The 144,179-nt window shown below is 41.4% G+C and overlaps 9 protein-coding genes across 12 annotated transcripts; 5 read left to right on the forward strand and 4 right to left on the reverse strand.

The window, feature by feature from the left end:
* Positions 1-5,949: 5,949 nt before the first annotated feature.
* On the reverse strand, positions 5,950-15,306 carry LOC124266700 (protein LSM12 homolog A-like). The gene is given in 7 exon segments (XM_046701496.1): positions 5,950-8,066; positions 9,498-9,629; positions 11,892-11,936; positions 11,939-11,967; positions 11,970-12,003; positions 13,081-13,214; positions 15,152-15,306. Coding segments are annotated over 7 exon segments (579 nt in total). The 5' UTR covers positions 15,267-15,306; the 3' UTR covers positions 5,950-7,976.
* Positions 15,307-15,493: 187 nt separating this feature from the next.
* LOC124266695 (coiled-coil domain-containing protein 177-like) lies at positions 15,494-63,906 on the forward strand. The gene is made up of 12 exons (XM_046701489.1): positions 15,494-15,635; positions 22,373-22,497; positions 25,813-25,927; positions 26,815-26,916; positions 29,272-29,368; positions 32,667-32,756; positions 33,276-33,474; positions 34,488-34,673; positions 37,767-37,886; positions 53,791-53,844; positions 59,450-59,575; positions 63,835-63,906. The coding sequence occupies exons 1-12, from the start codon at positions 15,587-15,589 to the stop codon at positions 63,901-63,903; spliced, it is 1,332 nt and encodes a 443-aa protein (XP_046557445.1). The 5' UTR covers positions 15,494-15,586; the 3' UTR covers positions 63,904-63,906.
* A 1,727-nt stretch (positions 63,907-65,633) lies between these two features.
* Positions 65,634-77,668, forward strand: LOC124266696 (golgin subfamily A member 6-like protein 2). Its single transcript, XM_046701490.1, has 5 exons — positions 65,634-65,723; positions 66,542-66,644; positions 70,765-70,874; positions 72,618-72,726; positions 77,223-77,668. The coding sequence occupies exons 1-5, from the start codon at positions 65,686-65,688 to the stop codon at positions 77,385-77,387; spliced, it is 525 nt and encodes a 174-aa protein (XP_046557446.1). The 5' UTR covers positions 65,634-65,685; the 3' UTR covers positions 77,388-77,668.
* Positions 77,669-83,004: 5,336 nt separating this feature from the next.
* Positions 83,005-84,291, forward strand: LOC124266701. The gene has a single exon (XM_046701497.1). It carries the CDS (start codon positions 83,005-83,007, stop codon positions 84,289-84,291), a length of 1,287 nt encoding a protein of 428 aa, XP_046557453.1.
* A 10,448-nt stretch (positions 84,292-94,739) lies between these two features.
* LOC124266698 lies at positions 94,740-96,388 on the forward strand. Of its 4 annotated transcripts, none has more exons than XM_046701493.1 (4): positions 94,740-94,970; positions 95,569-95,640; positions 95,808-96,050; positions 96,186-96,388. In XM_046701493.1, exons 1-4 carry the CDS (start codon positions 94,862-94,864, stop codon positions 96,248-96,250), a joined length of 489 nt encoding a protein of 162 aa, XP_046557449.1. In that variant the 5' UTR covers positions 94,740-94,861; the 3' UTR covers positions 96,251-96,388. The 4 variants fall into 4 exon arrangements, 2 of the variants coding, with proteins under 2 accessions (XP_046557449.1, XP_046557450.1); XR_006895821.1 differs by lacking the exon at positions 94,740-94,970 and adding an exon at positions 94,978-95,374 and having other exon boundaries at positions 95,405-95,640; XR_006895820.1 differs by lacking the exon at positions 94,740-94,970 and adding an exon at positions 94,978-95,368 and having other exon boundaries at positions 95,411-95,640.
* A 574-nt stretch (positions 96,389-96,962) lies between these two features.
* LOC124266699 lies at positions 96,963-98,674 on the forward strand. Its single transcript, XM_046701495.1, has 4 exons — positions 96,963-96,997; positions 97,281-97,322; positions 97,676-97,859; positions 98,290-98,674. Exons 3-4 carry the CDS (start codon positions 97,759-97,761, stop codon positions 98,654-98,656), a joined length of 468 nt encoding a protein of 155 aa, XP_046557451.1. The 5' UTR covers positions 96,963-96,997; positions 97,281-97,322; positions 97,676-97,758; the 3' UTR covers positions 98,657-98,674.
* LOC124266697 (protein ANTAGONIST OF LIKE HETEROCHROMATIN PROTEIN 1-like) lies at positions 98,662-100,430 on the reverse strand. Its single transcript, XM_046701491.1, has 3 exons — positions 100,273-100,430; positions 100,097-100,238; positions 98,662-99,714 (listed from the first exon to the last, which is right to left on the reverse strand). Exons 2-3 carry the CDS (start codon positions 100,214-100,216, stop codon positions 98,848-98,850), a joined length of 987 nt encoding a protein of 328 aa, XP_046557447.1. The 5' UTR covers positions 100,217-100,238; positions 100,273-100,430; the 3' UTR covers positions 98,662-98,847.
* A 524-nt stretch (positions 100,431-100,954) lies between these two features.
* On the reverse strand, positions 100,955-104,256 carry LOC124266702 (ankyrin repeat domain-containing protein 17-like; the record flags this gene model as incomplete). Its single annotated transcript, XM_046701498.1, has 4 exons — positions 103,550-104,256; positions 101,624-101,836; positions 101,257-101,419; positions 100,955-101,160 (listed from the first exon to the last, which is right to left on the reverse strand). Coding segments are annotated over exons 1-4 (1,149 nt in total), but the record flags the coding sequence as incomplete, so codon positions are not given.
* A 1,656-nt stretch (positions 104,257-105,912) lies between these two features.
* LOC124266703 lies at positions 105,913-114,864 on the reverse strand. The gene is made up of 3 exons (XM_046701499.1): positions 114,531-114,864; positions 107,217-107,300; positions 105,913-106,295 (listed from the first exon to the last, which is right to left on the reverse strand). The coding sequence occupies exons 1-3, from the start codon at positions 114,805-114,807 to the stop codon at positions 105,913-105,915; spliced, it is 744 nt and encodes a 247-aa protein (XP_046557455.1). The 5' UTR covers positions 114,808-114,864.
* Between the last annotated feature and the right edge of the window lie 29,315 nt (positions 114,865-144,179).

Here is a 144,179-nt window from a genome sequence, read left to right on the forward strand (position 1 = left end):
GTGAAAAGTGACAACAGCCATGAAGAGATTATTCACTGACTGAGGCCGGTGGAATATGAAATGGTAAGAAGCAATCACTTTCGTCACATTTGAGACCGGGTTTTGATCCCCACATGGGTGCAATTTGTTGATGCCCATTTCTCGTGTCCCCGCCACTAAAGCGGCGTGGAAGCTAAACTCACACACTCACTGTTAAAGTTTATGGACTGTGGGGCTGCCGTGTTGATGTGAGACGGGATTACAACCAGGTTGGAGACTTAATTTTACCACTGAAATAATTGTGAGATATGGTAGAGTCAATCAATGTTGATATGATAATAATGGTTTGAGGAGTGTATCACCCTTGCGCCTTCCCTTATGACCCGTGGTTGTTTTGTACAGCAATGCGGCTCTTGAAGAGATGACTGGTGTATGATGTGAAATTTACGTATTGTACAATTTTCATTTTCAACCCAAAAATTACGAAACAAACACTAAGAACTGTGTGATGCAGATGATTGTCAAAGTGTGGGTATACAGTGGTTTTATAAACTTTCTTGAAAACTGTCAAAATCAAGAATGACACCTTGCGATGCATGGGAATTTATTATTGATATGGACATGCATCCCATGCGTTGTGTTTAGGGGTGGTGATAAAGGAAATGTTGAATTAGCGTTCAGGCGTCTGTCTTTGAAAAGTTTGTTAACGTTTATACTTACATTATCAGGAGGAAATTGAAAGTTTAGGTTATCTTACTTTTTTAAAAGGTATATTAAAACATATGTACATGCAGGCCAGAATCTTAATGCCCGTCTGCAAAATCATGGCGACTACGTGAAGATCGGGTGGGAATATAGGTCTTCAGGCAACCCATGCTTGCCACAAAGTATGCTTGTCATTAGGCGTCTAACAGGATGGTAGTCAGATTAAGCTGACTTGGTTGACTATGTCGCCGGTTCCGCATTTGTGCAGATGCTCATGCTTTTATTTGATCACTGGATTTGTCTGAGATTGGGCTTCGATTGTTACAGACCGCCCGTAGCATGGCTGGAATATTTGCTGAGTGTGGTAAGAATTAAACTTCATTCACTCACTCACTCAATATTAACGCATGGGCGAAAAAAGCAGTGGTTGTTTGTGAAGAATGTACCAATATTAGCCAAAGCACAATGACGAATCCGGCTGATCCATTTTACCTCAATCAACTCTGCAAACCAAGCAGTAGGATTTTTCAAGATCAAGCTCAACATACAAGCAGCAGGATTTGCAATGCACAAATATCTAATAAATGCACCAGTAATGCAATAGAAACTACAAAGAATTGCAACTATACACAAATAGCAACGCTTCAAAGGTACAAACCTTTCTCAGTCATCTGACTTCACACATAAAAAAGGTCCTTAAAAGAATAAATCTCTATATACATTCTGTATTGTCCACGCAAAACATAATGAAAAGATCAACTGTTAAGCTGAATATTGAATCTCAATAAGAGAGTGAAAATGATTTTCAGGCATAATTCTCAGGATGAAATTGTTTTCTATATGTCAAGATTTTTCTCAAAGTATACCATAACATTTTTTCACCCTGTTGATAAAAGAGCAAGATACATCAACCTAGCACAGACCTGATGTTTTATGGGCATTGCAACAGCTTAGGTATAGCCTACCTGTCTGCTTACCTACCTACCTGCCTGCCCACCTGTAGTCAAAGTGGGTGCGGGCTAGGCGGAACCGCGTCAAGGCGGTTGCCAAAGGAAACCAGTTGGCGAAGCGGAACCGCTCTGGCGAAAGGACCAATTTTCTCTGGCGAAAGCGGAACCACGTTATTAAAGAGACACTTAAAGGCACCTTGCATGAAGGTGGCGGCAAATGGAATATAAAATTGAAAGGCGTGGCTGTTATTATGAGACGGACAGCAACAGTTTTCTGGTGTCAGCAACCAACAAACTGTGTAAGATATGTTTGTTCGCGCGTCCCCGACATTTGCTGAACTGGTTTCTTATGTTCGTTGCGCTGAACGTTTTAACGTACCAATGATGTCTAATACGCATGTGCAATTGCATGAACGGTAAAATGGGGCCGGCATGTTCTCATGGTGCACACACTGCAGAAAGTAAACTGCATTATATATTACTTCCGCTACAACTTAGTTGATTCTTTGTAGAATATGAAACAAGTTTACGATACTACCTGGAGTGTAAATGTGGTGGAATAATAGAATTACGTAATAATCGACAATCCTGTTGTTTATGATTGTGATCGTCAGACCATCCATCCGAATATTTTTTTTTTCTAAGGGTAAAGCCAAAATTGTCATGGAATGCACCGCTAATGGGCTTGCATTGCGCGTCATTCTCATCAACTGCGTTTGTGTTGAAACGTTAAGGAAATAGAATCAATAAATACCACGGGTATATGGGTCATTGTTAGAAGCAGTTTCAATTGACATCTAGAATATAAATGTTGTAGATATGTACATTGCCTTGCGTCCGGAAGGGATTATTTTTACGTAGTAGCTTCGTTTTTGTACGGTGCCAACGTTTTTGCGCACTTTTGGTTAGTTGGTTTTGTTCTAGAGACCATAACAGTATATAGTCTCTAGTTTGTTAATTTAACGCCATTACTCAACAACTTATTCCAACTATATGACTACTATCTATGTGAATAATCGAAGACTGGAACCCAGACTATCAATAAATTCAGTGATCACTTACATTTGATACACGATGACGTGTCAACCACATTAAGGAACTAGTCAAATGGGCCGAAGGACAAAAGGGGCCGACAGAGATTACCAAGTCAAAGGGCCGATGGAAAAGTAAAAGACCGATATGAAGAGTCAAAGGACCTTATTCCTAGTCTATGGGCCGAACAGAAAAAAAGTTTAGAAAGGTTTACATTATTTATTGACACATATAGCATTGAAACATAATATCATCATACTTGATAATGAAAGGTAAAGAACTACATAGTTGGTTGTTTTCATGTTGGCTTATGATTCTGTTGGCAGAAATAATTTTAGTTGTGTTTTGTTGTTATTAGCTGTTTGAATGAAGAGTAGATTGTTGTTGTGTTGTTGTAGGGTCTATTTGTATAACCCTTCTATTTGTATAGTCAGTTAGGTGTTACAACTTTAACTGGAATATTGATTTTGTTTTGCTTTGTGGTTTGGTTCATGTGAAGCTGGATGGGCTGTGCATGTCATTTCTGAAGTGTGTTCTTTAGTTAAGACACTGGAGTGAGAGATGCTTTACAATAAAATGTTAAGACTCCATGTTTTAATTAGATTTGGATTAAAACTTTACAACAAAGGAAACAAACATTCGTCTTGATTAGTCATGACACAATGAAAACATTTGAGTCATGTTTCAAATTCCATTGTGCTTAATAATAACAACTAATCACTATTTACACTATTTTACTATAAGTTATTACGTTATTTGACCTGTTTGACTTTTCATTTCAGCCCATTTGACTTAGCCTACGGCCCTTTTGACTACAACCCACCGACAGTGAGCCTGACCATCCGATCCTTGTAGTGACTCTTCGACAAGCCTGGGTTGAAGAAACCAGGATTTTCCTTGTAAGATTCTATATTAACGCGTTTACTGCACCATGGGAAAAACAATCTCACTTGAGTGACACAGCTGTTAATCAAAGTGATAGCTAGCTGTAGGCCACAATAGGTTAATTGTTTTCCATCCATATTATAGTGTTTGGTGGTAGGTTGCACTGTGATACTTGTCAATTCTCTTCTAATATGATCTGTTCAAGACATCTGTGTGTAACTGTTGGCAGGTATGATTCATGAAATATATGAATATTTTTATTAGTGGCTTGTATGTTATCTAAGATTGGTTTCATCCGCGTTGCAGCAGTTTCGCAATTGTTTTGTTTAGCAGAATTCAAGCTGTATGGCAATGTTTGTAAATGGTCTGGACCGAACCAGTCCGAGATCAACGGCATGAGGCATCAATCTGTGCACAATTGAATATGTTGATGACATGTATCGAAATAAAGTCAGATCAACTGACCACCCGATCCCATTAGTCACCTCTTATGACAACATGGGTTGCTGAGGATTTCCCATGGGGCAATTTGTGAAGGGAATACAAGCCTGTACATGATATGTTGGGATGTTGTATTCCAATATTGGTTAATTTATTTTTGACCCAGATCTTTTTACTCAAAGCATTTGCCCTGAATGCATGAAAACCTGTGGTTGCCGTAGATCACCAAAGGTCATCTTTCTGATGAGGTGTTGAGGCTTCCTAAATTCTCCAGACAAGCATCAGCTTTTCAAGAAAACAACCAGGAGTTCAGAATGCAAATTAATAAGGCTGTACTATCATGGTGTTGTGAATATTTTATGTATTGTACACTAAGTGTATGCGTAAAGGTATATTGTTCTTTTGTGTTTCTTGAGATAAAATATCTAAAGATCAACTGGAGCTTGTAAACAAAAGGCAAATTCTTTTCGAGCTTACCATCAGTTCACCTGAGTGTTTATCATTATTGTCTGGATAATTAAAGAAGGTACCCTCATATATCATGGGAGAATGCTCATCAGAGTATAATTTAAGCACAATATGACAAACATGTATTTTCATGGTGACCAAGGAACCAATTGTCAATACACTTGAATACTACTATTAGGCGATTTAACACACAACCTATGAACGGAGGATGTTTAAAACAATGTTTATTGTAAATTGGCAAAGGAGATTCCACTCCAATAGTAGACCTCCCCTTCATGGGGGAGGTGAGTGGGTGGACCCTCAATATGGTTAAAATAAATTTTAAGAAGTGAAACTATCCTAACTAATGCTTTCTAGGAATAAAGTTAAGGTTAATATTGCTATAAAATATTCTATAATATAACAGTAGGAACATCGGAAAAAGGGGCTTCACATATACAATAATATGGGAATCAAACAGATCTTAAACACAAGTGAATGCTACACTGAGCTACCAATCCTTTATTAATAGGGAATACATGTCTACGGTTATTGGTTACAAATCAACACATATTTCTTTATTGATAGGGGTTACGTGTTGATATATAAATCTAAATGGCCAGAACATTCCGAGTTGAAACAATGCTTCTGATAACACAAAAATTAACTGTTTCATAACTTGTCAGTGTTAAGAATATTCTGTAACTTCTTTCAAAACCTCAGGCAGTCACAACAAAGTGTTTTGAACTAGAATTCTTAAAGGCATGTTGGTAGAGTCGGTTAATTTATTATTTATTTCAGCCCATGGGGCAATTTTACAATGCATGTTGATATGGCCAGTATTATATTGCAAGGTGAGTGAAGAGTTTAGTTTTACACTGTTTTTAGCAATATTCCAGCAAAAGCATGGTGGGGTGCTCCAGAAATGGGCCTCGGGTCTTTTGGTGTGACAATTGAACACTTTAACCATTGGGCTACCCCACCACACCAATTAGAGAAGAGACGGGATCAGAATTTACACGACAGTCCTGCCAATGATAGTAACATCTCAACTCAGTCTTGACATGATCAGCATCACCATCATGATCCTTCTGGCAGAAAACAGACACATTACAATCGCTCAATGAGGGACCATTCCTAATTTGCTATGGCTGAGGGTGATGATGATTTTATGTAGAAGCATGTACAATTTGAATGATCCCCTCCCAAAAAGTTATGTACCAAAATCAATGACACACCACCCACCCCCATTTTTTAACCATGATTACTTAATATTTTTTAATGTCCAAAATTGATCACCACCCCTAGTACATGTGAACAAAATTGATGACACCCCACCCCACCACCAATTGTCAAGAATTATGAATGGTCCCTAATACTGCAGCAGTAGCTAACGGAGACTATGAAAGTATTTCTTTTCCTTGAATAATCAGCAAATATGAAAAATTCAGAATTCACTTGAAATTTTTCCTCCATTCAGATTACAAAATGATTCTTGTCCATTCTTTTCTGAGTCGATGCTCAATATCTTGTTTCATTAAGATCCTAAGCAGAGACACATCAATTGTGCATCATCTCTCTAACTGATAAGAGTCTGATGTTTAAATGGTAACTGCAATGAAATTTGTATCAGTGGGGAATAAATAATAACAAATACAGGGCTTAGTTAAATTATTAAAAGTGTTTCTTCTGTTTAGTTTATTTCAGAATAATACTCAATGGAAGATTCACATCAGCATATCACCATAATGCTTTACATAACTAGTGAGTGAGTTTAGTTTTATGCCAGCTTTTTTAGTATTATTCCAGCAATATCAATGGCCGAACACCAGAAATGGGCTTCACATATTGTACCCAGGTGGGGAATTGAACCAGGGTCTTCAGCTGTGACAAGCGAGAAACGCTTTAACCACTAGGCTACCCCACTGTCCCTTCTTACAACTAAATGGATTGAGAAATATTGTAATTCCACTAAATTAATACCATGTTGCAATGCTCTTTTGCAATATCGACAAACACTTAATATGACCTGTAACAGTAAAACAGTTGTCTTTGAATTCACTTTTACCAGTCCTTGGTTTCCTTGGTTAGAAAGAAAGTTGCATTACTGTGCCATGAGAACTCAATACTGAATATATAAAGTCTTGCAACAAGGATACTTCCACAATTGTCTAAAAATAAATATTAAACTGAATAATCGGAGACTGGCAGTCTTTCCGGCTCTCTGCAAGATCAGGAACTTAAAAGAGTCTGCTTCAACTTTCAGAGGGATGTTGGTGGACCAAGACGGAAATTAACATGACGTGAGGCCTCCAAAACACCTTGTGGTTCCGATTTTGACCTAGACCCTAAATATTCCCACCGGGCCTAACAAATTTACTCACCACATAATAAATTATTTTCTGACACATGACTCACCTGAGGTAGTAATGTACAAATATTTTGCAAAACCCAAAAACCTACCTACCTACCCTAGTTCTGAAATGTGTGGAAATCGAACCATAACATATTTTTTTGGCCTGACTCATCGAAGTCTTCAACAAGGAAGGTCAAACAGATTATCTCGTTGATCTTAAATGCATTACTCCATCCAAGCATCTGACAATGTTGTGAAATATCTTGTATCACCATTGCCACCAGTGTGGAAGGCCCATTTCATAAGAAGCTTGAACAAACATGTTATGACTGTGAACTTCATGCCAACCGTCCAAACATTTTGTCGTTTTCCTCACACACAAAACCAGGTGATAGGTACATTTTGTGTGCCTTCCAAGGGAAAGACATTTTTCATCATTATGGTGATTTTAAAATGGTTACACTGACTTACTACTTCAGAGGAAAATTCAGGTTATTTTGTTTGGTCTCAAGATATTGTTGACTAAACAAAAACACCAAACTTCCCACCAACACTCATACTTAGGGCAATTACAATGGAAGTGAATAGAAATTTAAATTGACCAAACAAAACAAAATAGAGAAGGCAAAGGAATGAGCATGCTTTATGCTGCTTTTAGCAATATTCCAGCAAATCATCACGCATGGGGACGCCAGAAATGGGTCACACATTGTACCATTGAGGGGAATATAACCCAGGTCTTTACGCGACAGTTTAACGCTTTAACCACAAGGCTACCCCACGGCCTGTAGAAGGGAAAGGACTGACTGACTGAGCTTGGTTTTACGCCGCCGTTTTAGCAATATTCCAGCAACATCAATGAAGCGGGGACAACCAGAAATGGGCTTCACACATAGAAGGAAAGGAAGGTGGGAGAGGGTTTTCAGTTCATGATTATCATCATTGGAAACATACTGGTCTCATCATAATGAGCTGCAAACTCTTCCACTTTCAGGACTGGTGGCAACGATGATCAAGACTCCATGAATGGCTATTGCTGTGAGGAGCTTGTATGTGCAGTAAAACTATCAACTAACTGGAAGTATTGTCCACTGCCTCAGAAAACATCACATGAGTAAAGTGATATTTGTTTCTTCACTCTCACAATGTTATGGTATCCATGACAACGATGATGATGATGACTATGTTGATGAGGATGATGAGGGGGCAGGTGATGGCGACATGGATTTCCTCTCTGCCTGACTGCCATCCTCCTGCAGAAATTTAGTTACCTGCAACAGAGGAGGAGTTTTCTTATAATTGAGTAGTGAATATTTCAACACAATGTTCCACCATCATCATGATGAATTTCTATTGCTGTTTTATGATGTTTTTCAATGAATCTTAAACCATGGTAATGAAAATCAAGCATCAGAGTTTTACCATATTTGCCATATATGCTATCCCACTGGCCTGGGTCTAGTAATATGTTGACAGGACCAGTGCAACTTTGGTAAGAACGATTCTGACGGTCTAGTAGATATTTAAGGCTGTCAATAAGAGTCCCTTAGCAGGACCAGTAAGAATCTGTAAGGACCAGTGATTTTTTTAAAGTTACTGGTCCTGTGGTCTTGTTCGGGAATTTGGGTGAATGTCAAGCCCTGGTATGGCACCATCAAACCCATCACCCCTGACTTTCAGTGCCTGACCCCAAGAGAGTGGGTTCAAATCCCATATGGGACTCAACCCAGCAGAAGTTGTAGAATCTGTTCTTAACTGAGAAAGTGTATTCCCAAATATAACGTGTTACCAGAATTTGGCCTGGTGCTGTTGGCAGGCACTGGAGTGGGGGACTTAGTGAGTGTGTATGGCTTTACGCTGCTTTTAGCAATATTCCAGCAATATCACGGCTGGGGACACCAGTAATTAGTTTCACACACTGTACCCATGTGGGGAATCGAACACACGTCTTCGGTGTGACGAGCGAAACGAGACGAACCACTAGGCTAAAGCCCCAGTTAATGACATGACAAGGCTGAGCTTCAAATGCTAGGCTACCCAATATCCTGTCAGCACGTCCCAGTACCTTGAAGTGTATATCTTGTCATTATTCAACTGCATCTATTACGTAAGTTCCCCTTGGTCTGTTGTGGAATTGAAGTGCAAACCTCATAGAAACTAATTTAATAACGAATATTACAAATATTATGTTCTAAATGACCCACATAACTAAAACCCTTGTTAACTTTGTAAGACGGTGGCACATGTAACTCGCAGCATATGATGACAATGCACTCTTAACAGTATTAGCATTATACTTCTGGGGTCAAAGCCAGAATAAATACTCCAACTCATGCTTATAGGATCCTGGCTTCCCCAAGGGACACAACCAAATTGCAGTGCCTTAGATGACTGGGTGACCTGTTCCCATTTCATAATTACCTGGTAGTGAGTGAGTGATTGATTTAGTGAGTGAGTATGGTTCTATGCCGCTTTTAGCAATATTCCAGCAACATCATGGCAGGACACCAGAAATGGGCTTCACACATTGTACCCATGTGGGGAATCGAACCCGGGTCTTCAGTGGGACCAGCATATGCTTAAACCACTGGGCTACCCCACCGGCCCTGGTAGTGATGAGGATGTACATCTGAGGATGAATGTGTTTGCATGAGTGGTAAATCTCAGTGACAAAAGTCACATAGATGAAGAAACAAACTTACTATTTTTCTAACATGTTGGAGTGCTTGTGATGACTCAGACTTGCGTGCACTGCAGTCTTCTAATCTGTATGGAGGCTTGATGACCACTTTCTGGCCCATGACGATGATGTTACTTCCATCCCAACCAGCACATCACTGATACTGGTAAACAGAGGCACACACATCATACAAGAAAATGATCAGATAATATTTTCTAAACAAAACAGATGCACAATATTCCAGGTTCAAATACATAGCTAGACCTTTGCTCCTTGGGCTTAGCTGCAGTGCCCCATTGCTCAGATTGATGCTCATGCTGTTGATCACTGGATTGATTCGGGTCCAGACTGACATTATTTACAGACCGCCACCATATAACTTGAATATTGCTTGAGGCGGTTGTAAACTCACTCATACCTTAGCTGCTGTGCCTTTCAGAATGCTTGTGCATGCTTGGGGATTCCCATTACAATGTCCAAAATCTGTCTATTATAACCGAATGATGACAGGAGGTGAGAATGAGTTTAGTTTTATTGTCAGAAAGGCTAATTTCTCCACTTCTAATGTTTCCTATTAATTCATATTTTACCCTTTCCATCCGATTCCACTTTTCATGTAACCAATCCATCCCTATTCCACTAAAATCCTGGTTTTCCTTAATTACCGGCAATAAAATATGGCTGCCTCCATACATGTGCTTTGTCCTGGTATCAGTGCCCACAGCCTAGCCGCTGTTCCTTGGCTGAATCTGAACCACTAACAGTGTCCAGAAAGCACCTGGCCCTTAATTACATTTATGCCACACTCTGCAATATTCCAGTTATATGGTGGTGGTCTGTAAATAATCCAGCCTGGACCAGACAATCGAGTGATCAGCAGCATGAATATTGATCTACGCAATTGGGATACAATGACGTGTCAACCAAGTCGGTGAGCCTGACCACCTGATCCCATTAGTCGCCTATTATGACAAGCATGGGTTACTGAAGACCAATTCTAACCCTGGTGTTCACAGGTCTAGTTACCAGGACAATGGGTCACGTTTAGATAGACACAAGTCCCACTAGTACCCACCAAGGGAGATAACTCACATTTTCACTTCTTCTGGACCAGACAATCCAGTGATCAGCAGCATGAATATTGGGGATAATTGGGACAATGACGGTAATCAACCAAGTCAGTGAGCCTGACCACCGATCCCCGTCAGATCACCTACTACGACAAGCATGGGTTACTGAATTAATCAAATATCCCATGGAGAGGATACTACCGAGATATTACAGACATTGCCAAGCAACAGCGCGTTTTGTTACAGTTCATAGCCATATCTTATCTCGAAGCTAGTACAGTTCCTGAATAATTGATAAATTTGTCGCTGATTTTACCTACAGGTTATTAGACACTTCTTCATTTCACTAATTGATGTTGACTCCATCATTACTCAGTAGATCCCTGTGATATATACTTCTTAAACCTTGTCTCCATGGACTGGTACTTATTTTGTCACACTTTGATGTTGGGCAGAATCCACTTTTCAATTTGTATTTATCATTAGTATGATTAGACCAGGTCCGACTATTTCAAATTCATAGAAAGACCAAAAGCCACTGAGACTAATGCTGGAACTGATCTCATAATATTGCTTCTCAGTCTGTATCTCAAATGTTGCCTAAACTTTTTAGGACAGACTTTCACCATCACGACGACATTTTGATGACCAGATCCTTGCCTATATACCTGCATTTAAAACTAGATTATACATACATTTTCAGTGAGTGAGTTAGTTTAGCAATATTCCAGCAATATCACGGTGGGTGACACCAGAAATGGGCTTCACACATTGTACCCATATGGGGAATATAAACTGGTCTCAAGCTAGACGACCTAACGCTTTAACCACTAGGCTACCCCACAACCCTGTACATATTTTCAATCGAAGCATCAATCACAGGAATCAGATGCTTTGATCAATAGCACAGAGAATATGATGCCTTGATCCTGGCTTTTGGCTTGACTTCTTGTGCATAGGTTGTTAATTCAGACCTTCATGCAGAAGAGTCAAATATCAGAATTTAATAAGATGGCTGTCGTACATGGTCTCCCAGACATGATCCAAGAATCAAATTCATACAGGGGAAAACAACAGATTGATGGTTGGTTTGTTCCTGCGTCACGTGATTCAGCAATATTCCAGCTATATGGCGCCAGTATGTAAATAATCAAGTCTTCACTGGACAATCCAGTGATCAACAGAGCACAAACTTTGATCTACACAACATGGATATGATGACATGTGTCAATCAAGTCCCATTCTGCTCATACAACAAACAGGTATGCTAAGCTGATCTAATTCAATTCAAACCTGGATCCTCACATTAGGTTAGAAACAAAAACAAAGAAAAGAAGCCTACTTACGCTTTTTGTTATTGCAAAGAAGATCTTCTGTCCTTCTGGTGGCACACACCTACTCCCACATAGTTAACTTGTCTCCTTTCTCATCTAAACTATCTCTCAATCGGTTCTTTATCTGCCAAAATGATTCAATTAGAACTGTATTGTAAACTCAAACATGTGATCTGCTAATATAGTGACAGTTTAAACAAGATAGGTTTCAGTGAAACCCATGAAGATGGGTTAGATTCTAACAAACCAAAATCTAGGCAGAAAATGTTTTTGCATGCAAAAATGCTCTGGGCTTAAGCCTGAAATCATGTCATTGTAACGGAACTTTTGAGAGTAAAACAGGTCTACAATTTTATTTTGTTTTATCAGTCATCCTATTTCTGTCATTTGATTTGAGCTAAATATATCAGTATGACAAACAATGTGACAACATAATGTTCAAGCTAGATTCAATATATGCATCAACCTCACAGATTTTGGAAGGCTTTAGCATAAATGTACTTCAAAGAACAGACAGATGTAGTGTGTTTGCATATACATGGATTAAAAGAAAGTCTTAAGAAGTGGGCCGCCATATAGCTGGAATATTGCTGAGTGCGGCGTTAAACTCAACTCACTCACTCACTCACTTAAGAAGTGGAATATGCCTATTTTGTTCAAACCTGCGACATATTTTCATTCAGATGCATAGTTTCTTACATTCAATAATGTCAAACCAAGCATTAAATCAACCTCCACAATGATATTATTGGCATGTTATCAGTTAAATACACGCCTCCATTTGAACAGTGTGGTAATAACTATGTTCACATCAATTGAGAAACTGTTCAAATCATTTGGAATCATGCTTATTTTACATCAGGTACATCCTTGGAGACAAATACTGGACTCTACTCCGGTCCAGATATATCCTAAATATTTGTAAGATAATGGTATACAATAAGCTAATGGTATACAATAAGCTAATGGTAAATATGCTAATGGTATACAATAAGATAATGGTATACAATAAGCTAATGGTATACGTCAGTTCGTAACATTACCAATGCTTTATGGATCAGAACCCACACAAATAAAACAACACTGTATGAAAAATGCATCAATCACTAAATCCTTGATAAGTAGTATAGAGCATCTAACTCATGCCTCTTCAGCTTCTGGCATGGTGTACTAGGCTTTCTTTCACAAAAAATATTCTTACCCTGGGTAGGTTTAGGTTCGTGAGCGCTTGTGGCTGATCATCTGCTTCTTTCAGGACTTTAACATCGCTGACCAAGGCCAGGTTGATGAGCTTAACATCACTTTGACCTCTAGCTCCATTTGTAGGGTCAGCTTCTTTTACAAGTTTAAGAAATAGTTAAAACATCACTGGGACACTGAATGGCTGTCGATAAATATAGTAAGAAATAGGGAGCACCTTTAGAATACAGCACCACAACTTCTCGTGAGGACGATCTCTGCACTAGGTCACGTGTCATTAAGACAAGCAACCAGTTTGTGAGAACCCGGCGGACACGAACCCGCGACCTTCGGATTGTTAGCTCGACAGCTAACCGACTGAGCTACGTCCACACTGTTGCGCAATGTCCAAATTTATCGAGTCATTCCTGTGACGTCACGGAAATGAACGGAAAGAGTCGAATAGGTCACGGACAATTACGGATGCTACGGGTAGACTTGGTGTCTCGTGATTATTCTCCGGACAACTGCCGAATGGATCCGATGCCATTTGGCACACTCGTCCCCATTCCGTAATCTACAAATTAACGCGGTGGCGCAGTGGAATGAGCCGATATGCCTCACACTGAAAAGGGTTGTTGACGCCAGGCCAGACGATTTCACCGGTGCATGCATGAATGACGTGCTTTTATATAAATCGGTGATTTTGTGACAGAAAAGTGATGAAGGAACACTGTAAGGATAATGTGGATCTACTAAAGAACGAGGGAGACATGAGCATGTAGTGACGCGCACCGGGTGAGTTAGCCTCTGAATCATTACTGTTTTACAAAATTTATGTTAGCGCTTGAAAGAGGCTTGAGTGCAAATTCCAGACCAATTTCCATTAGCCCAAAATTTCTACATTAAACCATTTTATAATGTACTTTCGACGTTTTTGGTTTCCCGTTTTTGTGTGAAAAAAAGTATTAAAATGCAAAAAGGAAAAACAACAAATGGTACTCACGTATTACACCGACATGTACCTGATAAATTGGATTAGGTCCCCAACCCTAACCCTAACCCTAAACCCTAAACCCTCAGCCCAAACCCTAACCCTAACCCTAGGTGCTAGCCCTAGCCCTAGCCCTAGCCCCAATCCCTTGAATTGATCCTAATAAATAGAATGCATTGACCGAACCGGCATAAACACGACTGACGTGTTTAGTGTAATGCATTATTACCGCTTCGAAAAATAAAATACTAATAAAACACTTTTCTATGTAATGGTGCAAATTACTGAATGACAAAAATATATATGTAAATTTAAAAAATTACAAAATACAAAATACACAAAACATAACACCTCAGCAGCCCGTAATACAAATAAATATATGTTTATTAGTGAAAAAAGAAAATATTTCAAACTGGTGCTTTGTAAAATATTATGCGATCCACCGTATACAACTACTGGAAACTCTCAACATCGCTGGCTTATGCAACGACATAGCTCGAGAGATGAAACACCAGTGAGCCGGAGCTTTATAATGCGACTTTGTTGAGCTAGACAACCTAGTTGAAGCATGCAGGCGTCATAGGGCATTGTTTCGAGAACGTGCTTTCGAACAAAATCACATGACATTACGTAAAAGGGTATTATGACGTATTTTTAAAGTTTGTGGTGCTGTATTCTAAAGGTAGGCCAGAAATAGAAATTATCTAAGTCTACATAGTTTCTGGTAGGCTCACATCATGTGAATTTGCATATAGATAAATATTGTGTCTGAAGTAATACCAATAACCATTGAAAGGGAAAAGTTATTTTCATGTTGGTACAAAAATATCTTGTCACATGTTATGGTGTTTGACATTTGAACCTTGACTGAAATAATCAAGTCAACGTTTCACATCATATTAGACAATGACAACACATCGATAACGGATTGAAAAACAAATATCTTTGAATAAACAAACATATCCGATCCCAGGTTTAACTCAAAACATGTTCGCAGAGTGCGGATAGTAAACCATAGTGATCGAAAAACTGAACGTGGTTACTGAGGACGTTTTCGATTTCTTTGAAACATTACTTCAAATGTTGCATAAAAGGATACTGATGGCAAGGACCTTGGACGTCCAGTCAAATGCAAGAACTTCTCCTTTATATTCTATGTTGTGGCATGTTGTGACAGCAACAGAACTTCCGATGCTGAAGTATTCGGCTGCCATTTCTCATGTCTCATGCGACTTGGCTTGCAATTAATAAAATTGAGGAATATTTCAAACGAACAAAAGATAAATAGCATATTGTATCTTTGCCATTAACACTCAGTGGTGTATACATATACACGTGTTTGGTTTATGTTATAATATATATAAGAGTTTGAGTTAGATAAGAGATTTCCATACAATTTGCTTTTTTCTCTTTTCCAGAAAATGTCGCTAAGTCCTTTAATTGAACCTGCTTCTTTGCCGCAAGGTGGCGTTTGGTTGTTATGTGTGGTGAATGACGCTTTGGATGCTGTTTCGGCACATTTTCCGCAAACAAGATGACAACGATGATAAGTATTACTCCAGGAACATCGGAATATGACAATGGTAACTACAAATAAGTTTATTTTTAAAATGCATAACTTTATTTGACGGCTATCTCACTGATATTTTTAAAATTTTGACCTGTGCAAGCACCTGCATGCTTTTCTTTCTCGGCGGCAAATTAGAAAATGTTTGAGGATCATAATACTTTTGTTGATATAAATGGAAGATTTTTTTTCAATAGGTTAATAAAACTTAAGAATGTTATGAAATATGTGATAGATGATGTTGAAGAGATCTTAATCATATTTGAATCTGAATCATAAAAGACAGCTAGAAGCCATAGATCCGTCGTCTAACATTCGAGTGACGCCAGTTTTCGAACATTCATTTTGATCTTGGTTTGTTGTGTTGTAAAGAGAGGTATGATTTCATCAAGACTGCCAAGTTGGCGCCAACTTAACAGTGCACAAATAAGGGGGTCCAGACAATTCCCCACATAGACATTTTCCAACACAGACAATTCCCCACTCGGACAATTTCCCACACATTAAAAAGTATCCTCGAGTCATCTGTTTTCGGTTGGCCGTTTGCGTGTTCATTTCTCGCGGGTATTAGCGAGATTTTACGTCACCAGACAGGTTATTTTTAGCAGGAGGTCGACTGCTTCAGCTCTGCCAACAAAATGCCTCATGTGAAATTTAGTAAGGTACATGATTGCAAACACACGTAAATGTTACGTTTTAGAACCAAGTTTACTAATGCATAAATTTTCATGTATCCTCGAGTCATCTGTTTTCGTTCAACATCTGTTTTCGGTCGCCTGTTTGCGTGTTTATTTCTCGCGGTTATTTGCGAGATATTACGTCACCAAACAGGTTATTTTTGGCAGGAGGTCGACTGCTTCAGCACTGACTAACAAAATGATTCGTGTGAAATGTAGGAAGGTACATGATTGCAAACACATGTAAATGTTACGTTTTAGAACCAAGTTTACTAATGCATCAATTTTCATGTAATCAAAATGCTATATCTAAAATATCGTCAGCTCCACCCTTTTCAGAATAGCCGCCCGCTTGTTTTACGGTATGATGTATCATTATCACATGACATATCACGCATGCGCTAAGCCGTCGTAAAAAAAAATATATGGAAACTGGATAGGGTCATCTCTTATTACGATTTTCCAAAATACTCATTTAATTTTCAAAACTCCAATGAATATTTCTGTGTCATGGGCCCAGTGTACTCATCCTGCATGATGTGTTTTGGGTCCACCTCAAGCTGTCGTGCACCTCCGCGCGTGTAGTGAGATCTTCTGATGAGTTTCGTGCCCTTTGTCAGGCTGAATCGAGGAGTGAAACATGTCTGGACATGTGATGTAACTAGCAAAGTCTTATCATGATTAACTTTGACATGAAATTATTACGCACCATAGTTTCTAATAATTATTATTGGAACTATTACAAATATTCTTTTGGACTGGATGTTTGTCAACTTTAATATTATAAAAATATCAGCATAGCACTTAATACTGCACTCCTAGATTTCTGTTTTTCTGGAGAACCAATGAAGTGAACGAAACGACAGATGACGCCACTCTCGTGATTCACGCATCTAATGCGAAAGTTTTAACTATGAGGCCTGTTGCGCGGGTGAAACGAGGTTAATACGCCAGATATTTGAATATCATAAATAAATAACAAACAAACGAGGTAGGTTTGTTTATTATCGATTTATTCATGCACTTTATGTTACGTTGGTCGGCAATCCTTACATGACCGAAAACCGAATACACAAGGATAATCAAAATGCTATATCTAAAATATCGTCAGCTCCACCTTTTCAGTATAGCGTCGTCTGCTTGTTTATAGTATGACGTATTATTATCCCATGACTTGTCACGTGGCGTTGCCGTCGTAGAAAAATACATGGAAACTGGATAGGGTCATCTCTTATTACGATTTTCCAAAATACTCATTTAATTTTCGAAACTGCAATTAATATATTTCTGTGTCATGGGCCCAGTGTACTCATCCTGATGCTGTCATTAGGGTCCACTCTCAAGCTGTGCACCTCCTTATGTGTAGTGAGATCTTCTGATGAGTTTTGGTGCCACTTAATCGAAATCACGAACCGAGGAGTGAAACATGCCTGACATGTGATGTAACTAGCTTAAGTCTTATCATGATTAACTCTGACATGAAATTATTACGACCATTGTTTCTAATCATTATTATTGGAACTATTACAAATATTCTTTTTGGACTGGATGTTTATTAACTTTATATTATAAAAATATCAGCATAGCACTTAATACTGCTATTAGATTTCTGTTTCACGGAGAACCAATGAAGTGAACGTAAAACAGATGACGCCACTTCCCGCGATTCAGGATCTTTTTATGCAGCTTAACTACGAGGCTCATAGCCGTGGTGAAATACCTATAAGGTTAATCCTCACAAATATTTGAATATCATAATAAATAACAAACAAACAAGGTAGGTTTGTTTATTATTGATTTATTTATGCACTTAATGTTATGTTGGTCGACAATCCTTACATGACCGAAAACCGAATACACAAGGATATAAATAACAACAAAAGTGATATTGACCTTTTTATTATATATTTATTCATTCTTTCACATCTCTTAACAATAATCAGTATCAGTATGTCAAGTTTAATTGTCAGTATCAGACACTTTTATAGGGTTTTCAACTATGTAAGGCAAAAACGTAAATTTTATCTTTAATATCATTTAAAGTTTTACTAACCTTTAGTGATATTGGATATATTCATCTATTTCACACAAAATATCAAGTGTTTCCTACAAAAATAGTGTTGATGACAGTGTTAAATAGTGTTGATATATACACGAAGCAGTGTCATGGTCAGAAATCACCTTAGACCGTCTAATTCAGCTCGCTTTGGGATATATTTCACATTCTTTAATACATAGATAGATAAGGTATCCGACACACAGGTGATAACAATGATTACAATTACACATTCTTTCATTCAGCCAAGACAAATGTTCTTTGAAATGGACATCAGGAACTGATCCAGGGATTTCTGTCCAGCACTATATGCAACACAAAGGTTCTTGAGGCGTTGTTTGTGATATTTGGTTGCTTTCTTGATACTCTTGGAGGGAGGTTGACCATTGTCATCTTGGTGCAATATCATCGTCATAACACATTTATAATGTGCTGGTATCCATGCAATCCATGCTGAAAGCAGAGATAGAATGTACCAAATTACACAGTGATATTTGAAAAGGCTGTCCTGAACAAATGTGGTTTTAACTGTGATTTGAATGTGACAAAGTCAGTACAGTCCCTGAGATTCTGGTGCTGGATTGGCAAAGGATCTGTGTCCATACTGCACTGTTCTTGTTTTAGGGACAACAAGCAGATTTTTATCTTGTGAACAGAGTGAATGAGAAGGCTTGTACAGAGATAGAAGACTGGATAAATATGTAGGGGCAGTTCCAGACAGACTGCAGAAGACAAGGCAGAGAAGTTTAAACTGAATTCTGAAATCCACAGGCAACCGGTGTAGAAAGTATAGAATAGGATTGATATGATCATTGTTCCTGGATCTTGTCACAATGCGGGCTGCGTTCTTTACTCTTTGTAGCTTTTCTATCTGAGACTTGGTTGCACCGGCCAACAGACAGTTGCAGTAGTCAAGTCTGCTCATGACAAGGGATCGAACAAGAGTTGTTGCTGTTTCAGTTGTCAGGTATTGACAGATATTGCCAATGTTCCGGCGTGAGATGAAGCAGGTCTTAACTAGATTAGAGACATGATTGTCAAGTGACAAATCTGAGGCTAGGATTGCACCAAGATCTCTGACTTGATCAGCGAAAGGAATATGTGAGTTGTCGAACTCGAAGGAATAAATAGTACGCAGATCCCTCCGTTTCACTGCACCCAGGAGAATAGATGCGGTCATGCTGTTATTCGATTTTAGTTTATTTACTAGCATCTAGGACTTGATACTGACAGAGCATTGGGACATGTCTTTCGAGGCAATAGCTGTTTGTTCCTTGTCAGGAATGTAGCATCTGTACACCTGTGCATGATCTGCATGGTGATGACGATTCACACGTTGCTCATCAATTACACTTCCGAGCTCTGTTATGTACAATGTGAACAGGACTGGCCCAAGGGCCGTACCCTGTGGAACGCCATACTTGATGCTGGTTGAGTCAATATTGTCATTACTTTCGCTGCATCCTTCTGTAGATGTTCTATCGCCTTCAACACAGTCAGATTTCCTCTCCTTTATACCTTATAATTGTTCAATAAATATTCAAAACATCATCATCCTAACAGAGGATACATTATCCCTCTCATCTCAGTTAAATCAGTAGTGTGTTAAACCGTTAGATGAACATTTAAAATATCATCACCTAAATAAAAGATTAATTCAAAAACAACATAACGTCCTCCTTTGCTCCAGACGGTTAAAACAACAAAGACATTATTGCTAAGAAAGGAGCTCACCTCAATTTAAAGTATTTAGAAATACAACAGTAATTGTCTTGTAACCATGGCAACTACTTCCCCAGAACTGAGGAACACTAATCATAAGAAAACCTAAGGTGTGGGCAATTGTCACTCCAGTGATAGGAAATTGTCTTTGTTGAGAATTGTCACTCATGTGATGGGGAAATGTCTGGTGGGGAATTGTCACTAAGGGGATGGGGAATTGTCACTCAGGTGATGGGAAATTGTCTGGCAGGGAATATCTGTGTGGGGAATTGTCACTCAACTGATGGGAAATTGTCTGGTGGGGAAATGTCTGTGTGGGCAATTGTCACTCAGGTGATGGGGAAATGTCTGTGTGGGGAATTGTCACTAAGGGGATGGGGAATTGTCACTCAGGTGATGGGAAATTGTCTGGCAGGGAATATCTGTGTGGGCACTCAGGTGATGGGGAAATGTCTGTGTGGGGAATTGTCACTAAGGGGATGGGGGTGTCACTCAGGTGATGGGGAAATTGTCTGGGGAATATCAGGTGGGGAATTGTCACTCAACTGATGGGAAATTGTCTGGGGAAATGTCTGTGTGGGAATTGTCACTTAGGTGATGGGGAAATGTCTGTGTAGGGAATTGTCACTCAAGTGATGGGGAAATGTCTGTGTAGGGAATTGTCACTCAAGTGATGGGGAAATGTCTGTGGGGAATTGTCACTTAGGTGATGGGGAAATGTCTGTGTAGGGAAATGTCACTTAGGCGATGGGGAATTTTCACTCAGGTGATGGGAAATTGTCTGGCAGGGAATATCTGTGTGGGGAATTGTCACTCAACTGATGGGAAATTGTCTGGTGGGGAAATGTCTGTGTGGGCAATTGTCACTCAAGTGATGGGGAAATGTCTGTGTAGGGAATTGTCACTCAAGTGATGGGGAAATGTCTGTGTGGGGAATTGTCACTCAAGTGATGGGGAAATGTCTGTGTGGGGAATTGTCATTCAAGTGATGGGGAAATGTCTGTGTAGGGAATTGTCACTTAGGTGATGGGGAAATGTCTGTGTTGGGAATTGTCACTCAAGTGATGGGGAAATGTCTGTGTGGGGAATTGTCACTCAAGTGATGGGGAAATGTCTGTGTAGGGAATTGTCACTTAGGTGATGGGGAAATGTCTGTGTAGGGAATTGTCACTCAAGTGATGGGGAAATGTCTGTGTGGGGAATTGTCACTCAACTGATGGGAAATTATCATGTGGGCAATTGTCTGTGTGGGAAATGGTCCTACACCAACAAATAAGACCTGATACAAGTTAGGTTTGATGATAAGGCTATTAGAGTGCAGCTGACCTGATAACACCTGGACTGTAATAGAAAGACAATAGATGGGCTTGGGCTGCACAGAGTGGACTAGACTGATTGAAGGGCACAGGTAGTTGACTTCAGGCAGTGGCCAAGAAAGGAGGTGTTATGCCAGTGACTAAATATATAGCTGATTTTAAGACCTGCCAACACTGGTTCGTGGGAAGAGCAGCACATGATTAGTGATTACTGATAATGAACTGACGATTGTCATTCAGAATGATCATGATTGAGATTAGGCAACATTAGGGTTAACGTTAACAGGCTTATCTATCTATTAGTATTAACAAATTAATCCAAGCAATCTTATATGAGTTGTGGAGAAAGGTGGCTTCAATGCAGAAACATAAACTATTGTGTGTGTTGCTGATCACAGTCAGACCAGGCCAACGAGCTCGGATTGTTTCTCATATTGCCTGTCCTGTTAATTATTCGTTAATTATCATTAATATGACTTTTAAGATTTAAAATTAATAGGTGCAGAGGATGTCTTGAGCAGCTGAACTTAAATGTGATTCTTCACAGATGTCACTCTGAATTAAGCATGTTAAGCAAAACTGAAAAATATTGTAATTGTTTTTGTGTTCGGTTAGAGAAATGTCTGACCCCTAAAGCACAACCAGCCCTGACGTTCAGATGTCAATGGTAACAGGCAACTAACGGGATCCTGTGGTCAGACTCGCTGCATTGGTTGACACATATCTATCATCGCATCACAACTGTGTAGATCAATGCTTGTGCTGTTGATCACTGGATTGTCTGGTCCAGACTTGATTATTTACAGATTGCCGCCATTTAACTGGAATATTGCTGAGTGTGGCATAAAACAAAAGTCACTCAATCTCAGATATCAATATCAGTCCCTAACAATTGTTCACATTGTGAATGTATTTATATAAAATGGAACTGTCTGTCTTAAAAAGGATGAAAAGAAACTGTCATTAGTTTTGTTTTTTCCAGCTACCTCACCTTATCTACCCATTAAGATTGATCTTAATAACTTTGAAGACCCTCAGTTTGAAGATAGCAAGTATGTGCTGTCAAGTCCAAGGTCGCTGGAGGCTTGCTCTCGGTTTTCTGTAAAGGTAAGTTGGTTTTGATACCTATTTTTCTGTGCTTTTATGTTGACAGTGAGGCATTAATCCTCTGCTTCAAAGGTACATTAATAATAATAATAAAATTTTAAACTTATCCTATCTCACGTCTTGTACTCTCTCTCTTCAATTCGACCTGCTGAGGGGAAACAAACTGCAAATAAAATCCTAGGCGTCACTTTTCCATACACCCACTCACTCCATGCTGCCTGGGGTGACTCCTGGGAAGCATGCAGCATGCACCACTACCTGCTCACGTGACCATCTCCTTAGTCATTCTCTTTCTTGTCACACTGGTGTGTGGGCGTATACTGCAATCATCCCAATCGTCAACATGGGAAAACTGATAATTTCTTGGAAGAGGAAGGTTTCGCGCCAATGCAAAAATGTTTTCTACAGCAGACCCCCATACTTTGTGTGTGGATTGTGTAGGTTTTTGAATTTGGGAGCGGCGTTGCGAGCAGTGTAAGCACCTGTCTGACGAAGCTTTCACAGCTTACAAGAGGGTTGGTTCCCGTTGTCTGCCGGATAGGGATTCTAGGAAGCACGCTGATGAACATGGCCCTTCTCCCTCTAAGAGGCCAAGAAGCACGTCCGACTAGGACTGCTCGTCATTCCCTCATACCAACATCGGAGAGAGGATTTTTTTTTAAATCTCCTCTGATTCCTACTTGTCTGAGAACCTGCGTTGTCTTCTGGGTCCCAATGAATCGCCATCTCCTAACCGCTCCGTTGAGTCCCGTGTTGTTGTCTGCGACTCAAGAGAAAACACCTGACTTACAGGATCTCACCACAAGCATGCTGTTGTCCCATTCAGCGAATTCCCCTTCTGATTGGGCGAAACTTGGTGGGAAACTTGACTTACCAGCTCCTCCGCCGAACCCCCTTATCTTGGACCTTTCTTCGAATCAGACAGATTGGAACCCTGTTCTACCACCTCCTCGTTCATCTGGGAATCATCCCCGTTCGTGCGATCGGGGAACAGGTCAAAAGGGCCGCATGACAAAAGGGCCCCAAAATGGAAAAGTCAAAAGGGCTGCATCAAAAAGTCAAAAGGGCCCCATATAAAAAATATCATAACATCTATTTTTAAAAGTGTATTATAGTGAAAGGTTATACATCTATACAATGTACATACTAGTTCTGTTTTAATGAGATATTTTTTCAATATTTGAAAGAAACTGATGACAAAGAATAGATGTATGTGATGGTTATTTATTTTGTCTAAGTAACAAAATACTTTGTCTGAGAACTAAACAATCTGTCTGTCTATATCAGCAAATGCTTCTTTCAAATATTGAAACTGCCTCCGTGGTGTAGTGGTTAGAGCGTCCGCCCGGAGAGTGAAAAGGTTGCGGGTTCGAACTCGACAGCGTCATACCAAAAGACGTTAAAATATGGTACTTGTTGGTCCCTGCCTGGCACCCGGCATTAATGGGTACAACAAGGTCTGGTCGGCTCAGAGTCAGTATAATGTGTCTGAGTGGGATATTCATGCTTCACTGCGGCATGGTATCTCAGTGGGCTAGCACTATAAAACCAGCTTTAGTCTGGGCTAGTACAAGCAGCTGCACATACACATACACACGCATGCACGTCGTCATATGAGCGAAATATTCTCAAGCACGACATTAAATCCAATTTCACCTCACCTCAAATGTTGAAAAATAGCTATTACAATCATAGCTAGTATGTATAAGGTATACATTGTATAGATGTATAACCTTTTACTATAATACACCTTTAAAAAAAAATGTTAATATAAATTTTTGATATGGGGCCCTTTTGAGTAGGGGTCTGAGGACGTTTTGGACGGGCCCTTTTGACTTTCTTGAGGCCCTTTTGACTTTTCCGCATTAGGGCCTTTTTGTCATGTGGCCCTTTTGGTTAGGACCCGTGCGATCGTACCCATTCTTCAAATCGTCTTCTACGGATCTTGGGCTGTCTCTTACTACGTCTTTTCCTGGCCCGGCGCTCACGGACACTGCACCTCCTCCTGGAAATTTTAATAATAAATAGTTTATTTATGTACTTATCCTATCTCAAGCGATGGATGCCCAGCCTCCTCACTACTCAGGTTATTTACGTTGCTCCAAGAACAATGTGAGCAGGTAGTGGAGCATGCTGCATGCTTCCCAGGAGTCACCGCGGGCATCCTTATGATAAAGGGGCAGCAAGGAGTGCATGGACGTATGGACGGGCAAGGCCTAGGATTTTATAAAATAATTGCAGTTAGTTTCCAATCAGCAGGTCGAATTGAAGAGAGAGTATCCATGACTTGAGATAGGATAAGTATAAACATATTACAATTTATAGTTAAAATTTCCAAATTCTATAAACGGTCAAATTAGAAAACTTACCAATCTGTGTTTACTAGTTTCAGTGTTGACATCAGATTGATTGCCTTCACTTGACAGTTCCTCCTGGCAATCTTCGATGCTGTCATGCTTATTTTGACTAACCGCCACTGTTTCCACTGGCATTTTTACAGCTGGACATTGTGACAGGCTAGCTTTTCAAATACCGGTCATTTGTAAATTATACCAGTCAAGTGATCACGCTTTTCATTGTGCGCGAGACCTTGTGCCCAAACAACCAATCAGAAATGTATAGGGCATCGCAATGCGTCAATGCCGCTATTTTTAGCCTGGAGTTTTCCAAAACTGCTATTTATTTTTTTACAATACCTCAATGTCATTGTAAAAAAATCTTTTTCGTGGAGAAATAAAATTAATAGAGGTAATTGGATATTTTATTTTAAAATTTGCTGGACACGATTACTAACAGCCTTTGAACTACCTGACATTCTAACTTTGTACCGGTCAAAGTCTGATATATACCGGATAACAGAAACACTGACCACATGCTCATATTGGTATGGATGAATATGTGTAAGGCAATTGAGCAAAAATTCAACCTTTTCATGGGTGTTATTGTCTGTCTACACGTTAAGAGCGATTAGCTGCAAGTCGACCGGCTACTATGACGTCAGATCACGTGATAACAACTCTGCTCATTATCTCTAGGTAGTTTTCTGAATGCAAGTAGTTTTTAACACTTTTTTGCTATTAAGATTGACTTTTGAAAAATTTGACATATGGTACCAACCAATTATTTTCAATGATTAAACGGTTTTAATAAACCAATAAAATAAATTATGAGATTATAATCAGTTCTCAACTCTGGTATACAGTTGCTATGGTAAAAGATGTACAGTTAGATAATGTAATCACTGAAGGCATTTGATAATAAGATACATGATATGTATTTTGTATATGAAATGAGCCTCGCCTCCTCATCCCTCAGCCAGTGGACCTGCTGTACAAGCCTCTAGCAGAGTTCCAGGAGGAGCTGCTACCCCAGGACATCCCCCTCCGCACCATCTACAACATCTATGACGAACACGAGCAGGCCAGAGTCCGTAAGTAGAGACAAGAAAACGAGGCACCCAGTTAGATAGGTCATGACTGTTAACCTTCTATTGCCTCACAGGGTGGTGGGGTAGCCTAGTGGTTAAAGCGTTGGCTCGTCACGCCAAAGACCCGGGTTCGAATCCCCACATGGGTACAATGTGTGAAGCCCATTTCTGGTGTCCCCGCCGTGATGTTGCTGGAATATTGCTAAAAGCGGCGTAAAACCAAACTCAGTAGTCAGCTATCGCCTCACAGGCAGCTTGAGTTTTTGGGGTAATAATAATCTTGCTCTATGAGCTTGCTGCCGGTGTGGATTTAGCGCAATATCCAGGCTCCAAACCCACCCAAGCCAGATGCTTAATATAAAGAGTGATGGCTATTATCCTGCCAGGATTGGATATATGCCATTTTGCTCAACATCCAAATTTGGGTAAAAACACACCCCTTTTAAAAACAGATGAATGTGTGAATCTTGTGATCATGAATGATGAAAGACGAATTTATGAAGGGATCTGGTTAAGGGACTGTTCAGAATTTATGGATGGAGGTGTGTGGGGGGGGGTGTTTTTTTGTCTGTTCCCCATTTTGTTCTGGGGAGGTGGGGCATCATCAATTTTGTACACATGTACTAGTGGGGGTCAGCATTTTGTACATAATAATATGACAAAAATATGCTTAAAAATATGGGAAGGGGAGAGGGTCACGGATTTTGTACATGACATGCAGGGGTGGGATCACATACCTTGTACATAATTTTAGAGGGGGGGGAAGGGGGTCACTCACATTGTACATGCTTCTCCATGAAAATCATCATAACCACTCCTAGCCATAAATTATGAACGGTCCCTAATTGCGACAAAAGTGTGACTAAATTGTAACAACTCTACTGCTGCAGGTAAACTTCAGTTGTGTCGAGAGGAGAGATATCGGATCATTGCTACAGAGCCACACTACAACACTGCTGGAACAAACAGAAACACAGTCGGGGTCAACACGGGTGAGTCATGTCTGTTGTAGTGATTGCCTCCCTTACCTCATAAATCATTCATGACACACTTGTGTTATTCCGAGACAAGCAGAAACACAGTCGGGGTCAACACTGGGGAGTCATGTCTGTTGTAGTGATTACCTCCCTTACCTCATAAATCATTCATGACACACTTGTGTTATTCCGAGACAAGCAGAAACACAGTCAGGGTCAACACTGGGGAGTCATGTCTGTTGTAGTGATTACCTCCCTTACCTCATAAATCATTCATGACACACTTGTGTTATTCCGAGACAAGCAGAAACACAGTCTGGATCAACACTGGGGAGTCATGTCTGTTGTAGTGATTACCTCCCTTACCTCATAAATCATTCATGACACACTTGTGTTATTCCGAGACAAGCAGAAACACAGTCGGGATCAACACTGGGGAGTCATGTCTGTTGTAGTGATTACCTCCCTTACCTCATAAATCATTCATGACACACTTGTGTTATTCCGAGACAAGCAGAAACACAGTCAGGATCAACACTGGGGAGTCATGTCTGTTGTAGTGATTACCTCCCTTACCTCATAAATCATTCATGACACACTTGTGTTATTCCGAGACAAGCAGAAACACAGTCAGGATCAACACTGGGGAGTCATGTCTGTTGTAGTGATTACCTCCCTTACCTCATAAATCATTCATGACACACTTGTGTTATTCCGAGACAAGCAGAAACACAGTCGGGGTCAACACTGGGGAGTCATGTCTGTTGTAGTGATTACCTCCCTTACCTCATAAATCATTCATGACACACTTGTGTTATTCGAGACAAGCAGAAACAGAAACACAGTCGGGGTCAACACTGGGGAGTCATGTCTGTTGTAGTGATTACCTCCCTTACCTCATAAATCATTCATGACACACTTGTGTTATTCGAGACAAGCAGAAACACAGTCAGGATCAACACTGGGGAGTCATGTCTGTTGTAGTGATTACCTCCCTTACCTCATAAATCATTCATGACACACTTGTGTTATTCCGAGACAAGCAGAAACACAGTCTGGATCAACACTGGGGAGTCATGTCTGTTGTAGTGATTACCTCCCTTACCTCATAAATCATTCATGACAGTCGGGTCAAACACTGGTGAGTCATGTCTGCTAGTGATTACCTCCCACTTGTGTTATTCTTATTCGAGACAAGCAGAAACACAGTCGGGGATCAACACTGGGGAGTCATGTCTGTTGTAGTGATTACCTCCCTTACCTCATAAATCATTCATGACACACTTGTGTTATTCCGAGACAAGCAGAAACACAGTCTGGATCAACACTGGGGAGTCATGTCTGTTGTAGTGATTACCTCCCTTACCTCATAAATCATTCATGACACACTTGTGTTATTCGAGACAAGCAGAAACACAGTCAGGGTCAACACTGGTGAGTCATGTCTGTTGTAGTGATTACCTCCCTTACCTCATAAATCATTCATGACACACTTGTGTTATTCTGAGACAAGCAGAAACACAGTCGGGGTCAACACTGGTGAGTCATGTCTGTTGTAGTGATTACCTCCCTTACCTCATAAATCATTCATGACACACTTGTGTTATTCTGAGACAAGCAGAAACACAGTCAGGGTCAACACTGGGGAGTCATGTCTGTTGTAGTGATTACCTCCCTTACCTCATAAATCATTCATGACACACTTGTGTTATTCCGAGACAAGCAGAAACACAGTCAGGGTCAACACTGGTGAGTCATGTCTGTTGTAGTGATTACCTCCCTTACCTCATAAATCATTCATGACACACTCGTGTTATTCGAGACAAGCAGAAACACAGTCGGGTCAACACTGGGGAGTCATGTCTGTTGTAGTGATTACCTCCCTTACCTCATTCATCATTCATGACACACTTGTGTTATTCGAGACAAGCAGAAACACAGTCAGGATCAACACTGGGGAGTCATGTCTGTTGTAGTGATTACCTCCCTTACCTCATAAATCATTCATGACACACTTGTGTTATTCCGAGACAAGCAGAAACACAGTCGGGGTCAACACTGGGGAGTCATGTCTGTTGTAGTGATTACCTCCCTTACCTCATAAATCATTCATGACACACTTGTGTTATTCCGAGACAAGCAGAAACACAGTCGGGGTCAACATGGGTGAGTCATATCTGTTGTAGTGATTACCTCCCTTACCATTATCGCATTTTTTTATTCAAATTTTTCCAGCTAAACTGGGAAATTTCAGCCTACACATGTTATTGTGTTTGTAAAATATCTGAAACAATATAAACAAGATGTTTCAAGAAAAAAAGCAGTGTTATCTTTGAAAGCTTTGTAAGTTAAGATTATGTTTATTTCTAGGTGTTGGTTTTGACAAGGGATCGCTACAGAGACAGAGGACTGCCTGGGCAACATCGGTAGGCCACAAGCGACTCACGACCAAGGATGTCCAGAACAGGTGAGATCACGAACATCAGGGACAGCTTATTGTTGCGATTTTATTAAACCAGTGTTTGCGGTAGAAAAAAAAGCTTTGCGTTCCTAAAACGCATAGCCCCAAGAATCTTGCATGTGCATGCACAGCAGGCGTATGCCCCAGCCAGAAAGCAGCGAGGTCTCTAGCAGGGTACGGGGTCACCCTGTAAATATTTTGAAGTTTGGAAGTCATTTCCTTCCATTTTAGAGCATGTTGTCATCATTTGCAAGTCAAATTAGCTGAGAGAAACTTTATTTAATTTGTTGTTTCCTTGGGCAAAATATGATTTTCGGTTACTTGTTCCAAGAACATAAAACACTTTGCGTGCGGAACACGCAGGAAGAAAATATTGTGCGTGAAATGTAGATTTATTTGCGTGAAACACTCAGGTTTGTGCGTTAATGTGAACACCGTAAAAAGAACACCTGGCATAGCCATCTTGTTTCTTTTATACAAGGATGCTGTGAAGGTCCATGATGATTTGGGTTTCAGCAACCTATGCTTGTCGTAAGAGGTGGTCTGTTGGTCAGGCTTGCTGACTTAGTTGACACGTAATTGTATCACAGTTGTGTAGATTGATGCTCATGCTGTTGATCACAGGATTGTCTGGACCAGACTGGATTATTTACAGACTACTGCCACAGAGCTGGAATATTGCTGAGTACGGTGTTAAACAACAAACAAATCTGATAGTGATACAGGGAAATGCTGTTACTCCGTGAAGATCCGGGGTAGAATAGGTCTTCAGCAACCCATGTGCTTGCCATAAAAAGGCGACTATCTTGTCGTAAGAGGCGATTAACGGGATCGGGTGGTCAGTTTCGCTGACTTGGTTGACACATGTCATCGGTTCCCAATTGCGCAGATCGATGCTCATGCTGTTGATCACTGGATTGTCTGGTCCAGACTCGATTATTTACAGACCGCCGCCATATAGCTGGAATATTGCTGAGTGCGGCTTAAAATTAAACTCACTCACTCACTCACTATCTCCATGCTGCTCCCTATGAGCATCAGAAATGAACTTGATTTTGACTGGCACCACGCATAGCTATGGGCTGTCTCATGGTGATTGATCCTCATCCAAATAATATTATTAGCCATGGAAAATTATAAAGCAACTGTATCCAGCCCATGTTTTGTGCCAAGCAACAATATGGATGGGTAATGCTAAAAGCTGTGTACAACCACATTCACTAACTACAGATACTGTTCCCGGTCATGTCTTCCTGTTTTGACTTTCGAGGAAGGATGGGAAGCTTATCAGTATGGTATTGTGGCTGTGCTTATGGCTGCCATGTTGACTGGCTGTATGTACTTATCATTGGACCTGTGAAGATCCGGGTTAGAATTGGTTTTCAGCAACCCATGCTTGTTGTAAGAGGCAACTAACGGGATCGTTTGGATTGTCTGACTCGATTATTTACAAACCACTACCACATAGCTGGAATATTGCTGAGTGCGGCATTAAACAACAAACAAATTTGATACAGGGAAATGGTCATACAAGCAACCATATCAACTTGTGCATGCTCAAAGCGTTAAGTCATTTGTACCCTGCTTAACCCAAGCTGAATGTGAGGTGCTAGAAGGCTAACAGTGATATGACTTGTCCCACCGGGTACCCATTCACTGCTGGCAGTTTTGAGCAAACTCATTTGCCTAAGGTCAGGCCACATATGTCACATGTGCTTCGTTGTGGGGCAGGACTGACATTGAGCTCTCAGGAGTCAAGCACGGTCACCCATCCAAGAGCTCTCTACACAAGACCACACGCCACCAACAAGTGCAACACGATTCACCTCCTTAGACACAACTTCAAAGGACTACTTGTACTTATATTGTAGATTGTGCATTAATATATTTACTTTTTGAGTTGGACTGTGAAGGTTTACTTATTAAGTAAATGGAAAGGTGTATGATGAGAGCATTCACATACATTTGAAGGCAATCTCTAGGAAGTTATGAATTGAATTATGATTCATATACGTTCTGATCCTGGATGTAACCACCTCCATGGTGTAGTGGTTAGAGCATCCGCCCGGAGAACTGAAGGTCGCGTGTTAAAATATGGTACTTGTTGGTCAGGTCAGGAATTGTTCCTTCAGCTCTGTATGGTGACAGGTCCTCTCATAATCGTTTTTAGGAATAGTTCAGATATGCTGTTGTTCTTTTCAACTTTATGTCAACTGTCTCATGGAGTCTCCTTAAACAATCAAGACTGCTATCTTCACCTGCACAACCTTTGTCCTTAGGGACCATTCATAATTTATGGCTAGTTGTGTGATGATGATTTTTAATAGAGAGAGGTTGTGGAGTCAGCAAATTTGTACACATCTACTAGGGAGGGGGTCAGCTGATTTGTACACATCTACTAGGGAGGGGGTCAGCAGATTTGTACACATCTACTAGGGAGAGGGGTCAGCAAATTTGTACACATCTAGGGAGGGTCAGGGAGGGTCTACTAGGGAGGGTCAGCAAATTTGAACACATCTACTAGGGAGGTCAGGTCAACAATCTATTTGTACACATCTACTAGGGAGGGGGTCAGCAAATTTGAACACATCTACTAGGGAGGGGGGAGGTCAGCAAATTTGTACACATCTACTAGGGAGGGTCAGCAAATTTGTACACATCTACTAGGGAGGGGTCAGCAAATTTGTACACATCTACTAGGAGGGGGTCAGCAAATTTGTACACATCTACTAGGGAGGAGGTCAGCAAATTTGTACACATCTACTAGGGAGGGGGTCAGCAAATTTGTACACATCTACTAGGGAGGGGGTCAGCAAATTTGTACACATCTACTAGGGAGGGGTCAGCAAATTTGTACACATCTACTAGGGAGGGGGTCAGCAAATTTGTACACATCTACTAGGGAGGGTCAGCTGATTTGTACACATCTACTAGGGGAGGGTCAGCAGATTTGTACACATCTACTAGGGAGGGTCAGCTGATTTGTACACATCTACTAGGGAGGGTCAGCTGCTTTGTACACATCTACTAGGGAAGGGGTCAGCAAATTTGAACACATCTACTAGGGAGGGGGTCCGCAAATTTGAACACATCTAGTAGGGAGGGGGTCAGCAAATTTGTACACATCTACTAGGGAGGGGGTCAGCATATTTGTACACATCTACTAGGGAGGGGGTCAGCAAATTTGAACACATCTACTAGGGAGGGGGTCAGCAAATTTGTACATGACTTGCAGGGGGGTGGTCAAATACTTTATATATAAATAATAATATTGGTAATATTTTGTTTGCTACCACTGTTACAGAGCTGAAGAGCTGCACCATGAAAGCCTCAAACTCAAACAGGAGCTGCTCTCTAGGAAGGAAGGTCGAGCTGGCAAGTCAAAAGCAGTCAGGCAAGCACAAGTATTTGTTGTTTGGGGACATTTTTGGTGTCCCCACGATGTTATTGCTGGAATATTGCTAAAAGCAGCGTACAACCATACTCACTCACTCACTCGTTTTTTAGACCACACTTAGCAATATTCACATGCGTGACGGCCAAACAAACCAGTGATTGACATAATGAGCACCGGGCTATGTGATTGGCGTAAAACTCAACTCACTCACTCACTCACTCACTCACTTGAATATGTATGAAGCAACAACTCGTACATGAAAGGAATATCTGCTGCATTGTGTGATTGTAGCTATATTCCTAACATATCGATGCCAAAATTGATTGCTGCAGTTGATTGATCATCAACAAGGTTCAGATCCAAACTGTCCTCAACAGTCATTTTCAAACCAACCAACATTTTCAAATTTTTGTTAAGAACACTGAGAAAAAGCCCTCTATTTAAAGTGGGTAAAACCATAAACATATTGCTATTTCTATCTGGCAAAGTCAATGTTTCAACTATTGCTGTTCTTAGAAATCGCAGTGCTTCAAGAAATTCCTCGGCAACCAGAAACACCTCGGCAACCAGAAACACCTCGGCAACCAAAAACACCTCGGCAACCAGTATTCCCAGGTCATCGCGAAATAACACGTCTGCCCGAAGTAACACCTCCACAAGGTCAACAAGGTCAAAGGTCAACACAACCAGATCACCTGTGAAAATAGCGGAAACTGTAAGTTGTTAGCTATTTGGAAATTATGGAGTGGATTCGACAAGATAAAGACTGTTTTGACCCACCTAAAATCTCAAATTTTAAAGTAAATATTGAAATGCAAATTATCAGACATGGTCAGATCATTGAGAAATAACGATGTAGTTGAATTGAGAAATGTGAACTGATTTGTCATGCTTCAAGAGAAAATTCAAATTTGAGCAAGTTGACCCCCAAAAGCATAACGTTTGTACACTTTTATCAAGATATAAGAGCGGTGGCATAATAGGGAGAAAGTCTTTGTCATGCAAATTCTTGGTGGGAATTTTTGTTATATGTAGATTTCAAAACAAGTAGGGGAACTTAAACTTTCAATTTGGATAGGAAGTATAAGTGTTAACAAACTTTTAAAAAACAGACATTTTATGAACGCACCACTATTTCTCTTTATCTCCACCCCGAAACACATTTGCATGGGTGGGATGCACGTGCACTACGCAGTAGCCCCATACACGTGCATGGGGCGTCATTCTTGATTTTGACGGTTTTCAAGAAGGTCGATAAAATCTCTGTAGACCATTAATTTTGACTATCATCTTGCATCCCACAGTGGTTAGTGTTTTGTTTCTAGCTGTTTTTTGGGTGGTTTTTTTAAAATGAAAATCGTACAAATGCAAACTTCGCGTGGCATACACCAGTCATCTTTCAAGAGCGATTACAGTGCAAACAACTGTGGTCATAAGGAAGTGCAAGTGGTGATGCATACAGATAATAGAATTGGTGTGTACCTGGTAAAGAGACTAAGCGAATATTTCCACAATCATAGTTAGCAATTAAACTAACTTGACTCAAAAAAGATTGAACAAGTGGTCAATAACAAGAGCATCAGTGCAGGGTTAGATATTATTTATCTGTTGGTCACCCATCTAAGAACTAGCCATACACTCACTCACTCACTCACTCACTCACTCACTCACTCACTCACAATGTTGGTAATTGCATGATGTTAAACTGTTTCTATTTTTGTGAAACAGGATAAACGAATTGTGGAGTTGATGAAGAAGAAGCGCATCACCGAGAGAAAGCTGTATGCCCAGCGTGAGAAGGCAAGGTTGGCATGGGACGACGAGAGGCGAGAGGAATTGCAGATCCGTGACGTCGCCGAGACACGGAGGAGACTTCTGTTAGCAGAGGAGAACCGAATCAGACATATGAAGAAGGTAATGGAAGACATGTTACAAGGGGCCCCATTGGTTGGTTTGTTTGTTTGTTGTTAAACGCCACACTCAGCAATATTACAGCTATATGGCAACAGTCTGTAAGTAATCGTAAGACAATCCAGTGATCAACAGCATGAGCATCAATCTACAAAACTGGGATACAATGACGTGTCAAACAAGGCATCTTTTTAATTTAATCTTGTAGTCTAAATACATAATTTTTTCGGGAATAAATTATATATTTAGACTACAATATTAAATTAAAAAGTTCAAATGAATTAATGCAACGTTGCATTAAATCGACTCTCGCGTCCTCTACTGACCAAACATTATTTCAAACAAAACTCATAGAGTTATGTCCCTTGGAGAGCTCTTTACGAATATCCTTTAACGCAACTTGTGATTGAAACCACTTCGGCAAACTCCGACAAAATATTGTCGAAAAACGTGACATTGTGCCTTTAAGGAGTTTTCTAGTCAGATAACAATCGGTCATTGTCCAGTGTACTCTGGAGGCACTCTGCAAGCAAACACTTAGACCAGGTAAAATCTAGAAATAATCAATTTGTCGCGGTACTTCTGGGTAATAGTTAGTATATATACTAATGGAAAAAAGAAGTGCATAACATAAAATTGCATAAAATAAAAGTTATTTGGAGAATTATAAAAATAACCCTAAATAAACGTGTAGCAAATCACTTTGCATGACATTTGATGTCACGTATCGCTCGTGACACTTGCACTTTGTGCTCATTGAACTTACTTGCATGCTTTTTGACACCTGAAGTTCACACACCTGATATTTCAAATTGAAGAACGGTTGATGATTCTCTGGCATGTGAATGTTGTCGAAAACTGAGTGTACAACGTGCATGGCTTGCAGAAAATAATGGCAACACGAGAGTTTTCTTAGACCGGCCATCCATGCGTGACGTCACGTCTGCAAGACATCCACATTTGGCTGACCTATCTAAGGAATAATTTCCAGACTACCAGTTTGACTGCTCTGACCATTCCTGGATTACAGGACTGTTACGTGTATGGAACTGACTGATAGAGCACAACCTCTGTCCCCGACAGCCTGGGCTACATCCAAATATGCTCCAACACCACTTACAGGCACGTCTTGTCTGATGGAGACAGCATCCACGGAACAGGAGACAAGACTGGGATGGTGTTTTGTTCACTGACGAGTCGAGATTTCATCTGGAGAGCTCAGATGGCAGGACAAGGGTGTAGAAAAGAGAGATGAATGGTATGCTGACGCGTACTTTGTTCAACATTGGACAGTTTGGTGGCAGCAGCGTTATGATACTGGGAGTCATCACATCTCATAGTCAGACTCAACTTGTCATTATCAATGGCAATCTGACAGGTCTACGATAAAGGGATGGGATTGTTGGGTCTCATGTGCACCTGTTCATTTAAGGGCAAAGATGTAACTTCACGCTTCAGTAAGATGATGCCTGTCTACATGCTGCTCGTGTTGTGACAGATGTTCTGAGACAGCAGAACATTCCGGTACTGCCCTGGCCAGCTGTTTCTCTGGACATGTCCCCTATCAAGCATGTGTGGGATGAAATGGATCGACATTTATGTCAAGCCCCGAAATCAGCCATTGATGCTAGCTGAATTAGGACAAGCATTGCTTCAGACATGGAACAACATTCCCCAAGCTTTCTTCAGTCGCTTAGTGTTGTCTATGTGTCATCGTTGTCAAGCCTGCATCAACGAAAATGGTGGGCACACATGATACGAATTTGTGACTGACTTTTGACAAATCTCTTCAAGGGTGTGTCATTATGCCTAGTGTCAAATCATACAGATTTCGATATTATCTTGTCAACAGTTAAAACGGTGATTAAGGAAAACACCACAAATCATGATATTATCTTTTTGCATTAAAAATGGCATAAATTCATATAATGCACAGTTACTTTATGCCAGTAGTATGTTTATACTAACACTGAAGTCCTTTGAAATTAATGCTAAAGTAATTCTCAGGAAGTAGGCACGGTGGTTGTGCTGGCTAAAGCGCCAGGCTAGTGATCCAGCAAGGTTGAGGTGTCGGGATCGAACCCACCTGTGACCGGGTGTAAAAACATTGGAGTCAACATTGCGTGACATTGTGTGACAACTCTTTCAGTGTTGTCACAATCTCTAGTGCACAACCCTGTGCACTTAAAAGAACCCACGAATCCATTGGTATATGACCAGATGGTGGCCACATGAATACGTGCAAACACCTAGTTGCGGGTACAGCAACGTGCAGTAAACTTGGACAAAGTACTGTGACTATGTGTCCCAGTCCACCCAGCTGTGAATGGGTACCTCGTTAGGATGAGAAAGTCACAATAAACTCAGTGCGCCTAGAGGCAGCAAGAGTTGCATACTCACAAGGGACTTGAGGTTGATAATACGATGTGCCGTTGAGATTGACATCCAATGATTGAGGGGAAAATACCAGTGCATTGAGCAAGCACTAGTTGTGTGGATATGTGCGCTATATAAATATCCTATAATAATAATAATAATAATAATGTTCTCAGTGCCCTTGGTTTGGTACCTCCTGATCTCTTGGCGCAGATCAAGAGAGTGCCCGGGTTCTCCACCGGGAGTACAGCCCTTCTGACACTCTGGGTAATGCAGAAGGCTGCAGTGTTGGGTAATGCAGAAGGCTGCAGTGTTGGGGAGCCTTCATATTCTCTGGAAAGTTCTTGGTGGGTTCGACTAGGCAGCGTTTCCTGGGAGAAGTCCCATTCGCTGTCTGGGCTGCGTGTAGAGGGGGCAAGGGCCCTGAGCTGATGATGAGCCCTACCAGCCTGACTGTGCCAGGATCACCCGAACCCTCTCTGCTGCATACAATCTTTAATCTGTAAAACATAATAATAATAATGGTCTGTGATGCTAGTGTTGATGGTATTTCTTAGGGCAGTGGGGAAGCATAGTGGTCACACTGAAGACCCGGGTTCGATTCCACATGGGTATAATTTGTGAAGCCAATTTCTGACATCCTCCGCTGTGATATTGCTGGAATGGTGCTAAAAGCAGCTAAAACCATACTCACTCACTCACTCACTGATGGTATTTCAGCAAGCAGCGGACCAGAGGAAGTGGAAGTCAGAGGAAGAACTGCGACAGGGGAAGGAGGTGTCCTTCCTTGGGTCCAGTAGACAGTGGGAGGAGAGCCTAAACAAGCAGCTACAGATGAGGGTGAGTACTAGTGATGCAGTCAGTGTTGAGTCCAGTAGACAGTGGGAGGAGAGCCTAAACAAGCAGCTACAGATGAGGGTGAGTACTAGTGATGCAGTCAGTGTTGAGTCCAGTAGACAGTGGGAGGAGAGCCTAAACAAGCAGCTACAGATGAGGGTGAGTACTAGTGATGCAGTCAGTGTTGAGTCCAGTAGACAGTGGGAGGAGAGTCTAAACAAGCAGCTACAGATGAGGGTGAGTACTAGTGATGCAGTCAGTGTTGAGTCCAGTAGACAGTGGGAGGAGAGCCTAAACAAGCAGCTACAGATGATACAGTTGAGGGTGAGTACTAGTGATGCAGTCAGTGTTGAGTCCAGTAGACAGTGGGAGGAGAGTCTAAACAAGCAGCTACAGATGAGGGTGAGTACTAGTGATGCAGTCAGTGTTGAGTCCAGTAGACAGTGGGAGGAGAGCCTAAACAAGCAGCTACAGATGAGGGTGAGTACTAGTGATGCAGTCAGTGTTGAGTCCAGTAGAGAGTGGGAGGAGAGCCTAAACAAGCAGCTACAGATGAGGGTGAGTATTAGTGATGCAGTCAGTGTTGAGTCCAGTAGACAGTGGGAGGAGAGCCTAAACAAGCAGCTACAGATGAGGGTGAGTACTAGTGATGCAGTCAGTGTTGAGTCCAGTAGACAGTGGGAGGAGAGCCTAAACAAGCAGCTACAGATGAGGGGGTGAGTACTAGTGATGCAGTCAGTGTTGAGTCCAGTAGACAGTGGGAGGAGAGTCTAAACAAGCAGCTACAGATGAGGGTGAGTACTAGTGATGCAGTCAGTGTTGAGTCCAGTAGAGAGTGGGAGGAGAGCCTAAACAAGCAGCTACAGATGAGGGTGAGTACTAGTGATGCAGTCAGTGTTGAGTCCAGTAGAGAGTGGGAGGAGAGCCTAAACAAGCAGCTACAGATGAGGGTGAGTACTAGTGTTGCAGTCAGTGTTGAGTCCAGTAGACAGTGGTAGGAGAGTCTAAACAAGCAGCTACAGATGAGGGTGAGTACTAGTGATGCAGTCAGTGTTGAGTCCAGTAGACAGTGGGAGGAGAGCCTAAACAAGCAGCTACAGATGAGGGTGAGTACTAGTGATGCAGTCAGTGTTGAGTCCAGTAGACAGTGGGAGGAGAGCCTAAACAAGCAGCTACAGATGAGGGTGAGTACTAGTGATGCAGTCAGTGTTGAGTCCAGTAGACAGTGGGAGGAGAGCCTAAACAAGCAGCTACAGATGAGGGTGAGTACTAGTGATGCAGTCAGTGTTGAGTCCAGTAGAGAGTGGGAGGAGAGCCTAAACAAGCAGCTACAGATGAGGGTGAGTACTAGTGATGCAGTCAGTGTTGAGTCCAGTAGACAGTGGGAGGAGAGTCTAAACAAGCAGCTACAGATGAAGGGTGAGTACTAGTGATGCAGTCAGTGTTGAGTCCAGTAGAGAGTGGGAGGAGAGCCTAAACAAGCAGCTACAGATGAGGGTGAGTACTAGTGATGCAGTCAGTGTTGAGTCCAGTAGAGAGTGGGAGGAGAGTCTAAACAAGCAGCTACAGATGAGGGTGAGTACTAGTGATGCAGTCAGTGTTGAGTCCAGTAGAGAGTGGGAGGAGAGCCTAAACAAGCAGCTACAGATGAGGGTGAGTACTAGTGATGCAGTCAGTGTTGAGTCCAGTAGACAGTGGGAGGAGAGTCTAAACAAGCAGCTACAGATGAGGGTGAGTACTAGTGATGCAGTCAGTGTTGAGTCCAGTAGACAGTGGGAGGAGAGCCTAAACAAGCAGCTACAGATGAGGGTGAGTACTAGTGATGCAGTCAGTGTTGAGTCCAGTAGACAGTGGGAGGAGAGCCTAAACAAGCAGCTACAGATGAGGGTGAGTACTAGTGATGCAGTCAGTGTTGAGTCCAGTAGACAGTGGGAGGAGAGCCTAAACAAGCAGCTACAGATGAGGGTGAGTACTAGTGATGCAGTCAGTGTTGAGTCCAGTAGACAGTGGGAGGAGAGCCTAAACAAGCAGCTACAGATGAGGGGTGAGTACTAGTGATGCAGTCAGTGTTGAGTCCAGTAGAGGTGGGAGGAGAGCCCTAAACAAGCAGCTACAGATGAGGGTGAGTACTAGTGATGCAGTCAGTGTTGAGTCCAGTAGAGAGTGGGAGGAGAGCCTAAACAAGCAGCTACAGATGAGGGTGAGTACTAGTGATGCAGTCAGTGTTGAGTCCAGTAGACAGTGGGAGGAGAGCCTAAACAAGCAGCTACAGATGAGGGTGAGTACTAGTGATGCAGTCAGTGTTGAGTCCAGTAGACAGTGGGAGGAGAGTCTAAACAAGCAGCTACAGATGAGGGTGAGTACTAGTGATGCAGTCAGTGTTGAGTCCAGTAGACAGTGGGAGAGGAGCCTAAACAAGCAGCTACAGATGAGGGTGAGTACTAGTGATGCAGTCAGTGTTGAGTCCAGTAGAGAGTGGGAGAGAGAGCCTAAACAAGCAGCTACAGATGAGGGTGAGTACTAGTGATGCAGTCAGTGTTGAGTCCAGTAGACAGTGGGAGGAGAGCCTAAACAAGCAGCTACAGATGAGGGTGAGTACTAGTGATGCAGTCAGTGTTGAGTCCAGTAGACAGTGGGAGGAGAGCCTAAACAAGCAGCTACAGATGAGGGTGAGTACTAGTGATGCAGTCAGTGTTGAGTCCAGTAGACAGTGGGAGGAGAGCCTAAACAAGCAGCTACAGATGAGGGTGAGTACTAGTGATGCAGTCAGTGTTGAGTCCAGTAGAGAGTGGGAGGAGAGCCTAAACAAGCAGCTACAGATGAGGGTGAGTACTAGTGATGCAGTCAGTGTTGAGTCCAGTAGAGAGTGGGAGGAGAGCCTAAACAAGCAGCTACAGATGAGGGTGAGTACTAGTGATGCAGTCAGTGTTGAGTCCAGTAGACAGTGGGAGGAGAGCCTAAACAAGCAGCTACAGATGAGGGGTGAGTACTAGTGATGCAGTCAGTGTTGAGTCCAGTAGACAGTGGGAGGAGAGCCTAAACAAGCAGCTACAGATGAGGGTGAGTACTAGTGATGCAGTCAGTGTTGAGTCCAGTAGAGAGTGGGAGGAGAGCCTAAACAAGCAGCTACAGATGAGGTGAGTACTAGTGATGCAGTCAGTGTTGAGTCCAGTAGACAGTGGGAGGAGAGCCTAAACAAAGCAGCTACAGATGAGGGTGAGTACTAGTGATGCAGTCAGTGTTGAGTCCAGTAGAGAGTGGGAGGAGAGCCTAAACAAGCAGCTACAGATGAGGGTGAGTACTAGTGATGCAGTCAGTGTTGAGTCCAGTAGACAGTGGGAGAGAGCCTAAACAAGCAGCTACAGATGAGGGTGAGTACTAGTGATGCAGTCAGTTGAGGAGTCCAGTAGAGACAGTGGGAGGAGAGCCTAAACAAGCAGCTACAGATGAGGGTGAGTACTAGTGATGCAGTCAGTGTTGAGTCCAGTAGAGAGTGGGAGGAGAGAGCCTAAACAAGCAGCTACAGATGAGGGTGAGTACTAGTGATGCAGTCAGTGTTGAGTCCAGTAGAGAGTGGGAGAGCCTAAACAAGCAGCTACAGATGAGGGTGAGTACTAGTGATGTACAGTCAGTGTTGAGTCCCAGTAGAGAGTGGGAGGAGAGCCTAAACAAGCAGCTACAGATGAGGGTGAGTACTAGTGATGCAGTCAGTGTTGAGTCCAGTAGACAGTGGGAGGAGAGCCTAAACAAGCAGCTACAGATGAGGGTGAGTACTAGTGATGCAGTCAGTGTTGAGTCCAGTAGACAGTGGGAGGAGAGAGCCTAAACAAGCAGCTACAGATGAGGGTGAGTACTAGTGATGCAGTCAGTGTTGAGTCCAGTAGACAGTGGGAGGAGAGCCTAAACAAGCAGCTACAGATGAGGGTGAGTACTAGTGATGCAGTCAGTGTTGAGTCCAGTAGACAGTGGGAGGAGAGCCTAAACAAGCAGCTACAGATGAGGGTGAGTACTAGTGATGCAGTCAGTGTTGAGTCCAGTAGACAGTGGGAGGAGAGCCTAAACAAGCAGCTACAGATGAGGGTGAGTACTAGTGATGCAGTCAGTGTTGGAGTCAGTAGACAGTGGGAGGAGAGCCCTAAACAAGCAGCTACAGATGAGGGTGAGTACTAGTGATGCAGTCAGTGTTGAGTCCAGTGAGTCCAGTAGGGAGGAGAGAGCCTAAACAAGCAGCTACAGATGAGGGTGAGTACTAGTGATGCAGTCAGTGTTGAGTCCCCAGTGGTAGGAGAAGGCCTAAACAAGCAGCTACAGATGAGGGTGAGTACTAGTGATGCAGTCAGTGTTGGAGTCCAGTAGACAGTGGGAGGGAGAGAGAGCCTAAACAAGCAGCTACAGATGAGGGTGAGTACTAGTGATGCAGTCAGTGTTGAGTCCAGTAGACAGTGGGAGGAGAGCCTAAACAAGCAGCTACAGATGAGGTGAGTACTAGTGATGCAGTCAGTGTTGAGTCCAGTAGACAGTGGGAGGAGAGCCTAAACAAGCAGCTACAGATGAGGGTGAGTACTAGTGATGCAGTCAGTGTTGAGTCCAGTGAGCAGTGGGAGGAGAGTCCCTAGAACAAGCAGCTACAGATGAGGGTGAGGTACTAGAGTGATGAGTCAGTGTTGGAGTCCAGTAGACAGTGGGAGGAGAGCCTAAAACAAGCAGCTACAGATGAGGGTGAGTACTAGTGATGCAGTCAGTGTTGAGTCAGTAGACAGTGGGAGGAGAGCCCTAAACAAGCAGCTACAGATGAGGGTGAGTACTAGTGATGCAGTCAGTGTTGAGTCCAGTAGACAGTGGGAGGAGAGCCTAAACAAGCAGCTACAGATGAGGGTGAGTACTAGTGATGCAGTCAGTGTTGAGTCCAGTAGAGAGTGGGAGGAGAGCCTAAACAAGCAGCTACAGATGAGGGTGAGTACTAGTGATGCAGTCAGTGTTGAGTCCAGTAGACAGTGGGAGGAGAGCCTAAACAAGCAGCTACAGATGAGGGTGAGTACTAGTGATGCAGTCAGTGTTGAGTCCAGTAGACAGTGGGAGGAGAGCCTAAACAAGCAGCTACAGATGAGGGTGAGTACTAGTGATGCAGTCAGTGTTGAGTCCAGTAGACAGTGGGAGGAGAGCCTAAACAAGCAGCTACAGATGAGGGTGAGTACTAGTGATGCAGTCAGTGTTGAGTCCAGTAGACAGTGGGAGGAGAGCCTAAACAAGCAGCTACAGATGAGGGTGAGTACTAGTGATGCAGTCAGTGTTGAGTCCAGTAGACAGTGGGAGGAGAGCCTAAACAAGCAGCTACAGATGAGGGTGAGTACTAGTGATGCAGTCAGTGTTGAGTCCAGTAGACAGTGGGAGAGAGAGCCTAAACAAGCAGCTACAGATGAGGGGTGAGTACTAGTGATGCAGTCAGTGTTGAGTCCAGTAGAGACAGTGGGAGGAGAGCCTAAACAAGCAGCTACAGATGAGGGTGAGTACTAGTGATGCAGTCAGTGTTGAGTCCAGTAGACAGTGGGAGGAGAGCCTAAACAAGCAGCTACAGATGAGGGTGAGTACTAGTGATGCAGTCAGTGTTGAGTCCAGTAGACAGTGGGAGGAGAGCCTAAACAAGCAGCTACAGATGAGGGTGAGTACTAGTGATGCAGTCAGTGTTGAGTCCAGTAGACAGTGGGAGGAGAGCCTAAACAAGCAGCTACAGATGAGGGTGAGTACTAGTGATGCAGTCAGTGTTGAGTCCAGTAGACAGTGGGGAGGAGAGCCTAAACAAGCAGCTACAGATGAGGGTGAGTACTAGTGATGCAGTCAGTGTTGAGTCCAGTAGAGAGTGGGAGGAGAGCCTAAACAAGCAGCTACAGATGAGGGTGAGTACTAGTGATGCAGTCAGTGTTGAGTCCAGTAGACAGTGGGAGGAGAGCCTAAACAAGCAGCTACAGATGAGGGTGAGTACTAGTGATGCAGTCAGTGTTGAGTCCAGTAGAGAGTGGGAGGAGAGCCTAAACAAGCAGCTACAGATGAGGGTGAGTACTAGTGATGCAGTCAGTGTTGAGTCCAGTAGACAGTGGGAGGAGAGCCTAAACAAGCAGCTACAGATGAGGGTGAGTACTAGTGATGCAGTCAGTGTTGAGTCCAGTAGACAGTGGGAGGAGAGCCTAAACAAGCAGCTACAGATGAGGGTGAGTACTAGTGATGCAGTCAGTGTTGAGTCCAGTAGACAGTGGGAGGAGAGCCTAAACAAGCAGCTACAGATGAGGGTGAGTACTAGTGATGCAGTCAGTGTTGAGTCCAGTAGGCAGTGGGAGGAGGAGAGCCTAAACAAGCAGCTACAGATGAGGGTGAGTACTAGTGATGCAGTCAGTGTTGAGTCCAGTAGAGAGTGGGAGGAGAGCCTAAACAAGCAGCTACAGATGAGGGTGAGTACTAGTGATGCAGTCAGTGTTGAGTCCAGTAGACAGTGGGAGGAGAGCCTAAACAAGCAGCTACAGATGAGGGTGAGTACTAGTGATGCAGTCAGTGTTGAGTCCAGTAGAGAGTGGGAGGAGAGCCTAAACAAGCAGCTACAGATGAGGGTGAGTACTAGTGATGCAGTCAGTGTTGAGTCCAGTAGAGAGTGGGAGGAGAGCCTAAACAAGCAGCTACAGATGAGGGTGAGTACTAGTGATGCAGTCAGTGTTGAGTCCAGTAGACAGTGGGAGGAGAGCCTAAACAAGCAGCTACAGATGAGGGTGAGTACTAGTGATGCAGTCAGTGTTGAGTCCAGTAGACAGTGGGAGGAGAGCCTAAACAAGCAGCTACAGATGAGGGTGAGTACTAGTGATGCAGTCAGTGTTGAGTCCAGTAGACAGTGGGAGGAGAGCCTAAACAAGCAGCTACAGATGAGGGTGAGTACTAGTGATGCAGTCAGTGTTGAGTCCAGTAGAGAGTGGGAGGAGAGCCTAAACAAGCAGCTACAGATGAGGGTGAGTACTAGTGATGCAGTCAGTGTTGAGTCCAGTAGACAGTGGGAGGAGAGCCTAAACAAGCAGCTACAGATGAGGGTGAGTACTAGTGATGCAGTCAGTGTTGAGTCCAGTAGACAGTGGGAGGAGAGCCTAAACAAGCAGCTACAGATGAGGGTGAGTACTAGTGATGCAGTCAGTGTTGAGTCCAGTAGACAGTGGGAGGAGAGCCTAAACAAGCAGCTACAGATGAGGGTGAGTACTAGTGATGCAGTCAGTGTTGAGTCCAGTAGACAGTGGGAGGAGAGCCTAAACAAGCAGCTACAGATGAGGGGTGAGTACTAGTGATGCAGTCAGTGTTGAGTCCAGTAGACAGTGGGAGGAGAGCCTAAACAAGCAGCTACAGATGAGGGTGAGTACTAGTGATGCAGTCAGTGTTGAGTCCAGTAGACAGTGGGGGGAGAGCCTAAACAAGCAGCTACAGATGAGGGTGAGTACTAGTGATGCAGTCAGTGTTGAGTCCAGTAGACAGTGGGAGGAGAGCCTAAACAAGCAGCTACAGATGAGGGTGAGTACTGAAGTGATGCAGTCAGTGTTGAGTCCAGTAGACAGTGGGAGGAGAGCCAAAAACAAGCAGCTACAGATGAGGTGAGTACTAGTGATGCAGTCAGTGTTGAGTCCAGTAGACAGTGGGAGGAGAGCCTAAACAAGCAGCTACAGATGAGGGTGAGTACTAGTGATGCAGTCAGTGTTGAGTCCAGTAGACAGTGGGAGGAGAGCCTAAACAAGCAGCTACAGATGAGGGGTGAGTACTAGTGATGCAGTCAGTGTTGAGTCCAGTAGACAGTGGGAGGAGAGCCTAAACAAGCAGCTACAGATGAGGGTGAGTACTAGTGATGCAGTCAGTGTTGAGTCCAGTAGAGAGTGGGAGGAGAGCCTAAACAAGCAGCTACAGATGAGGGTGAGTACTAGTGATGCAGTCAGTGTTGAGTCCAGTAGACAGTGGAGGAGAGCCTAAACAAGCAGCTACAGATGAGGGTGAGTACTAGTGATGCAGTCAGTGTTGAGTCCAGTAGACAGTGGGAGGAGAGCCTAAACAAGCAGCTACAGATGAGGGTGAGTACTAGTGATGCAGTCAGTGTTGAGTCCAGTAGACAGTGGGAGGAGAGCCTAAACAAGCAGCTACAGATGAGGGTGAGTACTAGTGATGCAGTCAGTGTTGAGTCCAGTAGACAGTGGGAGGAGAGCCTAAACAAGCAGCTACAGATGAGGGTGAGTACTAGTGATGCAGTCAGTGTTGAGTCCAGTAGACAGTGGGAGGAGAGCCTAAACAAGCAGCTACAGATGAGGGTGAGTACTAGTGATGCAGTCAGTGTTGAGTCCAGTAGACAGTGGGAGGAGAGCCTAAACAAGCAGCTACAGATGAGGGTGAGTACTAGTGATGCAGTCAGTGTTGAGTCCAGTAGAGAGTGGGAGGAGAGCCTAAACAAGCAGCTACAGATGAGGGTGAGTACTAGTGATGCAGTCAGTGTTGAGTCCAGTAGACAGTGGGAGGAGAGCCTAAACAAGCAGCTACAGATGAGGTCGAGTACTAGTGATGCAGTCAGTGTTGAGTCCAGTAGACAGTGGGAGGAGAGCCTAAACAAGCAGCTACAGATGAGGGGTGAGTACTAGTGATGCAGTCAGTGTTGAGTCCAGTAGAGAGTGGGAGGAGAGCCTAAACAAGCAGCTACAGATGAGGGTGAGTACTAGTGATGCAGTCAGTGTTGAGTCCAGTAGACAGTGGGAGGAGAGCCTAAACAAGCAGCTACAGATGAGGGGTGAGTACTAGTGATGCAGTCAGTGTTGAGTCCAGTAGACAGTGGGAGGAGAGCCTAAACAAGCAGCTACAGATGAGGGTGAGTACTAGTGATGCAGTCAGTGTTGAGTCCAGTAGACAGTGGGAGGAGAGCCTAAACAAGCAGCTACAGATGAGGGTGAGTACTAGTGATGCAGTCAGTGTTGAGTCCAGTAGAGAGTGGGAGGAGAGCCTAAACAAGCAGCTACAGATGAGGGTGAGTACTAGTGATGCAGTCAGTGTTGAGTCCAGTAGAGAGTGGGAGGAGAGCCTAAACAAGCAGCTACAGATGAGGGTGAGTACTAGTGATGCAGTCAGTGTTGAGTCCAGTAGACAGTGGGAGGAGAGCCTAAACAAGCAGCTACAGATGAGGGTGAGTACTAGTGATGCAGTCAGTGTTGAGTCCAGTAGACAGTGGGAGGAGAGTCTAAACAAGCAGCTACAGATGAGGGTGAGTACTAGTGATGCAGTGTTGAGTCCAGTAGAGAGTGGGAGGAGAGCCTAAACAAGCAGCTACAGATGAGGGTGAGTACTAGTGATGCAGTCAGTGTTGAGTCCAGTAGACAGTGGGAGGAGAGCCTAAACAAGCAGCTACAGATGAGGGTGAGTACTAGTGATGCAGTCAGTGTTGAGTCCAGTAGACAGTGGGAGGAGAGCCTAAACAAGCAGCTACAGATGAGGGTGAGTACTAGTGATGCAGTCAGTGTTGAGTCCAGTAGAGAGTGGGAGGAGAGCCTAAACAAGCAGCTACAGATGAGGGTGAGTACTAGTGATGCAGTCAGTGTTGAGTCCAGTAGAGAGTGGGAGGAGAGCCTAAACAAGCAGCTACAGATGAGGGTGAGTACTAGTGATGCAGTCAGTGTTGAGTCCAGTAGAGAGTGGGAGGAGAGCCTAAACAAGCAGCTACAGATGAGGGTGAGTACTAGTGATGCAGTCAGTGTTGAGTCCAGTAGACAGTGGGAGGAGAGCCTAAACAAGCAGCTACAGATGAGGGTGAGTACTAGTGATGCAGTCAGTGTTGAGTCCAGTAGACAGTGGGAGGAGAGCCTAAACAAGCAGCTACAGATGAGGGTGAGTACTAGTGATGCAGTCAGTGTTGAGTCCAGTAGAGAGTGGGAGGAGAGCCTAAACAAGCAGCTACAGATGAGGGTGAGTACTAGTGATGCAGTCAGTGTTGAGTCCAGTAGAGAGTGGGAAGAGAGCCTAAACAAGCAGCTACAGATGAGGGTGAGTACTAGTGATGCAGTGTTGAGTCCAGTAGACAGTGGGAGGAGAGTCTAAACAAGCAGCTACAGATGAGGGTGAGTACTAGTGATGCAGTCAGTGTTGTTTCTTGGTTTTGGAAAATATGGGCCCAAGGGCCCCTACACGTTAATCGCATCTGCCGTTTGGCCGGCCTGCTCTCTGCCATGCTTGACGACTATGCGCAAGCTAAATATATTACAAATTATTTCATTGGCTGATCGGTGACCTCCTAAAATTTAGACGCGCTAAAACAACAAAGGTTATGGTTGGTTGCACTGAGGTTTACCACACTGTTACCTTTCGTTAATTAATGGACTACTCCAAACATACTAATCCAAACACAATGACATACTTTATTTACATCCAAATGCACAACCAAGAGTTTAAAAAAGAGATTATTAAGTGAATAATGATGAACATTGAGGTTAAAAATGAGTTATTTAAAAGAACATATATACATATTTATAACAATTTTTAAAATGGTAAAAAGTGGAATTTTTGTATTATTGTTTTTGTTTCAAGATTGTTTGATATAATTTTGTATAAATAAGATATTTAGTGATTGTTTTAATTAATTTGGGCTTTGTTAGAATGTTGAGATCAGAAGAGTTATCATTATTGAGGTACTGTTTTAAAGCATTGGTAAATGGGGTTCTTTGTTTATTATATTTCGACAGTTAAAGATAGTGTGGGCTATTGTTTCAGGAATTTGGCAAGTGATACATTTGCCGTTTGGATGAAGGTTGATTTTGTGTAGATAGTGTTGAATTTGGTAGAGTGGATAATGTTTTCCTATTATTTGCCAGTTATAATTGAATGTTAACCAATGTCCATACACCCTGTACTTCTGTGTATATTTTATATTGTTTATGCTGGAAAAACAATGCCAGGAAAGGAGTTACTTCCTTCCTAGCATTGTTTTTCTAGCATAAACATAAAATAGGTTAAAGGAAACTCAACAACATATTGTGAACATTGCCAAAACACATTTCGAGAACCCAGTGATTGATGAGTAAGCCAGTCAACATTAGTACATGTATTCTGATCAAAGTATATCTGTACAAATGTGAAAACCATCTCGTTAGTGTATGGGGCAGGTTCATTATATGAGTGGGTAATACAAGGTTGTAATCACAGTCACGTCTGATTGATTTGTCAGACTTTTGGGACGTCTAACTTTTGGGAGTAAACCGCTGATAAATAGTATTCACTGCAAATCTGACAGGATATGCAACAATGAATCTGATTATGCCAGAGCTAATGCTCTCCAATGATGGCATAAACTAAGCTTAATCACGAGTTTAATCTTTAGAAAAAAGGGGCGCTGTAAGAAATTTTATTGAAAAATGAACGCACTATTCCCGCAAACACAACACTGTGCAGTCCCAATTAGCTGAAATAATCAAAGATTAGTCTTAGTGACCAAATGACCAAGCAATTGGTCCTGTTTTCTAATAATCAAACACAAATGATTTTGGAAAGCTTATTAGCATGAGCAATATTTATAGAAGGTTTGGGGCTTTTTCTGTATTATCAAATTTACACATCATAAGCACCACCAGCTTGTCTACCTACTAATCTTTGTAGTTCAACTCACAGAATGTTCAAACCAACATTACTAAGCAACAAAATAGGGTTGGGATTAAATTCTGCATTACAGATTTTCCTGAAGTTATATGTGTGTATGTGTCAAACTTACTTTACTAGTTTAAGCCAGACCAATTGTATTTCTTGTTTTACAGATTCGCCGGTCGTATTTTTTCAAGAACTTTTTGGCCAAAATTGTAAATGTGCAAGAAAATCTTTTTAGATTGTTTTATTTTTTTGCCCCATATACACTTAATAAATTGGCAAAAGTAAAATAGTTTTAGTTTTTAAAAGGAATATTACTTTGACTGGTGATTTTTATTTTATATTTTTTTTCCTCCTGCCTTTTGTTTTCTGAACAAAAATCTGTAAAACAAGAAATAAAATTGGTCTGGCCTTATGTATATTAGTAAAGATAACTATTGGTAAAACTTTTAATCAGTAATATAATGGGGCTGTGGGGTGGCGTAGTAGTAAACCGTTCGCTCGTCATGCCAAAGACCTGGGTTCGATTCCCCAAATGGGTACAATGTGTGCAGCCCATTTCTGGTCTCCCACGCCCTGATATTGCTGGAATATTGCTAAAAGTGTCATAAAACTAAACTCAGTCAGTCAGTCAACTGTTTTCATGTTTGAAACATATCTTAGAAGTTAGAAGTTGTCAGAGCTGGACAACATGTTTATTTCTTAGAGAACTCACTTCAGTCATTGACAAGTCATGACTGGAGATTTATTTCTTTTAATCATCAGTGTCAGGTAACAAGGCGCATCATTTTAAGTTGGATGTGAAGGTGCAAATGCCTTTTGTGCATTTTCTAAATAAAAACAAAGAAAAAGAGAACCACATATTTTCTTTATGTTTATCTTCAATAACATTCTGAACAAGCAAATAGTAAAAATTACGCTAACCAATTTTTTTTTGATGATTGGTAGGTGGTTGTGAACAAACATCAGTCATGTACCCAACACTAGTCAGTACATAGCATCAGTTATGTACCCAACACTAGTCAGTACATAGCATCAGTTATGTACCCAACACTAGTCAGTACATAGCATCAGTTATGTACCCAACACTAGTCAGTACATAGCATCAGATATGTACCCAACACTAGTCAGTACATAGCATCAGTTATGTACCCAACACTAGTCAGTACATAGCATCAGTTATGTACCCAACACTAGTCAGTACATAGCATCAGTTATGTACCCAACACTAGTCAGCACATAGCATCAGTTATGTACCCAACACTAGTTAGTACATAGCATCAGTCATGTACCCAACACTAGTCAGTACATAGCATCAGTTATGTACCCAACACTAGTCAGTACATAGCATCAGTTATGTACCCAACACTAGTCAGTACATAGCATCAGTTATGTACCCAACACTAGTCAGTACATAGCATCAGTCATGTACCCAACACTAGTCAGTACATAGCATCAGTTATGTACCCAACACTAGTCAGTACATAGCATCAGTTATGTACCCAACACTAGTCAGTACATAGCATCAGTTATGTACCCAACACTAGTCAGTACATAGCATCAGTTATGTACCCAACACTAGTCAGTACATAGCATCAGTTATGTACCCAACACTAGTCAGTACATAGCATCAGTTATGTACCCAACACTAGTCAGTACATAGCTTCAGTCATGTACCCAACACTAGTCAGTACATAGCATCAGTCATGTACCCAACACTAGTCAGTACATAGCATCAGTCATGTACCCAACACTAGTCAGTACATAGCTTCAGTCATGTACCCAACACTAGTCAGTACATAGCATCAGTCATGTACCCAACACTAGTCAGTACATAGCATCAGTTATGTACCCAACACTAGTCAGTACATAGCATCAGTCATGTACCCAACACTAGTCAGTACATAGCATCAGTTATGTACCCAACACTAGTCAGAACATAGCATCAGTCATGTACCCAACACTAGTCAGAACATAGCATCAGTCATGTACCCAACACTAGTCAGTACGTAGCATCAGTCATGTACCCAACACTAGTCTGTACGTAGCATCAGTCATGTACCCAACACTAGTCAGTACATAGCATCAGTTATGTACCCAACACTAGTCAGAACATAGCATCAGTCATGTACCCAACACTAGTCAGTACATAGCATCAGTTATGTACCCAACACTAGTCAGTACATAGCATCAGTTATGTACCCAACACTAGTCAGAACATAGCATCAGTCATGTACCCAACACTAGTCAGAACATAGCATCAGTCATGTACCCAACACTAGTCAGAACATAGCATCAGTCATGTACCCAACACTAGTCTGTACGTAGCATCAGTCATGTACCCAACACTAGTCAGTACATAGCATCAGTCATGTACCCAACACTAGTCTGTACGTAGCATCAGTCATGTACCCAACACTAGTCAGAACATAGCATCAGTTATGTACCCAACACTAGTCAGTACATAGCATCAGTCATGTACCCAACACTAGTCTGTACGTAGCATCAGTCATGTACCCAACACTAGTCAGTACGTAGCATCAGTCATGTACCCAACACTAGTCAGTACGTAGCATCAGTCATGTACCCAACACTAGTTAGTACATAGCATCAGTTATGTACCCAACACTAGTCAGTACATAGCATCAGTCATGTACCCAACACTAGTCTGTACGTAGCATCAGTCATGTACCCAACACTAGTCAGAACATAGCATCAGTTATGTACCCAACACTAGTCAGTACATAGCATCAGTCATGTACCCAACACTAGTCTGTACGTAGCATCAGTCATGTACCCAACACTAGTCAGTACGTAGCATCAGTCATGTACCCAACACTAGTCAGTACGTAGCATCAGTCATGTACCCAACACTAGTCAGTACGTAGCATCAGTCATGTACCCAACACTAGTTAGTACATAGCATCAGTTATGTACCCAACACTAGTCAGTACATAGCATCAGTCATGTACCCAACACTAGTCTGTACATAGCATCAGTCATGTACCCAACACTAGTTAGTACATAGCATCAGTTATGTACCCAACACTAGTCAGTACATAGCATCAGTTATGTACCCAACACTAGTCAGTACATAGCATCAGTCATGTACCCAACACTAGTCAGTACCCAACACTAGTCAGTACATAGCATCAGTTATGTACCCAACACTAGTCAGTACATAGCATCAGTCATGTACCCAACACTAGTCAGTACATAGCCAAAGATGGTGGCCTTTGTCACTCAACTCTATAGGGTTTGTAAGTCTTGCGAGGCACTACTTCTGGTACTAAGCTGGTTCCCGGCTCCAACTTGTGCGCGCCAACTTGCTATATTTGAGACGGGGCCAAGCTTACTTCCTGTATCAGATTTCCGGTGACAAGTATATACATGTATTCAAGAACCAGTTCTGGTTCCAAACTACGCAACCGCCAAACAGAACTTTACTAGACAGAACCAAGTGGACAACCATTCTTGGCTGTACGGCTGTTGACAGTCATAATAGTTGGCTAATTTGGGGATGGTTAGAAAATTCTTATTCCTGCAATGATTTTTGGTTACCTCAAAACTTTAGTGAAAAAAAGCCCAAGAAAACTAAGTATTTAATGTACTTAAGTTTTTTATCCTCTGCAACAACGAAGTTGCTGGGGATATAGAAACGAGGTCCGTTCGTGCATCCTTGACTCGTTGTCCGAAACATATCTCATAAACTATTGGTAATAGCTTAACCAAACTTGGTACACATGTCAACCATGATCCCTTGATGTGCCTTTGGGGGTTAGACCCAGATATGAAGTTATTTTTTGCGGTTTCCATGGAAACATGACTTAGGCTGTGACTATGAGGGTGTCATCTTGTCCGGAGCTGATCTCCCAAACTATACATGCCAGCTTTATCAAACTTGGTACACATGTTCACAATGATCCATAGATGTGCCTTTTGGGGGATACACCAGTGTGTGAATTTTATTTTCTGTGGTTTCCAGGGCAACAAGTTCGACTTCGACTGAATTTAGTGGTAGTGTTCTTTTCCGAAGCAGAACTGTAAAACCTCACAATATTCTCCTTCCACTTTGCCATATACGCACCAAAACATTTGACATATTCATAACTAGTAGACATATTCATGAAGAGTATTTTGCCATTGCTGGGGATATTGATGACTTTGTCTTCTTGTTTTAATTGTTTAAGTTGTTTGATAAATACAGCCTCTGATCCTCATGGGTGTTAGCTTACAAATGCTTGTAAAAGATCCATAGTGAATTGAGATGAAACATTTCTTGCAGGAGCAGCAGTTATTTGAGAAGCGAGAGAGAGAAACACTGAGGAAGAGCATGCAGGTATGTTAACTGCTTTATCTAATAATAATGATAATTTTATGAATATACAACTTCTGTATTCGGTGAAAGGCGACGTTTCGATTCTGAAGTTGTTGTCAGGCAAGTGATCACTATCACAGTGCCTTTCACAGAATAAAGAAGTTGTATATCCATAAAACTATCTTCATTCTTCATTGCCTCAGCTTCGAAAATGCCTATCAAAGAAGATGAATTATCTAAGTCATTAGTGGAGCAGCTTAGGCCAAATAAGTGGCTTAGTTGTTGAGATACACAAACCAGCATACCCACGCTTTCTAATGTGGTCAGACCGCTTCCGTGGTGAAGTGGTTAGACCGTCCGCCCGGAGAGCAGAAGGTCGCAGGTTCGATCCCCGACCGCGTCATACCAATAAACGTTAAAATATGGTACTTGTTGGTCCCTGCCTGGCGCTCGGCATTAATGGGTACAACAAAGACTGGTTGGCTCGGAATCAGTATAATGTGTCTGCGTGGGGTATTCATGCTTCACTGCGGCATGGTATCTCGGTGGGCTAGCACTATAAAACCAGCTTAAGTCTGGGCTAGTACAAGCAGCCGCACAAACACATACACACGCATGCATGTCGTCATATGAGCGAAATATTCTCAAGCATGTCGTTAAACCCAGTTTCACCTCGCATCGCATCGCATCGCATCCCCCCACCCCACCCCAAACTAGATGTCTAAACTCTACAGGGCAAATAGTATAAAACGTCTTATTTCAGTCCTGCCCCACAACGAAGCACATGTGATACATATGGTCTCACCTTAGGCAAGTGAGTTTGTTCAAAATTGCCTCTGTTCACCCAGCAGAAAATGGGTACCCGGTTGGATAAAGTCATGTGACTATAATCTTCTAGCGCCTAACAGGCAGCTTGGGTTATCCGGGGTAATAAGAATCAGATCTGATTAATCACCACAAGCAATCACTTGGTGTTTGGAGATTGTGCGCTATAGAAGATGACTTATTGTTATTATTATTTTTAATCAAGCAACTTCCTGGCATCTGCTGCAGAAAAATGAAGGATAAAGCATCCATATTTTAGGAAACACCAAATATTGTAATGTTCTGGTCGGAAATATCAAATGGTGTTATCATCATTCACCTTTTTCTATATATTTCTACGATGCTTTGCTTAAAGATCAGAGGCGCCGACAGTACTTTAATAGGTGATGAAGTACACTTTTTACATGACGTCACACTATTGACGTCACTACCCCATTCTCATCTGCCCCATTGTTATCAAACATACCCTTGGTAGCCAACGTCACGATGCATGACAATTGTCGTCGCCTCGTACAGCCTCCTACAATAAACTACTCCGAAGCACCCCATTTTCATGGTTTTCGGTTGCTTCACTTTGCTAACATCACTGGTGGAAACATTACTTTTATAAATGTGTGGATGCACTGATCTAAGCTTACATTGATAGTAGAAATGAGACGTTCATATTTCCCCATATGGTTTACGTTCATTACAGATGTCATTAAGATAATTTAGAGAAGATACGTTACCTGAATGTATACCGTCATCAAATGGTTGATCATTTCAGGGTTTTATATGACGCATGATTCCTGCATATTCGATGCAACAACTTTGTAAAAGACTCTCAAAATATTATCATACGAGTCAGGCTTGACGCAAGTTTATGAGTGACTCTCAGAATTCAGTTCAATAAAATCAATTTGATAAGCAAACAATGATGGTTTTTGTGAGGTCTTCATTAATTTAGATATTTCTTTCAATTCATGTTAATAACTATGCTATGGTGAATAAATCACAAGCATGACTATTTGTTCAGTATACTGGATTTTGTTATGACTGATTTGAACTGTGAATAATATACTATTTATTAACTACCGGGTAACATTGAAATGGCAATACAACACAAAACAACAAATCTTTGCAATAAATAAATATTACACTAAAATTTTCATGACTCCCAAACATTGAAAACGACTCCCCAAAATAAATACTGTGTGTCACCATGACTTTCTTTTTTCAAAGTCTGTGTAAAACCCTGCATTTGTTTATCTGGTAACGTGCGTCTTAACGTAGGAGGACAGACACGTCAATAAAATAGCACGTCAGTTAGCCCTAAGCGAGGATTGTTAATTTACATCACCGACACGTTTTTCTGCCTTAGATTAATCATAATTAACCTTAGAAAGTATTATATTTGGCATCTTAGAAAAGAAATATAGTTCCGTCTACCTCCATTTCTTATATATATACAGTCAAATCCCGATGAGTCGAATGCCGGTGTCTCGAATATTATGCATAACACGAAGTACCTGTCGGTCCCGACCATTCCCTGCTATTTTTGTCATCATTTGATTTCCCGGTAACACGAATTTGTCTCATAAATACACACGATGACTCGAAATGGAAATTTGGTCCCTTGAGATTCAAACAATAGTAATCTTGTATACATAAGCCGTGGTCAGTCAATGAGAAGTTAATTGGTGATCCAACTACATGTAACTGATCCAATTAACAAACCAGCGCGGCTCGCACCTTTCCGCTATTGTCGGGTGAGTTCAAAAGGCAGATTAGTGAATTTACGGAAACGGAAGAATTAGCACCTGTCACAACGACGACTCGTCTGATGATGAAGACGAGACACCCCCTTCCCGTCAAACCACCACCATCCGTATCGGACACGATAAAGTTCTGTGAAGGACTGGAGGAATTTCCCGAGTCGGTTCCAGGTACAAACAACGGACATTTTTCCCACTTGGCAAGCGTCCGTGAATTTGTGGATAAATGTAAGGGAAATTCACAGAAACAAACATTAATGTCAGACTTTTTCCAGAAGTGAGTTCATCTTTTTGTGTTAATAAGATTCAAGATGGCGGCATGTATAAGTATATCTATCGATTGCCGAATTGTTCAATATTGAATCATCTTTTTTTTCTACCCTCATAGACATACCTATGTCTCGAATACATCGATAAGCCGAATCTTTTACTTGGTCCCCAGCGATTCGACTCATCGGGATTTGACTGTATATGAATCAGAATGTGTATATACATGATGTAATCATCAATGGAGAGGCGATGTAACTTAGAGTACTTGCAGTGAATGAAAAAAGGAAGTGCCCCTCAAGCGAGTTCTGTCCTTTAAAATGCCCCAGTGCTCCAAGTCAGGTAGAAGAACTGGGGCCCATTCCACAGCGTGACTCATTACTCGCACACGGAAACGTGACCATATTACACCGATCCTGGAGATCTTGCATTGGTTGCCATTTCACCTCCGGTGTCAGTACCAGATCTTGATGTACATGTACAAGGCCTTGGATAACAACTGTTCCATCATATCTCAAGGAGCTTGTCATTCTTTATGAGCCAGCGCAATCTCTTCTATCACAATATGCATCTCTGATCACTGTGCTCTACAAATTATGCATATTATTAGTATTAATATTATTATTATTATTATTATTATTATCAATCAACATGAACAGGATATCTTCAAGAGACACAGACATGTTCTGGTGAAGCTTGGATGATGTCCAGCAGATAGAGATTGTTTTTGATAAGTCTACGGATGACATCATTAACAGTCAGAACCGATCAAAGATGGGGAAGGCCAAGGTCATCTGTACCATGTGAAAGCAGATGTAATTATTCAGAACTTGAAACGTTTCTTTACTAAGGGTAAAGCCAACTTGTCACAGCACTACAGTGAGTGTATGATAATGCGGGTACCAGGGCTACTAAAGAAAGGGCAGAAGTTATGTGTTAGTGGCGACCAGGATGTTATATCTTTTTATGTTATCTTCCACGTAATCGTTAAACTTGTCACAGTACTACAGTGAGTGTATGATAAGACAGGTACCAGGGCTTCTAAAGAAAGGGCAGAAGTTATGTGTTAGTGGCGACCAGGATGTAATATCTATATATGTTATCTTCCACGTAATTGTTTCCTTTAAACTTGTCACAGTACTACAGTGAGTGTATGATAAGACGGGTACCAGGGCTACTAAAGAAAGGGCAGAAGTTATGTGTTAGTGGCGACCAGGAGGTAATATCTATATATGTTATCTTCCACGTAATCGTTAAACTTGTCACAGCACTACAGTGAGTGTATGATAAGACGGGTACCAGGGCTACTATGTTATGTTTTGTGTCAGTTGCGGCAGGATCTATATCTTTCACGGAAGTGTAATACAGGCTGACGGTCTGTTTTCAAACCAGGATGAAACTGACACAAGAACAATGCTCGAGGTAGCCTCTGTGCGGAAGATGGTGCTTTGTCCTAATGTCCGTGTCCTGTTCGTACACAATAGACCAGTACTCAAAGTGAAGTCAGTCGTCTTCCTGATATCGTGTCACTGACGGGAAACACCTTAGTTTATTTTCTATTTTGGTGCAATATATTACAGAGGCGGATACAGCTATCTGAGAAAGATGGGGGTTGGGGATCTGCCTATGTACATTTGTTGCTTGCTGATCTCTATATGAACTGATATATTCAATGTGTTCCACAGCTTTGTCATGAGTAAACCCAGCAAGTGATGTAAAGAAATCTACTTACGATTGATATGTCCATCTAAATCATAGCCAAAAGGATCCATAGATATCTAGGGGTAAAATATCATTTCATAGACTGTCGGCTTGGGTTTTCTGAATCAGTAATAACAGGGCAAATTTCACCACAAGAGAAAATGTTGTTATGCTGGTTTGGGTGACCCTTGCTGCTCCTCTATGAAGCCTGTCTCACAGTCCCTGAACCACATTATTTTTCTCCCGCTCAGCTCTTTCTGCAATGCTAAAGCCCTTAATGAAGAAAGTCTACATTTCCACTGTATCTCCCAACTCACTGGGGCTCCTATTCAATTTAAAAGGAATTGTTTGTTTCAAGCAAAATTATTTTTATTCAAAGACAAAGCGTTAGTCTAGCCAAGACAATACCATGTCATGTACCATGTGTTTAAGAAGTGAAAATGTGAGTTATCTCCCCTGGTGGGTACTAGTAGTACTTGAGTCTAACTAAACGTGACCCATTGTCCAAGTAACTAGCCCTGTGAACACCAGGGTTAGAATTGGTCTTCAGTAACCCATGTCGTAACAGGCGATTAATGGGATCGGTGGTTAGGCTCACTGACTTGGTTGACACATGTCATCCTATCCCAGTTGCGTAGATGGATGCTTATGCTGTTGATCACTGGATTGTCTGGTCCAGACTTAATTATTTACAGACCGCCACCATATGGCTCTAATATTGCTGAGTGCGGCATAGACTAAGGCTTAGTGTCTGAATATATATAATTTTGATAGTAACAAACAAGCACGTTTATATTGAAAAGGAGCCCTAGGGAGACCAGAGATTCAGAACCTGAGGAAATCTAGACTTGCTTTATTTAGGGCTTTAGCACTGCAGAGAAGGCTAGGCAGTAGGGATATTAATGTGGTTCAAGGACTGTGAGACAGATTTGTACATAACATGCAGGAGGGGGGTCATTTACTTTGGACATAAATTGTAGTGGGTCACTCACATTGTACATGCTTCTCCATAAAAAGTCATCATCACCTCCCTAGCCATAAATCATGAACTCTCCCTAATTCAAAGAACATATGTCCAGGAGCTGAGTTTGAAGCAGAGAGCAGCAGAACGCGAGTCGGAAGAACAACTTGTTCAACAGAGACTAGAGGCTGAGATCCGTATTGCAGAACAGAGGAAGGAGATGAGAGCCCACGCCGACAAAATGGTCAGTAAGTGGTCACATATGGCCAAATCATGGAAGTGGTTTTACAGTATTCATGTTTAGTTCCATTGTGTGGTGATTTTTGGTCTTTTGCATACGTCCTTGGGTCCTGTTCAACACCCCTTGAAGTCAAGCAACCCATGCTTGTTGTAAGAGGTGACTAACAGGATCAGGTGGTCCCGTGAACATTCGGGATAGAATTCTTTCAGCAACCCATGCTTGTTGTAACAGGTGACTCACAGGATCAGGTGGTCCCGTGAACATTCGGGGTAGAATTCTTTCAGCAACCCATGCTTGTTGTAAGAGGTGACTAACAGGATCAGGTGGTCCCGTGAACATTCGGGGTAGAATTGGTCTTCAGCTACTCATGCTTGTCATAAGAGGTGACTCACAGTATCAGGTGGTCCCGTGAACATTCGGGATAGAATTCTTTCAGCAACCCATGCTTGTTGTAAGAGGTGACTAACAGGATCAGGTGGTCCCGAGAAGATCAGTGGTGGAATTGGTCTTCAGCAACCCGTGCTTGTCATAAGAGGCAATTAACGGGATCGGTTGGTCCTACATGAAGCTAGTCTTGCTTTTCCAAGGTTTTTCCAACTCATGAGGCTTCTTTTCAATTTAAATGGGTTTATTTGTTACTATCAAAATAATATATACTGTAAACCGCAACTATTCTGCGTCAGTTTATATTTTGCGAATTTTGCGTTTCTCTTCCCCACGTAAAACATTCTCGGCATAGTAATATTAAGAAAGGTAAATTTACATCACAAATATCTTAGACATTCCTCCTTCAATATTTATCAATACACACACCACAAAACAAATATTTCTGATGATACTTTATTCATGGAAATACACAGACAAGTTCTACACACAATAATAACAAAATAGATGTGTATTAAGAGCACTCCCGACCAGAGCAGTTAAAACAGAATCTAGTTTACTCAATGTCATGTCCTATAACAAATAATCTTAACAAAAGCAGCTTACTGGTGGATTAGCCCACTTCCTGAGTCTGTCATTCATACAATATCGGGGGGGCGGTGGGGTAGCCTAGTGGTTAAAGCGTTGGCTCGTCACGCCTAAGACCCGGGTTCGAATCCCCACATGGGTACAATGTGTGAAGCTCATTTCTGGTGTCCCCTGCCATGATGTTGCTGGAATATTGCTAAAAGCGCGTAAAACCAAACTCAGTCAGTCATACAATATCGATGTGATGTAAGAAGCAATGTAGTTTTAGTTAACAATGTTGTGTTGTGTTTACTACTCTCGCAAAAATAATACGTCGTAGAACAGGCTGGGGATACATTGACGCAAAATTTTCTAGGCGCAGAATATTTCCGTTTTACAGTATTCAGGGACTAAGCGTTTACTAAGTCTCTGGTTGTCTGTAAAGTTGGATGACTGTGTTCTCTGTCAACCAAAGGTTGATGCCTCATCTGTTTATAGTGCAAGAAACATGTATAGATACACTGTGCATTGAAGTGAATGAGTGAGGGAGTTCAGGTTTACACTGCTTTTAGCAATATTCTAGTATTTCACGGCAGAGGAATCATTGCTTCATAGACATTGCACCCATGTGAAGAATCGAACATAGGTCTTTGGTGTGCTGAGTGAACGCTTCGACTACTAGGCTACTTCACTGTGCAGTGGAAATATCTGAATGATTGGGTTTTTTTAATATGTAAAGAAAGAGATGCTTAATTTTGTTTCATGATAAAAGTTAAGAGTAGATAAAAATCTGTGACATGTTTGATAAAAGAGAGCAATCTTTTCTTAGTATGTTGAAATGTCTGAATGATTGTTTTTTTTCAATATGTAAAGAAAGAGATGCTTAATCTTGTTTCATGATAAAACTTAAAAGTCACATGCAACGTAAAACACAACTTTGCAGATTCTGATACCTTTCGGTATGGACTTACCCGAAACAAATCGTCAAAAATGCAAATTCAACTTATAAAGTTGAAAAATAACACGATGAAAAAAAACACGCGAAATCGGAGTTCAAACGTTTCACTAATTTTCCCCCGACTTTTCGGGGGAAAGCTGGTTTCAACAGCTGGGCTGCGCTCATAGCTCGTGTGCAGTGAAATAGGTCCGCGCAGCTTGGAAGCGGGTTGTCCGGTGAATACTCGGTGAAGGCTTTGGTGTGAGCTATTTTTCTAATGTTTTGTTGATATCTCACTGGCGCGAGCTTTTTATATGTTATAACAGTAAATTAACTGTTATATAATTTCATTTGTCTATTTCACCACACGTTCTTCTTACCGAGTCACTTTCTCAGTTCGATACTTGAAAGCAATGTCATTATTTTGCGTTGACAGAATTTCTAACTGTGATATAGATATGTCGTTGTCACAGACAAAACTCAATGTCTTGTTTTATTGACACCTGTGTGTCTGCCTGCCTGTCTGCTAATGACAATATTCAATACACAGCTGCTATCACTGACCACATGCAATTTGAACTTAACACCAATCAGACTATTCACCATAAACAAAATGCATTGATTTATGGCCCGAGTTCGGTCTCTGTCACATTATGTAATTACACAGACAGGCAGGTGTGATACTTGAACACATGACATGTTATGATGTCTGTTGATTGTGAAATGTTATACACAAAAAATGAGCATGTATTTACAAAACCCAACATCTCTATATGTACACACACAATGAGCAGTGAGGGCATCTGCAAATGAACCAGCCGTTACACTTGAGTGCACACCCACCCGCTATGACTGGGTTCGGTATCCCGGCTGCTTCGTTTCTTGGGAAGTAAACCCAAGTACACAATATTGTGCTTTTGATTTGCGATTGTACGCTTATAATTTTGTTTATATGTTTTTTCATAACCAGCAATGTATATTATATGTCATGAATAAGTGATAATTGTGTTTTAATTATTTTTGATTTTTTGGTTGCATGTGACCTTTAAGATTAGATAAAAATCTATGACATGTTTGATAAAAGAGAGCAATGTTTTCTTAGTATGTGGAAATGTCTGAATGATTGTTTTTTTCAATATGTAAAGAAAGAGATGCTTAATTTTGTTTCATGATAAAGCTTAACAGTAGATAAAAATCTGTGACATGTTTGATAAAAGAGAGCAATGTTTTCTTAGTGTGTGGAAATGCATCAAACTGAAAATGAAGTAACAATTCTGAGTGCCATGCATATATGCATGTGTCTGTACAATGAGTAGAAAATGTGTCAGCAGAGAACAGTGGTTTGGCTGCATTGGACCATATGTATGTAAAGATGGTGCTTGTTGTTGCCCTGGCTGGTGCTTGGTCTAAGGGGATAGAACAAGGACTGGCTGCCTGAGGACTAGGATTTCTGTGTTAATCTGGGACATGGAATCTCTGTTGGCACGCATCATTAAACAACATTTATGTCGACTATTACACACAAGTCGCTATCTGCTATGATATGGCTCAATCATGCATTATCAATAATAACATTGATTCTCTTTTCAATAATAATAATAATAATAATGATAATTATGAATTTATAGGGGCGGTTGGGTAGCCCAGTGGTTTAAGCGTTGGCTCATCACGCCGAAGACCCGGGTTTGAATCCCCACATGGGCACAATGTGTGAAGCCCATTTCTGGTGTTCCTCGCCGTGATGTTGCTGGAATATTGCTAAAAGCGGTGTCAAACCAAACCAGTCAGTCAGTGAATTTATAATGCGCCTTTTAAATGTGCAAGGCACATGCTCAAAGCGCTAACACACAATCTGATTATTATTACCCTGGATAACCCAAGCTGCCTGTGAGGTGCTACTAGCAAACAAAGATAAGTTGACCACCGCCCTGACAATTGACCCGTATTAGCATGTATGAGTGACGTAGACTGGTGCATGCCATTGTGAGCGAAGAGGCCCCAGATTGTCCAAATATTACCAACATGCTGCACCGACCACGTGAGAATCTTACGAGCAAGGCGTGTGCAGCTACACATGGAATCAGTTCATCGTCATGCACTGCAAGTGCTCTAGCCTCCATCTGCTCTACCTTTCACAATGGATTTGCTCATTTCCGTGCACCGCCTACTTCTCGTAAACGCGTTCTCTGCGCCTGTCCATCTTATCCTTGTTTGCCAGTAGAAGGCTAACGGCCCCATGCTATTAATAGCTGGTAAGTGGTTAATGCTTGGGTATTTCTGTTACACCTTATTACATCTCCTAATCTGTTTGTAGCATATAATCCGTAATTTTGATGTAACAGGATGTTATGTTTTTGTTGCCTTTTTCATTCAGAAAAAGATGCTGGAAAATCATAACGAAGAGAAATATTTGAAAAGAACAGACAACAAGTTGAGAGACTAAACAGGTAGGAGAATGGTTTAGTGAGCTGTAATCATGGTAACCTTGCATGATTCAGGGTTAAAGGCACTTGTGGCCCCATTGCCTCAGCCTACAGAAGCTGAGTGGCAGAGTTACATGCCTTGTTTGTCCAGAAATCAGAACGCTCTTGCTTGATGGTTTTACATATTGTAAAATTCAAAGACCTGCAACAAATGGCGATTGCTTTCTTTATAGAGTTGATAGTTTGGTAAAATCAATGTGAAATCTCTTCAAGATTTACAATGGGATTTTATCAACAGGATAACTTGCAATTGAAACAACCTTTTTGTTTTTGTTTACGGATTTAACTGATGGCTGCGAAAGTCCACAATGAGAAAATGAAATAAAAATAGTTTATAGTTGCTTTATTTGCTCAATCACTCTGTCTTTGAAAGGATAGATAAAATTACCCAAATATAGCAAATTATTTTTCTTCATGCTACCTATATTAAAATGTATTTTCCTGATGTTTACTTAATTTTAACATCTAATCCTGGCCTTTTCTGAAACAACTGCATCTGGTGTTTACTTCATCTACATATTACTCAAAACGAGCTAAACATCCTTTACAAAAAGAAATAAAAAGTGAGTTTAGTTTTACGAAGCATCTAGCAATATTCTGAGTTTAATGAGAGTCATCTGGAATGTCCAATGGAAGTTATCTCCCCTGCATCAACGTACATTATAACATTTATTTTCAAATGCAAAGCCAGCAGAATTCTATGCCTTTTGGTCTTTCTTCCATACACTCTTCTCAAATGTTATTGGACCCGTGAAAATCCGGATTAGAATTGGTCTTCAGTAACCCATGCTTGTCGTAAGAGTCGACTAACAGGATCAGGTGGTCAGGCTTGCTGACTTGGTTGACATGTCATTGGTTCCCAATTGCGTAGATCGATGTTCATGCTGTTGACCACTGGATTGTCTGGTCCACACTCAGTTATTTACAGAACGCCGCCACAAACATGTAGCTGGAATATTGCTGAGTGCGACGTAAAACTAAACTCTCTCACTCACACAAATGTTATTGATCCTTAGATATCTTTAAAAAAACTTGCTATGTATATTACAACTCAACTTTCAAAGTACATACGAATATTTGTATGACATATCAGAATGTATATGATCATTGTATCATTGTATCATTATATGTACTGTGAATAATACAACTCAACATTTGAATTTCACACGAATGCCTGTACCATGTCACGGTTTTGTCATGTATAATGGTAATCGTATGATGTACCGGTACACATACTTAGGGAAATAAAAATACATAAAAATAACCAAAAAAAACCCATAAATTATTACCTTTTGTGTTTGCAACAGGCTACAATATTGAATTTTTGCTCGGATGTAAGAATTTTGGGGGGCTTAAGCTAAAATAACTGCATTTAAATAAGGTCTAATAAATGTCAAACGAAATATTTTTCAGTCTTACAAAATAATGCTTGAGCAGGAACAATTTTTTGTAGATAGGCAACTTCTTGATTGCAATGGATGCAACGTTTCGGTGTAGATGCTGACACCGTTATCAAGCAAGTGATCATTGATAATGGTGGTAGCATCTACACCAAAACGTTGCATCCATTGCAATAAAGAAATTGTCTGTCCATCGAAAATTGTTCCTGTTCATTATACCAGCTTCTAAATGTGACTCAAAGAAGAAAAATAATGCTTGTATTCTATTACAGAGAGAAAAGCAACCACCTGTGTACCTCTGTGGATGTGAAACATTCGTCAGCCAGGTTGAAATTTGAAAAGATGCTGCAGCAGAAATACCACCAGATGATGCTCAACCAGTGAGTTCAGCTTGTCTTAAAGACCCATGAAGATCCGGGCTAGAACTGGTCTTCAGCAACCCATGCGTGTGGAAAGCCGACATATAGCTGGAATATTGCTGAGTGCGGTGTAAAACAAAATTAAACTCACTCTCTTGTGGAAGGAGGCGACTAAGGGGATCGGGTGGTCAGGCTCGCTGACTTTGTTGATACATGTCATCATATCACAGTTGCATAGATCGATGCTCATGCTGTTGATCACTAGATTGTCTGGTCCAGACTCGATTATTTACAGACCGGCGCCATATAGCTGGAAAGCTGAAAAAGGGCTGGTAGAGTAGCCCAGTGGTCAAAGCATTCGCTCATCATGCCGAAGACCTGGGTTCAATGATGTGTGTAGCCCATTTCTGGTGTCCCCCACCATGATATTGCTGGAATATTGCTAGAAGAGGTGTAAAATTGAAAGTCACTCACTCACTCAGAAAGTGTGCCTACTCATTATTGTGACACTCTCAACAAGAATGTTTTAATGGGTACCTAGTATTTATTGGAAGTGTTTAAACTGAAGTCTACCCGTGAAGATCTGGGTTAGAATTGATCTTTAGTAGCCCATGCTTGTTGTAAGAAGCGACTAATGTGATCGCGTGGTCAGTCTCGCTGACTTGATTAACACATGTCATTGTATCCCAGTTGCATAGACTGATGCTCATGCTGTTGATCACTGGATTGTCTGGTCCAGACTTGATTATTAACAGACCGCTGCCATATAGCTGGAATATTGTTGAGTGTGGCGTAAAACTAAACTCACTCACTCACTAAACTGAAGTCTTACTTTACAGGAGTAAACGTGAGAAGCGTCAGGATTTTGCTCGACAGTCTGTGGAGAAGATGGATAATGAGATGGAGGCGTGGAGACAGGACCTGGTGCATCGCAGGAAGCAGGTGACCAACTTCATCCTCATCCTGGTGGGGTAGCCTAGAGGTTAAAGCGTTGGCTTGTCATGCCGAAGACCCCGGTTCGAATCCCCACATGGGTACAATGTGTGAAGCCCATTTCTGGTGTTCCCTGCCGTGATGTTGCTGGAATATTGCTTAAAACAGCGTAAAACCAAACTCAGTCAGTCAGTCATCCTTCAGGATGTGATTTCACTATTTACAACCTGCACTGGTACATGTTAACAATGGCTGGTGCAGGTTCTTCAGTAACAGGTTGCACCTGGTGCAGGTAACAAAAAATCCTCCAACCTCTTATAGCTGCCATCGTGTGTTTTAATTGAGAAGTAAGTGACCAAAAGTAATACCTTTCTCTCCACATGACTTGTTACAAGCAGAAACATTAGTGTACTCATAAATCAGTAATGTAGCAGTATCATATGATTGAGATTTGTAGATAAAGGTTAGGCCAGACCGATTTTATTTCTTGTTTTACGGATCCGCCAGTCGTACTTTTTCAAGAATAAGAAAAAAATTATAATTAATTTTACCTGCTCAAAAAATAAATTCCTCAAGTTTTTATTTGCCAAAAATGTAAACTTCCAAGAAAAATTTTTTAGATTGTTTTTTTTTGCCCACTGTACACTTCATAAATTGCCAAAAGTAAAATACTTTTAGTACTTAGAAGGACTATTACTTTGACTAGTGATGTTTTTATTTATTATTTTTCCTCCTGCCTTTAGGTTTTCTGAGGACATAAATGCATAAAACAAGAAATAAAATTGGTCTGGCCTTATGCAATATTGAAACGGAATCATCCATCTTTATAATTATGGGTCAGATTCTGTTAAATGTATCTGATACTGAGTTCTTGTTGTAAAAATTGCTAAACAAGTATTTATGGTACATTTTAGAACCAGTGACATTATTTTATGGTGCAACCAAGATTTTGATGGTGCAGCCGAACCAGGTTGCTCTTGGTGCAGGTAGTAAAAACCCGAAATCGCACTCTGTCCCCAGTGTCTGTTTTCAGGCTTGTTACAAATAAATTGATATTCCATGGGGACTCTGGGATAGAATAGATCTACATAACCTTTGTTTGTCATAGGATAATGATAATAATAATAATAATGTGGCCACTTATGTAGTGCTGAACACCTCGACACACGGGCATGCTCTAAGCACATACAGCATGAGGTCGTTATTACCCTGGATAAGAAGGTTAACAGTCATATTTTTATTTTGTTTATTATTATTGCATATTTATATAGCGCATATATCCACGCACTAGTGCATGCTCAAGACGCTGGTATTTTTTTTCCCTCAATCATTGGATGTCAATCTCAATGGCACATCGTATTATCAATCCCAACTCCCTGGGGATCATACAACTCCCTGGGGATCATACAACTCTTGCTGCCACAATGTGCACCCAGTTATTGAGGCTTTCCCATCCTTACGAGGTACCCATTCACAGCTGGGTGGACTGGGATACATAGTCACAGTACTTTGTCCAAGTTTACTGCGCCTTGCTGCACCCGCAACTAGGTATTTGCACGTATTCATGTGGCCACCATCTGGTCACTTACCAATGGATTCGTGGGTTCTTCTAAGTGCACAGGGTGTGTACTGTACTCTAGGGGTTGTGACAACACTGAAAGAGTCTGCACACAAAGTTGACTCCAAGGTTTTTACACTCAGTCACAGGTGGGCCGATCCCGGCGCCTCATGACTGCTGGATCACTAGCCTGGCGCCTTATCCAGCTCGCCACTGCGCCCACCACGCCCACAGCCCCACAGTCATATGACGTATCCCACCAGGTACCCAGTTTCTGCTGGGTGAACAGAGGCAATTTTAAACAAACTCACTTGCCTAAGGTGAGACCACATGTATCACATGTGCTTCGTTGTGAAGCAGGACTCAAGTCCTGGAAACTCTCTGGAGTCAAGCTGCCAAACACGGTCACCTATCCAAGGACTCTCTGCACCCAACTTCACCTGATTTGTGAGCTGGGCTCTGTGCACAAGACCACACACAACCATGTGATATTGAAGTTGTTCACCAGTCACAAGGGGACATGGGTTGTTATCTTACCTCACCCATAAATGTCTTTTTCTGATTGGCTGAGCACTCTTCTATTATTTTCAATGTACCCCACTGTCAATGACAACTCATTTGGTACTTCGTGATACTAATTCTTTATCTCGAATAACATTGAATAACGTATGATGTACAGAAATTACCGATGTTTTGCGAATGCAAATCGACTCAGATGTACCCCCGATGTTTGTTTATGTTCCCCTCACCCTTCAGGCTCTGGGAACATAAACAAACATCGAGGGTACATCAACCCATGTACCCCAAGGGACCTGTGAACAACTTATAATGTACCCTCTGTTTGTATATAAACAAACATCAAGGGTACATCAACCCATGTTCCCCTCGTGACCGGTGAACAACTTATAATGTACCCTCTGTTTGTATATAAACAAACATCGAGGGTACATCAACCCATGTACCCCAAGGGACCAGTGAACAACTTATAATGTACCCTCTGTTTGTATATAAACAAACATCAAGGGTACATCAACCCATGTACCCCAAGGGACCAGTGAACAACTTATAATGTACCCTCTGTTTGTATATAAACAAACATCGAGGGTACATCAACCCATGTTCCCCAAGGGACCAGTGAACAACTTATAATGTACCCTCTGTTTGTATATAAACAAACATCGAGGGTACATCAACCCATGTACCCCAAGGGACCAGTGAACAACTTATAATGTACCCTCTGTTTGTATATAAACAAACATCAAGGATACATCAACCCATGTTCCCCTCGTGACCTGTGAACAACTTATAATGTACCCTCTGTTTGTATATAAACAAACATCAAGGGTACATCAACCCATGTTCCCCTCGTGACCTGTGAACAACTTATAATGTACCCTCTGTTTGTATATAAACAAACATCAAGGGTACATCAACCCATGTTCCCCTCGTGACCAGTGAACAACTTATAATGTACCCTCTGTTTGTATATAAACCAACATCGAGGGTACATCAACCCATGTACCCCAAGGGACCAGTGAACAACTTATAATGTACCCTCTGTTTGTATATAAACAAACATTGAGGGTACATCAACCCATGTACCCCAAGGGACCAGTGAACAACTTATAATGTACCCTCTGTTTGTATATAAACAAACATCGAGGGTACATCAACCCATGTTCCCCTCGTGACCGGTGAACAACTTATAATGTACCCTCTGTTTGTATATAAACAAACATCAAGGGTACATCAACCCATCTTCCCCAAGGGACCAGTGAACAACTTATAATGTACCCTCTGTTTGTATATAAACAAACATTGAGGGTACATCAACCTATGTTCCCCTCGTGACCGGTGAACAACTTATAATATACCCTCTGTTTGTATATAAACAAACATCGAGGGTACATCAACCCATGTTCCCCTCGTGACCGGTGAACAACTTATAATGTACCCTCTGTTTGTAAATAAACAAACATCGAGGGTACATCAACCCATGTACCCCAAAGGACCAGTGAACAATCTATTTATCTTACAATCACCTCAATGGTAATTTCGCACTGTTTGAAGCACAGTTATCGGATCATAATAAGCAGTACCAGAGTTAGGCAATTAGCCACTAACGACAGAGGACAAGAAAAACAAATTTAGAGTTATCTCCCTCCCATGGATTTGCGTTCGCAAAACATCAGTAATTTCCATACAACATACGTGACTCAATTATTCGAGATAAAGAATTACTAATATGAAGTACCAAATGAATTCCCACTGTTCGACATTCCCAGCAGATAACATAGAAAATGTTACTTGTAAGCGGGGTACACTGAAAATAATAGAAGAGCACTCAGCCAATCAGAAAGCGACATTTATGTGTGAGGTAAGATAATGATGATTGTGGCACTAAACAATGCAATTTTTTTTTTTTTGTACAACGGCACCCAGGGCACTAAAACTACACAAGTCCCAGCCATTCTGTTGTCAGCCAAACAAAAAACCACTATTTCTTTTCTGCTTATGTAAAATATATGCTTAGTGATCCTCACATTCATTTGCAATCTGTTCATGGCTTAGCTGGAGAGGAAGGCCAGCGAGAGTGTGGAGCGACGGCGACAAGAGGCGTCACATAGACTCCAGGAGGAACGCAAGGCCAGGGACAAGGAACACAGAGTTAACATAAAAAAGTTAGTAGTGAAATAGATGTAGACTAGTGTTTAAACTGTTCATGTCGTTTGTCATGTCGAAGACCTGGGACTGATTCCCCACATGGGTACAATGTGTAAATCCCATTTCTGGTGACCCCAGCAGTTATATTGCTGGAATCTTGCTAAAAGCGGGATAAAACTCACTCACTCGCTCGCTCGCAATATGTTAAGCTCATTACCGGTGTCCCCCGCCACGATAGTGCTGGAATATTGCTATAAGTGGCGTAAAACTCACTCACTCACTCACTCGCTCGCTCGCAATATGTTAAGCTCATTACTGGTGTCCCCCGCCACGATAGTGCTGGAATATTGCTATAAGTGGCGTAAAACTCACTCACTCACTCACTCACAATATGTTTCGCTCGCTCGCAATATGTTAAGCTCATTACTGGTGTCCCCCGCCACGATAGTGCTGGAATATTGCTATAAGTGGCGTAAAACTCACTCACTCACTCACTCGCAATATGTGAAGCTCATTACTGGTGTCCCCCGACACGATAGTGCTGGAATAGTGCTATAAGTGGCGTAAAACCATACTCACTCACTCACTCGCGATATGCGAAGCTCATTACTGGTGTCCCCCGCCACGATAGTGCTGGAATAGTGCTATAAGTGGCATAAAACCATACTCACTCACTCACTCACTAACAGTGGTATAAACTTGTATTTCAAGTTTGATAATGGTATTGAGTATTCGATGCTAGGAAAATTGGAAGGGTGAAGGTGAAAGTTTGAAATAGGAATGGAATAATCAATGATGCCAGCAAAAACATGTTTGTGGATGTGAACATGTATGCTGCTCAAAATAGAAGGTAAAGAATGCTGACTTACTAAAGTTATATGAAGGCAAAGAATCAGATGTTCTCTAACATGTTTTGAGTAATATAATGATATTTCTCATCCAAAACTGTGTTCCACAGGAGATATTGCTTGTGTGAAATCAAATGATATCTCCTAGGACAGTAGATTTTGTACAATGCTATGATGTCATGAACTTGATGACATCACAATGCTATGGCATCGCTGCAATGCAAGTATAATGGCAGTACCGTGTTCAGAGACGTTCATTTTTCATTGAAAACTAATGGAGATTGATTTTTGATGATAAAGAGAATCTCACCTTTGTGCCTTCTGATATCAAATATATCAACACTCATTGATAAATGTAAAAATATCCTCAGCAAGCCTCGGATATTTGTAACTTTATCAACTCGTGGTGATATATTTGATATCAAAAGACACTCAGATGAGATTCTCTATATCTATGTAAGGGCAAAACAGGTAAGTTTCGGGGGTAATTGATGATTGGTCAATATTTTCAGACTACTTTCACCTCCCTTAGCTGTAAACAAAGCTATTTGTTCCAGCAATATATAAGTTACTTAAAATTCCACCAAGAAATGGTGAAACTTATATATTTTGCAGAATTTAAAGCAATAAATGTTAGCACTACTTTGTTATGTGCTTGTTTCTTCTGACGTAATGGTGTCACTCGGTCACTCTTCCATCACTGTTGTTCGCTTGGATGTATTCATACGCAAGACTTCAAATGAACTTGTTACAGGTGACGTTTCGTTTTTATTTCTCTTGGGCGACAAAATTAAGTATGACAGATAGAATCTCCCCCCTAGTGTCTCACGAGATATGTATTTTAGCTGTGTAATATTTTGATTCATTGTGACAAAGCCAACGTGTGGTTGAGAAAGATGTGCGTGTTGCCAGGGTGCACAAGGAGCTGGCAAAATGGGAACATGGTCTGAGGTCTGAGATTGAACTGAAGGACAAGAAGTCCCAGATGTTGCAGGAAGAGAAGGATGCAAATATCTTGCAGGTAGGTCTTGCAAATGTCTGTATAGAATTGTGTTGACTTGTGGTCCAAATTTCGAGGAGGTGACTACACCTCATTTGCATATCGGATTGGAGTTGGTCCGTATGCTGGTCTCAAGGTGACATATGGTATATCAATGCGTTGGTAAATGAGTGAAGCCCATTTCTGGTGTCCCCTGCCGTGATATTGCTGGAATATTGCTAAAAGCGGCGTAAAACTAAACTCAGTCAGTCAGTCAATGCGTTGGTCTGATACCCAGTGATATTGTTCAGAAAAAAATCAAATTTTGTATGAGATATTGTTCCATGAAATATCCTGGGATGTAAGCTTCCAACTGCTGGTGAATTCCTTGTTCTTACTATACATGTTTTGCAAATATAGATTGATTGATTGATCCTCGCCTTGGTTACGATTGCCAAGGCAACTGGCTTGGTGAGTCAGAAGTAAGAAGGAAAGGGGTCGTCTCAAATATTCCTAAATAATTTGGCATATATCACAAACACATTTTCATTACAAATTTAGGGGTCATGTTTGCGCTGATGATATGTTTCGTTCAGGGTGGTGTTATAGACCGGGTTTATATATAGCCTTGACTTTGATGGCTCGAAGAGGGGGGTTGTCTTTGAGTGTGGTCGCACTATACGCAGCGATATATGGTATTGGGTCAGTTGGTCAGACTAGCTGACCTGATGAGTTATCATCATGGTCGCATGTGTTAGGTACCATTGAGGTTTCCCAAATGAAACCCCTTTCTAAATGGTGTGCTAGTCTGTGTGGGGAATTAGCTCAGCAAAGAGTCCGAAGTCACAAGAATCTAATTACAATTTAATTAACAAAAACATGGTATGGCCACAGAGTTGGTACAATCCTCTGGGCTTAGGGCTAGAGCTAACTTGTGTTGGGAGAGTCTAAACCCTACTGATTTCCTAACTATTTATTTAGAATTGAAACAATAAAAAGATTATGATTCCTTTGATGGGCATTTCAGAAGTTGAGGTGATGAAGAATGGTGACAATTTTTATGGAAATACAACTTCTTTAATTCTGTGAAAGGTGATGTTTCGACATAGATTCTAATGTCATTGCATATCCATAAAAATTGGCATAATTCTTCAGACTATGATTCGTTGATGATACAAAATGGGCGTGCCCTATAATAACCAATGAAATGACCAGACAAAGGGGAGTACTTAATCCTGCTAATCCTAATTCAACTGGCACTTGGGTTGATAGAGAATACTACACGAGGTCTCATTACACACGAATTATACAAAACGAGTGTCCTTCCTATGGTATTTGACCGAGTGAAAGCGAGGTCAGATAGCATAGGAAGGTCAGGAGTTTCGTATAATTCGTATGTAATATGACCGAGTGTGGTATTTTATTTATTACCCACGTCTTACATGCATTAAATTGACAAAATAGCGTATTTTTTTTAATATTTTGGTTTCAAACCGAAACCGGTTTCATAAAGAGGTTGGGGAAGAGTTTTGTACTGTAGTACAATATTTGCATGACGTCACACTGTAATGACATCACTGCCTTGATAACCGACTTCACGATGCATGTCAGTTGTCATCTCCTACAGTAAACTACTCCGTAGCACCCCGTTTCTTGGTTTGCAGTTGCCTCATTCGGCTGGTGGAAGCATTGCGCTTATGTTTTTCGACGGATATAATGTCTCAGTTCGACTCATAACGTTCGCGATGTTTACATTCCCACAATGCATTTAAGTTGTAGAATGAATGAATTCACATGTTTGTTATGAATGAAAAAATAGTTATGTCAGAATGTGACCTAATTGAGAGGTCATCGGTTATCCAATCAAATCGTTAGAATCTCAGGTCAAGTCGTTACGACACAGGTCAACGCGATACGACACTTGTGTGATGTACGAGATAAGTATGCAACTACCCATACGTTGACCATGTGGGAAATAAACACATTTACTGGACGCTTGGATGATTATGGTACAGTAGACACGCTTACTCTGGGTTAAATCTTAATGAGCCTAAATTGAAGTGTCTAATATAGGTGATGACATGTTTACCTTATAAAATAAATCATGGCAATTTATGAAACAGTGTAGACATACAATGTAGTTTTTGTCTTACTTAAAAGTAAGTCTAAAAGACGAGTCCTTATTACCTTTGGCTAGGATTTATCTAGAACCATCTTTTAAACTATGTAGATGTAACTTATACCTTTTTCAACAGTATGTCTCTGAGATGAATTCTTATTACTTTTGACTGGAGTCTTTCTCTTAGCTATTACTAATCATGATAAAACAAACATTCTATATTTATGTATTCCTAATATCTGAATCCTAACATATTTTGTAGTAGTAATAATTGATAATGAATTTTTGTATAAATTACGACTCCATGATAGTATTTCAAGGTACCCTGGTACCATAGATCGTTGCTCATATAGTCGACCACTGGTTTGTCTGGACCTGACTTGATTATTTAGGGGCTGCTGTCAGGGCTCCAAATAAGGGCTGTATCGGTGTATGTACTGATAAAGAATATGCACGATACGGTAGGAAATAATTTAGAAAACGTAGCAGATACGCACTACAGCAATGGTGTACTGTCTCAGAATCATTTACAGAAAAAGTATTGTTTTATTGTTTATTGACCTGTTTACACAAGAGTAGCAATGTTGTGGTGCATATATGAAGTGAAACACAAGATTACTGGTACGCCATTAATTTCCATTCAGTACTCTAAATGTACACTTAAGGTTTTCCAGTACTCCTATATTGAAAAAAATAAGGAGTATGTACTCCTGATGTTGAAAACTTACCTGGAGCCCTGTGGCTGCTGTCATACAGCTGCACTATGCTGAGTACCCACATAGCAAGAACTAGGCTCTATGATTACAGCTTGCCAACACTTACACTCCGTTGCTTTCATTTGAGACTGATGAATTGCTCACTAACACAAAATCTAATAATTGCAATAAAACCAGATTTTGCACAGTCACATGAAATCAACAGACCAACTCTGATGTGCGTGTATACATTTTAAAATACAACTGATATAGCTATGAGATAACTCGTAGTGGCAAATCTGAGCAGACATTGATGCTATGAATATACTCGTGGCGGCAGTCAACGTGTTTACAAAAGATCATTATTTTGTTGTCACTTTTTGCTATTTTTTACGAGGGGGCACCACTTGTTGGTAGAACAGCCAGGTAATCAACAAGCATGTGTAGTGAAATTTCAATTTCACACGTGCAACTCACACGTGATCTATGTGTGGTATGCATGTTCTGTGTGTGATGTGCATGATCTATGTGTAGTATGCATGATCTTTTGTGTTGCATGATTTGTATGGCATGCATTATGTATCTCTGGTATGCATGTATACATTATCTGTGTGGCATGCATGATGTATCTGTGGTGTGCATGTGTACATGATCTGTGTGGCATAAATGATGTATCTGTGGTATGCATGTATACATGATCTGTATGGCATGCATGATGTATCTGTTGTATGCATGTATACATGATCTGTGTGGCATGCATGATGTATCTGTGGTATGCATGTATACATAATCTGTATGGCATGCATGATGTATCTGTTGTATGCATGTATACATGATTTGTGTGGCATGCATGATGTATCTGTGGTATGCATGTATACATGATCTGTGTGGCATGCATGATGTATCTGTGGTATGCATGTATACATGATCTGTGTGGCATGCATGATGTATCTGTTGTATGCATGTATACATGAATTGTGTGGCATGCATGATGTATCTGTTGTATGCATGTATACATGATCTGTGTGGCATGCATGATGTATCTGTGGTATACATGTGTACATGATCTGTGTGGCATGCATGATGTATTTGTGGTAGGCATGTGTACATGATCTGTGTGGCATGCATGATGCATCTGTGTTAGGCATGTATACATGATCTGTGTGGCATGCATAATCTATATATAGTGTATATATTGTGTGCATAATCTATGTGTGGTAGGCATGGTATGCATGATCTACATATTGAATGCATGGTGTATGCATGATCTGTTTGTTATGCATGGTCTGTGTGTGTGGCATGCATGGTCTATGTGCGGTAAGCATAAACTACATATGGTATGCATGGTTTATTCATGGTATGCATTGATTATTCATGGTATACATGATATGTGTGTGCTATGCTAGGTCTGTATGTGCTGTGCATGGTTGTTGTGCTATGCATGATCTGTGTGCTATGCATGATGCATGCATGGTCTGTGTGTGCTATGTATGATGTATGCATGATCTGTATGTGGCATGCATGGTCTATGTGTGCTATGCATGGTCTGTGTGTGGTATACATTGTCTATGTGTGATATGTGGAATACATGGTCTAGGCATGGTATATGTATGCTTCGTCTAAGCATGATGTGTTTTTTCGAAATATGAACAAAGGAAGCTCCATCATGGTAATGTTAGATCTGAAAAACATGCTTATCAAATAATGGCAACTCCTATTTTCAGACAAGAGCAGTTGCTGAGGCAACGCAGAAGCTGAGAGATGATGTTCGCCACAAGTATGACAATGAAACAATCGGTCAGAAGGCACTTCAAGCTGAGCTGTATTCCAAGATTGGCACAGGAGTTGTGTCTGCAGTAAAAAATTCATCAAGTTTACGATTTGGCTAAGTGGGGACTGACTATTACACATCACTTCTGCTGATGAACATGTGAAGAACATACTTCAAGACCATGTTAATATCGACTGTTAATCATTCTGTCATTTTCTCAAAATTCCTTTCCTTTCTGTGATGATTTAAGGTGGACTTGTAAGATGGAGGACCCTTGGGATTTCTAAATTTTTAGTGAGTGAGTATGGTTTTATGCCACTTTTAGCAATATTTCAGCAATATCACGGCAGGGAACACCAGAAATTGGCTTCCCACATTGTACCCATGTGGGGAATTGAACCCGGGTCTTTGGTGTGATGAGCAAACGCTTTAACCACAAGACTACCCCACCACACTCCAAATTTTTAGGAACAGTGGTGTAGGCTAGTGGTGAAAGCGTTACCTCTCCCGCTGATGGCCTGGATTCGATCCCTCACATGGGTACAATGTGGGAAGCCATTTCTAGTGTCCCATGCTGGGATATTGCTAAAATCAGCATAAAACCATAATCACTCACTCACTCTAAATTTTTAATCTTGAAATTAAAATTTGTACCATTTCAATATCATCATTTGGATCTTTTATCCCAAATCTTTTATTCCAAATAAGAGATATGACTTTATTTCATATGGCAATACTCATGTTATTTCACATCTCATTGCTGTTGTCATGATGACATTGTTTTGTCTACACAAAATTTCAACAGTCCATATTGTTCATTTACTACTGTTATAACTTTTAAGGATTACAGTTTATTTTAGCCTTTGGTTATAATTTATATTCCAGCTTACCCAAGTTTTATTTTGGATATTTGGTTGAACACAAGCAGGATCTATTCTTTTCTCTTTTACACATTTTATACATGGACCTGTTGATATGAATTAAATTCCTTAATGATTAACTGGCACAGAAACTAGTGTCTGTCAGAAATATTTTTGTAACCATTTTGTTGTCATTTGTTATTTTAAGTGATATTTGTACATAGTTATACTGTTTTTGTGTTATGTTCATAGTGATAGTTTTTGTGAAAATATTATCTGTGATAGGATTCTATTTACAGTTGTCCAGAAAAATCACTGGCATTTTATTTAAGTCATCTGTCATCTCTACTTCTTCATTGACGTGATTTGCTAAAATTATTGTCATATTTGGCCAGGGTTATTTGTATTTTGACTTTTTCATGTCCCCGACTAAAATGGCAATGTGCGGAAATACTTACATTAAGCATGCAGATACACAAATCATTTCGATTTAAAGGTAATAATAATAATAATAAATAACATAATAATGACTATTTTGTATAGCGGACTTTCACCACAAGGGCAATGTTCAAAGCTGAAGAGTCACGATTCATATGTAAAGGAAAATACAAGGATTTATAAAACAGCGTTGAAAAAGGTGTGTTTTGAGTCTGTATTTGAAGCGTGGCAGAGTTAGTACTAGTTTTAGATCAAGAGGCAGAGAGCCGAAAAGGGTAACAGCTGCATACTGAGAGGACTTGGCTCCAAACAATTTGAGTTTATAAGTAGGTATAAGGTAGCTTAAGAATTGGGCCTAAATTTTGATATACTTCTCACCTTTTTCCAAAACAAAAACCTACAACAATATACTGTTGACAATGGGACATATGAAACATCCTAATACTCTTACAAAATTTAGGGCAAATCCCCTCTCCCGAAGCAAAAACAAAGTCTGTTAACGTTTTAGTATTGACAGAAAATTGCATTTTAAGGATGGTCTAATATGACCAAACAAAGCAAAACCATTATTCCGTACAACTATTAAAAGATTGCTAAATGCCCTGTCAGGTAGATGTTTAAAGGACATTTTTATTTGCTGCAGCCATGTTCTTTTTGTGAGCTCAGGTATCACAGACCCGACGTAGCGACATTCATGTCGCTATGACATTCGTAAGACTATAATAAACTATGGAGTTACGACAGGTCGTAATGTTACGAACATTTTGTGGATCGCTATGACATTCGTAAGACGATGATAAACTATGGTGTTACGACAGGTTGTAATGTTACAAACACTTTGTGGATCGCTCCGACATTCGTAAGACGATGATAAACTACGGTGTTACGACAGGTTGTAATGTTACGAACATTTTGTGGATCGCTATGACATTCATAACACGATGATAAACTACGGTGTAACGACAGGTAGTAATGCTACGGACATTTTGTAGATCGCTATGGCATTCATAACACGATGATAAACTAAGGTGTTACGACAGGTTGTAATGTTACAAACACTTTGTGGATCGCTATGACATTCATAACACGATGATAAACTACGGTGTTACGACAGGTTGTAATGCTACGAACATTTTGTAGATCGTTATTACATTTGTAACACAATGATAAACTACGGTGTTACGACAGGTTGTAATGTTACAAACACTTTGTGGATCGCTATGACATTCATAACACGATGATAAACTACGGTGTTACGACAGGTTGTAATATTACGAACATTTTGTGGATCGCTATGACATTCGTAACACGATGATAAACTACGGTGTTACGACAGGTTGTAATGTTACGAACATTTTGTGGATCGCTATGACATTCTTAAGACGATGATAAACTACGGTGTTACGACAGGTAGTAATGCTACGAACATTTTGTAGATCGCTATGGCATTCATAACACGATGATAAACTAAGGTGTTACGACAGGTTGTAATGTTACAAACACTTTGTGGATCGCTATGACATTCATAACACGATGATAAACTACGGTGTTACGACAGGTTGTAATGTTATGTACACTTTGTGGATGGGGGACCCAGGTGTATCACTTTATTTTGGTCCTGCTACTGGAAAAACTGTTACTCAAAGTTCAAGTGAGAATTATTGTGAAATGAATGAGAGTTCCTGCAGCCTGTTAAATGTTAATATCTGGGCTTCGAATACTTATTACGACCTGCAGATCTGAAAACATGTTATGTTGTATCAATTTTTCCTGTGCATTTTATAACCATTTTATTTTAGGGCTAATTGGCTGAACTATACTTCTGTGTTATACTTAGCCAGAATGGAATTAACTGCCAGTAAGCGAAAATTCTTTTAGATAATAATGACAATGCCTTTGAAGGCATCAGTAGAAATGAAAATGTCAACAAAAACTAAAACTGTCATAGTTTTTTTTAAATGCATGCCTATTTGCATACATGTGTTATATGACTTAAATGTTTAACTTTGATTCCTGGAAGAAATGGGGTGGTGGGGTAGCCAAGTGGTTAAAGTGTTCGCTCGAATATTGCTAAAAACAACGTAAAACTAACCTCACTCACTCACTCACTCACTCACTCACTGAAGGACCATGGTAGCTGAGTGGTTGATGTGTTCACTTGCTACAGCAAAGGCTTAGGTTCAATTCCCTACATGTGTTCCATATGTGAGGGGTGGTGGGGCAGCCAAGAGGAAGTGTTTGTTCATCACGCTGAAGACCTGAATTCGATTCCCCACATGGATACAATGTGTCAACCCATTTCTGGTGTCCCCCCATTGCTGGATTATTGCTTAAGGTAGTGTAAAAGATACTCACTCACTTGCAATATGTGAATACCATTTCTGGTGTCCCTTGGTGGGTTATTGCTGAAATCGTAGTCACTCGCTCGTATGTTAGTAGGGAAATATATAATATATCAGAGTGAGTGAGTTTAGTTTTACGCCGCACTGAACAATATTCCAGCGGCACAATAACCAAGATGTAGCTTCAATGGCTGAACATGCTGAAATGATGTAATCTTAAACTTCAAATATTTTAAGAAAGGCATTACAATGGAATTGTTTCTCTTGTATAGCTAGTGAGTTGTTACTCTTGTATAGTGAGTGAGTATGGTTTTACGCCGCTTTTAGCAATATTCCAGCAATATCACGGCGGGGGACACCCAGGTCTTTGGCGTGATGAGCAAATGCTTTAACCACTAGGCTACCCTGCAGCCTCTTGTTACTCTTGTGTGTTTAGGGATCATAAATATACATTGGGGGAGAAAAATGAATTGAAATACTTTCTTGTTAGTATATGATGTTTAAGATATGGTTGGTTTGTTGGTCTTAACAGTTACGTGAAAAAATGACAAAACTTAAGTCATATTTATCAACAGACTTAGTCTTAAGTTTTATCACAAAACTTAAGTCAAACAATGAGAACTAAGTTTTATAAGTTTTTTGAATGACTTAAGTTGTTACATTAAATACATCCCCAAGGTCGGATTCCCTACATTGGTGGAACATTTGAAACCCATTTTTGGTGCCTAGCTACAATATGGATGGGTAATGATAAAAGCCGTGTACAACCACATTCACCAACTACAGGGACTCTTCCGGTCGTCTCTTCCTGTTTTGACTTTCGAGGAAGGATGGTTGTTTAACGCCACAAAGCCAACGCCTTTACCCTCTAGGGTACCCCTCGAACCTGACTTACAGAGAGCGCCACAAGCCCGCCTGACCCTCTTGGGTACCCCTCCGAACCTGACTTACAGAGAATGATCCCGACTGTTTGAGAAAGTGCAGGTTTATGTGACACAGGCCAGTTCTGAATCACCATGCTTCCAACCGACTTGAATATATTCTCCAGAAATTAATCAAAGATGTTGACATAAAGAGAATCAGATTGGTTCACATGAGCATTGTATCCCTTCTTGTATACCACACATGCATTGGTTAGAACATACCTTGTCTGATGGACTCACTGATGCTCACACAATCACTTTTTCCTGTTCAACGAAACCAATGTTGCCTGCCCACAATGCATATATTCATTTACATGAAATAAAAAAGCTTTTGAAAGTATGTGTTTCTTTTTTACTTCACAACATTTTGGGATATTTCTGTTGCCATAGATTCTTCAGTGTTGGTACCCTGATTAAAACTGGTTAAAACGTCTGCTTTCATGACCAAGGTCATGTCCCTGAGGCAAGAGAGATAACTGACTTTTAAGTCCAATTCCCACCCTTGCCAAATAGGGCTGGAATTTTTAGACATATTTGGATTTGGCTTAGAAGTATCTGCATAGTTCAATCAAAATCATGTAAAAATAAATAAATCATGTTTGTTTAATAATATTTCATAATGTTGGTATTTTTTAAATTGTTATTTGTAAAATGAAGTTCTGAAGAGTTCGGTTTCATGATCTATACACTTTGACTATTTGGGAAGGAATCTAATCCAGGATTTACCTCTTTAGTGATCCTTGTGATGCAAATCTTTAATGTTTACGAATTTGGAAGAAATTCTGGGACAGATATGCAGAGAAATCAAAAAGGGTTAACCAGGATTCAAGTGAGAATTGTTTTACGCCGCTTTTAGCAATATTCCAGCAACATCATGGCGAGGGACTCCTGAAATAGGCTTCTTACATTGTTTCCATGAGGGGAATCGAACCCGGGCCCTCCACGTGACAAGTGAATGTTTTTACCACTAGGCTACCCCATCGCCCTAACTGGGATTCAAACCCAATACCAGCGGCTTCTGGCAGGCCTAATAATGAGTTAACGTGACCTTGCAATGCCTCAAACAACTGGGTCCCCAGTGTCTCCCTGTTTTTTTTAACAGTATTTACATTACAATGTATGTCATATTGATGTGGGTGAAGGATCAAAGAGATGCATGTCTTTAACACTATATGGAGAAATCCAGGGATACAGAGAAAACCAGGGACACAGAAAAACAGACATGGGGAAAACCAGGGACACGGGGAAAACCACGGACATGGAGAAATCCATGGATACGGAGAAACCCAAGGAAAAAGAAAACCACTGTCATTGAGAAAACCAGGGATACGGAGAAAACCAGGGACATGGAGAATACCAGGGACATGGAGAATACCAGGGGTACAGAGAAAACTAGGGACATGGAGAATACCAGGGGTACAGAGAAAACTAGGGACATGGAGAATACCAGGGGTACAGAGAAAACCAGGGACATGGAGAATACCAGGGGTACAGAGAAAACTAGGGACATGGAGAATACCAGGGGTACAGAGAAAACTAGGGACATGGAGAATACCAGGGGTACAGAGAAAACCAGGGACATGGAGAATACCAGGGGTACAGAGAAAACTAGGGACATGGAGAATACCAGGGGTACAGAGAAAACTAGAGACATGGAGAATACCAGGGGTACAGAGAAAACTAGGGACATGGGGAATACCAGAGGTACAGAGAAAACCAGGGACATGGAGAATACCAGGGGTACAGAGAAAACTAGGGACATGGAGAATACCAGGGGTACAGAGAAAACTAGGGACATGGAGAATACCAGGGGTACAGAGAAAACTAGGGACATGGAGAATACCAGGGGTACAGAGAAAACCAGGGACATGGAGAATACCAGGGGTACAGAGAAAACTAGGGACATGGAGAATACCAGGGGTACAGAGAAAACTAGGGACATGGAGAATACCAGGGGTACAGAGAAAACTAGGGACATGGAGAATACCAGGGGTACAGAGAAAACTAGGGACATGGGGAATACCAGGGGTACAGAGAAAACCAGGGACATGGAGAATACCAGGGGTACAGAGAAAACTAGGGACATGGAGAATACCAGGGGTACAGAGAAAACTAGGGACATGGGGAAAACCAGGGACACAGAAAAACACGGACATAGTGAAATCCATGGATACGGAAAAACCCAAGGAAAAAGAAAACCAGGGACACGGAGAAAACCAGGGACACGGAGAATTCCAGGGATACTGAGAAATCAAGGGATACGGAGAAAACCAGACATGGGGAAAACCAGGGACCTGGGGAAAACCACGGACATGGAGAAATCCATGGATACGGAGAAACCCAAGCAAAAAGAAAACCAGGGACATGGAAAAAACAGGGATACGGAGAAAACCAGGGATACAGAGAAATCTAGGCATACAGTGAAAATTCTGGATATGAAATTGTCATTCATCATCTGATTGAGGTCATCACCATGAACCCGAATTTTGATCTCACAGGTTTGAAACCGATGAGCGATCCTTGTCAAATTATCTTCCCTTCACTAATCGGCTAGGTGCGCTGGTCTGGAGGGTCCCCCATTAAACTGACTGAGCATGTCGTATGCGCAATGCAAGCTGTACGTGCTACTATTACACTTACAGTTATTTAACCAGTATTGCCATCACCTTCATCAGGAATGTTCACTACTGTGCATGTCAAGTGTCACGTCCTTCCGTGATTCCATGATACATCATGGCCCAAATCCACGAAACGTTCGTAGCGCTACAACATTCGCAAGCCTTTAATAAACTGAAGGGTTACGACAGGTCGTAACGTCACAAATGCTTTGTGGACCGAGACCCAGGGCCAGTCATGATATCTAATACTGCAATAATCTCACATAATTACGAAACTATGCACGGCGTCCATAGCTGACCTTTGATACCAGATGGTGGGTAACCAGCCTACATGTGATAGGTCTGATTGAGGTCACTTTGGGTGACAAACATCGACTACAACATGTCGAGTTAGTTATTGAGTGTCTGTCATTACAGATTAACTTCATCTCAACTGATTACAAAAATCTTGACTTTTCACGAATCGATCCAAAATTTAAAAAGTCTTCAGCCATGTTTGATTATTTGACCTCCACTGACATTGAGTGAGTGAGTGAGCACCCAGCATATGGCGAGGGTCTGTAAATAATCCAGTCTGGGCCATACAATCCAGTGATCAACAACATGAACATCGTTCTGCGCAATTTGGAACCGATGACATATGTCAACCAAGTCAGCGAGCCTGACCACCCCATCCTATTAGTCGCCTTTTGTGGCAAGCATGGGTTGCTGAAGACCTATTCTACCCCAGATCTTCACGGGTCAGATTTTGCATTGTATTCGATACTGTTTAAAGGTACTGTTTACACATGAAGTGATGTATTGTAAAACAAATTTGTAACGTTGAAACGATTATTGACATGAGTTCAATAAATGATGAAACTTAGTGAAAATTGGCGAATTCTTAACCAAACTTTACACCACAACGCAACTGTTCACATGCACAATATTTGCACATGCTTTTCAGCAATTTGATGCGTGATCCTCGTGCATTTCATCTGCATAAGGTTTGCAGTTGGTTCCCCCAAGTTAGTGGAGTAATTCATCTTCCATGCTTTAAGTGAGTCTAAACGTTTGATGGGTAGTATACATGACATGTGAGTTTTGACTGACTGACTGAGTTTAGTTTTACGTCGCTTTTAGCAATATTCCAGCAATATCACGGCGGGGGACACCAGAAATGGGCTTAACACATTGTGCCCATGTGGGGAATCGAACCCGGGTCTTCGGCGTGACGAGCCAACGCTTTAACCACTAAGCTACCCCACCGCCCCTGTGAGTTTTGAGCCAATACCATGTACCCCTTTTGCAACTATTGTTACAGCGTATATTGTTACATGTCGATTCCCAAGTTGAAACAATATGTTAACTGGAAACAGGGCTCAATTTAAGGACTTAGAACTTGCACTGGTGCAACCTGAAACGGCAGCCTCATTTATACCAATGTATAGTTTCCTGTTTAGGCCAGACCAATTGTGTTTCTTGTTTTACGGATTTTTGTCCTCAGAAACCAGTAATATTCCTTATAAATACTGTAAGTATTTTACTTTTGGCAATTTATGAATAGTATAAGGGGCCAAAACAATCTAAAAAACAATTTCTTGTAAGTTTACATTTTTGGTCAATAGAAACACTAGGATTTTATTTTTTGAGGGGAAAAATAATTACTTTTTTTTCTTACTGATGACTGATGACTTCACAGACACTCTTTGAATGGCCGAAATTTGTTATAAAGTAACAAAACAATCTTATGTCCAGAGTAATGTTGATGTTCAAAATCATCACTACCAAAGCTCAAGCATTATGTAAAGTTTATGTTGAGCAGCAGGTGCAACCTGGGGGGTTTTCAGGTGTAACAAGGTTATTACCTAAGGTTGCACTGGGTGCAAGCATGTTTCATATTCTTAAATCAAGACCCAGAAAATCAGTCTATTGAACTTGGTTTAAAAAACAAACAAAGAAATGATATAATTATCAACTATATTCTAAAAAAAACTAGGTCTACAAATCAACAGCAATCACGTCAAAGGAATTACAATGACAGAATAAGATGTACAGGTAGTACAAATACAATGACAGAATAAGATGTACAGGTAATACAAATACAATGACAGAATAAGATGTACAGGTAGTACAAATACAATGACAGAATAAGATGTACAGGTAGTACAAATACAATGACAGAATAAGATGTACAGGTAATACAAATACAATGACAGAATAAGATGTACAGGTAGTACAAATACAATGACAGAATAAGATGTACAGGTAGTACAAATACAATGACAGAATAAGATGTACAGGTAATACAAATACAATGACAGAATAAGATGTACAGGTAGTACAAATACAATGACAGAATAAGATGTACAGGTAGTACAAATACAATGACAGAATAAGATGTACAGGTAGTACAAATACAATGACAGAATAAGATGTACAGGTAGTACAAATACAATGACAGAATAAGATGTACAGGTAGTACAAATACAATGACAGAATAAGATGTACAGGTAGTACAAATACAATGATAGAATCAGATGTACAGGTAGTACAAATATGATGACAGAATAATACAATGACAGAATAAGATGTACAGGTAGTACAAATACAATGATAGAATAAGATGTACAGGTAGTACAAATACAATGACAGAATAATACAATGACAGAATAAGATGTACAGGTAGTACAAATACAATGACAGAATAAGATGTACAGGTAGTACAAATACAATGATAGAATAAGATGTACAGGTAGTACAAATACAATGACAGAATAAGATGTACAGGTAGTACAAATACAATGACAGAATAAGATGTACAGGTAGTACAAATACAATGACAGAATAAGATCTATAGGTAGTACAATTACAGAATAACATACTGGCAGTAGAAATACAATGATATCATAATATACAAGCACTGATTGAATATTAACTGAAACAATGTAATACAGATACACCACTGTTCTACAATGACTGAGTGAGTAATGTTTTACGATGCTTTTAGCATTATTCCAGCAATATCACGGCGGGGGACACCAGAAATGTGTACCCATGTGGGGAATCGAACCCGGGTCTTCGGCATGACGAGCAAACGCTTGAACCACTAGGCTACCCCACCGCCCTTTCCACAATGAGAAACATGTCAGATATCAGGTAACAAAACATCCCCAGGGCCATTGTTGGCTTCCATTCAGAACTGTCTGTTTACATTCAGAATTGTGGGGAGAGTCATCACATACAAGAAGACAGAAACCCCCTGATTGGCTTGTCAGAAAGTTAACCTAATGGAATATAATGAAGAGTTTGTCAGATCCGTACAAAGGTATCAAATTGAAGTAACAGACATAAACTGGTTGTTCAAATCCTATACTGTGATGATTGCATTTTGGATTCTGATAGCTTTGACCTTTCATGAAGGTGACTCCGATGTTGACTACTTTGGTGAAACCCGGGTGTGGTGCAGACACACCAACAAACATAATGAGGGCAGATTCAAACCCACCTTCGTAGGTGGCATGTCTATGAGATAAGAAATAGATCTACCAATGATTTATTCAGTTTCAAAGCTATATATCCAGAGGCCATGATTAAATGTCTGAATTCTGAGTTAAAAATGAGCTGGTCAGGATATTTAACTTTGAACATTTTCAGATATATTTGTAAAGCACCACAACAACACAAACTTTAAAAATCTTTGGAGATACTTAAAATTAAATGATTACAGAAATACAAAGGACAAATGGTAATGGACAAACGAAAAAACAAGAAGACAAAGTCATCAATATCCCCCACAATGGCAAAACTCTCTTCATGAATATGTTAACTAGCTACGACTATGTCAAATGTTTTGGCATATATATAGCAGTGAGTAAGTAAGTTTTATGCCACATTCAGCAATATTCCAGCTACAAGGCAGCGGTCTAAATAATAGAATCTGGACCAGATAATCCAGTGATCAACAGCATGAGCATCGATCTACACAAATAGGATACAATGATATGTGTCAACCAAGTCAGTGACTATATTGCGAAGTGGAAGGAGAGTATTGAAAGGTTTTAAAGTTCTGTTCCAGAAGTCATCCTTATTGCCGTGCAAATGCAAAAAATAATTTTATTCAGAAATCCAAACTACAAAAATGCACCAGTACACCACCAGACCTATCTATGTGCCAAGTTTGGTGAAGATATATTGAACAGTTTTAAAGTTCTGCTCCGGAAAAGAGCACCAACGCCAATTTCAGAGTCAAACTTGTTGCCATGGAAACGGAAAAATACTAGTATTATAATCAGATATCCAGAGTACAAAAAGGCACCAGTTCACCACCAGACCTATCTATGTGCCAAGTGTGGTGACGAAATATTGAGCGGTTTTAAAGTTCTGCTCCGGAAAAGACAAATGTGCACGGATGGACGGATGGAGTGCATCTTAATACCCCCCGTAAAATGCGTTGCTGGGGATAATGAAGGGCAAGGTGACACAGGTCTCCCATACTTCAACATAGACTTACGACAGTTGTAGCGCTAAGGTGATCGTGACTCCCATACTTTAACATAGACTTACGACAGTCGTAGCGCTAAGGTGATCATGACTCCCATACTTCAACATAGACTTACGACAGTTGTAGCGCTAAGGTGATCGTGACTCCCATACTTTAACATAGACTTACGACAGTCATAGTGCTAAGATGATCGTAACTCCCATACTTTAACATAGACTTACGACAGTCATAGTGCTGAGGTGATCATGACTCCCATACTTCAACATAGACTTACGACAGTCATAGCGCTAAGGTGACCGTAACTCCCATACTTTAACATAGACTTACGACAGTTGTAGCGCTAAGGTGATCGTGACTCCCATACTTTAACATAGACTTACGACAGTTGTAGCGCTAAGATGATCGCAACTCCCATACTTTAACATAGACTTACGACAGTCCTAGTGCTGAGGTGATCATGACTCCCATACTTCAACATAGACTTATGACAGTCGTAGTGCTAAGGTGACCGTGACTCCCACACTTCAACATAGACTTACGACAGTCATAGTGCTAAGATGATCGTGACTCCCATACTTTAACATAGATTTACGACAGTCGTAGTGCTAAGATGATCGTGACTCCCATACTTTAACATAGACTTACGACAGTCGTAGCGCTAAGGTGATCATGACTCCCATGCTTCAACATAGACTTACGACAGTCGTACCGCTAAGATGATCGTGACTCCCATACTTTAACATAGACTTACGACAGTCATACTTTAACATAGATTTACGACAGTCGTAGTGCTAAGATGATCGTGACTCCCATACTTTAACATAGACTTACGACAGTCGTAGTGCTAAGGTGACCATGACTCCCATGCTTTAACATAGACTTACGACAGTCGTAGCGCTAAGATGATTGTGACTCTCATACTTTAAAGGTCACATAAACCCTAGGGGGTAAAAATACATAAATCACTAACTGGCATCGTTATAAATGAAACCCCGTCATTAAAACTACTCATTTCGACCTTTAATTGACTTAAATCGACCTTTTTGACAACAGTGCACAATTCTCATCCGCGAACGAAATTTCAACCAATCAGAGCGGCGCGCCTCTGTGACGTCATATGAGGAATAGCTTTGAGAGCCGATGCAGAATTCATCTACATTTTAGGGGGTAAATTATCGTGTTTACAGGCTTGTATAAACCTGAAATCGTGACAATTGTTGTGGAAAATGAAAGCTATATGTTCTCACAATCTACTGTCATTTAATTTTGTCTCCTGCTTTGCCTAGTTTCCGAGTTACAACTTGTTTTCATAGACGATTCTGTCAAAATCGATTGGTGTCGTTAGGCCCTATTTGTATAATGACTGATCCAAATTGATCCCATTTCTGTGTTGTTTTACCTCGATATTTAATCATGTCATGTAAAAATCTGTTTGTATTCTCAAAACAGTGTCGGCCCATAAGTTTTCACATGCAATACAGCAATTAATACTCCCTCGTTGTAACCCGTGTTAGGTGGTATAAACCTACACGTTATTTGTCATCATTCACTTGATGGTCAGTTAATGAATTTATAACAGGTATAATTAGTGGTAACACACTTAGATTACCCGACAAAGGTTCCCATTTGGCATTTCTTGTGTCTGGAGTAAATATTCAACATTATAAACATCGATCAAAGGATTAACCGATAACACGCTGATTGATTAATTACTTTTATCTTACACAGCGGAATTGTCAAAAGGTAGTGTTTATGTATGTAGATTTACTAATCTATACTGAATACACTCTGTCGTGTCGGTGTCTGCGTAAAAACAACGTCCTTCTTTCAAAGGATTAACCGGCAATACATTGATTGATTGCCCATTATTGGCTAACTAAATTACTGTTTTAAAGAAAGGCGGACATTATGCAATTAGTTGCCAGGTGTGCTATCTTGGGTGACCAATGAGACTATACACCAATACCTGAAAAGATTTATCACTTTTTCGTATATTAAACTGTTAAAAGACACATCATTTGGAACAGTTTTGTGGATATTGATGGATACATTCCTCGAACAAGGTAATGGCCTGATATTGTTCCTATAACTTTAATCTGTTTTAATTTTAATATTTGCATTTTGTTTTATTCATTTGTCGTAGCATTCAACAGAATCATTGTTTTCGCCGTGAAGTGTAATGAGACAGACAACATGCACTAGGGTGTGTGTGCGAATTATGATTCACATTGGCAAACTATAAAATGTCTAGATATTACAGTTCTGTTATAAATTCACTATAAGTATCAGCAGATCGTCTGCTTTTATTTAGTTTCAAAATGCATACAAGTGTGATAATAAACTAATTAGGATTATAAGACCAAATATAAAGACGCACATTGACTAGTATCTACATACTGGTGAGTGGACATTAACCATGGGAATGTAGCAAGAAATTTATCGCGCAGTATTGTGACTTCGACCCCACCTCGCTTCCGTGGAAGAAATCGTTATGTTATAAGTTGTGTCATGCAAAATCCGTTTGGTTATGATTCCAATACATATTTAACAACGAGTAGAAAGTAGTCTTGATTTTCTAACTTGATGAAAACAAACTATAATCTCATTAATTCTAACAGATTTTTTTATATTTTAAAAATGGCGGCGCCCTATCGGGAACATCCGCCAGTCTGAGGATAAATGGTATTTAGGTTTGTTTTCACCGAGTTCTAAAATCAAAACTACTTTCTACTGGTAATAAATATGTATTTTATTGATGGCCAATAGGATTTTGCATGACATAGCGTATATCATAACAATTTCTCTCGTGGCAGCGAGGTGGGTGTCAATATAATACTACTTACAATATTATTGTTACTTCGACCACAACCTCACTTCCGAGGAAGAAATCGTTATGTTACAAGTTGTGTCATAGAAAATCTTTATGGTCATCAATCATATGCATATTTTACTACAACTAGTAAGTAGTTTTGATTCTTTAACTTCCGTGAAGCGATCTGAACACAAGTAAGATATCGTTTCAGGCTTCCACAACGCTCGCTTCGCACTCACAAACATAACCCATTTAGCACGAACTGCGGGGTCCTGTGGAAATCTGTGCATGGGGACACCATCGCCCGACCCCTAGGAGCAATTGACGACAAAGCAACGATTCGGCATGTCGTCGTTGATGTCGAGAAATCATCAAAATGATGAGCGTGCTACACATTTTCTATACAACTAACTGAAAATCGTTCCTCATATGACGTCACTGCAGTGCTCTGGCGACAGAGTTACGTAACCTGTCTGTGGTTTCGTTGGCGGGCGAGAGGGAAGCAGGCGACTTTTTGGCCACTTTTAATCGCTCGGTATTAATTAACCACAAGTTTTTAAAGAATAAATTTGGTGTTCCGCATAAGACTAACCACAAATCTTTCATATGTAATGGTTAAAAGAGTAACAAAAAACAAAGTTTAGTGGTTCTTTAATCATCGTGACGCTTACATTTCAGGATCCAATGTTTATTGGGGAGAATTTGATAATTGCAATGAAGATTTTTAAAATTAACAGACATAATACAAGGTCAATAAAGAACATATTGAAGTAAGTTTCCATCCAACAGTACAGCGGCTCATGCCCGCTTACCCAGCAGATTAGGGGGATTTACAGCAATGCTTGGTTGACTGTGGACATGTTGAGCCTCCCATTGAAATATGTTCCAGGTCAGCCAGCCGGCCAGGGGGATTAGTGCTTAGGGCTCACCTGATGAGGGAGCTGGCTTACAAGTGTTCACCACCTACAGCCAAAGTGACATGACAGCAGACACCATTATTCCTCTAATTTATTGTATGTTCCATTACACTCAAGTTGGGTGGGGAAAATGTGCAAAAATGTGGTTTAGTGACATGATACAAGGACAACAGTGATGTTGGGCTGTTGGTGAGGATAGCTATGACCTTTCGACTGGTTCCTGTGTACATTGTCTGTGACGTGTGGTTCCATACCCCAGAAAATGCTCAACCCTGTGACAGCAGCTTCACCAACTACGTGACAACCTACTGGGTGGAGGGTGAACAACCATGTAGAGGGGCGACACAGAAAGCTGGATGTGTTGATGGAGAGCCACCCCAAAATCTACAAAATCATAGATTTTTCTTAAGAAGGAACAGGCCTTGATCGAATCCTGTATTTTTCAACTGCAAGGTGGTGCCAGGCCACCAAATAGAACACATAGATACATTCAACATTTCCATTGACGATCCTGTTTCGCGCCTTAACAGCGTGTTAATGTCAACTTGTGATGAAATCGTAAATAAAATGGTGATAATTTACACCTTTTTCTTCTTTGCTGGGGGACCAAATCTCAAAGGGAACTAAATTACAGGCGCACCCTTTGTTCTTGGGATTACATTGCTTCACTGATCTGGCACCTTAGAACAAAAGCTGCTGGGTACGCAGGAAGAACCCCATCTAATTACTGGAACACCTGCTCCGTTCAGTAATCACAACAGTACAACATCTAACTACTGGAACATCTGCTCTGTTCAGTAATCACAACAGTACAACATCTAACTACTGGAACATCTGCTCTGTTCAGTAATCACAACAGTACATCATCTAACTATTGGAGCATCTGCTCTGTTCAGTAATCACGACAGTACATCTAACTACTGGAGCACCTGCGCTGTTCAGTAATCACAACAGTACAACATCTAACTAGTAGAGCACCTGCTCTGTTCAGTAATCACGACAGTACAACATCTAACTATAGGAGCACCTGCTCTGTTCAGTAATCACAACAGTACAACATCTAACTAGTAGAGCACCTGCTCTGTCCAGTAATCACGACAGTACATCTAACTACTGGAGCACCTGCTCTGTTCAGTAATCACAATAGTACAACATGTAACTACTGGAGCACCTGCTATGTTCAGGAATCACCAAAGTACAACATCTAACTACTGGAGCACCTACACTGTACAGAAATCACAACAGTACGACCGGCATCAAAAGTCGACATCCCATGATGACTAAACATATTACAGGGCATCTACCTTTTCAATTCTTATAATGATGACCAAATGACTTGTTGACGTGTTTAAAAAAATAGTATCAGTAATCAAGCCTGACTGACTGACTGAGTTTGGTTTTACGCCGCTTTTAGCAATATTCCAGCAATATCACGGCGGGGGACACCAGAAATGAGCTTCATTCATTGTACCCATGTGGGGATTCGAACCCGGGTCTTCAGCGTGACGAGCTAACGCTTTAACCACTAGACTACCCCACCGCCACCAGTAATAAAGCGACAAGGACAGCCAAAATATGTAAAGGACAAGATAGATGCTGTCAAACTCATCGTTAAGTACATCAAAGTGACCAGCATCAAAAGTCAACATCCCGTGATGACTAACATATTACATTAAATCTACCTCTTATAACGACCAAATTGTTGGTTAACTTTTTAAGATAATACTACTTGGCTAAAATATGGCTTACAAACTGTTTTGTGAACACATAACATTTTTGTATTGTGTACATCTCTCCTTTCCCTCAAACCTGTACCCCCCGCTATAAACAGAAGCATGTGGAAGAACAGCCCTGTGGCTGGTGAACAGTTAATATAGATAACTGGTCAGTGTAGGATGCCCTCCCATCTCAGCTACACTTACGATGTCCTCATTACTGTCTGTCAGAAGTGTCAGGTCAGCTTTGTGCTGTATTAGGAGGTCAACCACATCTTTATGTCCAAAGAAGGCAGCCTTCAATACAGGTGTGTATCCATGTGTCCCTCTACTGTTGATGTTAGAAGGAGACAGGAGAGGCGTGTTCAGAACCGCGAGCGCCCGCGATCGCTCGCGAGCGCTCGATCCTGAACGCCTGTGACCGTGCGAGCGCCCGCGCGCGCACGCGAGCCATCCCCACAGCTGCCTCGCCAAGCGAACCAAGATGGCGACCAACACGGAGACGGTAGAAGAGGTGGTGCTGCAAAACCCCACAGGCACAAAATGTTACACTCTGTTCGTTCCCACGTCACTGAGGATCTATGCCGACACTGATAAGCGAACTGTTCAACCGTGAAACAGTCACGCAGTGGATGTTATGAGGCTGTGCTATGATGGAATCCTGAGCAAACGCGTCACCTCACACGCGTGGTCATTGCCTGCCACTGTCACAAGTGAAGGACACTGCATTAATACAGCATCTGCAATGTTTAATGTTGTAGCTCGTTGACAGCTACAATTTATGATTGTGCATTAAGGGTTTAAAATGTCCATGTCATATGTACAGGCTATGAAGAAAACATTATGAATGTACACATTGGTGAGAGTCCTTCCCGTTCCCCCATCCCAAATAATATTCATAAATATACTAAAATTATGAACAAAACTGAACACAACAATGACTAGAGAACTCACAAAATGAATAAAAGTCCAATATTGAAGTTAGGGTTAGGTTGAAGTTGAGGGTTAGGTTTAGCGTTAAGTTGAGAGGCAGGTGTAGGGTTGGGGGAAATGAAGGAACCCTTCTCTTCGTATCTGTGATGAAAAGATGTGAAATTGTGAATAATGAATTTACAGAAGCTTCTGTGGCCCATAACAATGTCCAATAATTGGTAATTGCTAAGACATTGGTATGGTTTTCACTACGTCCAGGCACTTCAGCTGCCATCTACAATTACCTCCAGAGAATCTATCCAGTGGATGAGACAGGATGCAAAAAATTGTGTGAGTAAATAATGATTTGACATCTGTGCGTATTGAAATGTGATGTGTGATAACTGTGTACATAATGTCAACTGTCAGAAATGCATACAAGGTTGCTACAGTGTCTACTGTCTGATCCCACAATTCAAAAGTATTGATTTACATATATATATGTGTATTTGTTGCAGTACTGACGCAGTCACTGCAAGTCTTAGCAGACCTCGGGCTGCTACAGACATGGTCAGCCATGGCCAAGGGCAGTGGAGTTGCCTTAGGCAAACATGCCACCTTTGATCAACTGTCTCAGGCTGCCTATAGCCGAGATGTTGATGACGATGTTCTCGGTACACTGGGTGCAGTTGCGCCCAATCACCTCACTGCGCAGGAGAAAGTCAGATTCATGGAGATTGGTGTGGCTGCACTTCCCAAGGGTGAGTTAGTTGTATTGCGATATCCACTCAAGTAACACTAGTGAATGATCTGAGGAGTGTTATAGAGAAAAGGCAAGCGGAAACGTAAATCATTTCTGAATGGTTCCATCGGTGAATACTGCAATGTCCTTGTAGAGACAGAATCAAGAGCGTCCACACCAACGCAGCAACCAGAGATGCTACCAATCATCAAAAACTGAGGACATCCAGATGTTGCAACACCGAAGCACCCAGGGCCTCCTCAGCGCCTCCGGCACCCAGCACCTCCTCTGCACCACCAGCAAGGGGCCTCCTCAACTCCTCCGGCACAGGACCACCATTTCAGCTGAAGGTTTGGTTTTACCTATAGAATAGCCTTTATGCAATGGGTATAGTATTTTTAAAAAGTTTGAATACAAGTAGTACAGCTACTACTACCATATCATATTTGTAATACCAATAGTTGAAGTCACTGGGGAAGTGAGGTTGTGGAATGCACTTTGAGCATGCCCCGTAATGATGTGACAAATAGCTCTATATGAATATGATCATCATTACATCGCCCACTCTGCCTCTTGGGTACCCATTCACTGCTGTGTGAACAGAGGCATATGGTGAGTGAAGCCCTTTACCCAATGTGATACAACACGTTTATCAACACATGTCTGTGTATCTCACCACTGCAACATTGACAGCGATGTATGTACATTATGTAACACTTGTGTGAATCTTGTATTAACAACGAAGGAGCAGGGAATGTTTTTTTGTTGAGGAGAAATATTGTGTTGTCATGTCACAGTTGCCACTGGTGCGGGGGATATTGATGACTTTGTCTACGTGTTGATGACGTTTTCAAATTTAACATCATTCTCATATTTTCATTTAGCTTTTGCATTGACAATGATTACACCTCTTTTTTAAACCTCACTGCTTCATTACAGGCCATGCAAGAGAAGAAGGGGATGAAGGTATGTTAATTGCATCAAAGGGCAGTTATATGCAATGCAGAACATTTGTATTCAGTTCATACACGTTTGAGTTGCATTCCATAAGCCGATTGATATGATAGTCTTTTGTCTGCTTTAGTACCAAGTCACATGCGGTCAGTGTGAGTGTGTGTGTATTGAAGAATTCAAGAAAACAATAACAACATATGAGTGATTTGGCATCCTTTCATTGATCCTTCCTGTACTTGGAATGTATATTTGTTGATGACTTGAGTAATTTGTGACTAATCTTTAACCATTACAGATGATCTGCAGTCACAGGCTGGGACAGAGACTGAACAAAAACGTAAGAGGATTGTGTTGTACATTACCACCATCATTACCACAGAACATTGTACGAACATGATTATCCAGTCTTGTGTATATGCAACAGTTCCTCGTCATCTGGGCTCCTCTGTGGCATATGTAGATAAAATAAAATGTTTAAAGAATATGTCGAGTGCATATTATTGTTATGTTAGTAACTCATGACTCTAACAGGAGATGTACATCTACACAAATCCTACTGTCTCTCAATGACTCTTATTTCTCCCACAGAACACATTAATTGCTGCTGGCAATAGGTTTCCTTTGTATGCAGAAATGTATGTTTGACAGCTTTTGCAATGTTATGATGGTGAATGGGTTCTGCATTTCCAGTATACTGGAGCCATGCAGCAGTTCTGCTCCTCATAGATCTGAGACAGAGACTGCAACACCTCTTCAGCAGCACTACAGTGTCCATGAAGCAGGCATGGAAATCTGTTGCAGATCGGATGAGTGAAAAGGGTTTTCACTTCACAGGACCTGAATGTGACAGGAAATTCCGCAGCATGAAGTCAAGGTATTTTAAATCATGCACTAGTTGCAGCATTACAGCTGAATTTTCAATGTCAATATATGCTCACTGAATAGGCACACACTTGTTAATGTTGGGAACACAACAAACCTATTCTTATCCACATATTGAGACATCCGACATGATGGATCTATGAAAATACAGTAACAACAGAACAGAACAGGATGATGCTTTCATCTGTTCAATGCAATGTTGTTAGCACACTACATGCTTCACTTACATACAATTGGAAGCGTATACTGACTACGACTCATCCAAATGCACCTTTCTCATTGTTGGTTGATTTCTATCACCATCAAGAATATTGACTTATCAGAGATTGACACAATAGAACGGAACTGGACTAATTATGAGCTTGCATGTGCCATTCATTTTGATATTCCTCTCACATTAATGACATAATTTTAATGTCCAGACACCGGACCATTGTGGGGCGCAACAAGACAACTGGGAGTGGCCGATCAACATGGCGCTATTTCTCAGTAATGGAACATCTCACACAGGGCGACCCTGCAGTGGAGCCACTCGCTCCTGTTGGTAGCTTGCCCACCACACATACACAGGAGAGGAGTAGTGTGGATGGGGAAACAGTGGCAGAAGAACCCCCAGCTACTGCAGCTCCCAGACGGAGGAGATCCTCATCCGGTGACAGGATGGAGTCAGCAATCACTGCTCTGAGGAGAGACCTCCTCACCATGCATCAGGAGAGGATGGAGCTAGAGACTAGGAGGGTGGTGGCGTTGGAGAGTATTGCGCAATTCTTGAAAGAAAAACATAAATAAAGTCATCATCATTGCACATGTACCTTGTTCAGTCATTCTTTTATTCATTTTGACATTTAAAGTAATCAGTACTCGTCATGCATGGACATTCAGTGGCCATCGTTATGTCTTTCACACAAAAACTTCTAAATGTACACGTGTCTTTTCCATCTGCTGTGGACATTATCAGTCTATGACAGCAGTTGCGTTATCTATTGTCTTTTGTTCACACCCGACTGGTGCTCACTGGGTGAAGTTCCTGTTGTGCCCTCAGTGTCCGTCCCATCCACATCAATGTCCTCATCCACAAATGACTCCCTGTTGATGACAAAGTTATGCAGGACACAGCATGTCACAATGACTAATGGGATTTCTCGGACGTTCCTCATGTCCAAATATTTCAGTTTGCGAAATCTGCCCTTCAGTAGTCCGAAACACCGTTCGATATCGACTCTTGTTGAGCTGTGAACTGAATTGTACCTCTTCTCGTCGGCAGTCAGGTGGCCGTTGTCCCTATACGGCACAAGCAAATAAGTTAACAAGGCATATGCAGAATCACCAAGAAGGTGATACTCCTCGGGTAATGGTTCATTCGCCAATAAATTTGCTATTGGAGAGTTTTTGAATACACGAGAGTCGTGTACAGATCCAGGATATGCAGCAAATACATCCAAAAATTTGAGTTTGTTGTCACACACACCCTGTAAATGAAATGCGGGAAATCCTTTTCTGCATATGTAGGAGTCTCTGAAATCACGAGGTCCTGGAATGGGAATGTATGTTCCATCAAGACAACCAATGGCTCCAGGAAATCCATATTTTACAGCATTCTGTTCAGCAATGGCTCTATATTCCTCTTTCCGAGGCCATGTAATTTGCCTGGGTAGAATATCTTCACTGGTCATTGTCCTACAGAAGTTCATCAGGTAGTACCGTAAGGAACCCTTGCTCATGCCAAAACGATCCACGACATTTCGGAAGGTCTCTTGATTGCTGACATACCAGAGGCAAGCCAGCGTTCTCCTCTCCAGACTGATGTTTTTGACTTCAGTGTGCGGTCCAATGAGTTCCAGCAAGTCCTGAGCACAGAAAAATTATTTCATAGTAACAACATGTTGTTTTACATGAAGCGCATAATTCAATTTATGTATCATGCTTTCGAACACTGTCATAGACAGCATGTGTTTATTCAAATTTCTTTGCAAGCAATGACACACATGCAGGGATGTGGATTATCGGTACTTGGCTCAAATGGTTCATATCGTGTATCATTATCGTACATATTTCATCAATGTCGACATGAACATTTACCTCAAACATATCGATATCAATTTGTATCATGCAATGAACAGACATTTCCTCACATGAATACATTTTGTCAATCGTGGCACCAGTTTCCGCAAACAAAACAAAAAACTGGAGCTCACAGGCATGCATGTATTCAGTCAGTAACTTATTTACCTGAAAGGATGCTCTCGTCATCCTGAAGTGGGCTCGAAACAGAGGATCGCTGTAGCGGGGCACCGTTTCTTCTACGTAAATTTCAATACGGTTGGTTCCCAGGAGCTTCTCATGTCTCATCACAGCGTTGTGTTCCTAAATGGTTAATGCAGCAGACACTGCATTATCACAATATGATGTATCCATCGGTTCAGATAGTTCGCTTATTGCTACTTCCAACACACACTCTTCTTCCAGTTGCGCCGCCATTTTGTTTGTTGTCACCGAGCGCTCGTGTCCGTTCAGGGCCTATGCGAGCGTTCGCGGGAGGCAATCGCGCGGGCGCTCGCGGTTCTGAACACGCCTGAGGTGTTGTACTATAGCAGTGTTCCCACCCTGACAGGCAAGATGAAGTAAACTATCACCAGATGTAGACACCAGTGTCAGGTCAGCTTGGTTGGACACAAGGAGGTCAAACATACTTTGATGTCCACTGACAGCTGCCATCATCGCTGGCGTCCAGCCATGCATCCCTCTACTGTTGATGTTAGAAGGAGACAGGAGGGGTTGTACTATAGCAGTGTTCCCACCACGACAGGCAAGATGAAGTAAACTATCACCAGATGTATCCACCAGTGTCAGGTCAGCTTGGTTGGACACAAGGAGGTCAAACACACTTTGATGTCCACTGACAGCTGCCACCATGGCAGGCGTCCTTTCAAGCTGACCTCTACTGTTGATGTTAGAGGGAGAAAGGAGGTGTTGTACTATAGCAGTGTTCCCACCCTGACAGGCAAGATGAAGTAAACTATCACCAGATGTAGACACCAGTGTCAGGTCAGCTTGGTTGGACACAAGGAGGTCAAACATACTTTTATGTCCACTGACAGCTGCCATCATCGCTGGCGTCCAGCCATGCATCCCTCTACTGTTGATGTTAGAAGGAGACAGGAGGGGTTGTACTATAGCAGTGTTCCCACCCTGACAGGCAAGATGAAGTAAACTATCACCAGATGTAGACACCAGTGTCAGGTCAGCTTGGTTGGACACAAGGAGGTCAAACACACTTTGATGTCCACTGACAGCTGCCACCATGGCAGGCGTCCTTTCAAGCTGACCTCTACTGTTGATGTTTGAAGGAGACAGGAGGTGTTGTACTATAGCAGTGTTCCCACCACAACAGGCAACATGAAGTAAACTATCACCAGATGTAGACACCAGTGTCAGGTCAGCTTGGTTGGACACAAGGAGGTCAAACATACTTTGATGTCCACTGACAGCTGCCATCATCGCTGGCGTCAAGCCATGCATCCCTCTACTGTTGATGTTAGAAGGAGACAGGAGGGGTTGTACTATAGCAGTGTTCCCACCCTGACAGGCAAGATGAAGTAAACTATCACCAGATGTAGACACCAGTGTCAGGTCAGCTTGGTTGGACACAAGGAGGTCAAACACACTTTGATGTCCACTGACAGCTGCCACCATGGCAGGCGTCCTTTCAAGCTGACCTCTACTGTTGATGTTTGAAGGAGACAGGAGGTGTTGTACTATAGCAGTGTTCCCACCACAACAGGCAACATGAAGTAAACTATCACCAGATGTAGACACCAGTGTCAGGTCAGCTTGGTTGGACACAAGGAGGTCAAACACGCTTTGATGTCCACTGACAGCTGCCATCATCGCTGGCGTCCAGCCATGCATCCCTCTACTGTTGATGTTAGAAGGAGACAGGAGGTGTTGTGCTATAGTAGTGTTCCCACCCTGACAGGCAAGATGAAGTAAACTATCACCAGATGTATCCACCAGTGTCAGGTCAGCTTGGTTGGACACAAGGAGGTCAAACACACTTTGATGTCCACTGACAGCTGCCACCATGGCAGGCGTCCTTTCAAGCTGACCTCTACTGTTGATGTTTGAAGGAGACAGGAGGTGTTGTACTATAGCAGTGTTCCCACCCTGACAGGCAAGATGAAGTAAACTATCACCAGATGTAGACACCAGTGTCAGGTCAGCTTGGTTGGACACAAGGAGGTCAAACACGCTTTGATGTCCACTGACAGCTGCCATCATCGCTGGCGTCCAGCCATGCATCCCTCTACTGTTGATGTTAGAAGGAGACAGGAGGTGTTGTGCTATAGTAGTGTTCCCACCACGACAGGCAAGATGAAGTAAACAATCACCAGATATATCTACCAGTGTCAGGTCAGCTTGGTTGGACACAAGGAGGTCAAACACACTTTGATGTCCACCGACAGCTGCCATCATCGCTGGCGTCCAGCCATGCACCCCTCTACTGTTGATGTTAGAAGGAGACAGGAGGTGTTGTACTATAGCAGTGTTCCCACCCTGACAGGCAAGATGAAGTAAACTATCACCATATGTAGACACCAGTGTCAGGTCAGCTTGGTTGGACACAAGGAGGTCAAACACACTTTGATGTCCACTGACAGCTGCCATCATCGCTGGCGTCCTGCCATGCATCCCTCTACTGTTGATGATAGAAGGAGACAGGAGGTGTTGTACTATAGCAGTGTTCCCACCCTGACAGGCAAGATGAAGTAAACTATCACCATATGTAGACACCAGTGTCAGGTCAGCTTGGTTGGACACAAGGAGGTCAAACACACTTTGATGTCCACTGACAGCTGCCATCATCGCTGGCGTCCTGCCATGCATCCCTCTACTGTTGATGATAGAAGGCGACAGGAGGTGTTGCACTATGGCAGTGTACCCACCCTGACAGGCAAGATGAAGTAAACTATCACCAGATATATCTACCAGTGTCAGGTCAGCTTGGTTGGACACAAGGAGGTCAAACACACTTTGATGTCCACCGACAGCTGCCACCATGGCAGGCGTCCAGCCATGCATCCCTCTACTGTTGATGTTAGAAGGAGACAGGAGGTGTTGTACTATAGCAGTGTTCCCACCCTGACAGGCAAGATGAAGTAAACTATCACCAGATGTATCCAGCAGTGTCAGGTCAGCTTGGTTGGACACAAGGAGGTCAAACACACTTTGATGTCCACTGACAGCTGCCTTCATTGCTGGAGTCCTTCCATGTGTCCCTCTACTGTTGATGTTAGAAGGAGACAGGAGGTGTTGTACTATAGCAGTGTTCCCACCCTGACAGGCAAGATGAAGTAAACTATCACCAGATGTATACAGCAGTGTCAGGTCAGCTTGGATGGACACAAGGAGGTCAAACACACTTTGATGTCCACTGACAGCTGCCACCATTACTGGTGTCCAGCCATACTCACCTCTACTGTTGATGTTAGAGGGAGACAGGAGGTGTTGTAGTATAGCAGTGTTCCCACCACGACAGGCAAGATGAAGTAAACTATCACCAGATGTAGACACCAGTGTCAGGTCAGCTTGGTTGGACACAAGGAGGTTAAACACACTTTGATGTCCACTGACAGCTGCCTTCATTGCTGGCGTCCATCCATGTCTCCCTCTACTGTTGATGTTTGAAGGAGACAGGAGGTGTTGAACAACAGTAGTGTTCCCACCCTGACAGGCAAGATGAAGTAAACTATCACCATGTGTATCAACCAGTGTCGGGTCAGCTTGGTTTGACACAAGGAGGTCAAACACACTTTGATGTCCACTGACAGCTGCCTTCATCAGTGGCGTCCATCCATGTGTCCATCTACTGTTGATGTTAGAGGGGGACAGGAGGTGTTGTACTATAGCAGTGTTCCCACCCTGACAGGCAAGATAAAGTAAACTATCACCATATGTATCCACCAGTGTCAGATCAGCTTGGTTGGACACAAGGAGGTCAAACACACTTTGATGTCCATTGACAGCTGCCTTCATCAGTGGCGTCCAGCCATGTCTCCCTCTACTGTTGATGTTAGAAGGAGACAGGAGGTGTTGAACTATAGCAGTGTTCCCACCACGACAGGCAAGATGAAGTAAACTATCACCAGATGTATCCACCAGTGTCAGGTCAGCATGGTTGGACACAAGGAGGTCAAACACACTTTGATGTCCACTGACAGCTGCCATCATCGCTGGCGTCCAGCCATGCATCCCTCTACTGTTGTAGTTAGAGTGAGACAGGAGGTGTTGTGCTATAGCAGTGTTCCCACCCTGACAGGCAAGATGAAGTAAACTATCACCAGATGTAGACACCAGTGTCAGGTCAGCTTGGTTGGACACAAGGAGGTCAAACACACTTTGATGTCCACTGACAGCTGCCACCATTACTGGTGTCCAGCCATACTCACCTCTACTGTTGATGTTAGAGGGAGACAGGAGGTGTTGAACTATAGCAGTGTTCCCACCCTGACAGGCAAGATGAATAATTCCATAGCAATATTTATCTTTCACATTCAAGTCTGATATTTTCCGTAGTAGCTCAAAACAACCATCTGATGCTGAAATTGCTGTAACCATGACAGGGGTTCGGCCATTCACATCAGCAGAGTTTATAACATTATCTCCAGGTTTCCTATCTAACAGGATTTTCAGGGATGTTTCCATTCCTATCTTACAAACCAGATGGAAGATGTTTTGAAAGTCCTTGTCTCTCGTGTTAACATCAGCACCTTCCTGGAGCAGATACACTAGAATATCGGAGCTGCCATTTTCCGCAGCTTGCAACAAGAGTCTGTTCAGTGTCAATTGTTGAACTGGTTTTTCAGAGCGAGTGAAGAGCCATTTCAATACTGTCACATTGTTGCTTTGTGCACACCCTTCCATAGCTTGACTGATCTCCTCTTGAGTGAACTCTTCTCCAGTTGTGTGTTCAATATCTGTAACTAGAAGTGCATTATGTCCAAGAACTGCCCAGTACAGAAAACATTTTCTTTTCTCTCTCCTGTGAAACCAAAGTTCATCTTTAGAATCAGTTTGATTATGCGGATGGTGGTGCTTTGTCCCATCACACTGAAGTTTGTTGAGCAGTTTTAAAGCTGTTGTGTCTCGTTTGAGAACTGGATGTGTCACTGATTGAGAAAACTTTCCTTGTTTAATAGAATGTGCAAACCTTGTGGTAAGTAGGTCATCATAATTATCTGAGACATATATCAGATGGAGATGGTCATCAATTTTAGTTTCTTCAACCTTTTTACCTTGAACTCTTTCAAACAGAAAGTCATCACTACAGTTCTTCAAAACAAAGACTGGACTGATATTGTACAAGGCACAGGCACAAGCATCATAGATTGAAGAATGGGCAAAGCCAACAGTGTCTCCTCTAGTGAAGAATGTACCTCTGAGACTTTTAGCTGCTTTGTACATGTCTGAACGTGTAGCTTTTGGCATCAGGTCTTGAACAGTTTTGACCATCATGTCCATTTCCTTGTCTTTATCTCCACTGTCTAACCTGGTCAGATTCAATTTGTCTTCACACAGCAGCATCAGAACCAATATGGCCGATCTATCATTTCTATCTTCAAGTAACTGCTTTAGTTCTAATCTAAGATAAAATAGTGGTTCCTTGAAAAATGAATTTGCATTTTTAAAGAAAGAGGAAAATTCAAAACAAAGTTTACAAATGAGAGGAAATCCAAAAATGTTGGAACAGATTTCCAGCTCATTGTAATCTGGAATATGTTGCACAGAGCTGTCACCAAAGGCACGTTTATGTTGTTCATATATTGACTTTTTCTCTTTGTCAGAAAGCCTGTATTGTTCTTGTTTTTGTTAAGTCCACTACTGTTCGATCTCTTTGAACAATTTCAAACCCTCATACTGCAGTTTTTTGCAAGTCCATCGTGGAAATTGTATGATTTTGATGTGAAGACAACATGAATATCCTTTTGTTTGAGATTCTTTTAAATGTTGCATTTTCTTTCTGGATTCTTCAACAGGATCAACTGTTTTCACTCAATTCTGACCGTTTTTCTTCTGCTTTTTGCTTTTTGTTTTAATTGTGGGAGAAGATTATTGAGAAAGTTTTTAACCTGTGAAGTATTAGCAGATACTCCAACTGTACCAAACAAATCATCCACAATGAGGAATACTTTTGAGTAAGTACTAAGACAGCGGTCAAAGTCAAACTTCTTAAGGCTGTCCACAAACACGACTTCGTACCCCTTTTGTCTATACCTTGAACCCAGCATCAGAGCCATTGTTGTCTTGCCCTCTCCTGAAGCACCACAGATAGTCACATGACCAAATTCCTTCAATTTCTGTTTCACTTTTCTGTAGGCTTCAGTTGGAGCAAAAATCTTCCTTGCTTCATCTGTGCGTAAATCAAGGGTATCTGAAGGAATACAAAAACTGTTCACCACACCAGGAAATACTAGGATGTTCACATAAAATGACAAAATATTTACCTATTTCATTGTGGTTGGAACCTTTTAGTCTTAATGACTGGAGATAGCTTCATCTAGAACGCTGCCACAGTACTTTAAACTGAACAGGAAACACCTCTGTATTCTGACAAATGATTATGATTGTTGCACTGGTACGTGCTGCAGAACAAATATAGCGAAACAAGAAGACATTTTCATAAATATCCCCTGCCAGTGTTCTGTTCCTATTAGCTCTGGGTTTTTTAACCCCACCACGACATACATGTCCTGAAAACACATACATTTGGTTTCCCTATTTATTTGTATGACAGTTACTGAGAATTTCTGTTCCCATTGGGGATACCATGCACCGTCAAGTAAAAATGACAACGGCCATAACTCTGTAAACAAATTGTAACACAGTTTCCGTTTTCAAAGTCCATCAAGGCATTCATGTCCTGAAAACACATACCGAAGTTGGTTTCCCTATCTATAACGGTTTGAGAAAATCTGTCCCCATCAGCTCGGATATATGGACGGAGCTCAAATCTATATCCCCCTTCCACTTCAAGGCGGGAGATAATAAACACAGCTTGTGTGACAACTGTCTTCATTCATTGTTCCTAGGTAACCATACACAACATTATTCATTAAGAACTGAATGTCAGTTTTGATGGGTTCATCGCAGAGTGAATGACTTGCATGTACTGTTTAAACTGTTTGAACCTCCTAGCTTGTGAGGAAAATGGCAAAATTTCACGTGATCAATTTCAAACAAAAATTCAACAGTTTGTGAAGTTTTCTCTTTGGTTATAGGTGTGTAAATCCAAATGGTAATAGTCTTGAACAAGATCTGGTCACTTACTGACCCTTCCTCCATCAACACTCACCTCTCCCCAGTGTTCCTTGTCCTGCCCCTCCAGTGACGATGTTGAGAATGTTGGCAGCTTGGGCATTCCCTGAACGCTGTTCACCTGTCAACACCAACCAGGAGGAAGAATCATCAGTAACCATGGTAACCATGGTAACAATGGTGTTTTCTTTCCACACTGAATAAAATATTTAATAATGTTGCAGAGCTTAAGAGTTCGGTGAACATCATTCCAAAGATCCAGCTCAATCGATCTGGTCTTCTCTTCATCATAAAACTTACCAACTGATAACAACAGTTGATGATCAAAACATGTTCATCATGAATCAGGGTAAGATTCTTCACATTTAGTTCGAGAAGTAGAGACATTCTACTATACTCTGTGAAATCAGAGGGTCAAGGTACTTGTATGAGAAAGCTGTACCACAAATTCAGCTGCTCAACTATCACTTGCTTTGATTTGCTATAGTTGAAAACATGGCTGCCCTGAACCTTGTCATTTCAATACCCTTCCTCAAGGAAGGCATATACCAATCTAAACAATGATGTGTATTAAACATAAGAGCATTTTCAAACTGTAAGTATGATAGTAACCAAATCTGAGAATCACTGGTATTATGATTTCCTGAGTTTACATGGGGCTGCTTAGCAAGACGAATTCTGTGTGAAGTCTGTACTGCAAGATAATGATCATTCGTGACCAACTCGTGTTATTCCGGGACAAGCCGAATAGCGACTCGTGCCCCTCTGGAAGGATTTCATATTGAACATCAGAACTACTTTAAACAAGAATGATAATTCTATTCCTGTTTGATGCCAATGGTACTTAAAATCACCGAAGCACTCGTACATTGTATTGCTGTTTTTGTTTTTACTTATTTATTTTAAAGAACTAAACCTCTTTGATACAACTAAAACGATAAAAACATATTCTAAAGACATATTCTGACTTAATTATTACCAGCTGTTCCCCCCAGAGGAAATAATAAACAAATTTCAACAAGCCTGTTTCAAATTTGTATGGAAAGACAAACCTGATAAAATTAAAAGAGATGTAATTGCTATGCCACCTGAATATGAAGGAATTAGTGTCCCACTCATCAAGAATATTATTTATGCACACAAATATCATGGCTGAAGAGATTATATTCCAATAGCTGCAGATCGAGAGATGTACTCTCTGCATGCGGATTATATTTACAAAAGCAATATAAGACACTTAGCTCAATTGACATGTTAAACCAATGTATTTGGTTTAATTATATGTTTAACATAGGTAACGAGACAATGTTTATAAACAGTTGGTACAATGCAGGAATGCACTTTATTTATGACCTAATGAACCCAACTACAGGGGAATTCTATACTTATGAAGAACTACAAAAAAAATATATCAAGTTACAACATATATCTTAAGATATCATAGTAGCAAATCTTCCATAATTGCCTGCTTAAAGAGAAGAAAATCACTCTTCCCAAAACACTACCATTTTCTCCAATACTACCACTCAATATATCCAAACTTAGTCTAAGGGTTAAAGGCTCCAAAACCTTTCATCTTTCTCTACTAGACCCCAATTACACTAAATCATATGCACATAAAGAGAGGGAAAGAGTCTTTGAAACACAGCATGATAACACACTAACATCAGACACACGTTACTCACGTCGCTCGTATGATATGTTGATACGTTTAGACGACAATGGAGATATTAACTGGGCTTCGGCAGTACAATCAATATTATTTCAACATGGCTTTGCTAGAGTATGGATATATCAAAATATTGGAAACTGGGAATTGTTTTTAAATCTTTTCAAACAACGTTGTAAAGACATGTACTATCAAGAATGGACACAAGATATAAGAAACTCAAAATCATTACATTTGAATTCTGCCTTTAAATCTGATATTGTTCCGGAATTGTATTTGATTGCACTCTCTTCGTTACATCTGCGCAGAGTCTTAACAAAATTCAGATGCGGCTCCACCAATTTGAAAATAGTTTCATATAGAAGATCTTAAGACAATGACATTAGTGTAGCTATGTGCGATTATTGTAAAAGCGTACCAGAAGATGTGTATCATGTGTTAATGAAATATCCTTTATATGTAGCGGTAAGAACTCACTACATACCAAGTATCTGTATTATGAACCCAAATAAACAATTTTTTTTACATCTTCCAAATACTAAGAACCATAATATCCTACTCCGTCTAGCAATTTTTGTAAACAAAATCATGTCGATGTGCTCTGAAAAAGTTTGATCTAAGTTGTCATTTTGTACTAATGGCCTCATGGCCACATTCATGAAATAAACCTGTCTGTCTGTCTGTCTGATAACACAATATTACAAAACATATATATGATGATAAATCTTTGTACAACATGTAGTAACTTGAAATGGTTACAGATGAAGATATTATATGATATTTTACCCACAAACATTTTCTTAAATAGAATCGGTCTAAGGGACACACCTATATGTACATTCTGTTGAAGGAATTAGAAACAATTGTCCATCTATTCTGTAATTGTTGTCATGTTAAGAAGATTTGGGAGAGTTTGACCAGATGGCTAATGACTGTAACTGAAGGCAACATTGACTTTACACCAGAAAACATCTTACTTGGATTTAAGGGGGAAAATAATAATTCCCTAAATGCAATATGTCTTGCTATGAAACAGGTAATATACACACAAAAAATAAAACAACAAGTTCCAAATTTCCAAATGTAGTAAGGGAGATATCAAAATACTATGAAATTACAAAATATAATGCTTACTCTACATGCAGTAGCAGTGAGTTCTTTACCTTCTAGTCATCTTTCCACAATCTATTTACAAAAAATATTACGTCAGAAAACATATTGTAAATGTATTTAATTACTATTACTATTATTTGAAACACAGAGATACAGTATGCAAAACATATTCAAAGACGTTTATTCATGGTATGAGGGGATTTGTGAAAGTGTATTAATTATACTCATGTATTATACTTCATATCTATTTCTTTGCTTGCTGAAATCCTAGGATGTATGATAAGGCAACTCAAACTATAAAGGTTATTGTAATTGATCATCCAGAATACAAATTAGGTCAATATGCAGATGACACTGAATTATTTTTTGATGGCTCAGATGAAAACTTGTATTCTGCTATAGACACACTTAATACATTTTACAATATGTCAGGACTAAAGATAAACATAGATAAGACTAAAGCAATCTGGATTGGATCAAAAGCCGGTAACAGGGATATACTATGTCAAGATTTGAATATACAATGGCAAAGAAAACAATTTGAAGTATTAGGAATTAAATTTACTCCAGTTTCGAATGATTTATGGGTTTTTAACACAAAGAAAAGACTAGAAGAAATTAATAGATTACTGGCAACTTGGAAAAAAAGACATTTGACGCTGATAGGGAAAATTACTGTTATTAAGACATTGGCTCTTTCAAAATTAGTTCATATTTTTAACACTTTACCTAACCCTCCAGACAATTCCTGGTAACCCATGCAATTTTCCTTTTAAGGATATGCTAAAATATGGAGCAAATTTTCAGAACATAGTTGCAGTTGATAATCCTTTTTGGAAAGACGTATTAAAAGCATGGAAATTATATTGTATCAAAAATACCATAGATGCAGGGAACATTAATGAAATCTTAGCCCAACCTTTATGGTTGAATAACAATTTCAAAAACTCAAATCACATCATTAGTCACTGGGCTAAAAGTGGAATCTTGACGATCAAAGATATTTGTGATGAACATGGGTTATATCCTTCGATCAGTTGAAGCTTAAATTTGATATAAAAGCTACTCACTTAGATCTTGGATATGTTATATATATTTTACCTGAACCTTGGAAAAAGACTTTAAAGGAATATAGATATATAAACATTAATGACCTCACAATAAATTCACTCCAAAAGGATTTCATATCCCCAAGAAAAGGTTCAAGATTATTCTATGATAAATTGTTATCTGAAAATGTTAAACCTCACATGTGCCAAAAATGGGAAACATTATTTGACTGTATTGATTTTGATTGGCATTTGATTTTTCATACTTGTAGAAAGAATTTAAGAGATGTGAAACTGTTAGATTTTCAATATAAATTTCTGCACGGAATTGTTTATACCAAAAAGAACTTTTAGAATGAATCTGGTGGACAATACAATATGTTCTTTGTGTAATGATTCTGTTGAAACCTTATGCCATGTATATTGGGAATGTGATGAAACCAAAACTTTCTGGAAGAAACTTGAACAGTGGATTACGAAACGTATCCAAACACTTAATTTGACAAAATCTTTGATTTGGTTTGGCTTTTTAGGTAAGAACCCATTATTGAACCACATAATCTTATCTGCTAAGAGATATATTTACACTTGCTCTTTGACAAAACAATTCCAAAAGTTGATAATTACTTAAGGATATTGAAAGACATATTTACCACTGAATCATTCATCTCCAGAAGAAATAATAATGTTGAAAGCTTTTTAGTCAAATGGTTTCCTCTCATCCCTGAATTTAACCCTGAATGACTATTAAACAAAAACATATCACTAACATTGATATTCAATGTTTAAAAAAAGTGTCACTATATCGCTTATTTGAGCCCACTAGCTTGTATGTGCACATATTCCTCTATATGCTTGTCATCATCATGTTTTTGTACTCATCACATTGGGAACAATAAAATCACCAAATAAAGGCCCACAAGATCATCAGAAATACACTCAGCTGGACCCGTGAGAGCTGTTATGTCAACAAACGCACGTGCGTGTATTTGAATCTCTCACCGTCAACCACATTATCCTTGCTAAAATCTATACAGTTCTGTTAGCTATGTCCTTAGTACTTTCAATAAGACGATATATATTTTTCATGACTTTTTAAACAATAACATAAAGCCATAAACGATTTAAGTAGTCAGTATTATTTTTATCAAAGCACCGCAACCATTACACGACTTCTGATTGGTTTGTCGTATTTTCGCACATAACAAGCATCGATAGGGGGACGAGTCTTCTTGGAGATTACGGAAATGGGGGAGTGGTGACGAATGCAAGATATTGTGATGTTAGAGATGTGACAAGACAGAAATTTCACGATACGATACGCATCGCAATATCTTGGAACGATACGATTCTATTCTATGCATATCACGATATGCTTTCTTTAATTATTTTCTTTAAAATCTCATATTTTAATAGTAAGACATTTTGACACAACCGTCAATATCTAATGAAAATTAACAATTTTAAGGTCAACGATACATGTCACGATACGAAAAAACGTATCGATATATTTATCGTCAGATAAAGTATCACGATTATTGATACTACGATATATCGTCACAGCTCTATTGTCATATCAGAAACAAATTGGTCCAGTATTTATAACATTTGTAACAGAATGGATACAGTAGTGGTTGTGGATAGAATAGCCACCATTAAAAACACAAGAGGATGTTTTCGGTAAAGAAAATCCTGGTAAACTTGGTATGTGGTACACATTTGGATATTTGTATGATTCCACACATTGAATTTCGGACAATATTGCAGTCATTTTGCGATTTTCAAAATTCAATCATTACTCCTATGTAATAAAGGGGCTAAGAACATCATTGAAATATTTGAACAATATATATCACATAGTTTCTGTGAAGAAGAATTTGGTATTATAACCTGTATTTCTCACTTAAACAAGCTGTTCTGGCAGCCAGTATTAATTGGTGAGAATTGAAATGTTTCCATATGAAATTGGAACAACATTGACAGTTTTGAACAAGTAAACAAGAACGGGGTAGATATACATCAAGAATACTAGTAACCCATGACAAAAATGTCAATCTGAATAAAAATTCAAATTACTGTTTGAATTGGAGCTTGATCCAGCTATTCAGTGTAATTACACAAATAAGATATCTCAAACAATTCAGTTTTTGTTGATGCATTACATTTTGAATAATGCCCCTAGGGGTATTTTATTTGAAATAAACAATCAGGGTGACAAAATGGAAGCCCAGTACAACGTGACACCAAGAATGAAGCATACAACTTTATGGATGACAATTTCTTATTTTTGCATACAGCGATGTTTGCATGTCGTTTGTTACACTGTTATCAGGCTGAAAGTGACTACAAATATGTGATGATAAGTATATATATATATACATAGACTAGTATGTTATGACAAGCAGCAGATTAACATTAACAACTGCATGTAATTTAAAGCTTAGATGCAACTAACAAAATAAACATAATTAAAACACAATTGTCACTTATTTATGACACATAATATACATTTTCGATTATGAAAAAACAAATAAACAAAATTATAAGCGTACAATCTCAAATCAAAAGTGCAATATTTTGTACTTGGGTATATTATCCTCGAAATAAAGCATCCGGGGTACCGAACCCAGTCAGAGCGGGTGGGTATGCACTTAAGCGTAACAAAGTGTTTCATTGGCTGGTTCATTTGCCGATACACTCAGAGCTCTTTGTTTATGGTGTATAGCCTGATAGGTGTTGAGCTCAAATTGCATGTGGTCAGTGATTGAAGTTGTGCATTGCATATTGTCATTAGCAGACAGGCAGGCAGACACACAGGGGCAATAAAACAGACATTGAGTTTTGTCTGTGACAGAGGCTGCTTATCACAATCAACATGGTTTATTTTATGTAACGAGTAGATTATTTACTATTTGTTATTTTTGTACAAAACCAAGATTAGACTACTCCTGCACACGACCTTATAATCCGGGCAGCCCGGTTCAAGCCGTGCAAACCTATTCACTGTGCATGCGCTATGTGCACAGCAAGCACAGCTGTTGAAACCATTTTTCACCTCAGCTGGTTTTTAAGTGAATCGTTTGAACTCTGATTTTGCGGGATTTTTTTCAGCGCGTTATTTTTCAACTTTATAAGTTGAATTTGCATTTTTGATAATTTGTTACTGTAAGCAGGGTAACCCCATACCAAAAGGTATCAGAATCTGCAAAGTTATGTTTTGCGTTGCATGTAAGCTTTGATAACAAGTGACAGCAAATTCCGAAGGCTTCCAAAAGGTTTTAGTGGAATCCTGATTCTTAGTGGATAGGATTTCAACTTTGTCAAACTGGATTAGATGGTTAGTGAATTTTTGTTGGTGACCTGACATGGCAGATTTGCTGTTTGTCTTGATAATGGTGTATGAATCTACATCGAAGCATTGCTCTATTCAATAAACAAGAAATTGTCATCCTAAAGTTATATGCTTCTTTTTGGACTCACCAACTTCGAGATTGTTGATCAAACCAACAGTGACACCCACCTGTATTTAGTGTGATTGCTTGGCTCTCTAGGTCAAGGACCTCCTCGTGCTCAGCTGAACCTGCTTGTACCAAGTGACCTTCATGTTCCTCGTCTGAACTGGTATCAACATCAGAAACAGGTAAGTCACTTCTCAAAGCTGACATGTCCATGTGACCTTCAGGTGGTCCACTGGAAGGGGCCACGTGACCTTCAGGCTGCCCACTGGAAGGGGCCACGAGACCTTCAGGTTGCCCACTGGAAGTGGCCATGTTGTCTTCTGGCTGCCCACTGGACATAGCCAAGATGAGATGTTCACTGTCCTTATCTTGGCTGGCTCCTTTTGTCACGTAGCACTATCTGTGAAAATAATGGAGAATCTAATTATGCTATAAAATATACTGGTCTGACAGCTTAGAGCCCTGGACAGTAGCTCACCTGCTTTATATCAAAGTTGAAGATCAATTATGAAACTTTGAACATTTGACACTGTATGATATACTAGGAGGAGGATGATATACCCTTTCAGACACTATGAAAATGTCCCTTTCTTACCATATATATTTCAGCACCAAAAAGACGTAATTGTTCTGGTGAATTAAATCTATGAAAGAAATACTTTCATTTTCCTTTTGAACTATTTCAACATCTTTATCGATATATACCGGGATTAAGTGTACTGTGTGTATTTGTCTCGGCAACAGGCCCGGAAATAGCAATCAGCTGTGCACACGTTTCCCTGCGATCTGCCTTGGTTGTTTGGTTAAAACGTACCCAATAATATAAGGCAAATAAATGTGGATACAGTGAGCGGACAAGCATTTCCCATGTTTTGCTCTGTAAATGCAAAATATTCATAAGGTTATGCTGCAGCACTTAGTGTAGCGCTGGATGCGTTTTATGTATGGAACAATTTCACGTGTCGGCGTTTCGATTTCGCACGATCTCGCTACTTAAATCGAGTTTGTTGACAAGTGGTCATCCAGCTGTAATAAATGTGACTTATCGAAACATTATATTTTCATATCCATATTTGTCAACTGCACTTGGTTTCGAGGCATGAGTGGATGTAATATGATTGTGATTTGTGACTTGTCCCGGAATAACATGAGTGTGTCACGAAGGGTGTGACAACATTCATGACCATTTCGTGCTATTCTGGAACTAGCTGAATGCCGTATTCCATTCCATTCATCACCACTCGATCTTTTCCATAACCTCCAAGAAAAATTGTCCCGGAATAACACGAGTGGTCACGAATGAAATGGAGATACACACCCTTTCAGTATTTCCTTCTCATTCCGTATGGCTGTGAAGAGTGGATGTAGTGAGTCAGCTGCAAGCTCAGGGTTGCACTTAAACAGCTCTGCATTTAGATTGCCCTGTCCGGGAGCTTTCCTTTTTTTGAGGGTCTTTATGGCCGAGACTTTCCACAGATTTTTTCTGGTGATCTTGTTCTTTGTTTGCTGCATCTTCCGCTTGACTTGCCAGGTTATCCATGTGTTCCCTCTTATCCGCTCTTGCCAGGTTATCCATGTGTTCCCTCTTATCCGCTCTTGCCTGGTTATCCATGTGTTCCTTCTTATTCGCTCTTGCCAGGTTATCCATGTGTTCCCTCTTATCCGCTCTTGCCTGGTTATCCATGTGTTCCCTCTTATCCGCTCTTGCCAGGTTATCCATGTGTTCCCTCTTATTCGCTCTTGCCTGGTTATCCATGTGTTCCTTCTTATCCGCTCTTGCCAGGTTATCCATGTGTTCCCTCTTATCCGCTTTTGCCAGGTTATCCATGTGTTCCCTCTTATCCGCTCTTGCCAGGTTATCCATGTGTTCCCTCTTATCCGCTTTTGCCAGGTTATCCATGTGTTCCCTCTTATCCGCTCTTGCCATTCTCTTTACTGTCTTGTTAGCCTCTCTGTATTTCTGTCTGTGCCTCTCTTTGAGCCTTTCTGACTTGGCCGTGTTGATGCTGTTCTTTATAAATCTTCTATTCTCAATGGCTTGCCATGTGTCGGTGTGATCCATTCCTTCCTTTCACGTTGTTGAGTTCCTAGACAGGATTTGCTTGCCTCAGTATAGGTTGCTTTTTGGTAACATTCTCTTCCCACAGAGGTTACTCCTGTCATATCTTCCTACGTAACCTCTGTTCTAATACGGCCATGTTTCCCACTTTTCGCATAATCCCCAAGCAACCAAAAATCGCAACACGAATTATCTCGCTTCTTTCTATCCAATCTGATCACGTGTTACATCGACTTAGATCCAATATGGTGGCTGCCATGGAGTCAGTTGATCAACGTACGAAGAATAGGTTTGGTATTTCATGTTTAACTGAAAAGCAGAAACTAGCGCAAGAGAGAGTGCAGGAATCAATCGACAAGATGTTTTTAATGGATGTGACACTTAACACATTTAATGGCTAGCTTGTCTGTTGTCCCTGCTGGGGAAGAGGTTCTAGTTTTCCTGAAGCATACGGAAATGACCAAGGCCTTGCGAATGATCACTTTTGAAACAACGTCGCTGATTGCAAAACTAAATCTGATTGCAATCAATCACGAATCCAGAACACTCGCACCATGAAAGGGCCGTATTAGAACAGAGGTTACGTAGGAAAATATGACAGGAGTAACCTCTGTGGGAACAGAATGTTTTGGTAAGAGCTTGGAACCTATTTTTAAGTTCAATGGTAAAGGCACTCTTTGGGTTTGGTGGGTTTCTTTATCACTTTATTGTATTTTGAAAGGTACAGGGTATTACACGATTATAGAGACAATCAATTTAATAATTTGAGATATATGTACATATAATATAATATTGTATATATTTTCATATGTACATTTGGCGAATATGAAATGAAAAAAGACATTAAGTAATTTCTTTAATGTGAAGGGGTTTTCACATGGCAACCAAGGATTGAAGAGTAGTTTAAATTTATTATATGAAGAGGTTATGACATGAAGACCAAAAACCCGTGTAGTATCTTGAGTATGCTGCACATCTATCTACCTTATATAAGATAGTTAGATGGCGTTATAGTTCTTTTATGGTAGAGAAAGATTTTAAAAATCTGTTTGCATAGATGAATTAAAATCATTTCTTCTTTCTTTATATCCAAAAAAACCACCGTCTTCGTTGTGACGAGCAAACTCTTTAACCTCTAGGCTACACCACCGCCCCATCACAGAAAGAATTCTCTGGATAATTTTAAATTGTAGCCATCGGAGTTGTGTATTGAGTGAAAGGTATGAGATTATAAATTTTCCACTGGTCTACTTGTATAATTTTCGTTTTTGTCTCGTTCCCATTGTATTTGATTACGTAATTTTCTTTGCGAAGTATATAATTTAGATAATGTAGCATAGAATACTTTGACTGGCATTCTAGCAGTTGGGTAGATGAAGAATGAGGACTATTTTTTATGGATATACAACATAGATTCTAATGTCGATGTCAAGCAAATGATACATGAGAAGTAATTTTGGGTGCTATATATACATGAGATGTTTGGACAATAGATGAGGGAAGAGGTTGATAACACAGATGGTATACAGGATTAAGTAGGTTGATTGGAGGTGAGGTGAAATTTTAACATCGTGCTTGAGAGTATTTCGTTAATATGACGACGTGCATGCGTGTGTATGTACTAGCCCAGGTTGAAGCTGGTTTTATAGTGCTAGCCCACTGAGATACCATGCCGCAGTGAAGCATGAATACCCCACTCAGACACATTAAACTAACTCCGAGCCGACCAGTCCTTTATGTGCCCATTAATGCCGAGCGCCAGGCAGAGACCAACAAGTACCATATTTTAACGTCTTTTGGTATTACGCGGTCGGGGATCGATCCCGGGACCGTCTGCTCTCCGGGAGGACGCTCTAACCACTATACCACGGAATCGGTCAGGTTGATTGGAAGCCAGTAGAGATGTACTTGGTTGTATACATAAGGGATTAAGGATGTTGATGGTTGTTTACATAGGTGGTAAAGAGACTGTTGGGAAGCCAGTAGTAAAAGTGATGTTACACAAGGGATGATGTACAATGACACAAGGGATAATGTACAGTGGTTGGGTAAGGTTACATGAAAATTAATTCAGCAAGTGATGATAGGCCTTGGGGATGAAATATCCTTCATCTCTCTTGATAGCTGGGCAAATCTTCTTTATATGGAGAGCTTCAAGTAGTTTGCGGGTTTTGAAGTCAGCCTGGTTCCTCTCGATGACCTTGGTGGTGTTCCATCTGATCTTGTAGTTTGGATTGGCTTTAAGGTGGTCAGCTATGATGGATTTAAAGTCTTTGTTTCTTACTGAGGCCTGGTGTTCTTTGATCCTAATGGTGACTGGTCTTGATGTTTCAACAATGTAGGATTCGCCGCAGTGGCATTATATCTGGTAGACGACACCTACGGCACAGGGTGGAAGCACTGTCCACACGAAATATGGAGTTACCCCAAAAGCAACTCCATTTCCATTTCCATTTCAGTGAAAGACGAACGTGTGGCACAAGAGTAATGGTAAGTTTTCCCTCGCATTTTCATTATTTTGCAAGTATATCAGGTTTTGCCATTTGGCAGAGGGGCCTAGAAATTTACACATCTTTCTGTAATAGCTTGACACCCTCTCTATTTATTGCAATTTTGCGTGAAGCGAGGGCATCCTCCTGAGTGTCGAAACAAGATCGCAGAAAATTATCGTTCCAACACGAAATATGACAACCTCATCAGCAGACACGCCTTTATTTCTTAGAAATAGTTATTTGAGGTATTCATTCAGTGTTTAGGCTTTAATGCGTCAGTATTTTTTCAGTTATTGGGGAAAAATCAAACTGTACATTTTATATGGAGTTGTGTTGAAACTGTCCATTGCGTTGAATGTTTACGTTGAAGTAACTGTCCATGTAGTTGCATGGATTTTAGAGCATGGACTGTCGAAATTCCACAGTTGTTGATACCCTTTTCCACAGACATGGCAATTGAAACGGTAGTTGTTGTGATGGATCCCCTAAATGCTATGATCACACTATAACGATTTGCGCCATGATTCAAATCGTGGTCTTAATTGTGGACTAATCGTGGCAATCCTATCAAATCTTATCAGACCTTGAAGTCAGTGGCTATCGTGTTGATCGTAGAAATATTTTCTACGTTCCAAAATTTCAACGACAATTTTACTGTCAATCAATTGTGATCATCATCATGATGGTATTGCATCATAACAAAGCGCAACATATCGCATCTAATCGTGCTTAGAAATCGTAGTGGTCGGGAATCACCACAATCTGTGACGCTCTGTCTGGTCCCACTGCTCAACGACCTGACGAATTACTCACAATGATACGAGTTGATACGAGTAAAGCAGATATGATTATTGATCACGGAGCTAAATCTTTTAGTAGATATGTACTGGAAATCAGAAGGTGCAGGAGGTTGATCCACATCTAGCCAGTCCACTTGGTCCTCCATGCGCCTGGGATGACATGGTGGTTTTCATCCTCATGGCCCACCTATTGTGCTGCAATGCCTGGATGTCTCAGCCTCAATAGGTTGTGCAGAGCCACCACCGCCTCCACTATATCCTTCACAGTATTGGGCTTCTGCCCTAGAGTCATGAGGAGACACCTGAATCTATTGGCCAGGATCCCAACGATTTTCCTCCCTCTTGAGAGTCCTCTCCTTCCTGGACATCATTCTGCTGTATGGCTTCATGAGGTAGTTCCTGAGTGCGAAGGATGAAGAAGGGCATGTCTTGGTGGTCATCAGGGCTTGCAGTCAGAGGGCAGGATGGGGGAAGTCCTAGGGCTTCCTCTTCCATGCCGTTGACCAGCCCCGAGTCGCCACATATCTTAGCATCTGACATGTGTCCTTTTCTACCAAGCTCGATCCACACAAACTTGTAATCTGCATCCATCAGAGCTAGGAGTGGTATCGAAAAGACGCCCTTGTAATTGACTGCAAGTTTGAGGTGGCTTCTTGATAGCAATGTGTTCGCCATCCAGGGCCCCAATGGCGTGGGATATATCCATCTCTGTTCAAACTGGTTAGCTACGGCTGTCCAGGCTTCAGGGGTCACAGGTAGGCTAAACACAATTGCCTGTCACACTTCTGGAACCATCTCTGAGATGGTGGACACTCCACACCTGAAGGCATACGCAAGGGACCCATAGTTGTCTCCAGCCTCAAGGTGCCTAAGTGTGACTGCCAGTTTCAGTCCAGGTGAAAGAGGTTGCCTGAAACTGGTGACTTCCCTATCGATTGCTGGGGCCACCATCTGCAGGACTTCATCGAAGAGCTGTGGTGTTAACCTTGTGTAGTTTTGGAACGCTACTGGATCCTCCAGCCTCAAATGGGTGTCTAAGAGGCTGGAGAACTGTCCAAACTGTTATCCCCTCTCCTCTATGAGCCATGGCCGCACCCAGGAGTGCCTGACTGCAGCTCTCCTGGCCCTTTGTGGTTGGAGTTGTAGCTGGTCTGGCTGCTGCTCGTCTTGTGTCATTTGGATTTCTGCTTTAACAACGGCCATTGACTTGTCCATATCGCTGGTGCCACCGGTGGGAACAAAGGAAGTCATTATTGTATCTGATTTCGCACATTCAACATTGGTTAGATGCCCCTTGGTTTTCAGTTGCTTAGTGATGTGCTTTACCAAATGTGCAATGCTAATATCTGATTGATAGTATGAACAATGTACATACTTTGGAATAACCTTGGCCCCATTTCACAAAGCTCACGTAACGCTACAACTATCGTAAGTCATTGTTACAGTATAGTAAGTACGAATGCTACGAGAAAAGTTACGAGATTTTAGGCTTACGAGAGCTTATTGAAACGGGGCCCAGTGCTTGGTTATTCCTGGGTTAGATGTGTTTTTGTTCTTCTCATCGTACATGTTACATTAAATCCCTGTTGAACAAACTGAAATATGGGTGTACAATCGTACTTGATCATACAAAATCATAATAAATACGCCAAAATACGCCAGGTAGGCAGGTCTACAACAAAACATTCTTCTTTACAACAAATATCTCTAGAATAACGTTTGATGACATGACGGTTAAAACTACAAACTGTCAACTCCTGGACAGTAAAATCACAACGCAATGGACAGTTTGTTTGCTAAATGTGAGCAACTCATATGAAATGTACACTTTGATTTTTCGACGATAACTGAAAAAATACTGACGCATTAAGCCTAAACTGTGAATGAAGACCTAAAACAACTATACATAAGAATTGACAGTCAAAAAAGGCGTGTCTGCTGATGAGGTTGTCATATTTCGTGTTGAAACGATCATTTTCCGCGATCTTGTTTCGACACTCAGGAGGTGCCTCGCTTAACGCACAATTGTAATAAATAGAGAGGGTGTCAAGCTATTACAGAAAGATCTGTAAATTTCTAGACCCTCTGCCAAATGGCAAAACCTGATATACTTGCAAAATAATGAAAATGCGAGGGAAAACTTACCATTACCTCTTGCGCCACATGTTCGCCTTTTTCACTGTCCAGCAAAGGAAATGGAGTTGCTTTTGGGGCAACTCCACATTTCGCATATAAAACAACAACAAATTTTGTTGATGCGGTATGCAGTGGTGAGCGTATTACCTCCCTTTTATGAAACCTCGTGGCTAGGGTTTACCCAACATGCCATACAACTTCCTCTTTTTCTCTGCCATCGCTGACGTCAGACGTGTTTTCTCCGACAGCGTCGCAAGCCAACCGAATCTAAGCTTTCTCTTAGTCATCATGTCGCAAGAATCATCTGTATATATTCCTTTATCCTTTTGGAGAACGTTTTACGTTCGGCGTCGTGGAATCGCATTCAATATTCATATTTTCCGTGCTTTTTCTTAAACGCCAATTTGCAGGGTCAAACTAACGTCAGTACACCCTCGCTCTTGGCCTATAACTATATGCTTGTTTGGTGCATTTTTTATTCAAATTGTTTTTATGCACCTCTTACTTCTCTACACTTTGTGTAAATATTATATAAATTCTCTACAATTATATAATATACTCTCGTGTAGTTGGCGAGATTTCACGAGATGTCGGCCATCTTGGGTCCGCCATCTTTGTTGTTTACATGTCTTACGCTACATTTTACTCCCTTTGGGAGTTTTCTGTCGTGTGTAAACTATATCTCTATAATTTTAGCACATATATATTATGTATATATAATGTATGCTTTACATGTTGCCTTTTGCTTATCGTTTTTATTCCATTTTGGATAAATTTCTCGATAATTTGCAACTGGCTTCCATCTGCCTGCGTTGACTCTAGGTCTCGTTTCGGCTGTCAGGATTCTATGTATCTTTCTTTCATATTGCACCCTAAATGTGTGCGTACATATGATATTATTTTTTAATTGCCTAGACTTACATCCACTCTGTCTCTCACCAGGACTTTTCGCCGTGTGACAATTGTGGCTCATCTCTCCCACCCCAAGAGAAGCACCGTCTCTGTATTAGGTGCCTGGAGGTGGAGGGACACATCCCGAACGACTGTGACTTATGTCAGGCATTCACCCCTAAGATCCAGAAGCGGCGGGCGGCTGACCTCACGTTTCCGAAAGAAGCGAGGGAGGTTGTGGCCGACCATGCCGAGGTGCTCCCCCCATCCAAGCGTAAAACTGTAGCTAAACGTGCCAAGGGGGATAGTGGTGGTAAAACTGTAAAGGAGGCGTGTTGTGGTCCCTGAGGAGACTGTGACCCCATGCCTAGGGCTGAGCAGACCTTGGCTTCGGCTCAAGGTCGGCAGGGGGAGGGACCTGGCGAGCAGTATGCTCACACGTCGGGTCCCAACCCAATGGAGGTAGAGACCGTTTTGGGCCCGTCTTCGGACCAGCCGCCGGTACTCGCCCCCATGGTTGAGATACTGGACTCTGGTCCTGTGCCCCTCGACCAGCTGGCTTCAGGACCCCTCTCGATACCTGGTGTGTCTACGAGGGTCCCTACTGGCATGCCTGCAGCTATGGGACATCCTGTTTCAGTGGGCTGCGGGCTGGCACCTCGGACCCGACCTCCATCGGTGACTTCGGTACAGGTGGGCGGGTTTCCCTCGGTGCCTTTGGCCCCCATATCTTCTACCCCTCCTATATCAGTGGTCTCTGCCTCCGCTAGTTCCCTCGAGGACACTAGGTGAGGAAGACCTTGACGAGGAGTCAGGGGAGGAAGAGGGGGTCGAGGAAAAAGGGGAACCTTTCCATTTTGTGATGGCGCTGAAGAAGACCCGTGAGCTTATTGCTCAGGTGTTCCCTCAGACTGTTCTCCCTGAGGCCCTGGTAGATCATTCGGTGTTCCGCCTACCAGGGGAGGCATTTGCCCCTAAGCAGCCCTCCCAGGTACAGCTCTGCTCCCCTCGCTGCTCTCGGAGTAGTGAACCCCAATTGAGTGGCTTCTTGCAGCATTACCAGCTCCCTGAACTCAACCGCCGCTACCTTCTCGGGGGGGATTCTTTTCAGGTACCAGTTGTGGACGAGTGCATTGTAACCTCGGTAGCCCTTGGTGGGGGTAGGCACCTATGAAGAGCCACCCCCTCATGGTGGGTGCTGGGTAACACTAAGCACTCTCCAACCCCCCGTTGTGGACCCGGGGGTATATTTCGTCCACCAACCCGTTTGCCGTGGGTTGCACCCCTGTGTCGGTGGAGGACGGGAGTCTGGTGGTTGAGGGCACTGGTTCCAGGAACAGCGTTCCTTTGCCCAACACACCACTTTGCCCCTTACTTCACCTAGACAGGTGGTAGAACTGGCCCGGTTCTATCAATCGGCTGGTCTTGCTAAGCCCTGTACATGTAAATTTTGCTGTACAATTTTTTTAAATTATTTAGAAACATTTTGTCAGTTGTCTAGGCTTCATCATAATATATTTGTATTTTGATTGTACAACTCCAATTTAGTATTTTGTCTAGAGTCCTATGTCCAGAACGCAGTGGCTCATGGGCCAATCTGGTGGAATAATTACTTGTTGATTATCCTGCTTGAGTATATCATCCGGGTATCCTTGGTGCCGCAAGTTGGAAATCCACTTGCGATCAGCATTGTCTTTATGATACTTCGTGGTGGGTGGGGAGCTCGGATGACGAATCAAAATAAAAGTAACATGGATTACGAAACCCCAAACAAAAAAACGAAGCGTCCAATCGATACTGATGACGATTTAACAGCACTTCTCAACATCTGTTGATTACTGGCCACGTTTTCAATCTTGAGTCTCTTGATAAAACTCCTTTGAAGCTAAATCCGTTTGCAATATCAAAAGGTGTCCACGGCATAGCAGGTGAAATTAAAACATTAAACGCCATGTGCACAGGAGCTCTATTACTGAAAGTGTCACAGAAAACAGCAAGCAACTAACCTGCTGTCCACAGAGCTGCCTTGTAGGAGTTCCGCTATGCTCTCTGCACAACACAGAACACTGAACACCAGTAAGGGTATTGTACGAGACCGAGATCATCTCTTTTGCAGATATGACGGAAATTGACATTGTAACGGAAATGAAAGATCAAGGAGTCCTTTACGTGAAAAAGGTTTACAACCCGTAAAATAATGAAACTTTTGCAAACCAATCCATATGACTTTTCTTTTTCTGCCCTGAATCCTCCACAATCAAAGCCAAGGCAGGTTACTGCAATGTAAAGCTGACGTACATCCTAAGTCCCTCTGCGGTGTTTCAAATGTCAGAAATAATGGACACAGTGTTAATACTTGAACATTGTCTGTTGTGTGTGCTCACCGTGGTGAGAAGACACATACAACAGAAGATGGTGTCAGTACCTTTAAGAAGTGTACCAATTGTGCAGGTGATCACTCATCGTTCTCAAAAGATTGTCCCATTTGGAAACAGCAGATGGAGATAAATAAGATAAAGTTTACTCAAAATATCAGTTTTGCTATTGCCAAAACGCTTGTCTTGAGATCGGAAATTAAGGAAACTTATGGTTCCAAAGCCAAAATCATCTTCAGACACAACCCCAACAGTAATTAAATCATCTGCCAGCTGTCAGACGAACTTGACTTGGATAAAAACAGATTCAACGAAGATTTTGTCACCTGCAATATCTACACAAACTGCTGAAACACTTCCTGACACACCCCAAATCCAATCAGAACCATCTTACGGACACATTTTAATGAAATACAGCTGTTGATCCAGGATTTAGCACCATCAGGGTTCTGTCTGCAAGAGACGTATCTGAAACGGACAGATAATTTTAACTTTACGTCAGTTTGAAGCCTATCATTATTTTTCCCCTCTGGGTGATAGGGCCACTGGAGGTTCTATTATCCTTATACGACAGGATGTTATTCACAGCCCTGTTACACTTAACACTAATCTCCAAGATGTTGCAGTGCGACTTACTCTGGGTGTAGCATTTACATTATGCTCTCTGTATATTACGCCTTTATCGGCACTTCAACAGACTGATCTTCAATCACTCTATGATCAACACCCGAAACCATGTGTTATTATGGGTGACCTAAACGGTCACAACCCACTCTGGGACAGTACTAACACTGACACCAAAGGCAAAATACTGGAAGAATTCATTTCCAATAATGACCTGTGCATATTTAATGATGATTCAAGCACCTATCTGCATCCTGCAACTGGCACTTATTCTTCTCTGAATTTGTCTCTTGCAGATTCTAACCTCCTGAATGAATTTGATTGGTCTGTTCATAATGACCTTTGTGGAAGTGACCACTTCCCAACTATCCTTTCAGAAATAACTCCATCTGATTCTCCATCGTATACAAGATGTAACTTTTCGAAGGCTAACTGGTCTTTATATCAAACTATTTGTAAATCGAAACTGCGACCTGAATGTTTCAGTGATACAACTGATCCCATTCAAACTTTTGCTGACGTTTTAAAGCAATGAGTGTGATGAGTGTATACCAAAGTCCTCTACGACTCCACATGTACGAAAAGCATGGTTTAATTCAGATTGTAGACAAGCCAGAAAAGTGAGGAAAAAGGCAGAGCGTTATTTTCGCCATCATCCAACTGTCCATAACTTAAATAAATTTAAAATACTCAATGCAAAGGCGCGTCGTACCTTTAAACAAAACAAACGACAATCTTGGAGAAATTATGTCTCAAAAATTAATTCACGCACGCCAATGTCTAAGGTATGGAACATGGTTCAAAGAATTAAAGGCAAAGGTTCAAAATCTGCTGTTCACCATCTTAATTACTGACAAGTCTAAAATTGCAAATAAAATTGGCGAAACTCTTGCCAAAATTCATCAGTGGCAAATTATGTCCCTGAGTTTCAGAGATATCAGAAACAACAGGAAAAGACAAAACTTAATTTCGAATCAAATAACGGTGAAGATTATAACGAAATGTTTTCATTACATGAGCTACATACTGCTCTTGAGCAAGCTCATGACACTGCAGCGGATGATGATAATATACATTACCAGCTACTGAAACACTTACCTGAACCATGTCTGATGACACTTTTAGATATATTTGACCAAATATGGACGTCTGAAGAATTTCCTCCTTCGTGGCGTAATGCCATTGTAGTCCCAATACCAAAACCTGGCAGGCATCATACAGATCCGTCTAATTACAGACTGATATCTATATCTTGAAACCAATAACCTTATAACAAATATTCAATGTGGTTTCAGTAAAAATCGTAGTACCATTGATCACTTGGTACGTTTAGAATCCTTTGTTAAAAATGCTATAGTAAATAAACAACATGCTGTATCAATTTTCTTTGATCTTGAGAAAGCTTATGATACGACCTGGAAGCATGGCATTTTGAAGGATGTACATAACTTTGGTTTGAGAGGCCGTTTGCCTCTTTTTATATCACAGTTTTTAAAAGACAGGCAATTTCAAGTCCGAGTGGGTTCAACCCTGTCTGATCATTATAATCAGGATCAGGGTGTCTCACAAGGCAGTATTTTGTCTGTCACACTGTTTAGCATCAAGATCAATACTGTATCGACGGTTTTAAATGATTCAGTTGATGGATCATTATTTGTGGATGATTTCAATATTTCTTGTCGTGGTAAAACTAGGCATACTATTGAACGGCAACTGCAGTTGTTTAAACTAAATAAATAAATGGTGTCTTGAAAACGGCTTTAAATTTTCTCAATCAAAAACTAATTGTATACACTTTTGTAGAAAATATAAACCTCATAAGGACACAGAACTATCTTTAAATGGCACTCCCATCAAAGTTGTAAAGGAGGCCAAATTCTTGGGTCTTATTTTCGATTCCCATTTAACATTCCTGCCATATATTAAATCCCTTAAAGCTAAATGCCTGAAGGCAGTCGATCTGTTAAAGGTTGTCTCCAATTCAAAGTGGGGAAGGGATCAAACTACCCTCCTTCACTTATATAGATCATTGGTGCGATCTAAACTTGATTATGGCTCGATATATGGCGGAGCTTGCAAAAGCAACCTTAAACTACTTGATTCTGTTCACCACCCAGGACTAAGACTTTGTCTTGGATCATTTAGAACTTCTCCAGTTGATAGTCTCTACGTCGAGGCAGATGAGCCTTCTCTTACCCAACGCCGTATAAACTTATCTTTACAATATATTACCAAACTATATTCTAACGAATCTAACCCTGCATTTAACTGTGTCTTCAAACCTCTTTATGAGGATTTGTATAACAAAAAGCCTTCTCTTGTTCCGCCTCTTGGACACAGAATTAAACAATTCATTACTGCTGCCGAAATTGAGCTAGAGAATATATCTCCTTCTCGTCTTCTTTCTTCTCCTCTTTGGCAATTGGTGAGGCTAGACGTTGACTTAACATTAACCACATTTAAAAAATCCGAAACTAATGATTTACAGTATAAACACGAATTTATTCAATTAAGAAATAAATATAATACATATAAATCCTTATTTACAGATGGATCCAAGGATGATGGCGTGGTTGCTTGTCCCACTGTCATTGGATCCAGAACAATATCTTCTCCATTACCAAAAAACAGCTCTATTTTCACAGCAGAAGCTAACGCCATATTAACAGCTCTTAAATATATTAATAAACACCGTAAATATAAACAATACATCATCTTTTCCAATTCTCTTTCGTGTCTTCAGGCTATTAAAAATCTTTCTTGTAAACATCCACTTTTAATAGAAATTATTGAATTGTATAATGAGCTTGCTTCTGGCCAATGCGACATCGTCTTTTGTTGGTTACCCAGCTACGTTGGCATTTCTGGGAATACAATGGCTGATCTTGCTGCAAAGGCAGCACTCAATAAATCTGTGACACCACTTCTTATTCCATACTCTGATTACAAAGCTAGCATTAGAACGTAGATCCGTGATCTGATGCAGAAGCAGTGGGACACCCAGGTAGGTATTAAGAAATTATATGAAATAAAACCCTATATTGGTTACACCTACTTGGGTTGTCAGTCCATATTTGAAGAGGTCATCATGCGACGATGTCGCATTGGCCATACAAGATATACTCATGAGTACCTATTAAAAGGTGAGGATCCTCCGTTTTGTATCCCTTGTGATGAAAGAATCACGGTCAAGCATGTCCTGCTTGACTGTGTTGAATATTCCACCACAAGGGATATCTATTTCAAGTGACAAACTATGAAGGATCTTTTTAGTAATATAAGTTCTCATTTAATTATTGCCTTTTTAAAAAAATTAGACTTGTTAACTGATTTGTAAATTAGTTTATTATGGGTAGTTTAGATTAGTAACAGAGATTGTTAGTGGCTGTACCCTCAAAAGGGGTTGAAGTAGCGTAAATTATTGTCCTCCTGTGAGGGTACGTCAGTCCCAAAACTTTCAAAGTTAAATTTTTGCTTACCCAATTTTTAAACGTAGTATATTTGTTCCTTTAAATTTCGGCTAAACTTGTCCTACAATCGCCAGCGGCTGAAGGGATGGTCCAAATCCAACTAGGGTCCATGCAGGTAGCAAAGGTACTGTAAGTCCCAATGGTCCCTAGTATGGTGATCTACCTTCAGTTGTTGACGATCTATAGCCCAATTTTACAATGTATAGTCTAGAAATTATTTTCTACTTTTAAAGATATATGCTAGCTAGTTTTAACTCAATCTGTGATAATCTAGTGGTTTTACTGTCCTTTGTTGACAGGGTTTTCTATATTATATGTATGTGTAACAAATTTAAAACTAGTTTTAGTCACGATATGCCTGAAATATTGCTGATGTGACTTTAAATCTTAACTCACTCACTCACACAACTTTAATCATTGACCACATGCAATTTGAACTTAACACCTATCAGGCTTTACACCATAAACAAAATACATTGATTTATGGCTCGTGCACCTGAATTCTGTCTCTGTCACATTATGTAATTACACAGACAGGCAGGTGTGATACTTGTATACATGACATGTTATTATGTTTGTGGGTTGCAAACATACTGCATCCATTTTTCTCGGATGACTGGATCGGACGGACACCGGTGCAAACTCAGATTGTCAGTTTCAAGTCCTGCTTTGTACTTGGATGAACGACAGTTTCCAGCGACGCAGTAGTTCACCATCTCAGTATTGGTTGATTGGATCGAACGCAAATGCAGAGACCATGTATTTACAAAACCAAACATCTCTGTATACATTCTTTATGGATAACAACTTCTTTTATTGTATATGATGCGACGTTTCGGTATGGATTCTTATACCTTTGTCACTCTTGCTTGACAACGGTATAAGAATCCATACCGCAACGCATGTAGGAGAACGTCACACTGGGGAAAGAATAGCGGAAATCCTGCAAGGGATTCAATCAGAGTTCAAAATCCAAACGGTTTCTGGTTTGAGTACAGACAACGCTAGCAACATGACAGATGCAGCCAGAATGGCTGAATACCCCATGTGCGATGTTTCTCTCTTACACTGCACCTTGCAGTCGGAGATGCACTCTTGAAAACTAGATGTTGTTGACAATCTCATCATTCATTCAAGAAGACTTCTCAAAATTACTTGTGGCCACACAGAAACTGGAGGAAATGCAAAATAAAACGGGGAAACCCATCAAACACGTCATTAGTGACGTCTGCACCAGATGGAACTATTTTATGCTTGAGCGGTTGGTTGAAGTACACGCTGATGTCTTTACAGTGCATCATGATGACAAGAAGCATAAGTCTCTTATCCTCAAAGATGTTCACTGGGCCCTGATGAAGCACCTTGTTCATCGTCTGAAACCCTAGGTATCAGCAACTGAAGTTCTCTGTAGTGAGCCACTTCCTAAAGCTGCAGGTGTGTATCCTCTTGTCTTCGTTCTGATGAAGAACCACCTGGTGCAATCTGATCTCGATGTGGGTGTCATCACACAGGTCAAAAAGAAAATATCAGATGGTCTTCAGTCAAGATTGCTCAAAGACAACTTCTTTCTGTCCCCACCAATGGTTGCTACAGACGTCGGCACCTTGCTTTAAGAACCTTCGCTTTTGGGGGACAACCAGCGGGAACAATTGCAGGATCGCATTGTATCAATCATCAATAGTGATTCTCAAACTGAATGTGGAGACCCCGAGGGTCGTACAGCTGATAACAGTGTTCCCAGAGTCATTGAAGTTCAGGTCAAACAGGAAGAGGAGATCTTGACGTCCAGAGGGAGATGAGTCGCTATTTGACTTGTCCCGGAATAACACGAGTCGTTCACGAATGGAATCATTCGTGGCCAACTCCATTCATTACCAACTCGTGTTATTCCGGGACCAACTCGTGTTAATCCGGGACAAGTCAAATAGCGAAGAAAGATAAGATAAAGTGATTTAATTTAATGCGAAAATATGAAGATGGTGGTCTGAGAATGGTTGATAGCAAAACTTTTATTGATTCACTAAAAATGGCATGTTTAGAGAGATACGTGTCAAATTCTAAGTGCTATAGTTGAGCTGGTTTCCCTTTAAAAGACATTCTTCCATTAGGCTTAAATATAAGTAAAATAAACAAAATCGAAAACCCGTTTTGGAAAGATGCACTCGATGCATGGAATAGATATATTAAGGGCTGTGAATGCAACAAATAAAGATATAAATGAAATTCTTATGCAACCCATTTGGTTAAATCGTCTGTGTTACCATCTTAATTTGATTATATTTTACTGGTTCCAAAAAGGAATAGTACGCATAAAGGATATTTGTAATGATAGTATTCGCCAAATATCGAAAGAGGTTATACCAACGACAAAACATCCAAATAAATCAAAATTGTCAGTATGTTTCCCTTGGAATGATTTCAACGAATGTACAAAAGAAAGTCAGAGGAAAAAAAGTCACAATACAATAATATATATACTAAAATATAATATATACTAGTGGGTTATAAAATGTCTCAATTGTTATAAGAGCTTCTGTTTCTGACATAGTAACATAATTAATGAGGTGATTGGGACGTGATACCAAGAGTGGGAGAGGCCACTGATCAGTGAACGGGGTTACTGTGTTAATAAAGTACGGAGAAAACATTGAGGTTGGGTACTTACTGTTAATCTTAATAAGATTAGATCTGTTATTACTGGAGGAGTATTTAAAAGAAGTGTATATAATTATGTTTCCTTCTCCAACTAACATGAGAAGAAAGATACTTGGTATAAGTATGTATTTTTGTAGCTACGTCCTTTCACATTTGCATCATGGATGTTATTTAAAGAACCACTAAACTTTGTTTTTTGTTACTCTTTTAACCATTACATATGAAAGATTTGTGGTTAGTCTTATGCGGAACACCAAATTTATTCTTTAAAAACTTGTGGTTAATTAATACCGAGCGATTAAAAGTGGCCAAAAAGTCGCCTGCCTCCCTCTCGCCCGCCAACGAAACCACAGACAGGTTACGTAACTCTGTCGCCAGAGCACTGCAGTGACGTCATATGAGGAACGATTTTCAGTTAGTTGTATAGAAAATGTGTAGCACGCTCATCATTTTGATGATTTCTCGACATCAACGACGACATGCCGAATCGTTGCTTTGTCGTCAATTGCTCCTAGGGGTCGGGCGATGGTGTCTCCATGCACAGATTTCCACAGGACCCCGCAGTTCGTGCTAAATGGGTTATGTTTGTGAGTGCGAAGCGAGCGTTGTGGAAGCCTGAAACGATATCTTACTTGTGTTCAGATCGCTTCACGGAAGTTAAAGAATCAAAACTACTTACTAATTCTAGTAAAATATGCATATGATTGATGACCATAAAAAAATTTCTATGACAACTTGTAACATAACGATTTCTTCCTCGGAAGTGAGTTTGTGGTCGAAGTAACAATAATATTGTAAGTAGTATTATTACACCCACCGCTGCCACGAGAGAAATTGTTATGTTATACGTTATGTCATGCAAAATCCTATTTATTATCAATAAAATACATATTTATTACCAGTAGAAAGTAGTTTTGATTTTGTAACTCGGTGAAAACAAACCTAAATACCATTTATCCTCAGACTGGCGGATGTTCCTGACAGGCGCCGCCATTTTTAAAAATAAAAAATCTGTTAGAATTAATGAGATTATAGTTTGTTTTCATCAAGCTAGAAAATCAAGACTACTTTCTACTCGTAGTTAAATATGTATTGGAATCATAACCAAACGGATTTTTGCATGACACAACTTATAACATAACGATTTCTTCCACGGAAGCGAGGTGGGGTCGAAGTCACAATACTGCGCGACAAATTCCTTCTACATTCCCATGGTTAATGTCCATCACCAGTATGTAGATACTAGTCAATGTGCGTCTGTATATTTGGTCTTATAATCCTAATTAGTTTATTATCATACTTGTATGCATTTTGAAACTAAATAAAAGCAGACGATCTGCTGATACTTATAGTGAATTTATAACAGAACTGTAATATCTAGACATTTTATAGTTTGCCAATGTGAATCATAATTCGCACACACACCCTAGTGCATGTTGTCTGTCTCATTACACTTCACGGCGAAAACAATGATTCTGTTGAATGCTACGACAAATGAATAAAAACAAAATGCAAATATTAAAATTAAAACAGATTAAAGTTATAGGAACAATATCAGGCCATTACCTTGTTCGAGGAATGTATCCATCAATATCCACAAAACTGTTCCAAATGATGTGTCTTTTAACAGTTTAATATACGAAAAAGTGATAAATCTTTTCAGGTATTGGTGTATAGTCTCATTGGTCACCCAAGATAGCACACCTGGCAACTAATTGCATAATGTCCGCCTTTCTTTAAAAACAGTAATTTAGTTAGCCAATAATGGGCAATCAATCAATGTATTGCCGGTTAATCCTTTGAAAGAAGGACGTTGTTTTACGCAGACACCGACACGACAGAGTGTATTCAGTATAGATTAGTAAATCTACATACATAAACACTACCTTTGACAATTCCGCTGTGTAAGATAAAAGTAATTAATCAATCAGCGTGTTATCGGTTAATCCTTTGATCGATGTTTATAATGTTGAATATTTACTCCAGACACAAGAAATGCCAAATGGGAACCTTTGTCGGGTAATCTAAGTGTGTTACCACTAATTATACCTGTTATAAATTCATTAACTGACCATCAAGTGAATGATGACAAATAACATGTGTAGGTTTATACCACCTAACACGGGTTACAACAAGGGAGTATTAATTGCTGTATTGCATGTGAAAACTTATGGGCCGACACTGTTTTGAGAATACAAACAGATTTTTACATGACATGATTAATTATCGAGGTAAAAACACAGAAATGGGATCAATTTGGATCAGTCATTATACAAATAGGCCTAACGACACCAATCGATTTTGACAGAATCGTCTATGAAAACAAGTTGTAACTCGAAACTAGGCAAAGCAGGAGACAAAATTAAATGACAGTAGATTGTGAGAACATACAGCTTTAATTTTCCACAACAATTGTCACGATTTCAGGTTTATACAAGCCTGTAAACAAGATAATTTTACCCCTAAAATGTAGATGAATTCTGCATCGGCCCCTCAAAGCTATTCCTCATATGACGTCACAGAGGCGCGCCGCTCTGATTGGTTGAAATTTCGTTCGCGGGTTAGAATTGTGCACTGTTGTCAAAAAGGTCGATTTAAGTCAATTAAAGGTCGAAATGAGTAGTTTTAATGACGGGGTTTCATTTATAACGATGCCAGTCAGTGATTTATGTATTTGTACCCCTAGGTTTATGTGACTTCGAAAATATCAACACAGGTTCATTTAATAGAAAATGGGATGTAATATCACCAGCATTGTCACTGTTATGACTTCACCTTGCGATGATGCAGTACTTGCATTTCACTGTGATTCGATGATCTTGCATTTAGTCTTCTATTTCCAGCACACAATGTAATTGTTGTCACTCACTTGAAGGCTCAGAAAATCTTTTTGTTTGTATCCACCTGAAGTGAATAAAAACAATTATACTAGGCACCTAAAGAAACTGTGCATAAAAAAATTTAAAATCTAAATTTATCAAACCTGTTTAGACACATAAGGATTTAAACTCAGAGATAAGTGACATGTATCCAACATGCATGCACGTGCCACGTTCTGTGACGTCAGTGGGTTCGTCCTTGTGACGTGCAATACGTTGTTGCACGTGCATTCCGGGAAAGAGAGACAGAGCAAATGAATGCCACACAATACTGTCACTTTGGAAAGCTCAACCCCTGCCCTTGCGATCGTTCAAAACATTAAACGGCTATAGGAAACGCATAGCATGCCAAGGCTCACGTCTGCACAACGTCATTAGGCCATTGGGATGGTCCGTGGGGGAATGTCTCAACAACAAGTGGCTGCACATTTCCACTGCCACCGGAACACAATATCTGCTCTGGTGAGACGCTACCAGAACAAATGACGTCATCGATCGGCCACGTTCTGGACGTCCACGTGTAACAACGCCAAGACTGGACATATGGATAAGTAGTATATACTCTGGGGGTACGAGATAAATTCCAACAAAAGCCTCTGTAAAGCTTCATTTATGAAATACAGCTTTTGTCAGGCCCTTACCTCTCCCTGCTATTGTATATACCAGGTTTGAACCCCCAGTTAACTTCCTGGTCACTATGACCGCGAACCAACACTTTCCTGATCACGTGACACTATGTCGTGTTGACAGGAAACAGTTTAATGTGACAGGATACTATTGGAATCACTCAACAGTAAGTGTTAAATATTTTGCTTGGGGGGTAACATTGTGCCGTGATTCCTCTCTGATGGCTGCCCTACATGATGTTGATCTCAGCAAAACAGTTTAACGTGAATCTCCTATGATTTCTTTGGTTTTCGTAATGAAGGCTTGTTGTATCCCCTGTTCTATGTACTTTTTTTCTCATCTTCGCTGACGGCAGTCTTACGAGACTTGTTTCGAATCTCTCGTTTCATTTCGTGATATTTTGTGAGTTCAGAGAGGACCAAACGAAACTCTTACTCTGAGATTTTATTGTCAGTGTGTGCGGTGGAAATATGGTCGTCTATGGTGTTTAACTTTGCATCGGCTAGAATCCTGATCTCGTCGTGTTTCAATGCCTTACAATGCAGTCTGCGTGACACAAACTTAAACATCAATCCAGCCAACCCTGACACCCCAGCTAATATTTGGATGCGTAGCACTACGGGTGCGGCTACGATGCTGGTCAACAACCCCACACCTACTCCCCCTAACCCCATACTGGTAGCCATAAGGGTGGTATCAACCCCATCCATGGCATTGAAAGCTCTATTGTACTTTTTGTACAATGCTGCCCGTGTGACGCGGTCTTGTTCTAGTTGGCGTTTTATGTCACATAACTGTTTCAACTGAAACCCGTCTACGGTTTCCAGTGTCTTTGCTACTTCTTCTAGGACTGGGTACAGCCCCATCCTGTGCGTATAATATATACTACAAGATATTTTTTAATTGGGCTTCATTTAATAGTCGATCAATGTACTTGAGGCTTATAAGGCCTACGTTTTCCTGTAGGCGAATAGTGGAAAGGTCAATAGGTAACTCTTGTTCTATACTAACTACATGGTTCCTTATTAAGGGGGGCAGCAACCCCAGTGAGGGGTCCGAGCTCCGTCGTATGACGATACGACAATGGCGGTTCGTAAATGGATATGAATGTGGCCAATCTATTACCACCCCAGGTAAAAAGCGCCAGGGGGGGCCCAACCCCTCATCATCATTGTCTCTGAAAAAGAATTCTATGATGAATGTGGAGCCTGGGGGCATAACCATAGAATATAGTAGGCCAGCGTATAATTGAAATATTAAATGTGTACCCATACGACTTCGACTTCATCCTGCGATGGTTCCCCTAGGTAGACTTGGATGGCCAGCGTGGAATTTGCTGGTAGACCTTCCTGCCGTTCTCTCAACATCTTCTAAGTGGAACAGTTTGCCTCCGAACAATGGGTATACCGCCCATCTATCATCACCAATGCTGACTAGGTCGAACCGAATGTTGAGGGCCGCTCCTGAGGTATCTACTATATCACCTAGGGTTCTACCGATGGAGGGGACTTCAACGCGTTTAAAAATACTGTTTTTAAGCTGCAAGGTGTATAGTTTACCATCTACTCCGGGGTCATCGAATCCGCGTGTGTCCCCGAGGTCGGAGATCCCCACATTGATGCATTTTTTCAACCTCATTCCGGGACCCTGTGTGCTAGTCATTTTATGTGCAGCGTTATGCTGAGGTATCCTATATTCATAAGATTTTGCTTTATATCTAAAACCGATATTACCAACTCAGGGATGTTGCCCCGAGTTAACCTCTTATACTGCCGCAGTGAAAACGACTTGGTTCTGCCGTCGTTGTACTTCTCCGTTTTCACTGGTACGGCTCTCAGTATCGTGGAAGGGTGGCCACCTTGAATGTTGTCCGTTGTGCTCAGCTGACCGAGATGAATGCACAGCTCTCGGTTCGGTTCTAGGTCGGGTAACTTCGTGCCTGTGACGGTAGTTGTGGGTTTTATCTCGTCAGGCGACATCCTGAGTGTCCTCGCCAATGGTCGGCTGAGCCTCAAGGGGTTTATTCCGTTGTTGGTTAACACCACTGTGCCGTTTGAGTCGTTCATCTTGAGTTCTGCTCCCAAGGGTTTGAAGACCTCATCACTTAACGAGCACACACTGTAGTAGCCGTAAATTATCTGGGTGCGGGCGCCACTGATGAACAGCTTATTGTTGCTGGTGTTGGTCCATCACGGTAGGTAGGTAATATGGCAGAGTGCAACTTCGAGTTGGCCCGACGTGTTATCGATTGCGTGCATCAGCTGAACGGACTCACCGCTCTATATTCCTAGAAGTGTTACGTACATGTTACAGTATATATACCCATTATATAATACTTTAAAAATGTACAAACCGGGAGTGTTTTCGGTGACGAACGTCAAGGCAGTCCACGCTTGGTTCAACAACCCGATGCAGTTCTGGCAGAATCAACTCAACTTCGCCGTGTGGTGCGCTACAACGGGGTGTGGCTTGACATTGACCGACACTCGGCGTGATGCGCTGAGTAGGTCTGTGTTCATGTTTCACGTGTACTACCAGGTCAGGCGTATCCTCAAAGAGATCAGCGCCCCGCTTCCACAGGACAAGGCGTGGGATGCATCAAACAATCCGCACGATCGGCGTGCTTACGAACGGATTTGTGGTGAATTCGGAATCGATCCGAAAACGGATTGGCGTATACCAGGAGGAGTGAACCACGGGTTGGGTATTCCGTACAGTGATGGACTCTCCGTAAAAGCATTACGAAAAGATACAGTGGTAAACTTTATGAAGCACAATATGTTTAGTTCGGGTAATTTCTTCCATGCATTCTCCAACCTCGTTCCTAAACCCATACACAGTGGGCCAAAACCGGTGAAAGAAGCCAGCGATGATCTACTGAAACGAGGTTTACTTCGGCCAGAATTTGCTCTGTCGAGTAACGAATGGCGAGATGATCGTATGGACTTTACAGGCGACGTTGGTTTCACCATCCAAAAGGTCGAGCAACCCCCTACGTTGAAGACAATTGGAAAGTATATATGCTGGACACGTCGAAAGGGTTTACTCGTGCCGGTGTCACCAGATTGAACGACTCGGTTCGAACGTACGTGTGGGCGCTGTTGGGTGCGCAGTGGCAAACGCGTTCCAACATCCTCGCTAAGGGGACTGCTTACGACGCGCAGAAACAGTTCATGGTCAACGTTGAGGATGCTATCGCTGCCCCGGTCGATCTGCCGAGTGCCATCAAACGCTACCAACACGTATTAGAATACGCCCAGTCTAAAGTCGACTACGTGTTCGACGTGGGACTGTACATGGCCCCGAGCGACATGCAACTGAGAGTAAAAAAAGCAGTAGGCTACAACAACGAAATAGTCATAGCCACGGCCGACCAGAAGTTGGGTGTCAATGCAGGCATCAACGTGAGTCACGTCCCACCTCCCACGGGTGAAACGGGCATAGTCGTACCACCCCCGGAGCCCAGGGTTCGACCCGCACCCCCACAGCCCCTTCCACCACACCGGGTGGCTGAAAACAAGGAACACCTCGATAGTAAGACAGCGCTAGTGGTTGGGGGATCGCGGTCGGCTTGGGTCTCATTTGGTTAAAAATTCCTTAGCCACGCCGTTCACAAGCCCGGCCAGTGCAATGATGAACGCCCACAGGTTTTGACCGAGCCACGTGACTGTTTTCGACAGCGTGCTCAAGTAACCACGAGACGATGCTACCCAGGATGCCGGGCAGGGCTTTGGCGGCCTTACCCGCGAGTTTAGCCAGGGCTTCACCGAGTGATTTCAGATGTTTTTTTACCCAGTCTCTGACGTCGCCTGATGGGCTTGGTGGGGTGGGTGTACCACCACTTGGTGTTCCCCCCACTCAGCGATACGACCAGGGTTGATATGATGAAGCCCAATGCAGTCAGAATGCTGGCGATGGTGATCCCTTGCTCTCGGAAAAGGATTCGGATCCTGTCAGCCAACGTTGTGTCCTCATTCAGGACTCAATCGATGGTTTCCCGCACGCGGCTGATCTGAGATCGAAGCTGTTCTCGATTCGAGGAAGCGGATTCCAATCGAGTCCGCCTCTCATCTTGTAAGATGCGCAACCGTTTCAGAGACTCGTCGTCTTGTACCTGACTGAGTTTTATTTTCTCACGAGCGATGCGCGCGTCGAGTTCGTTCAGTTTCCCCATATTGTTCACGAGTTGTCCACGAATGGTTCACAAGGCCCTGTCTAGCGCTAGCAGTTCTCGAACAGGAAATTCGAAACCAGGCAAGGGTTTGTCATGGTACGTGGCCAATATTTTTTCGATACTGTCTGATGTTTCTTTAGCACGTTGGGGCATATCACCTTCACAGCTGAGTTCGGGCCTGATGTTTTGCAGATCTTGGACGAGCTTCGGGGAAAGCTTAGCCCGCTGCGTGTGTAAAGCCTAGTTCCTCACGGATCAGTTTACTCCCACCACGGCGACTGGAGAGTGTCCATAAGGCAAGTGGTTCACTTGAGAGTTTGTTCACGAGATTGATCTCCGGGTGAACCCTCAATCGTAGCGTGCCCTTCTTATCGAGGGTGAGCTTGGTATAGTCTCGTCCCCACGGCTTGATGTTGTATTCTCTTTTCGACTGCGTCGTAATAATCGTCGACCGACGGCTGTACAAGTTCAGTGCTTTAAGGGGTTGTTCGTGAATGAAGTTTCCTCCTCCCCGAACGTCTGGGCACTATCATCCCACATATCATCCATCGGGATGTCTTCATGACCGCCTTCAGCCATTATTTATATTAAACTTTTATATTTTATGTATATAACAATGTATAGTAGGAAACTAGATCCTTTCCGAAGATCAAGAGAGTCTCTAGGTGTCAGAGCCGTGCGCCAGTCGGTGACCATCACCAACAATCCCAGCAAGATAGACCAGAACCAAACGCTGCTGGTTAGATTCCCCAACCTGGGTGAGAATGACCTCATCGTGCCCGGCACGGTTCGACTGATGTTCAACCTCACGTTGACCTCCACCAACGACAAACGCGAGCTCGTGCGGAACGTAGGTCGAGCCATCATCAAAGAAAACCCAATCAAGATCAGCGGCAACCAGGTGCTGAGCATCGACGACAACACATGTGTTTCACTGCTACGGGGACCTCTGGAAAAGTGAGGGAGAACGCGTCAATGATGTGTACCAAGGTATCAGCAAATCGACTCGGTTGCGCGTGGGGTACGGCTTCACGCAAGACCAGCTAGACAAGATCTCAGCAGGTGAAAAGGCCATCGCCCAAGCGTACGGGAGCCGGTTCTGCGTGCAGCTCGAGTTCGAGTTGCTCACAGGGCACGCGCCATTTTACCAGGACTTCGCACTGGGTGATCAGCTTGAACACGAGCTCACGTTTAACGACTACAGCAAAGTCGTGCATACGCCGAACGGTGATGAGGCGAGTTACGCCATCGACAACATCTCTCTGGAGTTTGACATGGTCACTAGCCCGGAGCTGGCCAGGCAGGTTCAAAACCAGTACTCGGGGAAGGTGGCCATCCTGTAGGATAGAGTCCTGCAGCATAGAACGATATCACGGGATAAGAGCGACACACTGTGGAACATCAACCTAAACGTGCTGGCGTGATCGATGAAAGGTATCCTGATCGTCCCCGTGGAGGATTACGAGCCCTTCCGAAGGGACAGCGAGAAGTTTTTCAACCCCGAGATTGAAAAGGTGGAAGTGACCATCGAGGGCGTGCCCAACCAGCTGTTCAGCGCCGGTATGAGGGCACACCAGCAGTGGGATGAGATAACGAAGCTACCGACCCGACACCAACACGTCATCAAGGACCTGGACCTATCCTCCGTGCAGATCGGTGAATACCTGACCACCAAGTACGCGCTATGGTTGGACATGCGATCCACGGACGATGATCAATTACATGGCAGCGGTCGCCGCATCGACAACGGCAGCGAGGGGATAACCATCCAGATTACCAAGAAGGCTCAACCCGCGGGCAAGTTGAAATTATATCTGTATGTGATTATGGACGCGCAACTTAATATAGAGAATGGGAGATTCGTGCAAGCCATCTATTGATCTACCCCGCGACCCGCACTGCGCCATAGTGTGCGGGCAGACGGGCTGTGGGAAGACCGTTTTCGTGTTGAATATGCTGGAGGGGTACTACCAGGATGTTTCGACAATATTTCATGCAAATGAATAGAACGTACACGGAAAGACCTTGGGTGATGACGGACCCCGGACGTACACAGAGTCGACCCGGGAACACGTCTGCAGGACTGGTTGAAGGCTTATCACGGGAAATTCAAGGGGAGCCGACGCTGTTTATCCTGGACGACTGCAGCGCTAATAAAGAGATAACAAAAAAGAGAGACATGCTATCGTACCTGGCCTTCTCCGGCCGGCACGCAAAGCACAGCGTCTGGGTGCTAAAGCAGAAGTTCAACTCGGTGTTGAAAGACTTCACGGGGAGCAGACGCGAACGGTGGCCTTATTCCACTGCAAGGACAGGGATTCGTTCGAGGAGTGCTTGAGAGAGAACGATGTGATGAGCAAACTAGAACGGGAACGGGTGAAGAGGCAGCTAGCCGAGACGAAGCATGTTAAGCTCATGCTCAAGACCGACCAACCCGTGGCCTATAGGGTGTTTTAGCTTAGCAATGCTAAGCAAATGCTAAGCAAATGCTAAGCAATGTCTTAGCAATTAAAAGTTACTATTCTATATGGTTTGTGAAGTGCTCATCGTGTGCAATTTAACCTTCATCTCGCTGTGTTTCGCCTGTATCGGTTATTATATCATTAGAGTTAAGAATCGCTTGATATATTACAGGATGGAGTGCGACGACCTGCTCAAACAACTGTTGGTGGAGGGCAATAAGCGAGTGATGCCTGATGACGACAAGCGAGAGAAACTAATGGCGCTGGCGGTCGGCGGCAAGGCCAAACAATACTTTGGGGACTATGCTCCAGATAAAATCCAGAAACTACCCGCCGATGAGGTCGATAAGCTGTACGCGAGATATGAGTCCCGGCTCAGGGCCGAGATGACGAAGACTATAGGCTCGACAATGGCGCAGATCTACACCGGCATAGCGTCGTATGTCCTCCCCATTCCCCCGGAACGCCGGCTTTACCTGTGGGAGGACCTCGAGAAGGACCCCTTTATCCAACACGCTTTGAGCGCCGTCAGCTGCCTGCTGTACCATAAATATGGTATGTTCTTAGCCCCGGTGACAGCGGCGATCATCACGGCGAAGCATTGTCAATTTAAAGAGGGGAATAATAATCATAATAGTATACAAGATGGATGCTGCCCAGACAACCCCGTTGTCAGAGGAGGAAACCCCGACCCCAGTACAAGTCACCAAGCAGAAGAACCCTAAAAGGGTCGCCGCCGGTAGAAAAGGTGGTCTAGCCAAGCAACATAAGAGTAACTATATATGGATTGTAGGCGCAACTGCGGTTGCCGCGGTTTTCATGCTTTATAATAGGCCACAAGCACCAACCCCACCGGCACGAGTAGAGGTAAACCCCCATATTATGTTGTAATTAAATATATGTTTCTATATCATATACATCATGTCTGAGGGGAAAAACGTTCGTTAACGAAGCATACCACGCCACCGTGGTCGCCGGCCTAGCCGTAGGGATACGCTCGGTTGACCAAGATGGTCCTCAAACAACCGACTATCAAGCTCGACTTCGACCTGCAGGATATGGGCATGCTCATCATGAATTTGGGCATGGCTATGGCCACCAAGGATATCCTCGTGAAGCAAGGTATCATACCGGGGAATATTTTGAAGTAAATATAGACATATATAGGATGGCTACGATCGCTATGATGGTCGGCGGGGCTTTAGTCAACGCCCTGGCATTTTCCGGGAGTAATTACCTGTTCTCGAAATTACGGGAGTCGAACGCGGCCGAGGTAGAAGCGGAACGAAAACGGCACAACATAGCCGTGGAGAAACTGCAAGCCGCGCAAGCTGAGTACGCGAAGAAACGTATGCAGAGGCTCGATTACATTAATGAACGACTCCAGCGTGAGAACCATGCCGTTAAAACGTTCCATGACGTCGACGACGCAGCGAGAGAATACTACCTACTAACCGGCAAACAGCTCGAACCACTCCATGAGCCCACACTTGCTCAGTACTACACACCATCCCCGGGGCAAAAGGACCGAGAACTGACCTTCGTCGTGCTGGGTCTAGCAGCGACTGCGTTGATCGTAAAGCAATTAAACTAGTTATTCCTGTATGAGGAAAGCCTGGCTAGTCGCACTGTTGCATGACCCCACACTGTGAAACAACTCAAACGGGAAGGCCGAGAGCTGGGGTTAGTAGGTTATTCCCGTATGAGGAAGCCTGAGCTTGTTGAACTGTTACATCAGCACAGAGTCGTTGATCTAGAGTTTGTGCGCACTGAACATGCTGTAGGTAACTATCTGAGAGGCTGGCGCATGCATGTGGATAAGAACATAGACATCGGCGACGTCAAGCCGCTGATCGCTGACAAAGTTAATGAGGAACTGAACGATTTGGGAAGTCTAAAGTTTCAAATAACGGCAAAGATGTCGCTTGATAAACAGCAGAATGAGTACGTTCAGCCTTACTTCCTGGGTAAACAAGAAGTCGTGACTCATGCCGAGACGATAGACGCGTCCATCGTCACCAGTCTTCAGCAAATAGCAGAATATTTGGAACGCTTCACACACAGGGG

This window comes from Haliotis rubra, unplaced genomic scaffold (genome assembly GCF_003918875.1).
Source record: "Haliotis rubra isolate DU_JTF1 unplaced genomic scaffold, ASM391887v1 Scf1272, whole genome shotgun sequence".
NCBI classification, from domain to species: Eukaryota; Metazoa; Mollusca; class Gastropoda; order Lepetellida; family Haliotidae; genus Haliotis; species Haliotis rubra.

Bases quoted from the DNA above. Each gene is read 5' to 3' on its own strand.
- LOC124266695 (XM_046701489.1), top strand. From the start codon at position 15,587: ATGACAACGATGATAAGTATTACTCCAGGAACATCGGAATATGACAAT. The intron at 15,636-22,372 runs GTAACTACAAAT...TGTTTTTTCCAG, and splicing joins AACATCGGAATATGACAATG to CTACCTCACCTTATCTACCC. The intron at 59,576-63,834 runs GTCAGTAAGTGG...TTTTTCATTCAG, and splicing joins GAGCCCACGCCGACAAAATG to AAAAAGATGCTGGAAAATCA.
- LOC124266696 (XM_046701490.1), top strand. From the start codon at position 65,686: ATGCTGCAGCAGAAATACCACCAGATGATGCTCAACCA. The intron at 66,645-70,764 runs GTGACCAACTTC...TTCATGGCTTAG, and splicing joins TGGTGCATCGCAGGAAGCAG to CTGGAGAGGAAGGCCAGCGA. The intron at 70,875-72,617 runs GTTAGTAGTGAA...GCGTGTTGCCAG, and splicing joins CACAGAGTTAACATAAAAAA to GGTGCACAAGGAGCTGGCAA.
- LOC124266701 (XM_046701497.1), top strand. From the start codon at position 83,005: ATGGAGAAATCCAGGGATACAGAGAAAACCAGGGACACAGAAAAACAG.
- LOC124266698 (XM_046701493.1), top strand. From the start codon at position 94,862: ATGGCGACCAACACGGAGACGGTAGAAGAGGTGGTGCTGCAAAACCCC. The intron at 95,641-95,807 runs GTGAGTAAATAA...TATTTGTTGCAG, and splicing joins GACAGGATGCAAAAAATTGT to TACTGACGCAGTCACTGCAA. The intron at 96,051-96,185 runs GTGAGTTAGTTG...ATGTCCTTGTAG, and splicing joins TGTGGCTGCACTTCCCAAGG to AGACAGAATCAAGAGCGTCC.
- LOC124266699 (XM_046701495.1), top strand. From the start codon at position 97,759: ATGAAGCAGGCATGGAAATCTGTTGCAGATCGGATGAGTGAAAAGGGT. The intron at 97,860-98,289 runs GTATTTTAAATC...TTTAATGTCCAG, and splicing joins TTCCGCAGCATGAAGTCAAG to ACACCGGACCATTGTGGGGC.
- LOC124266697 (XM_046701491.1), bottom strand. From the start codon at position 100,216: ATGAGACATGAGAAGCTCCTGGGAACCAACCGTATTGAAATTTACGTA. The intron at 99,715-100,096 runs GTAAATAAGTTA...TTCTGTGCTCAG, and splicing joins TGACGAGAGCATCCTTTCAG to GACTTGCTGGAACTCATTGG.
- LOC124266703 (XM_046701499.1), bottom strand. From the start codon at position 114,807: ATGTCCAGTGGGCAGCCAGAAGACAACATGGCCACTTCCAGTGGGCAA. The intron at 107,301-114,530 runs GTGGGTGTCACT...TGGTGTTGACAG, and splicing joins AGCAATCACACTAAATACAG to GTGAACAGCGTTCAGGGAAT. The intron at 106,296-107,216 runs GTGAGTGTTGAT...GTATTCCTTCAG, and splicing joins ACAAGGAACACTGGGGAGAG to ATACCCTTGATTTACGCACA.